We start from the raw sequence: 144,179 nt of genomic DNA, 5'->3' as shown, positions 1-144,179 counted from the left end.
TCCGATACCCTACCTCCGCATAGGGATTGTGATTGTGCTATCGATTTGATTCCTGGTAGTAAATTCCCAAAAGGTTGACTGTTTAATTTATCTGTGCCTGAGCACGCTGCTTTGCGGAGTTACATGAAGGAGTCTTTGGAGAAGGGGCATATTCGCCCATCATCGTCGCCATTGGGAGCGGGGTTCTTTTTTGTGGCCAAGAAGGATGGTTCGCTGAGACCTTGTATAGATTACCGCCTTCTAAATAAGATCACGGTTAAATTTCAGTACCCCTTGCCGCTGTTATCTGATTTGTTTGCTCGGATTAAGGGGGCTAGTTGGTTCACCAAGATAGATCTTCGTGGTGCATATAATCTTGTGCGTATTAAGCGAGGCAATGAATGGAAAACTGCATTTAATACGCCTGAGGGCCATTTTGAGTACCTAGTAATGCCATTCGGACTTGCCAATGCTCCATCAGTGTTTCAGTCCTTTATGCATGACATCTTCCGAGAGTACCTGGATAAATTCCTGATTGTATACTTGGATGATATTTTGGTCTTCTCGGATGATTGGGAGTCTCATGTGAAGCAGGTCAGAACGGTGTTTCAGGTCCTGCGTGCTAATTCTTTGTTTGTGAAGGGATCAAAGTGTCTCTTTGGTGTTCAGAAGGTTTCATTTTTGGGGTTCATTTTTTCCCCTTCAACTATCGAGATGGACCCTGTTAAGGTCCAGGCCATCCATGATTGGACTCAGCCGACATCTCTGAAAAGTCTGCAAAAGTTCCTGGGCTTTGCTAATTTTTATCGTCGCTTCATCTGCAATTTTTCTAGTATCGCTAAACCATTGACCGATTTGAGCAAGAAGGGTGCTGATGTGGTCAATTGGTCTTCTGCTGCTGTGGAAGCTTTTCAAGACTTGAAGCGTCGTTTTTCTTCTGCCCCTGTGTTGTGTCAGCCAGATGTTTCGCTTCCGTTCCAGGTCGAGGTTGATGCTTCTGAGATTGGAGCGGGGGCTGTTTTGTCGCAGAGAAGTTCTGATTGCTCGGTGATGAAACCATGCGCCTTCTTTTCCAGGAAGTTTTCGCCTGCTGAGCAAAACTATGATGTTGGCAATCGAGAGTTGCTGGCCATGAAGTGGGCATTCGAGGAGTGGCGTCATTGGCTTGAGGGAGCTAAGCATCGCGTGGTGGTCTTGACTGATCATAAGAACTTGACTTATCTCGAGTCTGCCAAGCGGTTGAATCCTAGACAGGCTCGTTGGTCGCTGTTTTTCGCTCGTTTTGACTTTGTGATTTCGTACCTTCCGGGCTCTAAAAATGTGAAGGCGGATGCCCTGTCTAGGAGTTTTGTGCCCGACTCTCCGGGTTTGTCTGAGCCGGCGGGTATTCTCAAAGAGGGAGTAATTGTGTCTGCCATCTCCCCTGATTTGCGGCGGGTGCTGCAAAAATTTCAGGCTAATAAACCTGATCGTTGCCCAGCGAAGAAACTGTTTGTCCCTGATAGGTGGACGAATAAAGTTATCTCTGAGGTTCATTGTTCGGTGTTGGCTGGTCATCCTGGAATCTTTGGTACCAGAGAGTTAGTGGCTAGATCCTTTTGGTGGCCATCTCTGTCGCGGAATGTGCGTTCTTTTGTGCAGTCCTGTGGGATTTGTGCTCGGGCTAAGCCCTGCTGTTCTCGTGCCAGTGGGTTGCTTTTGCCCTTGCCGGTCCCGAAGAGGCCTTGGACACATATCTCTATGGATTTTATTTCAGATCTTCCCGTTTCTCAAAAAATGTCAGTCATTTGGGTAGTTTGTGATCGCTTCTCTAAGATGGTCCATTTGGTACCCTTGTCTAAATTACCTTCCTCCTCTGATTTGGTGCCATTGTTCTTCCAGCATGTAGTTCGTTTACATGGCATTCCAGAGAATATCGTTTCTGACAGAGGTTCCCAGTTTGTTTCGAGGTTTTGGCGAGCCTTTTGTGCTAGGATGGGCATTGATTTGTCTTTTTCCTCGGCTTTCCATCCTCAGACTAATGGCCAGACCGAACGAACCAATCAGACCTTGGAAACATATCTGAGATGCTTTGTTTCTGCTGATCAGGATGACTGGGTGTCTTTTTTGCCTTTGGCTGAGTTCGCCCTTAATAATCGGGCCAGCTCGGCTACCTTGGTTTCGCCGTTTTTCTGCAACTCTGGGTTCCATCCTCGTTTCTCTTCAGGGCAGGTTGAGTCTTCGGACTGTCCTGGTGTGGATACTGTGGTGGACAGGTTGCAGCAGATTTGGACTCATGTAGTGGACAATTTGACCTTGTCCCAGGAAAAGGCTCAACGTTTTGCTAATCGCAGACGCTGTGTGGGTCCCCGACTTCGTGTTGGGGATTTGGTTTGGTTGTCTTCTCGTCATATTCCTATGAAGGTTTCCTCTCCTAAGTTTAAACCTCGTTTCATTGGTCCGTATAGGATTTCTGAGGTTCTTAATCCTGTGTCTTTTCGTTTGACCCTTCCAGATTCTTTTTCCATCCATAACGTATTCCATAGGTCGTTGTTGCGGAGATACGTGGCACCTATGGTTCCATCTGTTGATCCTCCTGCCCCGGTTTTGGTGGAGGGGGAGTTCGAGTATATTGTGGAGAAGATTTTGGATTCTCGTGTTTCAAGACGGAAACTCCAGTATCTGGTTAAGTGGAAGGGTTATGCTCAGGAAGATAATTCCTGGGTCTTTGCCTCTGATGTCCATGCTCCCGATCTTGTTCGTGCCTTTCATATGGCTCATCCTGGTCGTCCTGGGGGCTCTGGTGAGGGTTCGGTGACCCCTCCTCAAGGGGGGGGTACTGTTGTGAATTCTGTGGCAGAGCTCCCTCCTGTGGTCACAAGTGGTACTTCGGCTGATTCTCTCTATGAGCTTCCGTTGGTGGAGGAAAGTGGTACTGCGGCTTCTGAGTTTCCTTCCTCAGGTGATGTGGTGAAGTCGTTAGGTGCTGCTCTATTTAACTCCACCTAGTGCTTTGATCCTGGCCTCCAGTCAATGTTCTAGTATTGGACTATCTTCCTCATGGATCGTTCCTGTGGCCTGCTGCTCTGCATAGCTAAGTTGCTCTTGTGTTTTTTTTGTTTGCTGTTTTTTCTGTCCAGCTTGTTTATTTGTTTTTTCTTGCTTGCTGGAAGCTCTGGGACGCAGAGGGTGTACCTCCGTGCCGTTAGTCGGTACGGAGGGTCTTTTTGCCCCCTTTGCGTGGTTGTTTGTAGGGTTTTGTGTTGACCGCAAAGTTGCCTTTCCTATCCTCGCTCTGTTCAGAAAGTCGGGCCTCACTTTGCTAAATCTATTTCATCTCTACGTTTGTCTTTTCATCTTAACTCACAGCCATTATATGTGGGGGGCTGCCTTTTCCTTTGGGGTATTTCTCTGAGGCAAGGTAGGCTTATTTTCTATCTTCAGGCTAGCTAGTTTCTCAGGCTGTGCTGAGTTGCATAGGGAGCGTTAGGCGCAATCCACGGCTGCCTCTAGTGTGGTTGGAGAGGATTAGGGATTGCGGTCAGCAGAGTTCCCACGTCTCAGAGCTCGTTCTATGTTTTTGGGTTATTGTCAGGTCACTGTATGTGCTCTGACTTCTATGTCCATTGTGGTACTGAATTACCAAATCATAACAGGATATAGGACGATAGCTGGCACAATCAGCAGGGTCCTTTCCCTGTTTATGTATTATTGTGATATGTGAACTCCGCATAGAGGGGAGAATGGGAGAACCCGACATGAAGGAATTAAAGTGCGGTAACATAAAGGCAATTAATTCTTTCTGGAATGTTTTGTAGTATAAATATGTGAACCCATCAGGTCCTGGGGCTTTACCCTGGGGCAATTCTTTAATTGTATTCTCCAGTTCTTCTTCGGTTATTATGTTGTTTAGTGTTAAAAGGGCTTCCGCACTCAAGGTTGGTAATTGACAGGAGTCCAAGTAAGTTTTGAGTCTTTCAGATTTATCAATCTGGTCTATGGGCAGAGTGGAGGGTAATGAATATAGACGGGAATAGTAATCCTGAAATATGTTTGCTTGTTTCTGTGGGTCATATATGAGGTGTCCCTGTTTATTTTTGATGGCAAAGGGGGAAGCCTGAACCAATCTCTCCCTCAACTGAGCTGCCAAGAGCGAGTGGGCCTTATTACCCCTCTTATAGTATTTTTGCTTAGTATACACCTTCATTTTTTCAACTTTCTGGATAGCGAGATCCCTCAGCCCACCCCTTACCTCAAAAAATTTTTAAGTGTACGTTTAGAGGGTTGCACAGACATTCTTTGTTCCAACTTTTTGAGACGTGCCAAAATAGTCATCTGTTGATGATTACTGTCTCTTTTTAAGTGTGATGCTAATTAAATGCAGTTCCCTCTCATTACTAATTTATGCGCCTCCCAAACTGAGGAGAGTGAAGGGACAGAGTCTTTATTTAGAGTAAAGTAATCCTCCAACTGTTCTTGGAGTTTGGCTTTATGTATTGGATGTTTGAGTAAATAATCATTTAGCTTCCAATGACATTCCCTTCTTGGCGAGGAGGCCGGGGCGGAGATCCAGTATAACTGGCGCATGATCCAACCACGTAATTTGGCCAATGTCTGCTGTTGCAATTCCTCGCAAAGCCAAGAGATTGCCAAAGAAAGAGTCTATCCGCGTGTGGGTTGAGTGTGGATGTGAGTAAAATGTGTATTGCTTGGCTACTGGGTTATTGGTACGCCACAGGTCATAGAGGCCATGCTTTCGAATTAGTGCACGGAACGCCTTCGTTTGTCTAGTCAAAGTCAATGGGGTTGGGGCACCACTTACAGAAAGCCTGTCCCTTAATGCTGAAAAAAATCAAATTAAAATCACCCCCCAAATATAGCGCATGTGATGGAGTTTGACGTAATTTAGCTAATACCCGATTTAGGAAAAGTAACTGTCCAGAATTGGGGACATATACGTTACATAGTATCACAGGGACTCCCTTCAAAGTTCCCGTTAGGATCAAGTATCGTCCATTAGGGTCTGAGTCCAAGCTAATAACCTGGAAAGGGCAATTTTGAGCTACCATAATCACCACTCCCGCTTTTTTCCTATTTTGGGTGGCTGTATATACTATTGGAAATCTTCCCCTAGCAAAGTTGAAGGATCCTGTTCCATCATTGTGCGTCTCCTGCAGAAACACAATATCTGCCTTTGAAGACTTCAATTCTCCTCGAAGGAGGCATCTCTTAACATCCGAGTTGAGCCCCTTAGCATTTAATGACATGAGACGCACCATGATAGAGCCACTGTCTCCAAAAAAAACAATATATACGAGATGAAGCAATATATCTCACCCCCTTCCAGGTCCACTGGCCCCCTCTCTTGACCAAGTAGTGTGTTATGACCTGGTGGTTAGGAGCACCAGGCACGACCTGATAGTTAAACTCACACAGGATGAGCTCTGGGATGTGGGAGCTCTGCTGACCGCAAGCCTTAATCCTAACACACACACTAGAAATAGCCGTGGAGCGCTCCTGACATGACCTAGGCGCCTCGTCACAGCCTAAGAGCTAACTAGCCCTAGAGATAGAAAATAAAGCCTACCTTGCCTCAGAGAAATTCCCGAAAGGAAAAGGCAGCCCCCCACATATATTGACTGTGAGTAAAGATGAAAGTCACAAACGCAGAAATGAAACAGGTTTCAGCAAAGGGAGGCCAGACTTACTAAATAGACAGAGGATAGGAAAGGTATCTTTTGCGGTCAGCACAAAAAACTACAAAAGACCACGCAGAGTGTGCAAAAAAGACCTCCGCACCGACTCACGGTGCGGAGGGGCCACTCTGCATCCCAGAGCTTCCAGCTAGCAAGACAAAATCATGATAACCAGCTGGACAAGAAAACAATGAACAAATAATGACTATCAGGAACTTAGCTTCTGCAGGAGAAGACAGGTCACCAGAAAGATCCAGGAGCGAACTGAACCAATGCAGAAACATTGACAGCTGGCATGGAGTAACGATCTGAGTGGAGTTAAATAGAGCAGCCAACCAAAGGATAAACCACGTCACCTGTGTAAGGAACCTCAGAAGCAGCAGCTTCACTCACAGCCACCAGAGGGAGCCCATAGACAGAACTCGCCGAAGTACCATTCACGACCACAGGAGGGAGTTTGACAACAGAATTCACAACAGTACCCCCCTTGAGGAGGGGTCACCGAACCCTCACCAGAGCCCCCAGGCCGATCAGGATGAGCCAAATGAAAGGCACGAACAAGATCGGCAGCATGAACATCAGAGGCAAAAACCCAGGAATTATCTTCCTGACCATAACCCCTCCACTTGACCAGGTACTGGAGTTTCCGTCTCGAAACACGAGAATCCAAAATCTTCTCCACCACATACTCCAACTCCCCCTCAACCAACACCGGGGCAGGAGGATCAACGGAGGGAACCATAGGCGCCACGTATCTCCGCAACAACGACCTATGGAACACATTATGGATGGCAAAAGAAGCTGGAAGGTCCAAGCGAAATGACACAGGGTTAAGAACTTCAGAAATCTTATATCGCCCAATGAAACGAGGCTTAAACTTAGGAGAGGAAACCTTCATAGAAACGTGACGAGATGACAACCAAACCAAATCCCCAACACGAAGTCGGGGACCAACACAGCGCCAGCAGTTAGCGAAACGTTGAGCCTTCTCCTGGGACAATGTCAAATTGTCCACCACATGAGTCCAAATCTGCTGCAACCTGTCCACCACCGCATCCACACCAGGTCAGTCCAAAGGCTCAACCTGCCCTGAAGAGAAACGAGGATGGAAACCAGAATTACAGAAAAAAGGAGAAACTAAAGTAGCCGAGCTGGCCCGATTATTAAGGGCGAACTCAGCCAAAGGCAAGAAGGACACCCAATCATCCTGATCAGCAGAAACAAAGCATCTCAGATATGTTTCCAAAGTCTGATTAGTTCGTTCGGTTTGGCCATTAGTCTGAGGATGGAAAGCCGAAGAAAAAGACAAATCAATGCCCATCTTAGCACAAAAGGACCGCCAAAACCTCGAAACAAACTGGGAACCTCTGTCCGAGACGATGTTCTCTGGAATGCCATGCAAACGAACCACATGCTGGAAAAACAATGGCACCAAATCAGAGGAGGAAGGCAATTTAGACAAGGGCACCAAATGGACCATCTTAGAGAAGCGATCACAAACCACCCAAATGACCGACATCCTTTGAGAAACAGCGAGATCAGAAATAAAATCCATGGAAATATGCGTCCTGGGCCTCTTTGGGATCGGCAGGGGCAAAAGCAACCCACTGGCACGAGAACAGCAGGGCTTAGCCCGAGCACAAGTCCCACAGGAATGCACAAAAGAACGCACATCCCGTGACAAAGAAGGCCACCAAAAGGACCTAGCCACCAAATCTCTGGTACCAAAGATTCCAGGATGACCAGCCAACACCGAACAATGAACCTCAGAGATAACTCTACTAGTCCATCTATCAGGGACAAACAGTTTCTCCGTTGGACAACGGTCAGGTCTATCAGCCTGAAACTTCTGCAACACGCGCCGCAAATCAGGGGAGATGGCAGACAAAATTACCCCTTCTTTAAGAATACCCGCCGGCTCCGGAACACCCGGAGAGTCAGGCACAAAACTCCTTGACAGGGCATCAGCCTTCACATTCTTAGATCCCGGAAGGTATGAAACCACAAAATCAAAACGGGAGAAAAAGAGCGACCATCGAGCCTGTCTAGGATTCAACTGTTTGGCAGACTCGAGATAAGTCAAATTCTTGTGATCCGTCAAGACCACCACGCGATGTTTAGCTCCTTCAAGCCAATGTCGCCACTCCTCGAATGCCCACTTCATGGCCAACAACTCTCGATTACCAACATCATAATTGCGCTCAGCAGGCGAGAATTTTCTAGAAAAGAAGGCACAGGGTTTCATCACCGAGCCATCAGAACTTCTTTACGACAAAACAGCCCCTGCTCCAATCTCAGAAGCATCAACCTCAACCTGAAACGGGAGCGAAACATCTGGTTGGCACAACACAGGGGCACCACTAAAAGCAAATAGTATCAGGATCCTAGAGAACAACCAAAAAACCAAAACGCAACAAGGATCCTTAAAATATAACTTTTAATATTTAAAGCTAAAAAAGTTTGTTCCAATATATGCAACAAAGGTATTACAAGTTATAACCCATGAAAGTCAGATACAAACTACCTTACCCTGTCTGGTAGCCTATTCTCAATCACTACCTGACAGCGGAGGTTGGCACCCTAAGTTTCTGCGGTAGGCGTCCCCGCTCCTCGACGACTGGCCCTAATAACCCTAAATAGACCCTATATTCCCTAAAAAAGACGTGTCAAATCTATCCACCCCAGAAAAAATGAAAGAAATATAAAAAATCAAAACACTACACAAATGAAAATAGAAAAAAAAAAAAAAAAAAAAAAAAAAAAACAGCAGAAAAACAGAAAAAAAAAAAATAATAATTTTTTCTTGATCCGTCGAATCAGAGAGTCCCTTAAATAGGGATATTTAGAAATGTCACTGCCAAAGGGGTAGAAATAACACCCATGTCTCTTTAATCCAGAAAGATATCAGCGGGCCACACCATCACATATATATACTTCAGGGTGATCATGTGCTTCTGTACATTCAATGATGTTTCCCAAAAAGGGACATATCCAGTATAAATACCCCCCAAAGAATGAAAGAAATATAAAAAATAAAAAAACTACAAAAATAAAAATAAAAAATGAAAAAAATAAACACAGCAAAAAAACACAAAATTGTTGTCTGCCAGAGGAAAAAAGTCCCTTAAAGGGAAATAGTCCAAAATCACATCCCAATAAGTACAAATACCAATGTCTCGTTTATCCATAAAATATCAGCGAGCCACTCCATCCCGTATATTTTTGCAAGAAAAAAATAATAATAAGTATAATCCAGAAAATAAATCCAAAATCAGTCCAATGACTCCCAAATAGATGGATTTCACAAGAGGACAGTGGCCCACCTCATACCAGAGACATCCCAGCAAAAAGAAAAAACAGAGGACCATCAAAGCCGGTTGAAAAACTTGTCCCAAAGACACCCCATAGTTCAATACTGTATCCAACGCTTCTACTCATCTGCGTCCCAGAGGCGTTGTGGGTGGTGATACGATCATCCAGCTCCGTTAAGACTTCTGCCGGGATGTCCTCCCTATTCTGCCCGACGCGTTTCCCCCCCGTGAAAATCCTGGGGGTTCATCAGGGGACATGGATCAATGCCACAGAGATATCAAGATGCATGAGCACTGTACATACCGTTGCCGTCTTATATCCTCATCTGAATGCTCCACGTGGAGAGCGGCCAGGCCCCCTAGCCGCGCACCCGGAAGTACGTAGGTGGAGCGCACCAGCTTTGCAGATTCCCAAAAATGACGTTCTAAACACAGCGGTGTATATTGAAAACACATACCGCGCATGCGTGCCCATCCGACGCCCGCCACACGAAAAATCCAGGGCGGCGCGCACACTACATGAATCGCATTTTGGTACTACGCATGCGTACATACTCTCAGCACAGCGCTCATAGAGGTGCGAAACCAGAACGCATAAGCGCTCCAAACTAACGATATAAATACTCAAAATAGCGGTGCACTTATCAAAAGACATACCACACCTGCGTCCAAATCCGACGCTCGCCCAGTCCAAATCCAAGGGCGATGCGCACACGAGTAACACTATATATACTGCGCATGCGTCAGTTAACGCACCTACAAGAAACGCTGAAAAGGAGGGCAACATACATTAACAACGTTTTTAAAAACTGGCGAAATATGTAATACACCAATGAATTTTCAGGTACCCAACAAAACGGCATGTACAGAATACTCCAAAAAATTTAATAAACTGAACAAACAAAAAAAGAACAAACTAATACAAAATATAAACAAGAATAAATATTCCCATTTATTCTAAGGGTACAGATCTACCCAAGCAGGTTAGATTCAAATCAAAACCCCTTGATGGTTTTAGATGAAGCTAACGAAGGACATCTGTTCGTTGAGGCCCAAGGGACTCACCGATCTCAGCAGATAGATCCATCTCGTTTCCCGCTGTAATATTCTTCTGTCCCAATCACCCAGTCTCACTGAGGGGGAGATTACCTCAATAACCCTAAAGACCAAGGAAGCGGGATCACCCCCGTGTATTTCATTTACGTGTCGAGCCACCGGGGTATCCCTCTTGTGTCTAATATCCCCCATGTGTTCTCCCACGCGCACACGGAGTTCCCGCTTGGTCTTGCCCACATAGTCTTTTGGGCAGGAGCAAGTGCACACATACACCACTCCCATGGTCCTGCAATTTGCAAAATGTCTCATCTGAAAAGATCTACCTGTAGCAGAACTAATAAAAGTCTTAGATGGTAGTACATGCTTACAGGATGAGCAGTGTCCACATCTGAACGTCCCAAGGGACCTATTTTCCAACCAGGTACCAGGTTTCTTTGGAGGTGTGTAATGACTGTGAACAACCATATCCTTTATTGATTTGCCCCTCCTATACGTAACCGAGGGATATGGGGATATGTGCTCGCCAATGTCCGGATCCGATTTTAAAATCTGCCAGTACCTTCTCAGGATTTGGCAAACCTTTGTCGACTGGTCGTCGTAGGTGCCAATAAAGCGTGTAACAGAAACACCGTTCTCTTTTCTTTTTGGAATCAGCAAAGAGGACCGGTTAGCTTTGTATGCAGCATGATATGCAGAGTCAATAACATCCCTCGGGTATCCCCTATCTTCAAACCGTTGTTTTAGGTCCACAGACTTTCTTTCAAAATCGCCCAACCTGGAACAATTTCTCCGCAGTCTACAAAATTGTCCCTTGGGGATACCCCTTTTTAGAGGACATGGATGGTAGCTTTCCCACCTCAGCAAACCATTTGTGGCCGTAGGCTTCCGATAAATAGTAGTGCTGAGGAAGCCATCACTTTTTCTCGAGATGAGGACGTCCAAGAAAGTGATATTGTCCTCTCCAATCTCGTATGTAAATTTAAGGCCCTCAATATTGCTATTGAGGTACCGCATAAATTCAACAAAGGACTCTGTCCCACCTTTCAAGAACACCAGAATGTCATCTATATATCTGCCCCAGAAAATAATCCTGGGGCACCAGACATCGTCCTCATCCCGAAAAACAAAAATGTCCTCCCACCAGCCCAGGAGCAAATTAGCATATGTGGGGGCACAAGGGCTCCCCATTGCTGTGCCCCTGAGCTGGTGGTAGAATTTCCCATTAAAAAGAAAAAAATTATGCTGCAAAACAAAACCCAATAGCTCAATCAAGAACTCATTGTGTGGTCTCAAATGAACCCCCCTACTGCTCAAAAAGAACTTGACAGCCCTCAGGCCCTCCTGGTGTCTAATGCTGCTATACAGCGCTTCGACATCAATTGAGGCAATGATCGTATCTGACTCAATTGTAATGCCCTCTAATTTAGTCAGGAGGTCCCCCGTATCCCTGATGTACGAGGGTAGAGCCAACACAAAAGGACGAAGCAGTTTGTCCAAGTAAATGCTACAGTTCTGTGCAAGAGCACCCACACCCGACACAATAGGGCGTCCCCTAAGAGGGGAAATCCCCTTATGCACCTTCGGTAATGCATAAAATGTCGCTGTAGTTGGAGACTTAGGCAAAAGGAAATCAAACTCACTTTTGGAAATCAGCCTATGTTGTAATGCTGATGTTAAAATACCTGAGAGTTCCTGTAGAAATTCCTTAGTTGGATCACGTCTAAGAACCTCATAGGAATTAACATCCGAAACTATAGCAGAGCACATATCCACATATCCACAACAGTCCATCACAACGATATTGCCGCCCTTGTCCGAGGGCTTAATCACAATAGAGTGATTGTTCTTCAGACCTTCAAGAGCCCTCCTCTCCACAAGAGACAAATTAGGGTAGGCAGAATCAAGGGAAGGATCAATCTTATTCAACTCCTCGGTTACCAATTTTTGAAAAATTTCAATGCTACCATAGTCACCTGGAGGCGGCATCCTTTTACTAATTGGCTTCAATTCCGAAAAAGGGCCTTCACCCAGCTGTCTGGACCCCTCCTCGGCCAAGCCCTCCAAAATCTCCAAATCAGCGAGGTCATCATATGAAATGCCCAACTGTTGGCATTTCAAAGCATCGTTTCTCTGAAAAAAACGTCTCCACTTCAGTTTCCTGGTAAACAAATTCAGATCCTTAATCCAATTGAAAGGGTCAAATCTCGTAGTCGGAACAAAACTAAGACCTAGTGACAAAACCCTATTTTCCATAGGTGACAAGGTATACGAGGAGAGGTTCATGATGTGGTATTTATCCACAGTGGTCTCTATTTTGGTTAACTTAGAGGAGTCCGGTTTCTCAAATAATAGGGGAGAGTCCCTCGATCCTCTAAAAAAGAGGATGAGGAAGAAGCAGAGGGATAACCCCGTTCTATACTGCGGGTCTGCCATCTCCGACCCCTTTTCCCTCGTCCCCTATTTCTAGGCTGTTGTCTCGGTAAAAAAACTCTTGGAGCCGAATCCACGTCAGAGGATTCAATGTCTGAGGATGATATTTCAGTATTAGTTGATTTGGAGATTTTGGAGGGCTTGGCCGAGGAGGGGTCCAGACAGCTGGGTGAAGGCCCTTTTTCGGAATTGAAGCCAATTAGTAAAAGGATGCCGCCTCCAGGTGACTATGGTAGCATTGAAATTTTTCAAAAATTGGTAACCGAGGAGTTGAATAAGATTGATCCTTCCCTTGATTCTGCCTACCCTAATTTGTCTCTTGTGGAGAGGAGGGCTCTTGAAGGTCTGAAGAACAATCACTCTATTGTGATTAAGCCCTCGGACAAGGGCGGCAATATCGTTGTGATGGACTGTTGTGGATATGTGGATATGTGCTCTGCTATAGTTTCGGATGTTAATTCCTATGAGGTTCTTAGACGTGATCCAACTAAGGAATTTCTACAGGAACTCTCAGGTATTTTAACATCAGCATTACAACATAGGCTGATTTCCAAAAGTGAGTTTGATTTCCTTTTGCCTAAGTCTCCAACTACAGCGACATTTTATGCATTACCGAAGGTGCATAAGGGGATTTCCCCTCTTAGGGGACGCCCTATTGTGTCGGGTGTGGGTGCTCTTGCACAGAACTGTAGCATTTACTTGGACAAACTGCTTCGTCCTTTTGTGTTGGCTCTACCCTCGTACATCAGGGATACGGGGGACCTCCTGACTAAATTAGAGGGCATTACAATTGAGTCAGATACGATCATTGCCTCAATTGATGTCGAAGCGCTGTATAGCAGCATTAGACACCAGGAGGGCCTGAGGGCTGTCAAGTTCTTTTTGAGCAGTAGGGGGGTTCATTTGAGACCACACAATGAGTTCTTGATTGAGCTATTGGGTTTTGTTTTGCAGCATAATTTTTTTCTTTTTAATGGGAAATTCTACCACCAGCTCAGGGGCACAGCAATGGGGAGCCCTTGTGCCCCCACATATGCTAATTTGCTCCTGGGCTGGTGGGAGGACATTTTTGTTTTTCGGGATGAGGACGATGTCTGGTGCCCCAGGATTATTTTCTGGGGCAGATATATAGATGACATTCTGGTGTTCTTGAAAGGTGGGACAGAGTCCTTTGTTGAATTTATGCGGTACCTCAATAGCAATATTGAGGGCCTTAAATTTACATACGAGATTGGAGAGGACAATATCACTTTCTTGGACGTCCTCATCTCGAGAAAAAGTGATGGCTTCCTCAGCACTACTATTTATCGGAAGCCTACGGCCACAAATGGTTTGCTGAGGTGGGAAAGCTACCATCCATGTCCTCTAAAAAGGGGTATCCCCAAGGGACAATTTTGTAGACTGCGGAGAAATTGTTCCAGGTTGGGCGATTTTGAAAGAAAGTCTGTGGACCTAAAACAACGGTTTGAAGATAGGGGATACCCGAGGGATGTTATTGACTCTGCATATCATGCTGCATACAAAGCTAACCGGTCCTCTTTGCTGATTCCAAAAAGAAAAGAGGACGGTGTTTCTGTTACACGCTTTATTGGCACCTACGACGACCAGTCGACAAAGGTTTGCCAAATCCTGAGAAGGTACTGGCAGATTTTAAAATCGGATCCGGACATTGGTGAGCACATATCCCCATATCCCTCGGTTACGTATAGGAGGGGCAAATCAATAAAGGATATGGTTGTTCACAGTCATTACACACCTCCAAAGAAACCTGGTACCTGGTTGGAAAATAGGTCCCTTGGGACGTTCAGATGTGGACACTGCTCATCCTGTAAGCATGTACTACCATCTAAGACTTTTATTAGTTCTGCTACAGGTAGATCTTTTCAGAAGAGACATTTTGCAAATTGCAGGACCATGGGAGTGGTGTATGTGTGCACTTGCTCCTGCCCAAAAGACTATGTGGGCAAGACCAAGCGGGAACTCCGTGTACGCGTGGGAGAACACATGGGGGATATTAGACACAAGAGGGATACCCCGGTGGCTCGACACGTAAATGAAATACACGGGGGTGATCCCGCTTCCTTGGTCTTTAGGGTTATTGAGGTAATCTCCCCCTCAGTGAGACTGGGTGATTGGGACAGAAGAATATTACAGCGGGAAACGAGATGGATCTATCTGCTGAGATCGGTGAGTCCCTTGGGCCTCAACGAACAGATGTCCTTCGTTAGCTTCATCTAAAACCATCAAGGGGTTTTGATTTGTATCTAACCTGCTTGGGTAGATCTGTACCCTTAGAATAAATGGGAATATTTATTCTTGTTTATATTTTGTATTAGTTTGTTCTTTTTTTGTTTGTTCAGTTTATTAAATTTTTTGGAGTATTCTGTACATGCCGTTTTGTTGGGTACCTGAAAATTCATTGGTGTATTACATATTTCGCCAGTTTTTAAAAACGTTGTTAATGTATGTTGCCCTCCTTTTCAGCGTTTCTTGTAGGTGCGTTAACTGACGCATGCGCAGTATATATAGTGTTACTCGTGTGCGCATCGCCCTTGGATTTGGACTGGGCGAGCGTCGGATTTGGACGCAGGTGTGGTATGTCTTTTGATAAGTGCACCGCTATTTTGAGTATTTATATAGTTAGTTTGGAGCGCTTATGCGTTCTGGTTTCGCACCTCTATGAGCGCTGTGCTGAGAGTATGTACGCATGCGTAGTACCAAAATGCGATTCATGTAGTGTGCGCGCCGCCCTGGATTTTTCGTGTGGCGGGCGTCGGATGGGCACGCATGCGCGGTATGTGTTTTCAATATACACCGCTGTGTTTAGAACGTCATTTTTGGGAATCTGCAAAGCTGGTGCGCTCCACCTACGTACTTCCGGGTGCGCGGCTAGGGGGCCTGGCCGCTCTCCACGTGGAGCATTCAGATGAGGATATAAGATGGCAACGGTATGTACAGTGCTCATACATCTTGATATCTCTGTGGCATTGATCCATGTCCCCTGATGAACCCCCAGGATTTTCACGGGGGGGAAACGCGTCGGGCAGAATAGGGAGGACATCCCGGCAGAAGTCTTAACGGAGCTGGATGATCGTATCACCACCCACAACGCCTCTGGGATGCAGATGAGTAGAAGCGTTGGATACACTATTGAACTATGGGGTGTCTTTGGGACAACTTTTTTAACCGGCTTTGATGGTCCTCTGTTTTTTCTTTTTGCTGGGATGTCTCTGGTATGAGGTGGGCCACTGTCCTCTTGTGAAATCCATCTATTTGGGAGTCATTGGACTGATTTTGGATTTATTTTCTGGATTATACTTATTATTATTTTTTTCTTGCAAAAATATACGGGATGGAGTGGCTCGCTGATATTTTATGGATAAACGAGACATTGGTATTTGTACTTATTGGGATGTGATTTTGGACTATTTCCCTTTAAGGGACTTTTTTCCTCTGGCAGACAACAATTTTGTGTTTTTTTGCTGTGTTTATTTTTTTCATTTTTTATTTTTATTTTTGTAGTTTTTTTATTTTTTATATTTCTTTCATTCTTTGGGGGGTATTTATACTGGATATGTCCCTTTTTGGGAAACATCATTGAATGTACAGAAGCACATGATCACCCTGAAGTATATATATGTGATGGTGTGGCCCGCTGATATCTTTCTGGATTAAAGAGACATGGGTGTTATTTCTACCCCTTTGGCAGTGACATTTCTAAATATCCCTATTTAAGGGACTCTCTGATTCGACGGATCAAGAAAAAATTATTTTATTTTTTTTTCTGTTTTTCTGCTATGTTTTTTTTTTTTTTTTTTTTTTTTCTATTTTCATTTGTGTAGTGTTTTGATTTTTTTATATTTCTTTCATTTTTTCTGGGGTGGATAGATTTGACACGTCTTTTTTAGGGAATATAGGGTCTATTTAGGGTTATTAGGGCCAGTCGTCGAGGAGCGGGGGCGCCTACCGCAGAAACTTAGGGTGCCAACCTCCGCTGTCAGGTAGTGATTGAGAATAGGCTACCAGACAGGGTAAGGTAGTTTGTATCTGACTTTCATGGGTTATAACTTGTAATACCTTTGTTGCATATATTGGAACAAACTTTTTTAGCTTTAAATATTAAAAGTTATATTTTAAGGATCCTTGTTGCACAACACAGGGGCAGAAGAAAAACAACGCTTCAACTCCTGAAAAGCCTCTACAGCCGCAGAGGACCAATTGACCACATCAGCACCTTTCTTGGTCAAATCAGTCAATGGTTTAGCAATACTAGAAAAATTAGCGATGAAGCGACGATAAAAATTAGCAAAGCCCAGGAACTTCTGCAAGCTCTTCACAGATGTCGGCTGAGTCCAATCGTAAATGGCCTGAACTTTAACAGGGTCCATCTCGATAGTAGAAGGGGAAAAAATGAAACCCAAAAATGAAACCTTCCGAACTCCAAAGAGACACTTTGATCCCTTCACAAACAAGGAATTCGCACGAAGGACCTGGAACACCATTCTGACCTGCTTCACATGAGACTCCCAATCATCCGAAAAGACCAAAATGTCATCCAAATATACAATCATGAATCTATCCAGGTACTCTCGGAAGATGTCATGCATAAAGGACTGAAACACAGATGGAGCATTAGAAAGCCCGAATGGCATAACTAGGTACTCAAAATGGCCCACGGGCGTATTAAATGCTGTTTTTCATTCATCACCCTGTTTAATTCGCACAAGATTATACGCCCCTCGAAGATCTATCTTGGTGAACCAACTAGCCCACTTAATCCGAGCAAACAGATCAGACAGCAGCGGCAAAGGATACTGAAATTTGACTGTGATCTTATTAAGAAGACGGTAATCAATACACGGTCTCAAAGAGCCATCCTTTTTAGCCACAAAAAAGAACCCTGCTCCCAATGGTGACGACGACGGACGAATATGACACTTCTCCAAGGATTGCTTTATATAACTCCGCATAGCGGCGTGCTCTGGCACAGATAAATTAAACAGACGGCCCTTAGGAAACTTACTACCAGGAATCAAATTAATAGCACAATCGCAATCCCTATGAGGAGGTAGGGCACCGGATTTGGGCTCTTCAAATACATCCCGGTAATCTGATAAAAACTCAATGACTTCAGAAGGAGTGGAAGGCGAAATTGACAACAATGGAACATCACCATGTACCCCTTGACAACCCCAGCCGGACACAGACATAGATTTCCAATCCAACACTGGATTATGGACCTGTAGCCATGGCAACCCCAAAACGACCACATCATGCAGATTATGCAACACCAAAAAGCGAATATCCTCCTGATGTGCAGGAGCCATGCACATGGTCAATTGAGTCCAGTACTGAGGCTTATTCTTGGCCAAAGGCGTAGCATCAATTCCTCTCAATGGAATAGGATACTGCAAGGGCTCCAAGAAAAAAACCACAGTGCCTGGCAAACTCCAAGTCCATCAAATTCAGGGCAGCACCTGAATCCACAAATGCCATTACAGAATAGGAAGACAGAGAGCAAATCAGAGTAACAGACAAAAGAAATATTGACTGTATCGTACCAATGGTGGCAGACCTAGCGAACCGCTTAGTGCGCTTAGGACAATCGGAGATAGCATGAGTGGATTCACCACAGTAAAAACACAGCCCATTCCGACGTCTGTGTTCTTGCCGTTCAGCTCTGGTCAAAGTCCTATCACACTGCATAAGCTCAGGCCTATGCTCAGAGAATACTGCCAGATGGTGCACAGCTTTGCGCTCACGCATGCACCGATCGATCTGAAAGGCCAAGGACATAGACTCATTCAGACCAGCAGGCGTGGGAAATCCCACCATGACATCCTTAAGGGCTTCAGAAAGACCCTTTCTGAAAATTGCCGCCAGGGCACATTCATTCCACTGAGTAAGCACAGACCACTTTCTAAACTTCTGACAGTACACCTCCGCTTCATCCTGACCCTGACACAAAGCCAGCAAGATTTTCTCTGCCTGATCCACTGAATTTGGTTCATCATAAATCAATCCAAGCGCCAGAAAAAACGCATCAACATCACGCAATGCAGGATCTCCTGGCGCAAGGGAAAATGCCCAGTCTTGAGGGTCACCATGCAACAAAGAAATAATGATTTTTACTTGTTGAGCGGGGTCACCAGAGGAGCGGGGTTTCAAAGCTAGAAACAGTTTACAATTATTTTTGAAATTCAAGAACCTAGATCTATCCCCAGAAAATAAATCAGGAATAGGAATTCTAGGCTCTAACATAGGATTCTGAACCACAAAATCTTGAATGTTTTGTACCCTTGCAGTGAGATGATCCACACAAGAGGACAGACCTTGAATGTCCATATCTACACCTGTGTCCTGAACCACCCAAAGGTTTAGGGGAAAAGAAAGACAAAACACAGTGCAAAGAAAAAAAAATGGTCTCAGAACTTCTCTTATCCCTCTATTGAGATGCATTAATACTTTGGGACAGCTGTACTGTTATGACCTGGTGGTTAGGAGCACCAGGCAGGACCTGATAGTTAAACTCACACAGGACGAGCTCTGGGATGTGGGAGCTCTGCTGACCGCAAGCCCTAATCCTAACACACACACTAGAAATAGCCGTGGAGCGCTCCTGACATGACCTAGGCACCTCGTCACAACCTAAGAGCTAACTAGCCCTAGAGATAGAAAATAAAGCCTACCTTGCCTCAGAGAAATTCCCGAAAGGAAAAGGCAGCCCCCCACATATATTGACTGTGAGTAAAGATGAAAGTCACAAACGCAGAAATGAAACAGGTTTCAGCAAAGGGAGGCCCAACTTACTAAATAGACAGAGGATAGGAAAGGTATCTTTGCGGTCAGCACAAAAAACTACAAAAGACCACGCAGAGTGTGCAAAAAAGACCTCCGCACCGACTCACGGTGCGGAGGGGCACTCTGCATCCCAGAGCTTCCAGCTAGCAAGACAAAATCATGATAACCAGCTGGACAAGAAAACAATGAACAAATAATGACTATCAGGAACTTAGCTTCTGCAGGAGAAGACAGGTCACCAGAAAGATCCAGGAGCGAACTGAACCAATGCAGAAACATTGACAGCTGGCATGGAGTAACGATCTGAGTGGAGTTAAATAGAGCAGCCAACCAAAGGATAAACCACGTCACCTGTGTAATGAACCTCAGAAGCAGCAGCTTCACTCACAGCCACCAGAGGGAGCCCATAGACAGAACTCGCCGAAGTACCATTCACGACCACAGGAGGGAGTTCGACAACAGAATTCACAACAGTAGTGGCCCACCAAGCTGCCCACTCCATACTGGGATAGATACATGATGCCGTTACCTAGGAGAAGAAAAAGAAAAGAAGGAAGACAAGAAGGGAGCAGGGAGAAGGGAAGGTAGGGAACAAACAAACACTTGGTCACGTTACCAAGTGTGACCCCATTCGAAATTAGACTCCAAAAACAAGTCCAGAGCCTGATTACTTTTTGAACCGTGGTCAAAATCCCACATTGACCATATTCCTTCTCTGACGCCCGAACTGACATCAGGAAAGTGGAAATGTTAATACGGGGTAAAAAGCAGGGGGGATAAAAACAAACTAGAAGATTCTGGAGATTTCAAGTAGTCTGAGCCGTTAGAGTGCCTTCTTGCACTCCCTGCCAGCTTGCAGTTGAGGCAGCATTATTTTATGCTGTCATATTTCTGTAGATATAAGATAATCCGTAGTGCAAGTCCCAGGGTCTGTTCATGTTGACGACACGGCAAAATAATCCTCTTAATTTTCCATCAGCGCCTAGAAGGGTGGTGGTTTTTCTCCTGAGATAGGACCGGGAGGAAGCTCGCCGTTTTTTAGCTGAAACTTGCTGCCAAGCTGGGGACTGCGGTGGAGCAGGGGGCTAAGTTCCCAGTTTGGTAGTTTTGGGACCGGAATTTCTAAGGCTGAGCAAAACTGGTGCAGGTCAGCTGCAACTCTAAGGGTGGTTGAGCGGCCATTTCTTCTGGCTGTAAGGCTGAATGGGAACCCCCATCTGTACATGATTTGGTTATCTTTCAATATTGTTAGAAGAGGACGTAGCAGACGCCTCCTTTGCAGAGTGATCCAGGAGAGGTCTGGCAGAATCTGGAGTTGATTTCCCTCAAACTCAATGCTCCGTTTTCTCCTGGCATGGAACATTATTTCTTCCTTTAGTCCATAATCTGTGACACAGCATATGATATCACGGGGCAGTGGAGATGATCCTTTAGGACGTAGTGCTCTATGTGCCCTATCAAGTTTGATCTGTTGAGCAGGAGGAGCGTCCATTATTTTGTTAAAAATATTCTGTAAAATCTTAGGAAGATTTTCCTCACCGTGAGGTTCTGGCAAGCCATGAACCCTAATATTATGTCTGCGACCACTATTGTCCAAATCCTCCAGGTGTCTTTGATAGTCACAAATTGCTTCATGCTGCCCCATAACCGTGGAATGGAGCTGAGAAATATATGTACGGGTTAGATCATGGTCATCTTCTAGGGTCTCAACTCTGTGTGAAATAAGGTGAATATCCCTCCTTACAGTCGCAATCTCTACTCTGCATGCACCACGCACTTCAGCTATAAGCAATTTAAAATCTGCTTTTGTGGGAAGTTGTTTCATATATGAGCTCCATTTATCATGAGCATCATCAGGTGCTGTAAACTCAGAGTCTGAAGAGAATTCCTGGTCTGTATTACTAGCAAATTGAGACAGGCAGGGAGTACTTGATATATCAGCCTTATTTCCTTCTGAATCTGCTATATATGGATCTTGCCTGTAGTTAGAGCCCTGACCTGGCTCTGGGATGGGAGATGTCTCCTTTGCTGCAGGCTGATCTAGTACACAGCTCTGCTTGGAAAGTTCCTTTTGCATGTGTAACTTAGGGAGGGGGGCAGGGGTGGACATGAGGGGAGCTGCAGACTCTTCTGCTCCTGTCTCACATCCACACGACCCTCCAGTGTCTCAGGGGAAACTTCACTCACCATTGTGCATAATTCCATCTGGTTCCCCTCTAATGCTCCAGGGATCTCGCCCTGCCCTCTTGTTCCTGTATAGTGGCCTTGGGCGCCATTGCTCCGTGGGCAGCTGCTGAGGCTGAGGTGTCTGGCTGTAAATAAACATCCAGCGGTCCCTGGGTCACGGTGCTGGCATTAAGTGTCATCATTCTTGTCTGTGCACGCTGAGCGGTTTTTCTGACCATAATTTATGGTCCTGGGGCTGCCTTTTCAGATAAAAAAATGTTATTTTAGGGCTGACAGAGAGCAGAACTCAGCACCATGCGTCCTACTCCATCCACTTCCGGGAACGCCCAGTACCCCGCTTTCTAACTGTCACCCAGCTTGCTGCCTCACTGTCCTGCAGCTCCATCCTAGCATCCCCCCTCATCTATCTCATTGAGCGTCTGCTCATTGAGCAGAAGACTCCTTTCCATATTGTCAATGGATCTCAGTGTTGCCAGCTGCATATTTAGATCCAGTATCTGGGCTTCCAAATGCTCAACGTGCTCACATCTCGCGCAGCAGTTTGCACCCTCGACCGACTGCTCAAGGATTGCATACATGTGGCAAGATGTACACTGTATGGCATTATTGTTTTGTTTTTTGCATACAGCCTACCTAAAAATTAATTAGAGTTATCTTTACATCATGTGTACCTGCAAAAAGCTAGGACTTGTATATAACACAGGCCACGCAATATATAACACAGGGCACGTAGTATATAGCACAGCCCATGCAGTATATCACACAGCCCACGGAGTATATAACACAGCCCACGTACTATATAACACAGCCCACACACTATATAACACAGCCCACGCAGTATATAGCAGCCACGCAGTATATAACACAGGCGACGCAGTATATAGCAGCCACGCAGTATGTAACACAGGCGACGCAGTATATAACACAGCCCACGTAACATATTACACAGGGCACGTAGTATATAGCACAGCCCACGGAGTGTATCACACAGCCCACGGAGTATATCACACAGCCCACGGAGTATATAACACTGCCCATGTAGTATATAGTAGCCATGCGGTATATAACACTGCCCACGCAGTATTTAGCAGTGTGGGCACCATATCCCTGTTAAAAAAAAAAAAAAATTAAAATAAAAAATAGTTATATACTGGGATCCAGCGAAACTCTGGAGATGCACGCGCGGCTGCCGCCATCTTCCGTTCCCAGGATGCATTGCGAAATTACCCAGATGACTTAGCAGTCTCGTGAGACCACTAAGTCTTCTGGGTAATTTCGCAATGCATCTCTGGGAATGGAAGATTGCCGGTGCAAGCGCATCGTCGGACAACAGAAGGTGAGCATAGCAGGTTTTTTTGTTTTTTTATTATTTTTAACATTACATCTTTTTACTTTCTATGCTGCATAGGCAGCATCAATAGTAAAAAAGTTGGGGACACACAGGGTTAATAGCAGCGGTAACGGAGTGTGGTACCCGCGGCCCGTTACCGCTGGCATTAACCCTGTGTGAGCGGTGACTGGAGGGGATTACGGAGCGGGCGCCGGGCACTGAATGCAGGGGAATAGGGGACGGTGACTGGAGGGGATTACGGAGCGGGCGCCGGGCACTCACTGCAGGGGAGCAGGGGACGGTGACTGGAGGGGATTACGGAGCGGGCGCCGGCCACTGACTGCAGTGGAGTAGGGGATGGTGACTGGAGGGGATTACGGAGCGGGCGCTGGGCACTGACTGTGGGAAGTAGGGGAGGAACTAATCGGACTGTGCCCGTTGCTGATTGGTCGCGGCAGCCATGACAGGCAGCTGGCGAGACCAATCAGCGATGCGGGATTTCCATTACGGAAGTTGCCGACAGAAAGACTCTCCAGAATCCGACCTTTTCTCACCTTTGAAACTGCTAAGACTCTTACTGTTGCTCTTATTCATTCTCATCTGGACTACTGCAACTCTCTTCTGATCGGTCTCCCTCTTTCCAAACTTTCTCCTCTCCAATCCATCTTGAATATGGCAGCCAGGGTCATATTTCTGTCCAGCCGCTTCACCGATGCCTCCATCTTGTGCCAGTCATTACACTGGCTACCAATTCGCTACAGGGTCCAGTATAAACTCATCTCTCTCACCCACAAAGCTCTCCACTGTTCTGCACCGCCTTATATCTCCTCTCTCATCTCCGTCTATCGCCCTACACGTGTCATCCGTTCTACAAATGACCTAAGACTAACATCCCCCGTAATCCAAACCTCGCACCTCCGTCTCCAAGACTTCTCTCGTGCTGCGCCAACTCTCTGGAATGCACTTCCCCAGACAATCAGACTGATACCCAGCCCCGACCTATTCAAGCGTGCTTTAAAAACCCATCTCTTCAAACAAGCCTACCACATCAACTACTCAGTAAACTAACTTTGTCCTGTTCCCTCCTTCCAAATATTATCTGCATGTGAATCTGCACACTACTAATCATCTGTCTCCACACCCTCCATGCACATGATAACTGCACTTGATACTTGACTATTGCACTTAAACACACGGGCTGATGACCAGATTATGCAGCTTTATATGAAAATCCCTATTTATTATAATTGCCAGACCTGAAATAACAAGCACTTTTCACCTATTGTGTCCCCCCATTTCCTTGTAGATTGTAAGCTTGCGAGCAGGGACCTGACCCCTAATGTCACTGTTTAAATTGTCTTAACTTGTACTGAATTTATTGTCTGTACATGTCCCCGCTTAATTGTAAAGTGCTGCGGAATTTGTTGTCGCTATATAAATAAAAATTATTATTATTATTATTATTATTAAGTACCCCTTAGACAATTATATATATATATATATAGATGTATCTGCTCTGCAAAAAGCAAGCCCTCTCACAGCTGTCTCCCCCAAACGTTTTTTTTGTTTTGTGCAAAAGTAGTAAAACAAAACTGTATAATTTCATATTGTTAACGTATTTATCCCAAAATAAACAGAGATTGTTTTTTAAAAAACTGAGCAAACAAAATCTAGAATTCTTGTTTTGTTTGTTTAATTTGCTTCCCAAAGAGTGTAATAAAATGTGATCAAAAGTTGCACGTACCACAAAATAGTACCAATGAAAACTTCAGCTTTATGCGCCAAAAAAATAAGCTCTCATACAGCTCCACTGACAGAAAATTGGAAAACTTATGGATCTCAGAATATGTTGACCAGAATATGTTGACACAAAAACAGGTGATTTTTTTCAAAGTGTGAATTTATTGTGGAAAACTAATAAATAAAACAACATGAATTGTGAATTTACTATCACCAACATCGTTCTGATGTATAGAATAAAGTTAACTCTTTATTTGTGCAGCACTGTAAAAAAAAGTTAAATTTAAATGCCCCCCAAAAAATAGTGGCAGAATTGCTATTTTGTTTATATTCCTCTGAATAAAGAGTTAATAGTAAGTTATAGGTTCCCCAAAATAATTCCACTGACAAAATACAACTTATCCCAAAAAAACAAGTTCTCATACTTAAAGATTACCAAAATAATGAAAAAAGTCATGGCTCCTGAAACATCACAATTATAAAATGAAAAGAAAAATGGTTTGTTATAAAGACAAAAAATGGCTTTGACTGGAAAGGGTTAATGCCACACTAATTGTATTCTTCCCATTTTGTGGTATCAGTTTTTTAAAAAAAAGAAGCTCTTTTCTGTTCCAGAATGACTGTGAAGCATGATCCATAAAGTGAGGTTCATAAAGTTATGGGTTCACTTGTTTAAAACATGAATACAGTGCACAGAATAATGACCCCAACCCCATCAAACACTTTTGAGAGTAATTTGAGGAAGATCTTCTTGTCCATCATTAGTGCCTGATCTGCCAAATTATATTTTTGGCTGGACAGGTATAAGTGCCCACAGACATACAGGTGCTTCTCAAATAATTAGAATATCATAAAAAAGTTAATTTATTTCAGTTCTTCAATACAAAAATTGAAACTCATATATTATATAGAGTCATTACAAACAGAGTGATCTATTTCAAGTGTTTATTTCTGTTAAGGTTGATGATTATGGCTTTCAGCCAATGAAAACCTAAAAGTAATTATCTCAGTAAATTAGAATACTTTATAACACCAGTTTGAAAAATTATTTTAAAATCTGAAATGTTGGCCTACTAAAATGTATGTTCTGTTAATGCACTCGATACTTGGTCGGGACTCCTTTTACATCAATTACTGCATCAATGCGGTGTGGCATATAGGCGATCAGCCGGTGGCACTGCTGAGTTGTTTTGGAAGCCGAGATTGCTTTGATAGCAGCCTTCAGCTCATCTGCATTGTTGGGTTTGGTGTCTCTCATCTTCCTCTTGACAATACCCCATAGATTCTCTATAGGATTAAGGTCAGGCGAGTTTGCTGGCCAGTCAAGCACAGTGATGCTGTTGTTTTTAAAATAGGTATTGGTACTTTTGGCAGTGTGGACAGTTGCCAAGTCCTGCTCGAGAATGAAATTTCCACCTCCAAAAAGCTTGTCTGCAGAGGGAAGCATGAAGTTCTCTAAAATTTTCTAGTAGATGGCTGCACTGATTTTGATCTTGATAAAACATACTGGACCTACACCAGCAGATGACATGGCTCCCCAAACCATCACTGATTGTGGAAACTTCACACTAGACCTCAAGCAGCTTGGATTGTGGTCTCTCCACTCTTCATCCAGACTCTGGGACCTTGGTTTCCAAATGATATATAAAATTTACTTTCAACTGAAAACCACACCTTGGACCACTGAGCAACAGTCCAGTTATTTTTCTCCTTTTCCCATGTAAGATGCTTCTTGTGCTGTCTATTGGTCATGAGTGGCTTGACACAAGGAATCTGACACTTGTAGCCCATGTCCTGGATACGTCTGTATGTGGTGGCTTTTGAATAAGTGACTCTAGCAGCAGCCCACTCCCTGTGAATCTCCCCCAAATTTTTGAATGTCCTTTTCTTAACAATCCTTTTCAAGGCTGTGGTTATCCCGGTTGCTTGTGCACCTTTTTCTACCACACTTTTTCTTTCCACTCAACTTTCCATTAATTTGCTTGGATACAGCAATCTGTGAACAGCCAGCTTCTTTAGCAATGACCTTTTGTGGCTTACCCTCCCTGTGGAGTGTGTCAATGACTGCCTTCTGCACATCTGTCAAGTCAGCAGTCTTCATCATGATTGTGGAGCCTACTGAAACAGACTAAGGGACCTTTTTAAATGCTTAGGAAGCCTTTGCAGGTGTTTTTTTGTTAACTATTTTAATTAACTGAAATAATGACTTTTGGGTTTTCATTGGCTGTAAACCATAATCAACATTAACAGAAATAAACACTTGAAATAGATCACTCTGTTTGTAATGACTCTATATAGTATATGAGTTTCACTTTTTGTATTGAAGAACTGAAATAAATTAACTTTTTGATGATATTCTAATTTTGTGAGAAGCACCTGTATTTTGAGTGGATGATGTTATAGCTGTAAAGTGGGGCCCAACCTAACAATAACATTGAGGTGAACCTGCTTACCAGCATCTTAAGAAATCTTGGATACATTTAGTAAATAATCACTGTGCTAATATAATCCTGGGGAGTAAAGTATAAAATGAATTGCACATGAGATGTGCACCATATACTAGAGATTGTCATACAGACTTTGTTTTCTGAAGCATGATTATAATAGTGTTTCTTAAAGTGGATAAAATAAAAAAAAAACTGTTTATCATGTTTTTAAGAATAACCCTAAAGTAATCTCAAAAAGTAGCTAAAATATCTGTCTGCACCTTTATTTAAAACCAAAAAGTATGAAGGAGGTGTCATCAACTGCGCTGCTGATAAGGACTGAGTAGTAGGATAAAATCAATGGATTTTATTAAAAAGTTTCAAGATCACACATGATCTCTTTATCAGGACAAAAACCTAGGTTAAGTTGATGACACCTCCTTCCTACTTTTTATTTTCTCTGGGCACATTTGTGACCGGTGTCCTGCAGCAGCTGTATTACGTGCCTATGTCAGGTTGCAATTTGCAACCACATCAGGTGAGTGGTTTCACATTAATATTCTCCCATTATCATCTGCTAAAACCCTATTGCGCTACTTTTCGTCTCCTAGTCCTTTTTCTTTTATTTAAAACCCACACTTCACTCGCCGTGTTGTAATATAGTACTACCTACATTAACCCCTCAGCGCAAAATGACATATGTGCCTGTATGTTAGCACAGGGTCCACAAGTGTGGAGGGTGCTGTAATTTGGACAGGTACTTTTCACCATATAATGAACACTCTAAAATCAAAACCCCCCAAATAATGGCGGAATTCCATTTTTTTCCCCACTTCACCCCACTTTGATTTTTTCTTTACCTTTTTTCTCGTACATTGACTGGTGAAATGAATAATAAATAATGTCATAAATATAAATTAAATATAAATAAAGTATTTGCTTTTGGAAGAAGAGGAAAAATGAAAGCAAAAATAAAAAATCCCAGGTTCCTTAACTGCTTCTGGACTGCCCATAGACTACTAACATGTGGGAAGTCTACACTTTACTCTGCACTGACATTCTAAAATGACACTGCATAGTGGATAGTTTGCAGGAAATCGTTCAGTTGTGGAGATGGGAAGTTGTATGTCAGACACAGCCACACTCCGCAGAGAGAAGATAAACATGGTTTTTCAGCATGTCTACCTTGTTAATCTCTGTGTACACAAGATATTATGGATAAGATTAGGAAGCACTTACCATGCTTTTTCATCATGACCCAGTGAACATGTGATTGCTGGATGTAGCAAGAGAACAGGAGTTGCTGGATCCTAGGAGACCTAGTTAGCTATGCAGGCAAGGAGCTGAAATTACTCTGTAACTGAGGCTAAGTCCCCAGTTAAAGGTGAAGTCAGCAATGAAAAAGATGTATTAACATGTTAAAATCTCTTAAAACCTTATGAGCTGCACAGTGTGTAAAAATAAATTAAGAAAAAAAACCACACAAATAAACCAAAATAAAAGCAACACAACCAGTCTGAGCAGTCGCTTCTATCCTCACTCCATTTAAAAAAAAACTCCAATATATAAAAAAAATTTCGAACAAAAAGTGAACGCAATTACATTTTTTTTAGTAGTCCATTGTGGTTGTAATAAAACTGAAAAAGTGAAAAATAGATGTGTATTTCCTATTTTTTGTTTTTTTACGTTTTCACTGAAATCAGAAAAAAACGAATGCAACAAGCTTTAAACAAGGGAACATAAAAGATCAGCTGCAAATAATAATTAATATGTTGTACATTGCAAAAATGATTCTTTTTACAAGTACAATCTGACAAGATCCATCTATGAAGATGGGAATTACCCTTTAATAAACAGAAATTTGCTATTTGGTCATTAAATAGTCTCTTAAATTACATAAAGAAACATGCTGATTTGTGCACCAAACTATTTTATGTATAAATAATGCCTGTAGTTTGTATCCCAATAACAATGGCAATTTTATTTTAGGTTATCTTTTCAGGGCTTTCTTTAGTACGTCTACAGGGCGTAGGATATTTTGCATATTTCTATTGTTCCTTCTGAGACATCTATCGTTACTGTTGCCGCAAGCTTTCATTTTTGTCTGCCATCCAGTGTATGCTGGCAGCAGAGCTGTGTACCAGACATGGTGTCTAGTCACTGGGGAAAAGAAACTGCAGCTTTGCCAGACTTTCCCGTTATGATTTGTTATTTTGTAGAATTAAAAGCATATGAGACAGATACAGCTTAATAAGTTTCTTTTTATATAAATAACATCAGTTTAAATAACTTAAAACAATATGTTCAAATACAGCTATAATATAGTTTGATGCTATGAACCAGAATGCATTAATAACTGCTGAAAGCTATGTGTTCTAAGAACAATTAAACAAAGTATAGTTTTATATTACATATAAAACAAGTCATTTGAACTTTTGCTATATTTTCTGAGAGATGAAGGATAACTTATCAACAAACTTTATTATGTACATGACTATGACCAAAAAGTAGTGATAGTTTAACTTCTAAAATTAGTTTAATACATGTGCCTTATTTGCCCAGGGTTTTTTATTACGGTAGTTGCTGTTGAAATGATACCACATAGTTTTATGGTTGCCAAACATTTATTTATTTTGCAAAGCAGCACAAAGGCAATTAACCATGCTTGTAGCTTTCTCATTTGTTCTGTTTTTTTTTTTAATTTTTTTTGGACCTGTAATAATTCCAGGACATAGAGGGTTACAGTCCTGTTCTGCAATGTGTTTAGAACCATAGAAATGTAGGGAGCCTGAACCAGGTGTGTGTTTTTGGATAAGGAATAGTGATGAGCGAATATACTTGTTACTCGAGATTTTCCCAGCACGCTCGGGTGTCCTCCGAGTATTTTTTAGTGCTCGGAGATTTAGTTTTCCCCACCTCAGCTGAATGATTTACATCTCTTAGACAGCTTGATTACATGTGGGGATTCCCTAGCAACCAGGCAACCTCCACATGTACTTATGCTGGCTAACAGATGTACAGTAAATCATTCAGCTGCGGCCAGAAAAACTAAATCTCCGAGCACTGAGGGTATGTGCACACGTCAGGATTTCTGGCAGAAATTTTCCTTACAAAAAACGGACAATTCTGCCAGAAATCTGCATGCGTTTTTTGTGTGTTTTTGATGCTTTTTTTCACGTTTTTCATGCGTTTTTTTTTTTTGCGTTTTTTCCAAATGCATAGAATAGTGGGAAAAACGCAAAAAAACCACAAAATTAATGAACATGCTGCTTTTTTTAACGCATCCTGTGCACAAAAATTGCAGAATGCATTCTAAATGATAGGATGCATAATGCATGCGTTTTAATGAGTTTTTATAGCGTTTTTATCACGAAAAAAACGCGAAAAAACCTGAATGTGTGCACATACCCTGAAAATACTTGGAGGACCCCCGAGCATGCTTGGGAAATCTCGAGTAACGAGTATATTCGCTCATCACTAATAACGAACAAGGGCTATTGGGTTTTTTGGAAAAGAAAATGATGGAATATATTCTTAAAGAAGTTTCACACAAATGTTTTACACAAAACCACTTCCCACCATCACCTTAATGTAGCTACTTTCATGGATTGTCCACTACTAAACAAATTTCTCATATTAACAGCCAAAAAAACAATATTATATATAATCTATATAATTTATATAGTTATATATATATATATATATAAAAAAAAACACATATATTTACCTCCCGGACAAGCGCTGCTCTTCCTTCGTCAGCATTGTGTTTTCTGGTAACACCTGATTGCCTGCAGCCTTCATGATTTCATCAAAACAGAATTCTGCTCTGATAAAATACTGAAAGGCTGCAGTCAATCAATAGTTGCTGATTGGCTGCAGCAGTCAAATGACATTTCAATGTCAGGTGAAGGCAGGAAAACACAGCACCGATATTGGAGAAGCGGTGTCAGTCTGTTAGGAGTAAGTAAATGTTTTTTATTATATTTGGAGCATTTTAGTTGCTCAGGGTCGTCGAATAGCGAACAACCCGTTCAACTCATTGCAGGCAAGTCCAGCACCGGTACATACTGCAGTGCAGATTTTAGATGTACTTTGGAAGTCCACATACATTTTGATTTTAGGATCCATCAACCGCATTAGTTGTCCAAAGTCTAGAAGTCTAGAAGAAGATGATTTGAATAAGATGAAAATGTTTTTGATCAATTCTCATGTTATAAAGCCTTGCAATATATACCAATTGTTTACAGCTCTATGGCCCTTAGGGCATTTAGGCATCATAGAGGGGAGCTTCTGCTTAATATATTTCTCTGATTAAGACGAAACAATCCCTACTAAGACAAGACCCTCCTTACTAAGCCTATCAATTCATTAAATGGCTGTCATGGAATACTAAATTTCTTCTACCACTACTGGCAATGTGCAGCTATCCCCAGCCATAACAGCTGATATGCAGGATTATCGAAGCCAGACCCGCATCTGCTGAGGGCAAAAACAGCCACTGCTTAAACAGGGGATGTATTAATAACCCATTCTCCTTACATAATATTTCACACATTCCTTTTTCTAAATTGATTTCTTATGGTTGCTACTTAAAATAATTGTAAATAACTAAAATCAATCGTTTAAAAAAATAATTGCAGCCATAGTAATTCAGATGACTTAAACACACTAAGATTGTTGGGCCGTACCTGGTGTGATGATCACAATTAATTCAATCATCATCTTGGCAATGACTGGAGTTCTAAGTTTATGGTTCAAGGTTTATTATAGAGTAATCTGTAATTCTCAATTCTTATTTGAATAATCGATGATGATGAGGATGATGATATTGTTCTGCTTTGGTGATGTTATGTATTACTGTTGTAGTAAGGGTCAGATGGAATGCAATTGGAGCTCTTAATATTAGAGTTATTGATTTTTTTTTTTTTTATGAACTACGATTGCACACTTGACCTCTTCATTTCATTTGTGATATGTATATAGGTTTCTTTTTTTACCTGGTACATGAAATGCCACATGATTGTAATTTTGGGAAAAGCAGCTCTTTGTTCTTATTTTTAGAGTTAATAGTTGGTTCTTGCAAGTTTTTATAGGTTAATCTGTCATGAAAATATTAATCTCTATTTCAGTACCTAGAAATATAACCTTACTAAATGTAGGAAGAAGTGGAATAAATGGTAAATCAACAGGCTATCCAGCACTGTTGCTCTGGTGGTAGCTGCCTGTCTTTTTTTACCTTGATGCAAGGAATGCTTACCCCACCTACTCTTGTGACTGCTGCAGCCAGTCATGGGCCTCAGCATGGTACAGGATAGATGGGGATGTTATCAATACAGAAGGTAAATAAAGACTATCCAGAAAAACTGTAGTGGTTGTACTGGAGCTGCATTGGATTGACAGGTCCAAGAAATTCTTTTTTTGCCCTTTCAGCTATTTAATTTATTTAGCTATGATTTATTTAACAATAATACATGGAGGCACACTCACCTTTCAGCACCTTCACGGCTCCAGTAGTGATATGTGTGTCTTGTTTGGAAGTCTCAGCACCATTGCAGGTGACTTGTAGAGCACCTTTTTGGACTCTTTTAGTTACTTGACCACTAAAGCCAATTACAGGCTGCATCGGTGCTGAGACCTCCAGAGCAGGCTGCACTGGATCCGTGGATGTGCTTGAAGGTGAGTATTCATTTGTGTATTATATTAATTCAGTTCTTGGCTACAAAAAGAAAATTGACTGTTGGACAACCCCCTATAATTTTTTTTCCAATCTAGTAAAACTCCTTTGAGTACAAAAGTATGTCAAAGCATGCACTGAAAAAAATTATTGCACATTGCAAATATATAACATTTCTGCTTTGTAGACTTGGTTGAAAAATAGGTTTTTCCAAGGTGCCAGGTTTGACCAGCTTCTAACATGTGTTTGCAGGGTTGATGAATAGGGTAAAAAATGTTGTGTCAAGACCTAGTAAAGCCAGCTTTGAACTTAGGATACATTAATCCACAATGTCTTATTAGTAACAGATACCAGTACAGCTTGAATCTTACTTAACTCTATTTCCAATCTTTCAACACGGATGGGTCAGCTACATAATATTGACACACTGCAGCGTATGTCAGCTATGTAGTAAATTAGGGCATTTTAAGTAAGAAAAAAATCAGTTTCTACTCTATCCTAAAACCATAGCCATCAGTGTCAAAGATGATCATCAGATATTTTACTTTCTACTTTGGTCATTATTGTTAGGTAACAAATAAAATTAACTCCTTAAAATCATAATGAATTTTCTGCAATTGACCATTGTATGTCCAGTCTCAGGCTACAATTCTGTAGTCACTCTGTGACTTCAGACTTGTGAATTCTCACATTACACACTGCGTGCTGTGAAGACTATCTGGTGCTGGCAGGCTCGTGACTGCAAGTATATGATTTGCATACATGCGGTCATGTGCTGACTAGATGAGCATGGCCTCGCTCAATGCATCGTCTTAAGTGAGGTAAGGTAAATCTAGTCGGAATGTGGCCGGAAGCGTGCAAATGGCATACTTGCGGCCACATTGCCGTCCACTCCTGGCGCATTGGAGAATCCTCACAGAGCACAGTGCAATGCCATGTGAGGATTCACCAGTCTGCAGTCACCTAGAATGTCTGCAGACTTGTACACCAAGACCAGACAACCCCTTTAAGCATACTAACATCTTCTATCCACAAACAAAACAGATTGCAACTGATATAAATAGCTGTTTAAGAAAGAGAATGTTTTTATAACTGAAATACTTTTATTAGGTCAGTATTGCAAGAAATTGATGTTTTCATATGTAGACCAAACTGCGCATAGACAAGTGAGTAATGTAGTACTGTTGGTTTAAAATATGAGCAGCATCTGGCATTCATAACAATGAGGAGTTACTGACAGTGGTGGGATACCCTCAGAGGATGAATATATTTTTGAATGCCATAGTCACAAAGGTAAAACTATAATTTGTTTTATATTATAGTGTGCATATAGTTATTTCACTAAGAATTACTTAGATTCAGCTCAGTGTCTACATGCAGAATTGACTTGAAAATCTGACATCATTCCAGCAGCCTCATGGTCCAACATATTTTACATAACACTATTATCTGCTTTTAAAAAAATAAAAAAATAAAACATGTTTTTAGCAGCCATATTTGACAAGCAGATTTACATTTTAAAAATAAATCATCAGATGATCAAGTCAATCCTCCTTCTTAGGGGTTGGATAATTTAACAAAAAATAATACCCCTGGATTATTACTAACATATGTTTGTACATCTCTTTAGAATTTTTACAACTTGTATTTAGCTATAACCTTTCTTTGGGTAAATTTTTAAAGTTTTTTTTCCTCCTTTTCTTTTTTTTGGGTGGAGGTCTTTAATCTCCACATACATGTGCAAGTCCAGCTTGTTCGGATTTTCAGTAGTAGATCCAGCTTTTTCCTTTTGTATGTATTTATTATTATAATTATTAATATTATTAAGGTAAAAAAATATTCTGCTGGAACTGATAATTAATAGTTAGGATGTTTGAATTGGAAGGAAGTGTGAGCTTTTGTTTTCTTTCTTGGATTTCTTCCCTTTTATTGGAGACCCTTTATTATTCAATGCAACAAACATCTCCTTTCCATTATGGGTCCAATTTACTGATGCATACGTGTTGTATTTGTTCTCCTGGATTAGTTCCCTAAAGTTGCAGTCTTCATTACAAAACTTCTGCAAAGTAAAAATAGTACAAAATATTATCTATAATGCAACTTAATTTAAAAACGGTTAAACTGTATTTATCTTTTATTAAAATACATAACATTTTACTGTTAGCTAGGTAGTAGATGTCGTTTGATAAATCTATACAAAAATTCTACACTGGATCTCTGTGTATGTAACTATCCTGCATTCTATATTGAAGTGTGTCTATAAAAACAGTGGTGATTTGCTGGCCTAGATCTGTTGACAGCCAGCTAATATTTCCATTCATGCCAGAAACTTAAAGCACTAAACATTTGGTGTTATTAGGAGCAGTGCTATACTACCATACTAGACTGTGGAGCCCCCATTTTTTGTCAGGGTGGTTATATGCTGCACAGACCTTTCTCTGGCAACATCAATCTCAGCTTTACCAACACAAGCGTCACTTTTTGAACTATCGTGTATTGAGCAATATTTTCAATATTGGCTTAGATTGGGGCCAATGGCAGTGAGGCTCGGAAGTCATGATATCCCGGCTGTTGTGGCCTCAGTAGAAAATAGCTGAGAAGCCCTTTTTCCAGTATATAGCAGGGGGACATACCATTAGTGCAACGTGTGCAGCCGCACAGGGGGCCAAGAGGTATGGGTGCCTAATTCCATATACTAAGCAGATAGAATTGTGCATTATAATTAGCTTTTGGACGGCAAAGAGCTATTGTACTGTTCTGCACATAAGCCCTCTTCTGTCTGTGTCTGCTTCTGGTATACTGTATTGGGTATTTTGGATTGCTGAGTTAATTATAAAATTGAAAAATAGAGCTATGATAAGCAAATAATATATACTCACCCATATTATTCCTGTAGTTTCAGTGCCGCATCCTCAATTCTCCCCTCTGGTCTTCAGCTTACTTTGGCTGCAGCGGTATATGGCACGAGACCGCTGAGGCCAGTGATTGGCTGCAGTGGTGACGCGGAGCATAAATAAAGTGAAATCTGCAGCCAAGTGGAGGATCAATGGAGGACCATCAGGGAGGATCAGGGATGAGGTGCTGGAGCTCTGGGGATAAAATGGGGGGTATGTGTTAATTACTTATGTGTGGTTGTATTTCTGAATGTATACAGCATTTATTTATTTAAGAAAATGAATGGTATGGTTTGGTTATGATATATTTATTTTTACCTTTCCATAAAGTTTTCCAGATTTGTTCATGGCTAGAAAATATTCACTTTGCACTCCTTTGATTGCCACTATCCCACCAACTGTTACTGTTCTGATCTCCAGAATACCTGTAAAATACAAAGAGAATTAGAAGTTTTAATTAACATTAATTTATTAAAGTACAAGTTTCTCATTTTATAAACTTATTCCAGTCCTGTGTCTGAGTGTGAGAAGCCCTTAGGGCTAATAATGTAAAGGACTTATTGTTACAAATAACAGTACTTGAAATATTCACGTTTGAAAATGTTGTGACTTTGCATTTGTTTCTATTAAGTACTTCAAGTAAACAACATCTAATCAGAATATTTCTTACTATTTTGCTTTTCATACTAAATTATGGCACCATTCCTCCTAGTGCAATATATGTACTTAATTAAGCAGAATAATATTGTATAGCATAATGGTAAAGGGGTTGTCCACAAGTCAGGCATCCCCTTCTCAATTTTCATAGAATCATAGAATGTTAAACTTGGAAGGGACCTCCAGGGCCATCATGTCCAAAAGTTTTTTCTAATATCTAATCTGTATCTTCTTCCTTTCAATTTCATGTCATTGCTTCTTGTGTTTCCATGTGCGAATGAGAATAAGGATGATTCATCTACACTGTGACATCACTTCCGATATTTGTAGACAGCTATTAAGTGTCCTCTTAGTTTTCTTTTTTGCAAGCTAAACATTTCCAGATCCTTTAACAGTTCCTTGTAGGACATAGTTTGCAGTCTGCTCACCATCCTAGAAGTGCTTCTATGAACTTGCTCGAGTTTTTCAATGGTTTTTTTTTTAAATGGTGCCCAGAACTAGACACACTATTCCAGATGAGGCCTGACCAAGGAGGAGTAGAGGGGGATAATTGCTTCAAGTGATCTAGGCTCTGTGCTTTTATTAATACATCCTAGAATTGTGTTTGCTTTTTTGCTGCTGCATTACACTGTTGACTCATGTGCAGTCTGTGATCTACTGGTATACTCAAGTCTTTTTCACACGTGCTGTTGCTTAGTTCTATTCCTCCCATTCTGTAGATGTAATTTTTGTTTTTCTTGCCCAGACGTAGAATCTTGCTTCTCTCCCTGTGAAATACCATTCTATTAGTCGCTGTACATTGTTCAAGCTTATCTATATCCTTCTTAATTTTTTCTCTGTCTTCTCTAGTGTTAGCTATTCTTCCTAGCTTTGCATCATCTGCAAATTTGATTAGTTTACCTTCAGTTCCCTTATCTAGATCATTTAGAAAAATGTTGAACACCAGCGGGACCAGGACAGAGCCTTATGGTACTCTACTTGAAACACTCTTCGAGTTGGATGTGCAACCATTTATCACCACTCTTTGAGTATGATCACTGAGCCAGTTATGAATCCACCTAACCATAGCCTTGTCAATTCCATATTTAGTCATTTTTTTAATAAGGATATTATGACTTTCCATCTTGGAAAATAATAGCATTTATACTTAACTCTGGTGCCAGTACCATTCCAGCTGTGTCAGCAGTGGCTCTCCCCCGGATCGTGACATTGTTATGTCATAGGATCCCTGTGGACAATCAGCTCTGGCTTCACTCTCCCTGCCTTTGGACAAATCACTTAGTTCCTCAGGGATCATATGATATAACAATATCAATTTTTTTTATCTTTACATTTGGCATCACATAACAGGATAAATCGTTAAAATACAGTTACGATGGTAATGTGAGCCAGACTAACAATAGTTATTTTCAACTTGCCCCCAACTTGTGCTGGAAAAGACTTGTGCTGCAGTAACATGGGCACCTTAGTTCTCCCTTATAGGACTGCAAACTATTACAGCCCCTCTGGAAAGCCACTACCCATATTCTTAGGAGCTTAACTATAATAGAAATCTCTATCACTCTTGCCATGGCGCTTCTCTTAGTTGGCTTGGAAAACTTCCCTATGGCACACAGGGACATAATTTCTCAATTGTTAATGGTAACTAAATGAGCAGTTACTAGACATTGGAATACATCAGATCAATGACTAATATTATTGTCTTTACCAAAGGGGCATTGCTAATGGGGTACTTAGCCTAAAAGTAGCCAAAAGAAATATCACCCGAGAATTCTGCGAGCCATGCCCCATCAGAAAAAAGCAGAAAAATGCAACTAAATAAAAAGACCAACATATCTGAAACTATTTGGAGGATCTGAAAAAAAATTATTTAGGGGAGAAGCAGGAATAAAAAAAGAGAAAAAACTGACCACTTTTTACATGATAATAAAAGCAGCCCAAAATGGAAAATATATACACAGATCTCTCACGCATGCTCATAACCAAGTGGAAGAGCTTGTAGAAGAGAGACCATAAGAAAATACTTTTAGGACACTCCCAAAAGCTAGATCCATATACCAAAAACGATGGAGTACACGTCCATATTCGTTAAAAAGTTGTAAATTTTATTATACAGTAATTCACAAAGAATATATACAAAAATTGAAATCAGAAAACCAGAAAATAACAAACCATTTCAGCAAGGTGAATTAAACTAGCACAGACAGAACAATGTGAACTTCTCATGATACCATAGCCGAGTAACAAAGTGCATAGTGCATGTTTGGGCAGACACACATAGGGGCAGAGTATTCCATATAAGTAATAACTTAGCCCTTCTATGAGGCTCTAAGGTCATAATATACCAATCATTCCCACCCCCAAGCATTTACCCATTGCATGGCATCAAAAGGGGTCCACACCGTAGCCCCAACGCGCGTTTCGCGTCGGCTTCATCAGGGGGCTTCGTCACTTTTTACATGGTAGCAGGTCCTCTTTAATAGTGGAGAATGACCAACTAATTCACATATGGCATAAGGAATTTCACAGAACATGATTTAAACAAAAAATTATCTTGCCGATGGAACCAGAATACATGCAAAAGATACAGGTCATAACTTTCCCATGTGCCATAGTAAAAGTGGACAGAATTTAGCCAATGTGGACAAGCTGAGAATAAATATAATGCCACCCCCAGAAGAATTTTATGTCATATTGTCCAATATCAATATAAAGCATAGGAGAAAAATTGATAAATAATGGTTTGAAAGAAGAATTTAACTCCCTCATCACACCAAAGATTGCACTTTTAATACAAAGAAACAAAAAATTCACAACCATATTAGATATCCACAGTTCCAAAATAATTTGAATATGAAACAAAAACATTGTAAAAATCCCCAAATTGCTTTTCTTTATATTTGCATTGCAAAAAAGTATATACATTTCACAGTCATTTTATATGAACCCACTAAAACTACTCAGTATTATTTCAATTTCTCCCACATAACATAAAGCCTCACAGAGCCACTTCATTTAAACAATTAATCAAGTTTTGGCAGCAGGACTTCTATGATTTAATGGACAAGATAATCATCTATAATACAGATGATGTACTGCCAAATCTTATAGCCTTTTTTAATTTGCATTAATGTTCATAGCAGTGTAGAACAGAGCTGAATATAACATCTGCCACATAGGTACGAATTGTTATAATATTTTTAATGATCATTTGTCTTTTAACACTTGTACTCTGACTTACATCAGGAGCTGGGACATACATTGTGTCCCAACTCCGGAAAGGCAACATATGATACACAGCTACAGACATATAGAGAAAACCTATGTCTTTATTTCCCTAGTAGCGTCATGCCAAAGCGACTTTGAAATACTATGAATTTTTAAAATTACGGTAATCACTAATTAATCATTAATATATTTTTCTATCTACTGGCTAACACGGTACCAAGATATATTTCTTTCCTGTATTAAAATTAATCACCACATTTTTCATTGTAATTATACCTGAAAATTGGGTTAAATATATTTATATAGTTACTCAATAATATTTTTCCAATGTATGACTTTCTTGAAATTGGCAAAATTGATAACATACACGGGAATGTCTATTGATTGACCTGCTTCATATGTACAATTACAGTAGTCTCCATTTACAACACTACCTAGTAGTACTTGTCTACTTTTGCTGTTCCAGACGTAGATGTAAGCATCCCTGATGTGTAAATATCTTGGCAATAAAATGCATCGGAGAGACTGTGAGAAAGTGATTAACAAAAGCCTTCCAATATCACCTTGAAGGAAAAGGAGAAATCTTAGGATGTGTACGTGATACAAAGCAGACCACTGAATAGTGTGTTTCCAGTAAGATAATGCATCTGTTTGACCTTTCTGGGCATTTAAAGCAGATAGGATTTGTGATGATTTATGCATTTAAAGATAAACAATTATTCCCTTACTGTGCAACAGTTTTAATCCTATCTTGCATATACTGCTAGTCATTTTAGTACAGTTAATATATGCTTCTGTCTTGTATGCTCTGAGTCATGTTAGATCTCACTAAATCTTTGGAAAGTATATGTCAGTGTCACGCCAACAAATTCACTATTAACCCCTTCCCAACATTTGCAGTCTATACACATCATAGTCGGGAAGTACTTCCTGACCGATGCTGTACATATGCCTCATGGCGATCTCCTTTGCACAGAAGGCTCTGCGCAGGCAATCGCCACCAGGTGTCAGCTGATTCTGACATCTGACACCTGGCATTCAGTGCCAGGAGCAGTGCCCGAACCTCTCCCGGCACTTTAGCCCGCTAATTGCTGTGATCACAGCATTTAGCAGGCCCCAATAAGTTTGCTAAGTTGGCAGATGAGGGGGTGCCAGTACAGGGGTAGCACTGCTGCAGCCAGGCATGTCCTCTGAAAGCCAGAGGAGTGACTGCTACAGTAAGGAGGAAAATAGGAGAGCAGAGCAGGCCAGACATGTACTGGTAGTGGGGGACTTAATTATTAGGGGAACAGATAGGGCAATCTGTCACAAAGACAAGGATCGTCGAACGGTGTGCTGCCTACCTGGCGCTCGAGTCCGACACATCGCTGATTGGGAGGACAGATTACTGGGAGGGGCTGGTGAGGACCCAGCAGTCATGTTGCACATTGGCACAAATGACAAAGTTAGATTTCAGGGAATTAGGCTGCAAGCTGAAAGCAAGGACCTCCAACGTGGTATTTTCCGAAATACTGCCTGTACCACGTGCCACGCCAGAGTGGCAACGGGAGATTAGGGAGATTAATAAGTGGCTCAAGAATTGGTGTAGGAAGGAGGGGTTTGGGTTCCTGCAGAACTGGGCCGACTTCTCAGTTGGCTACAGGTTCTACGCTAGGGACGGGCTGCACCTTAATGGGGAAGGTGCAGCTGTGCTGGGGAGAAAATGGCTAGAAGGTTGGAGGAGTGTTTAAACTAGGGAATGGGGGAAGTTATTCAAATTATTGGAGGGGAAGATAGTGCAAATAGAGACCTGGGCACAAATAAGGAAGTTGGGGGTGGCGGTGGCATGAGGGTGGGGTTAGATCAATTAATAATTTAAGAAAGAATAGAGGTGCAGAGAGATACATAAAATGTATGTATACTAATGCCAGAAGCCTTGCCAACAAAATGGACGAATTAGATTTAATGGTGTTGGACCATAATTATGACATGGTGGGTATATCTGAAACGTGGCTGGATGAGAGCCATGACTGGGCTGTTAACTTGCAGGGTTATAGTCTGTTCAGAAATGACCGAACGGATACGCGACGGGGAGGTGTGTGTCTATATGTAAAATCATCTTTAAAACCCATCCTGCGTGATAATATGGGTGAATCTAATGAAAATGTAGAGTCCCTGTGGGTGGAGATAAGGGGAGGGGGAAAAATAAAAAAATACTGATAGGGGTTTGTTATAAGTCTCCAAAAATAATGGAAGCAGCGGAGAATATCCTCATAAAGCAAATAGATGAAGCTGCGACTCAAGGAGAAGTCATTATTATGGGGGACTTCAACTATCCTGAAATAGATTGGGGAACGGAAATCTGCAGTTCCAACAAAGGTAATCGGTTTTTAACAACTATGAGAGACAATTACCTTTCACAATAAGTTCAGGACCCAACAAGAAGGGGGGCACTGCTAGACCTAATATTAACCAACAGGCCAGACCACATATCAAATATAAGGGTTGGGGTCACTTGGGGAATAGTGATCACAAAGTAATAAGTTTTCATGTATCCTTTAATAAGATGTGTAGTAGAGGGGTTACAAGGACACTAAACTTCAGGAGGGCAAATTTCCAACGGATGAGAGATGATCTTAGTGCAATTAACTGGGACGATATCCTGAGACATAAAAATACACAAAGAAAATGGGAGATGTTTATTAGCATCCTGGATAGGACCTGTGCACAGTATATACCGTATGGGAATAAACATACTAGAAATAGGAGGAAACCAATATTGCTAAACAGAGCTGTAAGGGGCGCAATAAGTGACAAAAAGAAAGCATTTAGAGAATTAAAAGAAGTAGGTAGTGATGAGGCATTAAATAAATACAGAAAATTAAATAAATTCTGTAAAAAGCAAATCAAGGCAGCTAAGATTGAGACAGAGAGACTCATTGCTAGAGAGAGTAAAAATAATCCCAAAATATTCTTTAACTAAGTAAATACTAAGAAACTAAAAAATTATAGTGTTGGCCCCTTAAAAATAGTCTGGGTGAAATGGTGCATGAGGATGAGGAAAAAGCCAATATCAATATGCTAAATGACTTTTTTCATCAGTATATACACAAGAAAATTCCATGGCAGACAATATGATCAGTGATAACAAAAATTCCCCATTAAGTGTCACCTGCTTAACCCAGCAGGAAGTACGTTGGCGTCTGAAAATCAGCAAAATTGACAAATCTCCGGGCCCGGGTGGGATACACCCCCGAGTACTGCAGGAATTAAGTACAGTCATTGATAGACCATTATTTTTAATCTTTAAAGACTCCATAATAGCAGGGTCTGTACCACAGGACTGGCGTATAGCAAATGTGGTGCCAATATTCAAAAAGGGGACAAAAACTGAACTCGGAAATTATAGGCCAGTAAGCTTAACCTCTACTGTGGGTAAAATCCTGGAAGGCATTCTAAGGGATGTTATACTGGAGTATCTGAAGAGGAATAACCTCATGACCCAATACCAACATGGGTTTACTAAGGACCGCTCCTGTCAGACTAATCTCATCAATTTCTATGAAGAGGTAAGTTACGGACTGGACCAAGGGAACCCAGTGGACGTAGTGTATATGGACTTTTCAAAAGCTTTTGATACGGGTCCACACAAAAGGTTGATACATAAAATGAGAATAATGGGGATAGGGGAAATTAAGTGTAAGTGGGTTAAAAGCTGGCTCAGGGATAGGAAACAAAGGGTGGTTATTAATGGAGCACACTCGGACTGGGTCGCTGTTAGCAGTGGGGAACCACAGGGGTCAGTATTGGGCCCTCTTCTTTTTAACATATTTATTAATGATCTTGTAGGGGGCATACAGAGTGGAATTTCAATATTTGCAGATGACACTAAACTCTGCAGGGTAATCAATACAGAGGAGGATAATTTTATATTACAGGATGATTTATGTAAACTAGAAGCTTGGGCTGATAAATGGCAAATGAGCTTTAATGGGGATAAATGTGAGGTCATGCACTTGGGTAGAAGTAATAAGATGTATAACTATGTGCTTAATTCTCAAACTCTGGCCAAAACCCTCAATGAAAAAGACCTGGGAGTATGGGTGGATGACAAACTCACATTTAGTGGCCAGTGTTAGGTAGCTGCTACAATGGCAAATAAAATAATGGGATGCATTAAAAGAGGCATAGATGCTCATGAGGAGAACATAATTTTACCTCTATACAAGTCACTAGCAACCACACATAGAATACTGTGTACAGTTCTGGTCTCCGGTGTATAAGAAAGACATAGCTGAACTGGAGCGGGTGCAGAGAAGAGCGACCAAGGTTATTAGAAGACTGGGGGGTCTGCAATACCTAGATAGGTTATTACACTTCGGGCTATTTAGTTTGGAAAAACAAAGGCTAAGGAGTGATCTTATGTTAATGTATAAATATATGAGGGGACAGTACAAAGACCTTTCTTATGATATTTTTAATCATAGACCTGAGACTGGGACAAGGTGGCATCCTCTACGTCTGGAGGAAAGAAGGTTTAAGCATAACAACAGATGCAGATTCTTTACTGGAAGAGCAGTGAGACTATGGAACTCTCTGCCGTATGATGTTGTAATGAGTGATTCATTACTTAAATTTAAGAGGGGACTGGATGCCTTTCTGGAAAAGTATAATGTTACAGGTTATATATACTAGATTCCTTGTTAGGGTATTGATCCAGGGAACTAGTCTGATTGCCGTATGTGGAGTCGGGAAGGAATTTTTTTCTCCAATGTGGAGCTTACTCTTTGCCACATGGTTTTTTTTGCCTTCCTCTGGATCAACATGTTAGGGCATGTTAGGTTAGGCTATGGGTTGAACTAGATGCACTTAAAGTCTTCCTTCAACCTTAAAAACTATGTAACTATGTTACTATGAATGCAAAGGGAGGGAGCTCTGCTTTCCAACGGCGCACCCGTGATGTCATCGCGAGAGACCGTTTGTTGCCATGGTGACACGATGCCACATCATTACTACATCTGGGCCACCAGAGCTACCAAATATGCTAGATCATGATCAGAGCATGAAGTAGCAAGTTTCTCTGTCAGTGCAGCGCTGACAGTTTGTAATGCTATACATTACAAATAATCAGACTTCAAAAAGTCCCATAGTGGGACGGTAAAAAAAAATGTAAAACTATTTTTAAAAACAAATCTGTAAAAATAATTAAAAAATTGTACCCAGAAATAAATATATTTATGAAACAAAAAAACAACAACACATATTTTGTTTAGCCGCATCCGGTACAATCCGACTTATAAAACTGACCCACTAGTTAACGCCTTTAGTGAACACCATAAAAAAACTAGGTAAAAGCGATGCTTTATCATCATACTGTGGAACAAAAAGTAGAATAAGGCTACGTTCACATTTGCGTTGTGCGGTGCTGCGTCGGCGACACAACGCATGCAAAACGCAGCTTTTTGTGACGCGTGCGTTCATTTTTCTTGATTTTTGGCGCAGAAAAAACTGCATCATGCAGCGTTTTCTGTTGCACCAAAAAGATACATGCGTCACAAAACGCAAGACAACGCATGTCCATGCGCCCCCATGTTAAATATAGGGACGCATGGCGCATGCGTCGCCGCTGCTGCGCCCGACGCAGCCCCGCGAACCGCTAATGTGAACGTAGCCTAAAACGCGATCAGAAAAGACAAATGTAGATAAATATAGTATCTCTGAAAACATCATCTTGTCCCACAGAAAACAAGCTGCTAATACAGCTCCATCAGCCAGAAAATTAAAAATGTATAGCTCCTAGAATAAAGCGATGCAAAAGTAATAATTTTTCTATAAGACCATTTTCATTGTGTAAAAGCGCCAAAACATAAAAAAATGATATAAGTGTGGTATTTCTGTAATTGTACTTACCATGGCTCAGCACCACGCTACATCTCCTCCCTGGTCTCAGCCTACCACCCTACCCGTGCCCTCCATTCTGCTAATAACCTGAGGTTAGGATCCTCAATAACACAGGTCTGCAAAAAACATTTTTTCAAGAGCTGTTTTGGTTATTCCACATAATATCTTTATGTTTTTAAGTGCGCTGAATCCGAAAATGACCTCCATTTTGTCATAGGAAATCACGTTTTCTGACAATTTAAGTAACTATGTTAAATAATACAATAACTAAAAATAAATGAAAATACTCATAAAATTTATTTTTTATTACAAATGTTTCATGAAAATCATTTTTCAACTGCAATAAGCTCACTAACACACACTAAAATCGATTCTTCTTCCCTGTGAGGCTTCTCTTGGTACATTTACGCTTGTGAGTAGCATCTGGAATGTCTCTCTGAAGCGTCCAATAGTAGTCTGCCATCATTGTAATGCTCCATCTTCCCTCGTATCTTCTTTCCATCTCTTTAATGTCCTGGTGGAATCGTTCACCTTGCTCTTCACTCACAGCTCCCAAATTTTCAGGAAAGTTGTCAAGGTGGGAATGGAGGAAATGCACTTTCAAACTCATCAGGCAACCTAAAGCTTGAAATGCTTTCAGCATTCGTCCAACGATTTGTTTGTAGTCCGGGTCTTGTATATCTTCAATGCATTGATGTGAGTTAATTAATAGTAATTTTGACTTTCAACACCCTAAGATAAAAAAAATACCAAAAATTGAGAAAAATATACTAAATTTGAATAGAATTTTGCATTTTGTGGCAAATCCTGATGTCCAGGATTTTTTTCAATATTTTTTTCGTTTTCAGCACACCAAAATACATGGAAATTAGATGAAAATAATCAAACAGCTTTTTAGTCGCAGACCTGTGTAATCAGAACCTCCCACTCCCGTCTCCAAGACTTTTCATGTGCTTTGCCAACTCTTTGGAATGCACTGCCCAGGTAAATGTGATTGATTCCAAATCCCCACAGTTTTAAGCGTGCCCTAAAAACGCATTTGTTCAGACTGGCGTACCGCCTCAACGCATTAACCTAACTATCCCTGTGTGTCCCATTCAAAAAGCTTAAACCATAATCAGGTTCCTCGCATCATGTTCTCATACACTTTATGCAGTTAACCCCTTTACCCCCAAGGGTGGTTTGCACGTTAATGACCAGGCCAATTTTTACAATTCTGACCACTGTCCCTTTATGAGGTTATAACTCTGGAACGCTTCAACGGATCCCGGTGATTCTGACATTGTTTTCTTGTGACATATTGTACTTCATGTTTCTTTTAACATATCTTTGATATTACCTGCGTTTATTTGTGAAAAAAACAGAAATTTGGCGAAAATTTTGAAAATTTCGCAATTTTCCAACTTTGAATTTTTACGCAATTAAATCAGAGATATGTAACACAAAATACTTAATAAGTAACATTTCCCACATGTCTAATTTACATCAGCACAATTTTGAAACCAAAATTTTTTTGGGGCAGGGAGTTATAAGGGTTAAAAGTTGACCAGCCATTTCTCATTTTTACAACACCATTTTTTTTTATGATAGAAAATAACCAAGTGTGACACCATTCTAAAAACTGCACCCCTCAAGGTGCTCAAAACCACATTCAAGAAGTTTATTAACCCTTCAGGTGTTTCACAGGAAGTTTTGGAATGTTTAAATAAAAATGAACATTTAACTTTTTTTCACAAAAACATTACTTCAGCTCCAATTTATTTTATTTTACCAAGGGTAACAGGAGAAAATGGACCCTAAAAGTTGTTGTACAATTTGTCCTAAGTACGCTGATACCCCATATGTGGGAGTAAACCACTGTTTGGGCGCATGGGAGAGCTTGGAAGGGAAGGAGCGCCGTTTGACTTTTCAATGCAAAATTGACAGGAATTGAGATGGGACGCCATGTTGCATTTGGAGAGCCACTGATGTGCCTAAACATTAAAACCCCCCACAAGTGACACCATTTTGGAAAGTAGACCCCCTAAGGAACTTATGAACATACTGACTGTAAAGTTATTAAACTATACTCAGTCACGAAGTGTTTACTAGTTTAAAAATAACCTTTATTCACATAAAAAATACGCACAATTAAAATCAATGCCTCAGAACCAGAACAAAGATAACATTTGTGAGGACCAGCAAAGAAAACAGCAGGTGTCCAAGAAAGAAACAGTTGCCTTTCTTGCTATACATATGTCAATAGATGCTATAGCAATTTAATTATTAGGGCAATCCATTACTTTTTTTTACAGCAAATACTCAAAAAATTTTAAGGTGAGAATACAGAGTAGTCATTACCGGGTCATACCACAGGCAGGTGCTAGTGCATAATACTCCTCAATAAATCGTTATCCTGGTAAGCCAGGTGTCAATAACCAGAGACCACGTGCTTCTCAAATAAATAGGGCAATTGCCCACCCATAGATGCTCACACGGGAACACCAGGCATGACAAACCCATATATCCTGAAGCTGCCCTATATTCAGTAAGCCGTGAAATCACACTGACCAATTTACATACTATTACCATGGGTATAATCTCCCGAGCATAAGAAAAACACGCTGCCCCAAGTAGTAACCCATGGGGCTATTGCACCTCCCGCCGGCCTCATGAACACCACACATGGCATGTGACATGTAATGCCTGCACACTAAATATAGTTATATAGAAAATGTTCAGCACAGCCAAAAGGAGGAGGTGCACGGTCATAGGTTCCCAAGCCTTTATGTAAAATACAAGTGACTAGCAACTCCAAAAGTGTTGTGATGCAAAGTGGGTTTTTTATTTACATACAGTATTCACAAACGTTTTGGTCGTTACTGGACCTTCATCAGTGTGCTAATATACTAGTATGCTTAGAGAAGCCCCGAGTAGTAAGATTCAAGGGCTTTGCCAATGTTACATGGCACCCTCAAACTAGTCCAGCAAAATCTGAACTCCAGTATGGCGCTTCTTCCCTTCTGAGCTTTGCACTGTGCCTTAAAAGTAGTTTTCAACTACATATGGGGTATTTGCGTACTCGAGAGAAATTGCACAACAAATTTTGGGGTCCATTTTCTCTGATTACCCTTGTCAAAATAAGAAATGTGTGGTAAAATAATTTTTTTCTTGGAAAAACATGATTTTTTTATTTTCACGGCTCTATGTTATAAACTTCTATGAATCACCTGGGGGGTCAAGGTGCTTACTATACATCCAGATAAGTTCCCTGAGTAATCTTGTTTCCAAAATGGTGTCACTTCTGTGGAGTTTCTGCCATTTAGGCATATCAGGGGCTCTCCAAAATCTACATGACATCCACTAACTATTCCAGCAAGTTTTGCAATTAAAAAGTCAAATGGTGCTCCTTCTTTCAAAGCCCTGCTTTGTACCCAAACAGTAGTTTTGGGTATCTGTGTACTTTTTCAGCAGGATTTCACTCCCCATGTGTGTCTCGTTTGTCTGAAGTCACAAAGCAGAGAGGCTGTCCCATGAAGCAGGAAAGGGTGGCACTAGGCGGGGAATAGAGCTGGATGACACAGGCCTCAGACATACAGCCTGATTTACATAAATTAATTGCTGATTTCTCAGTAATGGAGGAATGGACTGGCCATTTAAAGGTATTGCTGGACTTGTCTATGAATGAGCTACATGCATATTTAAATAGTTTGAAGAGTGAATTCCCGTTGACAGATTTTTATATATTGAAGGGGTTGTCTGCTTCAGTAGATGAGCTAGTATGCTTTTAGTAAGAACACAATAGCGAATAATGTAGTGGCTCATCCAGTAAGAATTCCCTGCAATCATTTGTCAGTTGTTGGTAGGGGACCCACAGTGAAATTAAGCCTTATTCAGTCCAAGCAATTTTCCAAATATATACAAATACACTATGAAGCATGAAAAAGCACATAAAAAAACAAGTTTGATAAATAATGGTGGCACCCCTGGTATACCAATGAAACAAACAGGTGCTTCTCACAAAATTAGAATATCAAAAAATTGATTTCAGATCTTCAATACAAAAAGTGAATCTCATATATTATATAGAGTCACTACAAACAGAGTGATATATTTCAAGTATTTATTTCTGTTAATGTTCATGATTATGGCTTACAGTCAATGAAAACCCAAAAGTCATTATCTCAGTAAATAAGAATACTTTGTAACACCAGCTTGAAAAATGAATTTAAAATGAGAAATGTTGGCCTACTGAAATGTATGTTCAGTAAATGCACTCAATACATGGCCAGGGCTCTTTTTGCATCAATTACTGCATCAATGCGGCGTGGCATGGAAGCGATCAACCTGTGGCACTGCTGAGGTGTTATGGAAGCCCAGGTTGCTTTGATAGCAGCCTTCAGCTCATCCTCATTGTTGGGTCTGGTGTCTCTCATCTTCCTCTTGACAATACCCCATAGAATCTCTATGAGGTTAAGGTCAGGCGAGTTTGCTGGCCAATCAAGCGCAGTGATACTGTTGTTTTTAAACCATGTATTGGTAATTTTGGCAGTGTGGACAGTTGCCAAGTCCTGATGGAGAATGAAATTTCCATATCCAAAAAGCATGTCGGCAGAGGGAAGCATGACGTGCTCTAAAATATCCTGGTAGACGACTTTGGTATGATAAAGCACAGTGGACCTACATCAGCCGATGACATGGCTCACCAAACCATCACTGATTGTGGAAACTTCACACTAGACCTCAAGCAGCTTGGATTGTGTGCCTCTATACTCTTACTCCAGACTCTGATTTCCAACAGTCCAGTTCTTTTTCTCCTTGGTCCATATAAGTTGCCTCTGGCGTTGTCTATTGGTCATGAGTGGCTTGACACAAGGAATGCGACACTTGTAGCCCATGACCTGAATACATCTGTGTGCAATGACTCCAACAGCAGTCCACTAATTGTGCATCTCTGGAAAAAAAATTGAATGGCCTTTTTTTTAACAATCCTTTCAAGACTGTGGTTATCCCGGTTGCTTGTTCACCTTTTTCTACCACACTTTTTCCTTCCACTCAACTTTCCATTAATATGCTTGGATACAGCACTCTGTGAACAGCCAGATTCTTTAGCAATGACTTTTTGTGGCTTAGCCTCCTTGTGGATTGTGTCAATGACTGCCTTCTGGACATCTGTCAAGTCAGCAGTCTTCCCCATGATTGTGGAGCCTACTGAAACAGACAAAGGGACCTTTTTAAAAAGCTTAGGAAACCTTTGCAGGTGTTTTTTTTAATTATTCTAATTTACTGAGATAATGACTTTTGGGTTTTCATTGGCTGTAAGCCATAAACATCAACATGAACAGAAATAGTCACTTGAAATAGATCACTCTGTTTCCAATGGCTCTATACTGTATAATATGAGTTTCACTTTTAGTATTGAAGAACTGAAATAAGTTAACTTTTTGATATTCCAATTTTGTGAGAAGCACCTGTACATACATAAGAATTCGCTTTCTCTTGTTAAATCTCCAAAGTTAGATACTGAACTTTTGTGTATTTTTCAAAATGTATTTTCATGTATTTTTCCAAAACAACTATATTTCAACAAATCAAACATTGGATTTTAATGAATGAAAGTTCCAAGTTGTAAATGTTTAATGATAGAAACTGTGTTACTTGTTGTCAATGGATACCAAAGGCGTCAACCAATTAAGGGCTGGATTCCAAATCAAATCACCCCAAAAATCCAAGTAAAAAAAATAAATGACAAGCGCATCCAATTAGCATGAATTTCAATGTGGCAACTAATAATTTGATTGAACTGTGTGTATGCTGTCCACATGTATGTGTGCATATCATCAATGCTTGGTTATTATACTGATGACACTTCTGATGTTGTCCTTCCAGACCTAGATAAGGCTTCAGTGAGCTCTTGGACAGTCTGCAGAACAAATTAATCGCATCAGATTCACTGATAAATAATGGTACAGAGGTTTACATTTGGATTCAGATATGGGAAACGTCAGGGCAAGTCATTGGCATCAATGTCTTTCTCATCATAGAACTACCTACACACTGTGTATGTCAGAGAAATCCAGGGCCTACTTCAGTAGTTTAACCCCTTAGTGACGGAGCCAAATTTTTTTAAATCTGACCAGTGTCACTTTATGTGGTAATAACTCTGGAAAGCTTCAACAAATGCCAGTGATTTTGAGATTGTTTTTTTTCATGACACATTATACTTTATGGTAATGGTAAATTTAGGTCGATATGTTTTGTGTTTATTTATAAAAAATATCAGAAATTTGAGAAAAATGTAAAAAAAAATTAGCAACTTTCAAACTTTGAATGATTATCCCTTTCATCCAGATAGTCATACCACAGCAAAATGTTAATAAATAACATTTCCCTTATGTCTGCTTTACATCAGCACTGTTTGTAAAATATTCTTTTATTTGCTAGCATTTTAGGAGGTTTACAAATGTAGCAATAATTTTTCATTTTTTCAAGGAAATTTCCAAAATTTATTTTTTTAGGGACCTATCCATGTTTGAGGTGCCTTTGGGGTCCCATATATTGGAAAAACCCCAAAGTTATACCATTTTAAAAACAGCACCCCCTGACAAATTGAAAACTGCTGTCAGGTAGATTATTAACTTTTCAGGTGCTTTTCAGGAATTAATGCAAAGTGGCATGACAGAAATGAAAATGTGTATTTTTTACCACCTAAATGCCGCTAACTTCTGAACAGGTTACAACAGCCGTCAGACTCTAAGGTCGCTATTTGGCTGTGAATTTCCATGGCAAACATCAGGACCACACAATCATGATCTGAGGGCACCAATTGGGATAAAGAGGAAGCCCCCACACTTTGTTAGCCATTTATAATTATGTAGTCACTATTGACAGCAGCATCTAAGGGGTTAAAGAGATTTGTATGGTGCAAACACTGATCGTGGCTGATTCAGCAAATTGTCAGCTATAGTGTATAGCCGACAGCTGCTGGATTGTCACCTGTATGGGGATGCTAGTCTCTTATATTTCAGGTCAGTTAACCCCTTTCTGACATCGAACGTACTATCCCGTCGAGGTGGGGTGGGCCCCTATGACCACGGATGGGATAGTACGTCCAGCGCGATCGGCGGCGCTCACGGGGGGAGCGCCGCCTATCGCGGCCGGGTGTCAGCTGCTTATCGCAGCTGACATCAGGCACTATGTGCCAGGAGCGGTCACGGACCGGCCCCGGCACATTAACCCCTGGCACACCTCGATCAAAGATGATCGCGATGTGCCGGCGGTATAGGGAAGCTTCCCGCAGGGAGGGGGCTCCCTGCGGGCTTCCCTGAGCCCCCCGCAGCAACGCGATGTGATCGCGTTGCTGCGAGGGTCTTACCTCCCTCCCTGCCTGCTCCAGTCCCGGATCCAAGATGGCCGCGGATCCGGGTCCTGCAGGGAGGGAGGTGACTTCACAGAGCCTGCTCAGAGCAGGCACTGTGAAGGCTGCAGCGCTGCATGTCAGATCAGTGATCTGACAGAGTGCTATGCAAACTGTCAGATCACTGATCTGTGATATCCCCCCTGGGACAAAGTAAAAAAGTTAAAAAAAATTTTTCCAAATGTGTAAAAAAAAATAAAAAAAAATATTCCTAAATAATGAAAAAAAAAAAAAAATATTATTCCCATAAATACATTTTTTTATCTAAATAAATAAAAAAAAACAATAAAAGTACACATATTTAGTATCGCCGCGTCCGTAACGGCCCGACCTATAAAACTGGCCCACTAGTTAACCCCTTCAGTAAACAACGTAAGAAAAAAAAAAAAGAGGCAAAAAACAACGCTTTATTATCATACTGTCGAACAAAAAGTGGAATAACACGCGATTAAAAAGACAGATATAAATAACCATGGTAGCGCTGAAAGCGTCATCTTGTCCCGCAAAAAACGAGCTGCCATACAGCATCATCAGCAAAAAAATAAAAAAAGTTATAGTCCTGAGAATAAAGCGATGCAAAAATAATCTATAAAATAGTTTTTATCGTATAAAATCGCCAAAACATAAAAAAAATGATATAAATGAGGTGTCGCTGTAATCGTACTGACCCGAAGAATAAAACTGCTTTATCAATTTTACCAAACGCGGAACGGTATAAACGCCTCCCCCAAAAGAAATTCATGAATAGCTGGTTTTTGGTCATTCTGCCTCACAAAAATCGGAATAAAAAGCGATCAAAAAATGTCACGTGCCCGAAATTGTTACCAATAAAAACGTCAACTTGTCCCGCAAAAAAACAAGACCTCACATGACTCTGTGGACCAAAATATGGAAAAATTATAGCTCTCAAAATGTGGTAACGCAAAAAATATTATTTGCAATAAAAAGCGCCTTTCAGTGTGTGACGGCTGCCAATCATAAAAATCCGCTAAAAAACCCGCTATAAAAGTAAAGCAAACCCCCGTTCATCACCCCCTTAGTTAGGGAAAAATTTTAAAAAATGAATTGCTTTCCATTTTCCCATTAGGGCTAGGGTTAGGGCTAGGGTTAGGGTTAGGGCTAGGGTTAGGGCTAGGGTTAGGGCTAGGGTTAGGGCTAAGGTTAGGGTTAGGGCTAGGGTTAGGGCTAGGGTTAGGGCTAGGGTTAGGGTTAGGGTTAGGGCTAGGGTTACAGTTTGGGTTGGGGCTAAAGTTACAGTTAGGGTTTAGATTACATTTACAGTTGGGAATAGGGTTGGGATAAGAATTAGTCAGGGTTAGAGGTATGGTTAGGGTTACCGTTGGAATTAGGGTTAGGGGTGTGTTTGGATTAGGGTTTCAGTTATAATTGGGGGGTTTCCACTGTTTAGGCACATCAGGGGCTCTCCAAACGCGACATGGCGTCCGATCTCAATTCTAGCCAATTCTGCGTTGAAAAAGTAAAACAGTGCTTCTTCCCTTCCGAGCTCTCCCGTGTGCCCAAACAGGGGTTTACCCCAACATATGGGGTATCAGCGTACTCAGGACAAATAGGACAACAACTGTTGGGGTCCAATTTCTCCTGTTACCCTCGGGAAAATACAAAACTGGGGGCTAAAAAATAATTTTTGGGGGAAAGATTTTTTTTTAAATTTTCACGGCTCTGCGTTACAAACTGTAGCGAAACACTTGGGGGTTCAAAGCTCTCACAACACATCTAGATGAGTTCCTTAGGGGCTCTAGTTTCCAAAATGGTATCACTTGTGTGGGGTTTCTACTGTTTAGGTACATTAGGGGCTCTGCAAACGCAATGTGACACCTGCAGACCATTCCATCTAAGTCTGCATTCAAATGGCACTCCTTCCCTTCCGAGCCCTCCCATGCACCCAAACAGTGGTTTCCCCCCACATATGGGGTATCAGCGCACTCAGGACAAATTGGACAACAAATTTTGGGGTCCAATTTCTCCTGTTACCCTCGGGAAAATACAAAACTGGGGGCTAAAAAATAATTTTTGTGGGAAAAAATTTTTGTTTTATTTTTACGGCTCTACATTATAAACTTCTGTGAAGCCCTTGGTGGGTCAAAGCGCTCACCACATGTTAGGGCTAGCGGAACGTACCAAATAAGACAGATAGAGTATGGTGCATTCGCAGCCCGGGGTCCACCGTGCAGAGATGGAACCTGCTGCCAAGTAATGACGGACTATATGGCGGTACTCATAAGTATACACACGTGGGTTAAACTTCACCCAGCGTGAAGGAAGCAATCCTGTTGCGTCACAGGACCGCGGTACCGCACATAGAGCGCGAGCAAGTAGTCAGCGAACTCAACCCCAACTAGGATTGAAGTCTGATTAGACCCTTGCTGGCACAACACCGCAACTGGGTGTGTAATGAAACTTAAATAACAATTTTAAGGCACAAGAGTGCATGCGGTGCCGCACTGACGAACGCCACTAACCACCCAGGCTTGGGTAAGGAAAGCACAGAGGAAGTGCACGGCGCCATACTGGCGGTCACAGCAACTGGACGCTGTAATGTGTGATAAGTGCTGTAGGCTAAGTCGGGCGCTAGAAAGCAACCATACTCCTTCCGCGAACAGACATTCAATAGGGTAGGGGTATCCAAGGACGACTTGCACTCACAACATACACACATTAACAATTGTACACTAGCGCATGGCCGTGCGGTCATGCGCAGTTTATATAGTTGCAGCACAGGAAGTGGCCACAGAAACTTTGCCCTTCCAAGACCTGCCAAGAGGACCAATGGAATGTGCTGCAGAGCCTGAGCACATGACCCTCGATCTCCAACGGGAGATCTTGCCCTGGGCATGCTCAGTGTGTGCAGACAAGGACTTAGACCCAGAGAAGTCCGCTCGCTGCTGACCAGCACTGGCTTTAAAGGCAGAAGCTGAAGAAGCAGCAGTAACTCTCTGTACAGAGTGAGAGTGAGCAAGACGCTGGGACCGACGTCCCTGCTGAGCAGACTCCACTGCGGCTGGATAAGAATGGGAGACCGCAGCGGAGATGGCTCGAGATTCCCCCTGTGCAGAAGCGGGAACTCGAGACCTAACATTACCCCCCCTCCTAGGGCCCCCCTCCTTGGGCTTCGCTACGCTCGAAGGCAGCAATGAGCTGTGTGGCCCGAATGTTTTCAGCAGGCTCCCATGACCTGTCCTCTGGGCCATAACCCTTCCAATCCACCAGATAGAACTTTTTGCCGCGTACCACCTTGCACCCCAAAATAGCGTTCACCTCGTAATCGTCCGTAGACGAACCCCGATGACCCGGCAGATGACTCAGAAAACCGGGACATGTATACGGGTTTCAAGAGGGACACATGAAAAGTGTCGGTGATACCCAAGCGTGGAGGAAGAGCCAAATGGTAGACCACAGGATTAACCTGTTCGAGAACCTTGAAGGGACCCAAGTAGCGAGGAGCAAACTTAGTGGACTCAACTCGCAGCCTGATGTTATGGGCGGAGAGCCACACCAAGTCGCCAGGAGCAAAGGTCGGAGCGGGGCGCCGATGAACATCGGCGGAGGAACTCATTCTCTCCTTGGAGGCCCAAATGGCATCCTGAGTGCGGTCCCAAATGTCCCGTGCCTCCACAGCCCAGTCTGCCACCCTGGAGTCAGCAGAAGACACAGGCATGGGCACAGGAACACGCGGATGCTGGCCGTAATTTAGGAGGAATGGAGTCTGACCGGTGTAGTCGGCTACGGCATTGTTAAGTGCAAACTCTGCCCACGGTAGCAAGGATGCCCAGTCATCCTGCCTGGCAGAAACAAAATGTCGTAAATATGTGACCAAGGTCTGGTTGGCCCTCTCTACCAACCCATTCGTCTCGGGATGATATGCCGAAGAGAGATTCAACTCAATACTGAGTAGACGACAAAGCTCTCTCCAGAATCGAGACGCAAACTGGGGACCCCGGTCACTAATAATTTTGTCTGGCATACCGTGTAGGCGAAAGATATGCTTGACGAACAAAACAGCCAACGCCCGTGCAGAAGGTAGCCGTGGAAGAGGCACCAAGTGCACCATTTTGGAAAAATGGTCGGTGATCACCCAGATAATGGTGCAGTTACGAGACTTGGGTAAGCCCACCACAAAGTCCATCCCGACCATCTCCCAGGACCTGTCCGCCACCGGCAGAGGATAAAGCTGGCCGTTGCCGAGGAGTCTTGTTCTTGGCGCAAGAGACACACGCGCGAACATACTCTGCGACATCACGAGCCATATGCGGCCACCAGTACGTCCTCGCCAGTAAGTCAGATGTCCTTTTGGTACCAAAATGTCCACCCACCCTGGACGAGTGTGCCCAAGAGAGAACCTCCGGTCGCAAATTGGATGGAACAAAAGTCTTGCCCGGGGGTACAGACTCTAGCGAAACCGGGGCCACAGTTCTCAAGCTCTCGGTGGGGACAATAAGCCGAGGCTCCTCCTCCGCAGATGACACAACGGAGCGAGAGAGAGCGTCGGCCCGAATGTTCTTCTCCCCGGAAAGAAAATGGAGGGTGAAATGAAACCGGGAGAAGAATAAGGACCATCTGGCCTGGCGAGAATTCAACCGCTGGGCTGTCTGCAGGTACACCAAATTTTTGTGGTCTGTGAAGACTTGGAAGGGAAAACGTGCTCCCTCCAAGAGATGTCTCCACTCCGAGAAAGCCAACTTCATGGCTAGCAACTCCCTGTCCCCGATGGAATAATTCCTCTCTGCTGGTGAGAAGGTCTTGGAGAAAAAGAAGCAAGGATGCTTCCGACCTTGAGCATCCTTTTGGAAGAGGACTGCTCCAGCACCAACAGAAGAGGCATCCACCTCCATGATAAATGGCTTATCAACATCGGGGCGATGTAGAATGGGAGCGCTAGCGAAGTGTGACTTTATAGAGTTAAAGGCCTTGGAGACCTCCTCAGACCACAATTTGGGATTCGCCCCCTTCTTGGTGAGGGCAACCAAGGGAGCTACCAAAGTTGAGAAGAGTGGAATGAACTGGCGATAATAATAAATGAACCCCATAAAGCGCTGCACCGCTTTAAGAGAATGGGGTTCCTGCCAGTCCATCACAGCCTGCAGTTTGGCAGGATCCATAGCCAATCCCTGGGCAGAGATGATGTAGCCCAGGAAAGGTAAGAACTCCTGCTCAAACATACACTTCTCCAACTTGGCATAGAGGGAGTTTGCCCGTAGGAGGTCGAAGACTTTGCAAACATCTCTCCGGTGGGAGTCAATATCTGGAGAGTAGATGAGAATATCATCCAGACAGACTACGACCGAGGTGGAAAGCATATCCCGGAAGATATCGTTCACAAAGTCTTGGAAAACGGCTGGGGCATTACAGAGCCCGAAGGGCATCACCAGATATTCATAGTGCCCATCCCTGGTGTTAAAAGCTGTCTTCCATTCGTCCCCCTCACGGATGCGAATCAGGTTGTAAGCACCCCACAGATCTAGTTTAGTAAATACCCTTGCTCCTCGAAGCCTATCGAAGAGCTCAGATATCAAGGGCAAAGGGTATTTATTTTTAACGGTGATGGCGTTAAGACCCCTGTAGTCTATGCATGGACGTAGTTCCCCATTCTTCTTCTGCACGAAGAAGAACCCTGCCCCAGCAGGTGACACTGACTTGCTAATGAATCCTCTTGCCAGATTTTCCTGGATATACTGCGACATTGCCTCCGTCTCCGGGAGAGATAGCGGATAGACTTGACCCCGGGGAGGCTCAGCACCAGGCAAGAGATCAATAGGACAGTCATAGGGGCGATGGGGCGGAAGGATCTCCGCCGCCTTTTTGGAGAACACGTCTGCATACGACCAATACTGCTTGGGGAGAGAGGAAAGATCTGCGGGTACTTCAGTAGTAGCAACCTGAACGCACTCCCTCTGACACCTACCCCCACAAGATTCGCCCCATCCCAGGATTCTGCCAGAGGACCACTCGATACGAGGAGAGTGGTACCGTAACCAAGGTATTCCCAACAGGACCTCATCAATTCCCTCAGGAATGACGAGCAGAGATATAATCTCCTGATGAGATGGCGACATGGACAGAGTAAAAGGGATGGTCTGGTGTGTTATCTGTGAGGGCAGTGTCGACCCATTCACCACTCGTACCGTTACTGGTTGAGCTAGCATAACCAGGGGTATTGCGTGACGTTGGGCGAAGGCAGAAGACATAAAATTGCCCTCCGCCCCAGAATCCACGCAGAGCTCTACCGAGTGGGAGAATGAGCCTGTAGTAATTGTCCCCTTAAAGGACAATTTAGAGGCAAATGTCGCCGTGTCTAGTGCACCTCCACCTACTACCACTAGACGCTGACGTTTCCTCGACCGCTGAGAACATCTGGTGGCTAGATGTCCCGACTGCTGGCATACATGACAGACCTTGAGTGCACCTGCGGTCCGGGACTTAGATCCCGCTTGTGACACTTCCATGGCCTCATGTGACTCAGGAACCAGGACCGGAGATTCCAGAGGTTTGGCGAAGGTAGGAGCCAGCCGAAACCTCTGCCTACACTGGGCTCGCTCTAACCTCCGCTCGTTAAAACAGAGGTCAATTCGAGTGGAGACAGTTATTAACTCCTCTAGTGTGGCAGGAATCTCCCTAGTGGCCAGAGCGTCCTTAACGTGGTCAGCCAGGCCCCTCCAAAATATGGGAATAAGAGCTTTATCCGACCAATCCAGCTCAGAAGCTAAAGTGCGGAATTGGACGGCAAAATGACTGACCAAGGACTCACCCTGAGTTAATGCGAGCAGTTGGAACGCAGTGTCATGGGTGACTTGAGGTCCTAAAAAGACCTGTTTCAGAGTGCTCAGAAACAGCGGAGCACTCTGCACCACATGATCGCCACGCTCCCACAGCGGCGTAGCCCATTCCAACGCCCTGTCCGACAAGAGAGACACTATAAATCCCACCTTAGCCCGCTCTGTGGGAAAACGTGCAGCCAGGAGCTCGAGGTGAATAGAGCACTGACTCACAAATCCCCTACAAAATTTGCTATCACCAGAAAATTTTTCTGGCAGCGGGAGGCGAGAAAATGTCGGAGCAGGGGTGGCAATGGACAGGGTTGCTGCAGCCACGCTAGCAGCCTGTACAGCAACTGCGGTAACATCCACAGCTGAGGTTGCGCTCTTAAGATCCGCCAACCTACCCTCCAGCTGCTGGATATACCGCAAGGATTGCTGTTTGTCCGTCATTACTAGCCAGACCCTGGCGCTAGTGTAATGTTAGGGCTAGCGGAACGCACGAAATAATAAGACAGATAGAGTATGGTGCGTTCGCAGCCCTGGTCCACCGTGCAGAGATGGAACCTGCTGCCAAGTAATAACGGACTATATGGCGGTACTCATAAGTATACACACGTGGGTTAAACTTCACCCAGCGTGATGGAAGCGATCCTGTTGCGTCACAGGACCGCGGTACCGCACATAGAGCGCGAGCAAGTAGTCAGCGAACTCAACCCCAACTAGGATTGAAGTCCGATTAGACCCTTGCTGGCACAACACCGCAACTGGGTGTGTAATGAAACTTAAATAACAATTTTAAGGCACAAGAGTGCATGCGGTGCCGCACTGACGAACGCCACTAACCACCCAGGCTTGGGTAAGGAAAGCACAGAGGAAGTGCACGGCGCCGTACTGGCGGTCACAGCAACTGGACGCTGTAATGTGTGATAAGTGCTGTAGGCTAAGTCGGGTGCTAGAAAGCAACCATACTCCTTCCGCGAACAGACATTCAATAGGGTAGGGGTATCCAAGGATGACTTGCACTCACAACATACACACATTAACAATTGTACACTAGCGCATGGCCGTGCGGTCATGCGCAGTTTATATAGTTGCAGCACAGGAAGTGGCCACAGAAACTTTGCCCTTCCAAGACCTGCCAAGAGGACCAATGGAATGTGCTGCAGAGCCTGAGCACATGACCCTCGATCTCCAACGGGAGATCTTGCCCTGGGCATGCTCAGTGTGTGCAGACAAGGACTTAGACTCAGAGAAGTCCGCTCGCTGCTGACCAGCACTGGCTTTAAAGGCAGAAGCTGAAGAAGCAGCAGTAACTCTCTGAACAGAGTGAGAGTGAGCAAGACGCTGGGACCGACGTCCCTGCTGAGCAGACTCCACTGCGGCTGGATAAGAATGGGAGACCGCAGCGGAGATGGCTCGAGATTCCCCCTGTGCAGAAGCGGGAACTCGAGACCTAACACCACACATCTAGATAAGTTCCTTAGGGGGTCTACTTTCCAAAATGGTGTCACTTGGGGGTTTCTACTGTTTAGGTACATTAGGGGCTCTGCAAACGCAATGTGACACCTGCAGACCATTCCATCTAAGTCTGCATTCAAATGGCACTCCTTCCCTTCCGAGCCCTCCCATGCGCGTAAACAGTGGTTTCCCCCCACATATGGGGTATCAGCGCACTCAGGACAAATTGGACAACAAATTTTGGGGTCCAATTTCTCTTGTTACCCTCGGGAAAATACAAAACTTGGGGCTAAAAAATAATTTTTGTGGGAAAAAATTTTTGTTTTATTTTTACGGCTCTCCATTATAAACTTCTGTGAAGCCCTTGGTGGGTCAAAGCGCTCACCACACATCTAGATAAGTTCCTTAGGGGGTCTACTTTCCAAAATGGTGTCACTTGTGAGGGATTTCTACTATTTAGGTACATTAGGGGCTCTGCAAACGCAACATGGCGTCTCATCTCAATTCCTGTCAATTTTGCATTGAAAAGTCAAACGGCGCTCCTTCCTTTCCGAGCTCTCCCATCCGCCCAAACAGTGGTTTACCCCCACATATGGGGTATCAGCATACTCAGGACAAATTGTACAACTACTTTTGGGGTCCAATTTCCCTCTCTTGCCCTTGGGAAAATAAAAAATTGGGGGCAAAAACATAATTTTTGTGAAAAAATATGATTTTTTATTTTTACGGTTCTGCATTATAAACTTCTGTGAAGCACTGGGTGGGTCAAAGTGCTCACCACACCTCTAGATAAGTTCCTTAGGGGGTCTACTTTCCAAAATGGTGTCACTTGTGGGGGGTTTCAATGTTTAGGCACATCAGTGGCTCTCCAAACGCAACATGGCGTCCCATCTCAGTTCCTGTCAATTTTGCATTGAAAAGTCAAACGGCGCTCCTTCCCTTCTGAGCTCTCCCATCCGCCCAAACAGTGGTTTACCCCCACATATGGGGTATCAGCGTACTCAGGACAAATTGTACAACAACTTTTGGGGTCCAATTTCTTCTCTTACCCTTGGGAAAATAAAAAATTTGGGGCGAAAAGATAATTTTTGTGAAAAAATATGATTTTTTGTTTTTACAGTTCTGCATTATAAACTTCTGTGAAGCACTGGGTGGGTCAAAGTGCTCACCACACCTCTAGATAAGTTCCTTCGGGGGTCTACTTTCCAAAATGGTGTCACTTGTGGGGGGTTTCAATGTTTAGGCACATCAGTGGCTCTCCAAATGCAACATGGCGTCCCATCTCAGTTCCTGTAAATTTTGCATTGAAAAGTCAAACGGCGCTCCTTCCCTTCTGAGCTCTCCCATCCGCCCAAACAGTGGTTTACCCCCACATATGGGGTATCAGCGTACTCAGGACAAATTGTACAACAACTTTTGGGGTCCAATTTCTTCTCTTACCCTTGGGAAAATAAAAAATTGGGGGCGAAAAGATAATTTTTGTGAAAAAATATGATTTTTTATTTTTACGGTTCTACATTATAAACTTCTGTGAAGCACTGGGTGGGTCAAAGTGCTCACCACACCTCTAGATAAGTTCCTTAGGGGGTCTACTTTCCAAAATGGTGTCACTTGTGGGGGGTTTCAATGTTTAGACACATCAGGGGCTCTCCAAACGAAACATGGCGTCCCATCTCAATTCCAGTCAATTTTGCATTGAAAAGTCAAATGGCGCTCCTTCGCTTCCGAGCTGTGCCATGCGCCCAAACAGTGGTTTACCCCCACATGTGGGGTATTGGCGTACTCAGGACAAATTGTACAACAATGTTTGGGGTCCATTTTCTCCTGTTACCCTTGGTAAAATAAAACAAATTGGAGTTGAATTAAATTTTTTGTTAATAAAAGTTAAATGTTCATTTTTATTTAAACATTCAAAAAATTCCTGTTAAGCACCAGAAGGGTTAATAAACTTCTTGAATGTGGTTTTGAGCACCTTGAGGGGTGTAGTTTTTAGAATGGTGTCACACTTGGGTATTTTCTATCATGTAGACCCCTCAAAATGACTTCAAATGAGATGTGGTCCCTAAAAAAAATGGTGTTGTAGAAATGAGAAATTGCTGGTCAATTTTTCACGCTTATAACTCCCTGACAAAAAAAAATTTTGGTTCCAAAATTGTGCTGATGTAAAGTAGACATGTGGGAAATGTTACTTATTAAGTATTTTGTGTGACATATCTCTGTGATTTAATTGCATAAAAATTCAAAGTTGGAAAATTGCGAAATTTTCATAATTTTCGCCAAATTTCCGTTTTTTTCACAAATAAACGCAGGTACTATCAAAGAATTTTTACCATTGTCATGAAGTACAATATGTCACGAGAAAACAATGTCAGATTCACTGGGATCCGTTGAAGCGTTCCAGAGTTATAACCTCATAAAGGGACAGTGGTCAGAATTGTAAAAATTGGCCCGGTCATTAACGTGCAAACCACCCTTGGGGGTAAAGGGGTTAAAAGATGTATTGGCGGTCATTAAGGGGTTAAGGTCTGACAATGACTCTGAGACTTTCTTCTTGGTAATCAACAACAGTCAGGGTACTGCTGGCTATCATATGGAGGTTTATCCAACCCTCAAAGGATATGCCTACCCAGGCCATCACTGACTCATTGTCAAATCGATCATTCCATATGATATTTCAAGGAGCACAGCATTCACCATGCCATCTCCAGATTGTTTCATATTTGTCACATATGTTCAGTGTAAACCTGCTCTTATTTGTAAATAGAACCGGAGCAAACAATTGTGGACATGCCAATTCTGGCATTATCTGGCAAATGTCAATCAGACAGCACAGAACTGGGCTTTGAGCTCAGGTCCCACTACGGACATCGGGTCGTCAAGCTACCCTCATGTAGTCTGTGTCTCACAGTTTGGTCAGAAACATACACCAGTAACCCAATTTGTAGGCCTCTGGCAGTGCTTTTCCTGTTCCTTCTTGCGCAAAGGAACACATACCAGTCCCGCTTTTGGGTTGATGACCTTCTGCAACCCTGTCTGGTTTTCCTTGTCTAATTTCTCATGTTTTGATATCTTCTCCTTTCTCTTGAGACTGTGCAGGTACCATCTCATGCTACCAGTAGTGATAAGTAGTCTAGAATAAATTGCAAAAGTAGAAAAGAATGAGGAAATATTTGTAGAGGGTACTTGTCTGTGTCCAGTACCTGCAAAATAATTTAACCTGCAAAATAGTTTACTTTTTGAGTGTTACCTTTTTGTGGCCTTTCCAGTTCACCTAGTGTGACTTTCATTTGCACCAAAGCAGGTGGAATTAATTCAGAATCGCTTTTTCCTTGTAACCTAAGTTTAACTGACTTGAGGGTCACTGTGATGCCTACTTGTTCTTTTATTTTTTTGACCAATGTGTATGTAATGCATATAATGTTAAGGCTCCACTGCGGGAGCTAGAGTCTCTAAGCTATTATGTGTAGCACAGAATGGAGGAGTTGGTGCAATATCGGACATCAGAGCTGGATAGCAATTGGGAACTAGAACAGCAAGAAATAATAGACTTGGATAGAGTTGACAGCACCTGGAACAGTTTGAATCAACAGAGCTGTAAATTCTCAGTGACATGGGACTCATGGTAACGCTCACGCTTTCTTCCAGATGTCCTTGACAGTGTGAAGGTGGATTCATCAAAGTAGATAACTGTACCTGAGTCCCTAGCAGTCCAATTTCTGTACTTCCTATAAAGCTATTTTCTATGATGAAGCCCTCATCAGATAATAATAATAATCTTTATTTATATGGCGCCAACATATTCCACAGCGCTTTACAGTTTAACAGTTTCAAACACAACGGTCATAAGTAGCAACGTTAACAATACAATAATTAAAGCACAATAAGACGACCCTGCTCGTGAGAGCTTGCAAGCTACAATGAGGTGGGGGAGATACAAAGCACAGGTGTGTATTTACAATGATGTATTTACAATGATGGTCCAACCATCTTCAGGGGGTGGGGGATAGATGGTGATAGTGAATGGGCTACACACACACACAAACATAAAATGACTTTGATTAGTGAACGTGATAGGCCGCTCTGAACAAATGTGTTTTGAGCGAGCGCCTAAAACTATGCAAATTGTTGATGGTCCTAATATCTTGAGGTAGAGTATTCCAGAAGATTGGCGCAGCATGGGAGAAGTCTTGGAGTCGGGAGTGGGAAGTATGGATTAGTGCAGAGGTTAGTCGAAAGTCATTTGCAGAGCGCAGTGGTCTGTTAGGTCTATAGAAATGAGGTAGGAGATGTAAGGGGGTGCCGCACTGTGGAGAGCTTTGTGGGTGAGAACAAGTACTTTGAATTGTATCCTGTAATGAATGGGCAGCCAGTGTAATGACTGGCGAAGAGCGGACGCGTCCGAGTAATGATAAGCCAGATGGACGACCCTGGCTGCTGCATTAAGGATGGACTGGAGAGGGGAAAGTCGAGTGAGGGGGAGGCCAATTAATAGAGCATTACAGTAGTCCAGGTGAGAGTGGATCAGGGAGACAGTGAGGATTTTTGTTGTTTCCATGGTGAGAAAAGGGCGGATTCTAGAGATGTTCTTTAGGTGTAAGCGGCACGAGCGGGCAAGAGATTGTATATGGGAGATGAAGGAGAGATCGGAGTCAAACATAACACCCAGACAGCGCGCCTGCTGCCGGGGTGTTATTAATTGTTCCACCCGTGGAGAGGGAAATGTCAGATTTAGGGAGGTTAGTAGATGGCAGGAGCAGAAGAAGTTCAGTTTTGGAGAGGTTGAGTTTCAGATAGAGAGCAGTGATGTTGGAGACTGCAGACAGACAGTCAGTGGCGTTCTGTAGTACAGCGGGGGTAAGGTCAGTGGATGACGTGTATATCAGATGGTTTGAGACTTAAAGCACTGATTCGGCAAGAATTAGATTTAGCTCAAAAGCTGAAATACAGCATGCCAGGGCGAAAGACAGATGTCTTGAAACTTCTAACAACCCTTTAGCCTCCAGTGCTGTTGTTTTCCAGAACTGTAACCTCCCTAAAGTACTCAGAAGTACTAGATGTGCAGTGCTCAGAGACATTGCCAAGGCAAGGCAGGCTGAAACCCGACCATCACCGAACAGGGCATATAAGTTGAAAGTTCAAGACTGACAAGACAAGAAATATCTGAAGACTTATTTTTCAAAAGTTTTATGGACTCATGAGATGAGAGTTACTCTTGTCGGACCAAATGGATGGGCCTGTGGTGGTATTAGTAACTGGCAAAGAACTCCACTTCGAGTCAGATTCCAAAAAGGTGGGGTACTCATATGCAGGGGTGTCAAACTGCATTCCTCGAGGGCTGCAACCAGGTCATGTTTTCAGGATTTCCTTGTACTGTACAGGTGATAATTTAATCACCTACACACATAATGATCGCAGCACCTTGTGCAATGCTAAAGAAATCTTGAAAACACGCATGGTTTGCGGCCCTCGAGGAATGCAGTTTGACACCCCTGCTCATATGGGTAGGTATTGTTAGGGATGAGCTACTTGGACTTTTTTATGTTGAAAATAAGCTCAAATTCAACTTCCAAACCTACTGCCACGTTTACAAGATAATTTTTTCTTGCAGTGGTACAGGCAAAAGTCTGTACCTTTCAAGAAAACCATGATTGTTTAATGCAGGACAATGCTCCATCACATGCATTCAAGTACTCTACTTCTTTTCTGCCAGTAGCGGCTAAGATGAAAGTATAATAACAAGGCCCCTTTCTCACCTGACCTAAACCCTATTGAAAACATGTGGGCCCTTCTTAAACATACTCTGAGAGACTGATTGGTGCTGCCCAAAAAGTTGATAGCATGGTTTAAGGCTTATGTTATGACTGTTATTGAAAAGAAGGGCCGATAATACAAATACAAATTGCCTAATTGTGCACACAGTGTTTACATACACATATATAACATTTAGAGATAAATACAGTCTTATATAAATAATATAGTTATAAAAGTTGTAGTGTTCTGTTCGTCTTTTCAGCCATATAGTAGCTGTTGCATTTTTAACAAAATTGACATTCAGCAGATTCTTAAACTCTTTGATCTTAAATAAGTAACCCTAATGACTACAGTGCATACATCAAGATGTGCTTAATGTTTCTATTTTTGGAGGAATATAGCAACATGCTTCTATACTAGATGTTCATCCATGGCTAAAAGTATAAATCTCTTTTAATTTGATCCCATTTTGAATGCATATTCATGTTTAATCAAATGCATGTTCTGCACGTAATTTAATGCTAAGGGAAACAAAATTGCCTTCGTTTATTATTTGTCAGCCAATTTGTTATGCTAAATTAACTATGTGAATTTAGTATTTAAATACTGTATACAAAGAAAAAAGGAATGTTACACTTGTTTTAAAAGCTTATCTTAAAAGTTAATATGTGGATGAAAGTACAAATGCATGTCTTGTTAATTAGGTAATGTTATGGAACTATGGTATACTATAGATGTGATTTTAATGTGATGTACAGGCAAAAGCAGAGCTAGATTAAAAAAATAAAAAAGTGGCAATGGATTGATTTCCTTTTTCATTTATTTTCTTATTGTAGATCCACTCTTGGTCTTGTTTGAATAAGATGCAGAAAATACAACTACACAGATCCCCTCTTTACAATCATGACCCGATTAATATTTTCTAGATCATTTTAATTACCGAATAATTTAGATCCCTAGTGCGTTTCACATTATAATAATATGTTTATTTATCTAAATTTAAATATAAACCTTGATAAAGTAAAATATATGATGTATGAACCCCTTAGCTGCATCCACCATACATTTATGGCAGATGTGACCACTTACTGTATGCAGTGGACTTCGGAGCTCACATGCCTCTTAACTGGAACCTGTCCAGTTTTGTCATATAACAAATAAAACTATACAGGTGAGTAAGAGGGTTATATAAGCATTTAGAGACTGCAGCACAGGCTCTGAATAAGGTCTGTGACAGAGTAAGGCCATGTTCACACGTTCCTGATTTCCCTGCTGTTTTTTCTGCACTAAAAACCGCAGCTCTTGGCAGAAAACGCAGGTGCGTTTTTTGGTGCGTTTTTTGATGCGTTTTTTGATGTGGTTTTTAGTGCGTTTTTTTATGCAGTTTTCTCTGCAGAGTCTGTGTGTTTTCTAGGAAGTTTTTTTAGGGTTAAAATGGCTGAAAATACCCTAACCCTACCCCTAACCCTACCCCTAACCCTACCCCTAACCCTACCCCTACCCCTAACCCTACCCCTACCCCTACCCCTAACCCTAGTTCTAACTGTAGTGGGGGGGGGGAAAATAAATTCTTTATTTTATTATTGTTACTACCTATGGGGGTGATAAAGGGGGGGGTCATTTACTTTTTTTTTATTTTGATCACTGTGAGGTTATCACAGTGATCAAAATGTGCCTGGAACGAATCTGCCGGCCGAACGAATTTTGGAAGATGGCGGCGCCCAGGGAGAAGACGGACACCGGGAGGCCCGGTAAGTATAAGGGGGGGAGATGAGGGCACGGGGGGGGGGGGGCGTTGGAGCATGGGGGGTGGCATCGGAGCATGGAGGGGTGGGATTGGGGCACGGGGGGACAGCCAAACTCCACCCACGCACTTCCTGCTGCAGCGGTTCTGCACCACAAACCGCAGAAAACCTGCAGATATTTTTTTCGTCTGCGGGTTTTACTGCGGTTTGACCCTTACAATGGAGGTCAATGGGTGCAGAACCGCTGCAGTTCCGCACAAAGAAGTGACATGGTCCTTCTTTTTTACCGCAGCTATTCAGCGCGGCCTTTTTAGTGAATTTCCGCAATGTGGGCACATCGGTTCCTGTTTTCCATAGGGTACATTGTACTGTACCCTGCATGGAAAACAGCTGCGGACCCGCAGCGGCAAAATTGCGGCGGTTCCGCAGTAAAAAACGCATTGTGTGAACATGGCCTAACTGGTAATGTAATAAAGGGGAGATATGCTTCACTATGCCAAACGGCGTCAGTGATATAAAATCCAGAGTTTTATTTCCTCCAGCACTGTAAATGTTGTGTGGGTTAAATTAACATACAGTATGTAATGGGCTGTTTTTAGTGGACATTCATGGAGCAGGTGAGAGAGTGTCCCCCCCATATCTCCACCTAAAGAGCCGGCACCACTGTGTGCTGACAGGACCTTGGTGATGTCATAGTCATGTGATCTGTCCCGTGGTTGAGGAGTCACATGGTCTGGACTTACAGTAAATGGCTGAAGGAAAGAGCTTTCAGTGGTCAGGTTGTACCTGTGTACAGTACTACTTTCATTGCGACTGGTGTGAAAAACACTGATTTGCCATAACTTTAAAGGGAGTCTGTCACTCCAAAAATACATTTTAAACAGGCTATACAGTGTTGTAGTGGATTAGCCCCTCTAACAACCATACTAACACTGTACCTAATACCAGTACAGTGCCGGAGAAAATAAATTTACTTCATATACAAATGAGAAGGCTTTGCTGCACCCTTGGCATGGCCAAGAATTTGGTGCACTGTTATACCTCTTCATTTGCATATTGGGGCATTTCCCCCTCTACTGATTAACAGTCCTCACTTCTAAGAGCGAGCACTGTCCTAATGCTGCTGGTATGTGTATGGCCGCTTGCCTTCTCCTCTCTGTTTCCTTTCTTCTGACAGTGCTCGCTGCATTTCTGGGTGCCATTTTTCTGCCCGCTTCACCCTGAGCCATGTAATCTAGTGTGACTAGGCCTTTAAGCTCCCTGTGCACCGTGCCATAATGTTGCATATTATGATGTTTTGACATGTGTTCCCCAATGGGCTAACTAGGCGCTTGTTAAATTTGGTTTATTTTCTGAATTTGAATCTCTGCAGATTTAGTTATCTCAAATCCCACTTATTTATGTGTTTCATTGTCAACTAAATAATCAGTGTTATTAACCCCTAAGGGTGGTTTGCATGTTAATAACCATGCCAATTTTTACAATTCTGACCACTGTCCCTTTATGAGGTTATAACTCTGGAATGCTGTTAGGAGTCGAGTTCCTGCCACTGCACAGGGGAAATCTCGAACCATGTCTGCTGCGGTCTCCCATTCTGCATCGGCCGCAGTGGAGCCTGCTCAGCAGAGACGTTGGTCCCAGCATCTCATTGAATCTGATACTGTGCAAAGGGTTACTGCTGCCTCTCCAGGCTCTGCTTTTGTACCCTGCACTGGTCTGCGGTGAGCAGGCTTTTCTGGGACTAAGTCCTGCTTTGCACACACTGAGCATGCCCAGGGTAAGATCTCTCAGTGGAGGTCTAGTGTCACATGCTCAGGTACTGCAGCAACGTCCATTGGTCCTCCAGGAAGGCCCTGTACCTGATCAAGTTCTGTGGCAGCCTTCCATTTGTCCTTCTGGGAAGGTCCTAAAGTTGCTGCAGCTATAAAAGGTTCTCATTTCCACATGGCCATGCGCTAGTATCCAATATGTACGAGCTCAGCATCAGTGTGGTCGTGTTTGTGGTCAGGGACCCGGCTGAAATAAGCCCCTAGAATGCTGGCACCTCCGGCGAGGAGTTTTTGTGTGTATGCAGTCAGGGACCCGGCTGAAATAAGCCCCTAGAATACTGGCACCTCCCGTGAGGAGTTTCTTATGAGTGAATTCAGGGCTGGCTAATAGCCATTAGAATTCCAGCTCCACCGGAGAGGAGCAGCGTGTTTGGTTTGGACTGGATGACCACTGTCGGCTCTACCCAGTAGCTGTGTCCCCTGTGAGCTAAACAGGGCACAGTGTTCTCTTTACTACGGGCTCTGTGAAGTAAAAGAGTTCGTTTATACTAATTTACTTCACCACCTTACTTAGCAGCAGGTTCTTTCCTGCACGGTGGATCCCGGGTTGCAAACGCACCTATCTCATCTAATAAATATATTCGGTGCGTTCCGCCAACCCTAACAAACGCTTCAACAGATTCCAGTGATTCTGAAACTGTTTTCTCATGACATATTGTACTTCATGCTAGTGGTAACATTTCTATAATATGACTTGCGTTTATTTGTGAAAAAAATGGAAATTTGGCAAAAATTTTGAAAATTTCGCAATTTTCCAAACTTTGAATTTTCATGCCCTTAAATCACACAGATATATCACACAAAATAGTTAATAAGCAAAATTTCCCACATATCTACTTTACATCAGCACAATTTTGGAACCAAATTTTTATATTGTTAGAGAGTTATAAGGGTTAAAAGTTGACCAGCAATTTCTCATTTTTACAACACCATTTTTATTAGGTTACCACATCACATTTGAAGTCATTTTGAGGGGTCTATATGATAGAAAAGACCCAAACATGACACCATTCTAAAAACTGCACCCCTCAAGGTGCTCAATACCACATTCAAGAAGATTATTAATCCTTCAGGTGCTTCCCAGGAATTTTTGGAATGTTTACAAAAATGAACATGTAACTTTTTTTTCACAAAAACATTAATTCAGATCCAATTTTTTTATTTTGCCAAGGGTAACATGAGAAATTGGACCCCAAAAGTTGTTGTACAATTTGTCCTGAGTAGGCTGATACCCCATATGTGGGGGTAAACCACTGTTTGGGCACATGGCAGAGCTCGGAAGGGAAGGAGCGCCGTTTGACTTTTCAATGCAAAGTTGACTGGAATTGAGATCGGACGCCATGTCGCAATTGGAGAGCTCCTGATGTGCCTAAACAGTGGAAACCCTGCACAAGTGACACCATTTTGGAAAGTAGACCCCCTAAGGAAAGGAACTTATATAGATGTGTGGTGAGCACTTTGAACCCCCAAATGCTTCACAAAAGTATATAATGTAGAGCCGTGAAAAAAAAAAAAAAAACTTTTTTACCACAAAAATGAGCTTTTAGCTTTTTTATTTCCCCAAGGGTATCCAGAGAAATTGGACTCCAAAAGTTGTTGTGAAATTTGTCCTGACTATGCTGATACCCCGTATGTGGGGGGAACCACCGTTTGGGTGCATGGCAAAGCTCGGAATAGAAGGAGCGCCATTTTGGAATGCAGGCTTTGATGGAATGGTCTGCGGGCATCACGTTGCATTTGCAGAGCCCCTGATGTACCTAAACAGTAGAAACCTCCCACAAGTGACTCAATATTTGAAACTAGACCCCCCAATTAACTTATCTAGATGTGTTGTGATAACTTTGAACCTCCAAGTGTTTCACTAGTTTATAACGCAGAGCAGTGAAAATAAAAAATAATTTTTTTGCACAAAAATGATTTTTTAGCCCAAATTTAGTATTTTCACAAGGGTAACAGGAGAAATTGGACACCAAAATTTGTTGTCCAATTTGTCCTGAGTACGCTGTTACCCCATATGTGGGGGTAAACCACTGTTTGGGCGCATGGCAGAGCTCGGAAGGGAAGGAGCACCGTTTGACCTTTTCAGCGCAGAATTGGCTGGAATTGAGATCGGACGCCATGTCACGTTTGGAGAGTCCCTGATGTGTGTAAACTGTGGAAACCCCCCAATTCTAACTCCAACTCTAACCCCAACACACCCCTAATCCCAACCATAACCCTAACCACACCCTTAACCCAAACACACCCCTAACCCTAATCCCAACCATAGCCCTATTCCAAACCCTAACCCTAACTTTAGCCCCAATCCTAAATTTAGCCCTATCCGTAACTTTATCCCCAACCATAACCCTAACTTTAGCCCTAACCCTAATGGGATAATGGAAATAAATACATTTTTATTATTTTTCCCTGACTAAAGAGGTGATAAAGGGGGTTGATTTACTATTTATAGCGGGTTTTTGTTTGGCAGCTGTCACACTAAAAGACACTGGTTTTGCAAAAAATAGTTTTTGCATCGCCACATTTTGAGAGCTATAATTTTTCCAAATTTTAGCCAACAGAGTAATGTGAGGTCTTGCTTTTTGTGGGATGAGTTGATGTTTTTATTGGTACCATTTTCGGGCACATGACATTTTTTGATTCTCTTTTTATTACAATTTTTGGGAGGCAGAATGAACAAAAACCAGCAATTCATGAATTTCTTTTCGGGGAAGGTGTTTATACCGTTCTGCTTGTGGTGAAATTGATAAGGTAGATTTATTTTTCGGGTCAGTACGATTACAGCGATACCTCTTTTATATCATTTTTTTATGTCTTGGCGCTTTTATACAATAAAAAACTTTTATGTTAAAAATTATTATTTTTGCTTTGCTTTATTCTGAGAGCTATAACGTTCTTAAAAAATATATTTTTACACAGTATAATATTTTTTTAACTTTTTTACATTGTCCCAGGGTGGGACATCACTGTATAAAGTCAGATCGCTGATCTGACACTTTGCACAGCACTGTGTCAGATCAGCGATCTGACAGGCAGTGAAGGAGGCTTGCCGCTGCCTGCTCTCAGCAGCCACTGAGAAGCCACCTCCCTGCAGCACGGTAAGGACCCCACATCCATCTTGGTCGGGGACATGTAGATAGGGAGAACCTCAAAACAACGCGATCACATTGCGTTGTTCTGAGGGTCTGAGGGAAGCACGCAGCCCCCTCCCTGCGCGATGCTTCTCTATGCCCCCGAAATGCTGCAATCTTGTTTGATCGCAGTGTTTCGGGGGTTAAAGTGCTGGGAGCTGTCCGGGACTGCTCCTGGCACTTAGTACCAGGTGTCAGCTGTGATAGTCAGCTGACACTCGGCTACGATCAGCCGCGCTCCCCCTGTGAGCACAGCTAATCGCATGTGACGTACTATTCCATCCATAGGGATTAGGGCCTAGGTCACATGGTCGGAATAGTAGGTCTGATGGCAGAAAGGGGTTAATTTTAAGAATTAGTGTTTTTACGTTATGGCTGATCAGTGTATATTACTTTTATCTTGGTGTTATAGTTCCTTCTCGGCAAATTGGATAGTTAGATTCCCCAATCATTGGTGAATTTTGGCTTCATTTTATAAGGTCTAACCTTCCTTTTGTGCTAAGCATACAATGTAACAAAAATAATTGACTAATTCTGTATTTGAAAACTGTTCAAAATTCTAATTTACTTTGCTTAATTTCTAACTTCTTTATTGTTTATTTCTTTTTTTAAATATTTTTTGTGATTCTGTAAATTATTATTTCATGATTGTTGTACTATGCAAGCCAGTTACTATGCAAAAATTGTCATTTGTGATTAACTGTCGATCACTAGCCTCATGGCAAGACTCGAAGCAATGACTGAGTGCATGTGAAAAGTGTTGTCTTGAAGACTTGGGAGTAGAGAAACATAAGCCTAATAACAACTCTTATGGATTTTTCTTGTTAATTAAAAGCCTTTTAATTTGGGTTTTCATTATGATTTAAAAAGAGAAACCACAGTAGTTCGCCCAACCACTAACCATGCATGAGTGGAGAAAAAGTTTTGGTGTTATCATTCATATTCTCTAAAAAAAAAAAAAAAAAAGGTCAAGAAAGCAAAAATTCTGCTGGGCTATGTAAACTTTTGAGCACAACTGTATTAGTTCTGCTAGTTTTATTATAATTTACTCCAACTTTAGAATTGAAGATATTTTTGAGGTCCTGAAAACCTGTTGCACAAGTCAAGGATTTATATTTATATTGCAAGTGCAAATATTTTGTCCCAAAGTCCTTGTAGTTGAGGGACTTAATAACTAAAAAACTTAACCTGTGAAGATTTCTTAGCTGAAAAATTAGCCTTTTGATTTACAGCCAGCAGTTGATAGAGGTCTACACGCATCATAAGAGCATATAGCAAGCAGCATCTAGCATTTGAGAGTCTGTTTTGTTAGCCAGATTACAGCACTGCTGAAAGCAGTAACTTTCATCCTGGTGGCCACGGCCACTCCATGTATTACATGGACTTCCTATCATTTGGTATGTAAAAACTGCTAGACAGAGTTTTCCCCAGCAATAGCTGTTGATCATCATGGGTTTATAAATCCAAAACAGCCGGTGTGACTTTAGGAAAGGGTTGTGACAACAAGATAACTCCACTGTTTACATTGCTCAAAGAATACCCATATCCTAATGCTCATTTTATGAGCAGGCAGTTAACCAAACACTTGGAAAGCCATAATTCTTACTTTCCATGTAAACCATTTTCAGTACTAAATAAAGGCTCATACGTCATAATAATTCTTGGTTAACTTTCATCTGTAAAATGGACAAAGCTCTAAGACAGTTGTCTTACTATTTGTTCTTATAGATAATAAAATCTGAAATTTGATCCTTAGTGAATCCTAAAACAGGGGTTTTACACCTTTGACTATTTTTACCATTAAAATGTTAACTCTATTTCATATATCTAGCACAGCTATATTTGTATATTAATTTAGGAAATTTTATTTCACATGCCAATAAATTTCACATTGAATCAAAATATATCCAAGGCACTTGGTATTTTCAATTTAAATGAGCTGTCCATTATTCAGACAAGCCCTTTTTAAATAATATATCCCTTTTATAAAATAAAATACCAAATACTCTTCTCCCATGGTGGTGCCATTCCAGAGATGTTGTATCGAGTTGGATAAAACACGTGAGGTGGGCTGTGCTGCTGGAGTAAATCGATTCTTCCACAATGATGATGATGATGAAAAAGCTTTTTTTTTATTGACAACGTGTTTAAACTTCGTACTGGTGTCTTTATCAAGTTGAAAAAAATCAAACACAAATGACATTTGCTTTTCTTCACTTGAAAAGTATGCCGATACGGCATTGAAATGCATTCTGAATAAACAAAAAAACATTGTTGAAGAAAAAATTTACTCCAGCAGTGCAGCCCACCTCACATTTTTCATCTAAGTGGACACTATATTTCCTAGAGGATTTATCCACCAGCCATGGGGCAGCCACAGCATCTGTTTTACCTCATACCTACATAGAAGTTGTGACTGTCACAATTCCACCAGGTGAGCATAACCTTCACTTACCTACTCTCCCTCCATAGTGTATCACCCCATTGTGCGCTCACATCAGACTTATTACAGAGATTTTGGTGCCCAGCCTCCAGAGGCTTCCTTGACATTATTGTGTCACGTGAGCCCTGCAACCAATTAGCAGCCGCTATTGAGCTGCTTTGCTCACACCTTCTCAGTATGTTCGCGGTTAGGCCGGGATCACACATGTGAGAAACACGTCCGTGTCTCGCATGTGAAATCCAAGCTCTGGCGCCGGCACTCCAGAGCGGAGCGTGCGGCCGCATAGGAACACATGGAGCCGCACGCTCCGCTCCCAAGTGCCGGCGCCAGAGCTTGGATTTCACATGCGAGACACGGACGTGTTTCTCGCATGTGTGATCCCAGCCTTAGTGTGAGCCTGCAGTCCTTTAGTGGCCACAAGTTGGCTGCAGGGCTCATTTGGCATAATGTCATGGAAGCCTCGGAAAACCCAGTGCCGACATCGCTGGGGCAGCGGGAGGTGACTGTATGGTATTTTTACTTTACAAGAGGGAATATAGTATTTAAAAAGGGGTTTTCCAAGTAAAGTATAACTCTTTTAAAACAGGCATCATAAGTAATGCATTTTATATCAGTGTGATCAGCATGATGTTTCCTTCTTCAGTCTAAGAAACTGGGTGTAAGGGATAACCACAACAAATGAGTGGTTATGTAATTCAATAAAACCACTTTTTACAGATTTATTTTCCAATTTTTAACAACATGGCTGCAAGTGAGATTTATTTTACAATTAATTGAGCACAAACTATACTGACCGCAAAAAAACTTCAGTTTATCTCTAAGCTTAATGTCTACTTCTTGGGAGAATCCTGGTAATAGTATAATGTTTGCCTCAATAACACGTAAAAGGTGTAACACACATAAAGTACTAACTTTGTTTTGACACCTTTCTGCTGTGACCCATTTTCATTTTTCATTTATAGTTTTTTCCTCCCCTTCTTCAAAAAACCATAACTTTTATATTTTTCCTTTGACATAGCCGAATAAGAGCTTGTTTTTTTTCCTGAGAGGGTTAGTCATATTGAATGACACCATTCATTATACCACATGGTGTAGCAAAACAGGAAAAACATTCCAAGTGCAGTTAAATGGTGAAAAAAAAAGAAGAAAAGAAATTCCACCATATTTTTTTGGTTTGGTTTTTACGGTTTTCATTGCTCAGTAACAATGACCTTGCAACATAATTTCCCAGGTAAGTACAATTACAGCGAAACAATACATTGAATGGTTGGAAAAAGACACATGTACATCAAGGTCTTGCATTTTGTTTTTATTTAACCCCTTCACCACCTTGGGTTTTTTCCATTTTTGAGTTTTCGTTTTTTGCTCCCCTTCTTCCCAGAGCCATAACTTTTTTATTTTTCCATCAATATGGCTATATGAGAGCTTGCTTTTTGTGGGACTAATTGTACTTTTGAACTATACCATTGATTTTACCATGTTATGTGCTGGGAAATGGGAAAAAAATTCAAAATGCATTGAAATTGCAAAATAAGAGCATTTTTTTTTACCATGTTCACTAAGGCTGGGTTCACACTGCGTTAGCAGCAGTCCGTTCAGCACATACGCTAACGGGCTGTTGTTGACGCAAGTGCCGGCGTTACATCGCGCTAGCGCAGATAGAGAATCTGCTAGCTCCATCTGCGCTAGCAGTGACGGACCCGGAAACGCTGCAGCCCGCGTCTCAGGGTCCGTCACTCAATGACGGCACATCCCTAGCGCACGCACATTGTGGGCGTGCGCTAGCGATGCGTCCAACATAGGAATTAATGGTGGCCTTAACGGACTACGTTACACCGCGTTTATGCCGCGGTGTAACGTAGTCCGTCTAACGGACGCCCATAACGAAGTGTGAGCCTAGCCTAAATGCTAAAACTGACCTGTCATTATGATTCTCCAGGTCATTGCAAGTTTAGAGATACCAAACATGTATAGATTCTTTTTTATTTAAGTGGTGAAAAAAATCCAAAGTTGTTAGAAAAAAAAAAAAAAAAAAAGTGACCCATTTCCGAGACCTGTAGCATCTCCATTTTTTGATCTGGGTCTGGATATTTTATGCACACCAATCTGACATTTTTATTGATACTATTTTGGGGTAGGTACAGTGTTTTAATTTTTTTCTCATTTACCGATCGGATTAATTCTTTTTATTTATTGATAGATGCGGCGATACCAAATATGTGTTTTTTATTTTTATAAATGTTTTTATTTTGTATAGGGCGAATGGGGGGGGGGGGTGATTTAAACTTTTATATTTGTTTTTACATTTTTTTTTTTACATTTGACTTGCTTGAATAGTTTCCAAGGGAGACTGGAAGCTTTCATCATCTGATCACTTGTGGTACACAGAGGAGAGCTTCAGCCCTGCTGTTTGTATCTTAAATGAACATCTGCTATGAGCGCCAGCCGCAGGACGACGCTCATAGCTATCCGGCAATGACAACCTCAGGGGTCTCTTGTAGACCCCAGGTTGTCATGCCAACCCATCGGCAAACCCGCGGTCATGTGGCACGGGCACCGATTGATGGAGTTTGTGACGAGCTTCCAGTGCGAGAATGTTTAATGCCGCTGTCAGAGATTGACAGCGGCATTTAACATGTTAACAGCTGCGGGTGGATCTTGATTCCAAACAGGGTTGGCATCCTTAGATATGCCTATACCTCTGAGGTCGGAAAGGCGTTAAACAAAGTTAATTTTTTCAACATTTTAATCAATAGATCTTGGAATAATAATAAGTTCCACAATTGGATGCGTTTAAAATAAAATGTTCCTGTGCTGAGATAATCTTATAAATGTGCCCCTGCTGTGTACTGTGTAATGGCCGTGTCTGACCGTACAGGAACATGGTCTGACCATACCACATCTCCTGGGCAGAGCTGGAGGCAAAAGAGTATACAGATATTACAGCAGGGGATCACAGCTAATTCTTTCTTTGAGGTAAAACATTGCTTAAAAACCGGACGGGAAATGTTTTACCTCATAGAAATAATCAGCTGTGATCCCATACTGTAATGTCTGTATACTGTCTTCTATGTCCTCCCCTGCCCAGGAGCTGTGGTATGATCAGACTATGTCCCTGTACGGTCAGACACAGCCATTACACAGTACACAGCAGGGGCACATGTGCCATGCAAAAGTATTCGGCCCCCCTGGAACTTTTCAACCTTTTCCCACATATCATGCTTCATACATAAAGATACCAAATGTAAATTTTTAGTAAAGAATCAACAAGTGGAACACAATTGTGAAATTGAACGAAATTTATTGGTTATTTTAAATTTTTGTGGAAATTCAAAAACTGAAAAGTGGGGCATACAATATTATTCGGCCACTTTACTTTCAGTGCAGCAAACTCACTCCAGAAGTTCATTGTGGATCTCTGAATGATCCAATGTTGTCCTAAATGCCTAATGATGATCAATATAATCCACATGTGTGTAATCAAGTCTCCGTATAAATGCACCTGCTCTGTGATAGTCTCAGGGTTCTGTTTGAAGCACAGAGAGCATCATGAAGACCAAGGAACACAACAGGAAGGTCCGAGATACTGCTGTGGAGAAATTTAATGCTGGATTTGGATACAAAATGATTTCCAAAACTTTAAACATCCCATCACAGGAGCACTGTGCAAGCGATCATATTGAAATGGAAGGAGTATCATACCACTGCAAATCTACCAAGTCCTGGCCGTCCCTCTAAACTTTCATCTCAAACAAGGAGAAGACTGATCAGAAATGCATCCAAGAGGCCCATAATCACTCTGGATGAACTGCAGAGATCTACAGCTGAGGTGGGACAGTCTGTTCTAGGACAACAATCAGTCGTACACTGCACAAATCTGGCCTTTTGGACCACCCTGTGTATATATATATATATATATATATATATATATACAGTTAGCATCTGCTGTGTACATACTAAAACGTTCTACTTTGGAAATGAGTACCGAGGGGGTATCGGGTGCTGGACCTGGCCAATCAGATATTGATGACCTATTCTAAGGATAGGCCTGTAACAGAGTGTCCCCCCGCCTGTGTCCCTGGATTGCCATGTAATCAAACTTGAGTGAACAACCAGTAGGGGGGAGCTCTCCTCCATGGAGGTGTGGATCCCGGGATACAGAACAATAGACTCATGTGTTGGCTGATTCAGTTGTGTGGTGACTTGCAAAGAGCTGAGATCTTATGCTGAGGCGAGACCCTGGTGCCCGTGTGTGGAGGGTTAAAAGCTGCCACATGTAATGGTATTATGCCCCTCATTTGGTGGATCCAGTGAACCCATCCCAGGATTATTTGTCTTTTCCCTGGCGTCGGATTGCTGGGTGGCGCCCCTGGATCTGCTCCCTTTGTGTGGACTCATTGTGGACTCATTACGGACGCTGCAGAATTACTTTCATTTGTGTTGTTATTATTATTATTATTATAGTGCCATTTATTCCATGGCGCTTTACATGTGAGGAGGGGTATACATAATAAAAATAAGTACAATAATCTTAAATAATACAAGTCACAGCTGGTACAGGAGGAGAGAGGACCCTGCCCGTGAGGGCTCACAATCTACAAGGGATGGGTGAGAATACAGTAGGCGGGGTAGAGCTTTTCGTGCAGCGGTTTGGTCCATCAGTGGTTACTGTAGGTTGTAGGCTTGTAGGAAGAGGTACGTCTTCAGGTTCTTTTTGAAGGTTTTGATGGTAGGCGAGAGTCTGATATGTTGTGGTAGTGGGTTCCAGAGTAGGGGTGATGCACGAGAGAAATCTTGTGTACGATTGTGGGAAGAGGAGATAAGAGGGTAGTAGAGGAGATCTTGTGAGGATTGGAGGTTGCGTGCAGGTAAGTACCGGGAGACGAGGTCACAGATGTATGGAGGAGATAGGTTGTGGATGGCTTTTTATGTCATGGTTAGGGTTTTGTACTGGAGTCTCTGGGCAATGGGGAGCCAGTGAAGGGATTGACAGAGGGGAGAGGCCGGGGAATAGCGGGAGGACAGGTGGATTAGTCGGGCAGCAGAGTTTAGAATAGATTGGAGGGGTGCAAAAGTGTTTGAGGGAGGCCACAGAGTAGGAGGTTGCAGTAGTCAAGGTGAGAGATGATGAGGGCATGGACTAGGGTATTTGCAGATTCTTGGTTGAGGAATGTACGGATCCGTGAAATATTTTTGAGTCAAAGTCGGCAGGAAGTGGAAAGGGCTTGGATATGTGGATGAAAGTGTCTGGATCTGTTGAAGTGCTTGCAGCACGAAACAGCTGTCATCCGCATGTGTTTCACTATCCTCCCTGCATTGCATGACTTCATGTGAATAAATCGCTTTTTGCTCAACACCGGGGAGTGCGCTGTTACTTTTTCTTGTTTTGGATACATTTATGCAAACTGTTTTTTCTCTGTGGAGCAGCACCCAGGTGGAGCTTACATAGCGATAACTTTTTTTCTATTGAGACTAAAGGCTTATACGGTGTGCTTATACCCCTGAAGCATAAAGGGTCTAACGTATAACGGCTGTGCGATTGCAATATTTCTGGACTGTTAGAAAGGCTATGTCTTGTACTCTCAAGGGTTAATGTTCTTAGCCTCTCTTTCAAGATGGAAGGGCTATTTATACTCGCTCCAAACCTGGTATCCTTGTCAGCTATAGGTTTTCTGCAGTCTGTATGCTTGACCTCTGTAGTGTGTGCTAGCTTGCTTTGTGTCCTGCTGTCACTTGGTTTGTTCGCTTTACTGGATTACTGACCCCTGGCTTGGCTTCTGACTATTCTCTGACTCTCCCTGTTGGTATCTTGTAATCTCCTGGCTTCGATCTCTGCTTGTTTCACTATTCTTTTATGCTTGTTCCTTCTCTGTTTCCCCAGCATCTGGCTCCGCCCCTGACCACCTCCCACTCTGTCACATGATCGTAGGTCCTTCTGCTTTATCTGGTCACCCTGTCTCATGTGAAAAGTCCTGTTGGTGTTCATGTAAGTTACCCGGTTTCTGGTTCAGCTCCGTTGCTGCTGGGTGCAGTTTCCCCTGCAGCATTTATACTCGGATATCATGACAGAAATTAGAGATCAGTGTCAAGGATTACCCTGAGGCAGCGAGCTTGTGGGACTGGGGAGAGTGGGCAGCCATTTCCTGTAATGGATAGGCTCGTTGTGAGGGTCGCATGAGATGTTCTAGTTCCCTATTCCAATAAATCTTGTTGGATTGTTTATCGACCAGGTGTCTCTTCCTGCTCTGTCGCATACCCCGTCACAAGGCCATTAATGTGAAAGTCTTGGTCAACCTCTTTAAGGGCAACATCATAATAATGCATATACTGTGAAATATACATTTAGATTAGTACAAAGCTTCTTGTACTTCTTGTTATTTGTTGACATAGATCTAATGATATCTACTCCTTAAAGGGACACTGTCACCTGAATTTGGAGGGAACAATCTTCAGCCATGGAGGCGGGGTTTTGGGGTTTTTGCCTTGTGCAGGCATGTACTACGGAGGACAGAGAATGAACTTCAATCCAATATTGCAGCCAGCATGCAGCCAGCGGGTAAGGAAAGGGTGAATCAAAAACCCCAAAACCCCGCCTCCATGGCTGAAGATTGTTCCCTCCAAATTCAGGTGAAAGTGTCCCTTTAAGGCTAGGTTCAGATAATTTAGGTCTGTGTTCTATCCATGTGTGCAACGGCCTACACCTGGACAGCACAGGGACCACTGATTGCCCATGTGTCATTGCACACGAGCAATTTACTACATGGACCTCTGGTTCGCCTAGAAAAAAATTGCAACTTGAGCTAGTCTGGTCCAATATACATGTTTAGACTGGGGCTGGCACCATCACCCACAGGAGGTAAATCTTATTTTGCACTATAATAACTATCCGAACAGGACTGGTGATTAACAATGTATACATTGTTTGTATCTTAGGGATGCCCTCTTGCAACTTTATAGTCTGTTCGAGGAAGAATTACTGGGGTTTTGTGACGTGCAGCCTCTTATGGTTATAGATGTGGGTTCTGGTGCCTTTGTTTGGGTCTCCCACTCTTTTAATCTCTGTATGATTTATATGTCTATAAGACACCTATCCATTACTAATCTTGTAGTTTCATGTTGGCTTCTTCTAATGGGGAATTGTGACAACTCCTCCATTAAAAGAAGCCATTGTGAAACGCACGTCGGGGCGCCATCCTGAAAACCAGGTTATGTATACCATTTATATTTAAACTACATGTACTTGCCTCTCACTAAAAATTTAATCATTTCAATACTTAGTAGCATGTGTGCACTTTAATTTATATATACTCCTCTGATGTCATGAAACTCTCTTCGAATGAGCACTGAGCACTTTATTCCTCTCAGGTGGAGATATATACCAATTATTATGTATATGATTATCGTGTTGTAAGGAGCAGCAAACTCGTATAGATAATAATTTGAGCTTAGTTTTACTAAATAAAGCGTTTACTTCTGTATTCAGGTTATGTTGGACATCTTTTTCTTACAAACCATGGCTACATTAGCACTATGTATTTATCTGTCTCAAAACAGTGAGATTTTTTCATACTATATACCGTATATACTCGAGTATAAGCCGACCCGAGTATAAGCCGACCCCCCTAATTTTGCCACAAAAAACTGGGAAAACTTATTGACTCGAGTATAAGCCTAGGGTGGAAATGCAGCATTTACCGGTGAATTTCAAAAATAAAAATAGATCATTATTTCCCCATAGCTGTGCCATATAGTGCTCTGCACCGTTCATATTGCCCCATAGATGCTGCACAGATGCCCCATATAGTGCTGTGTGCCGTTCATACTGCCCCATAGATGCTGCACAGATGCCCCATATAGTGCTGTGTGCCGTTCATACTGCCCCATAGATGCTGCACAGATGCCCCATATAGTGCTGTGTGCCGTTCATATTGCCCCATAGATGCTGCACAGATGCCCCATATAGTGCTGTGTGCCGTTCATATTGCCCCATAGATGCTGCACAGATGCCCCATATAGTGCTGTGTGCCGTTCATACTGCCCCATAGATGCTGCACAGATGCCCCATACAGTGCTGTGTGCCGTTCATATTGCCCCATAGATGCTGCACAGATGCCCCATATAGTGCTGTGTGCCGTTCATACTGCCCCATAGATGCTGCACAGATGCCCCATATAGTGCTGTGTGCCGTTCATATTGCCCCATAGATGCTGCACAGATGCCCCATATAGTGCTGTGTGCCGTTCATATTGCCCCATAGATGCTGCACAGATGCCCCATATAGTGCTGTGTGCCGTTCATATTGCCCCATAGATGCTGCACAGATGCCCCATATAGTGCTGTGTGCCGTTCATACTGCCCCATAGATGCTGCACAGATGCCCCATATAGTGCTGTGTGCCGTTCATACTGCCCCATAGATGCTGCACAGATGCCCCATATAGTGCTGTGTGCCGTTCATACTGCCCCATAGATGCTGCACAGATGCCCCATATAGTGCTGTGTGCCGTTCATACTGCCCCATAGATGCTGCACAGATGCCCCATATAGTGCTGTGTGCCGTTCATACTGCCCCATAGATGCTGCACATATATCTGTGCCATGGCCGCTGCTGCTGCTGCAATAAAAAAAAAAAAAAAAACACATACTCACCTCTCTTGATTGCAGCTCCCAGCGTCCGGTCCCGGCGCCTCCATCTTCCCGGCGTCTCTGCTCTGACTGATCAGGCAGAGGGCGCCGCGCACACTATATGCGTCATCGCGCCCTCTGCCTGAACAGTCAGAGCGCAGACGCCGGGAAGATGGAGGCGCCGGGAAGATGGAGCGGCGCCCGACGGCTGGAACGTGGACAGGTAAATATAACATACTCACCTAGTCCCAGCGATCCTCGCGCTGTCCCTGCCTTCCTCCCCGTCTTCTGTGCTGCAGCCTCTTCCTGTCAGCGGTCACCGGCACCGCTGATTAGAGAAATGAATAGGCGGCTCCACCCCTATGGGAGGTGGAGCCGCCTATTCATTTCTGTAATGAGCGGTCCCACGTGACCGCTGAAGAGGGGAAGAAGCTGCAGCACAGAAGACGGGGAGGAAGGCAGGGACAGCGCGAGGATCGCTGGGACTAGGTAAGTATACCTCAGCGCCCTCACCCCCTCACCTGCCGACCCCACCGCTACCGTGACTCGAGTATAAGCCGAGAGGGGCACTTTTAGCCCAAAAATTTGGGCTGAAAATCTCGGCTTATACTCGAGTATATACGGTAGACTGGTAAAAGCTTGTATTGCCCTCAGCAACTGATTTAATTTATTTGTAGCCAGGCACTTACATTTTTTAAAGAAAGGATTCCTGTTTCATATACATCGAATCATATAAGCACTAACTGTATCCATTTTTGGTTGCTGTATACAAACTATATGTTTTTGTGAAAAAAAAATTTTGTACGCTCCAAGTATGTTACTTTTGTTATGAAATTCGGCTCATCATTTGAGTATAACTAATCCTGTGTTTTCAGGTCCATTTTTGTGTCTACCCACAAAAGGCAAAAAATTCCTTTTAAAAAAATTGTATGTTAATAATTATTAATAAAATTCTCCTTTAAAAAAAAATACTACTTGGTATATGCTTCCGTATAAATATTAAAGGTTAATTATCAAATACATTTATATTATATATATATTATATATTTATATTATATATATATATATTATTTTGCTTTAATTATTGTATTGTTAACGTTGTTACTTATGACTTTTGTGTTTGAAACTGTTAAACTGTAAAGCGCTGCGGAATATGTTGGTGCTATATAAATAAAGATTATTATTATTATATTAACACCCAATACCTATTTTTTTCTTAAAGTAGTCAATTGTCACATTGTCAAAATGCCACTATACAGTGGGGGAAATAAATGTTTGATGCAAATAAATTTATATAATTTATACAATGTTATTTTATGGATTTTATTTTTGATAGTCTATCTCTCAATGTTAAAATTAACCTACCCATAAAATTATTATTAGACTGTTTATGTCTTTGTCATTGGGCAAACTTACAAAATCAGCAAGGGATCAAATACTTATTTCCCCCACTGTATACATACACAAGCACCTTCATGCAATTTTGCTTCAAAGTGAATATTTTTGTAAAAAAATGCCTAAAAATAGATATTAGATAAATTTAAATATTAGTATCTAAAATGGTCACCCAAACATAAAGTTAGATACACCACACCTCCTAAATGGGGCTATGGGACAGTTTCTTATAAAACAAAACAAAAACAAACAAACTTGCCCTACAGCACTGTATCCACCTCTAAGTATCCGATATCTGTCATTGGCTGCAATGCTGATGACATGCCAACACTGCCACAGCCAATCACTGAGTTCAGTGATTCAAAGTCATACACAGTCATGCACTTCAAATTTATGTTAAGGACCTATAACTTTGCCCTTCACTTCGCTAAACAGACCTACTTTACCACTCTGATCTCCTCACTATCCAACAACCCCAAGAAACGTTTTGACACCTTTCACTCCCTCCTCAGGCCAAAAGCACAAGCCCCTATCACAGATATTTGTGCTGGTGACCTAGCCTCCCACTTTATAGAGAAAATAGACAATATCCGTCAGGAAATCCGCTCCCAACAACTAAGTTCAGTGACTCCCATCCCTCCCCTCATTGCCCCTGGCTCACTCTCCACATTCGATCCCATCACAGAAGAAGAAGTCTCCAAGCTCCTCTCCTCTTCTCGTCCGACTACTTGCACTACCGACCCCATTCCCTCACATCTCCTCCAGTCTCTCTCTCCAGTTGTCACAAGTCACCTAACTACAATCTTTAATCTCTCCCTCTCCTCTGGCATTTTCCCCTCCTCCTTCAAACACTCTATCATTACTCCATTACTAAAGAAACCCACCCTCGACCCATCCTGCACAAACAACTACAGACCGGTCTCCAATCTCCCCTTCATCTCTAAACTCTTGGAGCGCCTGATATACTCCCGCCTTACCTGTTACCTCTCCACTCACTGCCTCCTAGACCCTTCACAGTCCGGTTTCCGCCCCCTACATTCGACAGAAACTGCACTTATCAAAGTGACCAATGAACTTCTGACAGCAAAACGTAATGGTGACCACTCTCTGCTCTTTCTTCTCGACCTTTCTGCAGCTTTTGACACTGTTGACCACCCTCTCCTTCTCTCTAGGCTCCAGTCACTAGGCATTAAGGACACTGCTCTCTCCTGGTTCTCCTCCTACCTTTCTGACCGCTCCTTCAGTGTTCTGTTCTCTGGCTCCACTTCATCTCCTCTTCCTCTCGCTGTCGGGGTACCTCAGGGCTCAGTCCTTGGCCCCCTTCTGTTCTCTCTCTACACGGCCCCAATTGGACAGACCATCAGCAGATTTGGCTTTCAGTACCATCTTTATGCCGGCGACACACAACTATATACGTCATCCCCTGACCTTACCCCCGCTGTACTACAGAACGCCACTGACTGTCTGTCCGCAGTCTCCAACATCATGTCCGCTCTCTATCTGAAACTCAACCTCTCCAAAACTGAACTTCTTCTGCTCCCACCATCTACTAACCTCCCTAAATCTGACATTTGCCTCTCCGTGGGTGGCACCATAATAACACCCCGGCAGCAGGCGCGCTGTCTGGGTGTTATGTTTGACTCCGATCTCTCCTTCACCTCCCATATACAATCTCTTGCCCGCTCGTGCCGCTTACACCTAAAGAACATCTCTAGAATCCGCCCTTTTCTCACCATGGAAACAACAAAAACCATCACTGTCGCCCTGATCCACTCCCGCCTGGACTACTGTAACGCTCTATTAATTGGCCTCCCCCCTCACTCGACTTTCCCCTCTCCAGTCCATCCTTAATGCAGCAGCCAGGGCCGTCCATCTGGCTAATCGTTACTCGGACGCGTCCGCTCTTCGCCAGTCGTTACACTGGCTACCCATTCATTACAGGATACAATTCAAAGTACTTGTTCTCACCCACAAAGCTCTCCACAGTGCGGCACCCCCTTACATCTCCTCCCTCATTTCTGTCTATCAGCTTAACAGACCACTGCGCTCTGCAAATGACTTTCGGTTAACCTCTTCACTAATCCGTACATCCCACACCTGACTGCAAGACTTCTCCCGTGCTGCGCCAATCCTCTGGAATGCTCTACCCCAAGATATTAGGACCATCCATAATTTGCATAGTTTTAGGCGCTCGCTCAAAACACATTTGTTCAGAGCGGCCTATCACGTTCACTAATCAAAGTCATTTTATGTTTGTGTGTGTGTGTAGCCCATTCACTATCACCATCTATTCCCCAACCCCTGAAGATGGCTGGACCATGATTGTAAATACATCATTGTAAATACACACCTGTACTTTGCATCTCCCCCACCTCATTGTAGATTGTAAGCTCTCACAAGCAGGGTCGTCTTATTTCGTCTTATTTTGCTTTAATTATTGTATTGCTAACGTTGTTACTTATGACTTTTGTGTTTGAAACTGTTAAACTGTAAAGCGCTGCGGAATATGTTGGCGCTATATAAATAAAGATTATTATATTATTATTATTCAGTGGCTCTGCCCATGAAAACAGAATGCCTTGCTCAGAGGTGCTATGCCAGTGATGGCGAATCTTTTCGAGACCGATTGCCCAGACTGCAATCAAATTACTTATTTATCGCAAAGTGCCAACATGGTAATTTAACCTGAATACTGAGGTTTTAGTTTAGAAATATAACTCCTACAATAGCGCACTATAGAGTCTATAGGAAAGAACTTGTAAGCACTGCACTACAAGCCTAATATACTAGCCACCAAATGTAGTGGAGGTCAGGTCTTGAGAATGGAGAGGATTTTCAATCAAAAGTAAAATTGCAAAGTTTTTTGTTTTTACAGCCTCTTTGCAATTGTAACTTTTTAAGTCAAATATGTCAAATTCAAATACATAGAGGGTCAATATTGAAAGCTTGGACAAAGTCCAAACCTTGATATTTGTTAAAAAAAAAGTCTACAAGTTTTTCCTTATCATATAAAACTATTAGCTTTTGGAATTATATTGGAATAATATAATATGTTATGTAAGAGTAGTAAAAAGCATATGTCCCAACAGCCTAATTTAAATATGTAACACCAAAGGATAAAAAAATCCATGAATAAAACAAATAATACAGTATGAAGCAAACAAATGTGTCCTCAAACAGAGTAAAATACCCCCAGTTAATTCCTCCATAGTATCCTTCACACGCACAGTTTGATGACCCTACAGTACCCCCCTCCACCAATCCCCCAACAAAGAATAGTGGCCCTATCACAGTATGATTCTCCAACTGTAATCACCACACAGCCCTCCATACAGTATAATGTCCCCACATGGTGCTCCATACAGTATAATGTCCCCACATGATGCTCCATACAGTATAATGACCCCACATGGTGCGCCATACAGTGTAATGGCCCCACATGGTGCTCCATAAAGTATAATGGCCCCACATAATGCTCCATACAGTATAATAGCTCCATTGTGTTCTATACAGTATAATGGCCCCACATAATTGCCCCACAGTGTTCCAGATAGTATAATGGCCCCACATAGTGCTCTATACAGTATAATGGAACCACATGATGCTCCATGCAGTATAATGGCCCCAAAGTGTTCCATACAGTATAATAGCCCCACATAGTGTTCCATACTGTATAATGGCCCAACATAGTGTTCCATACAGTAAATTGGCCCCGCATAATGCTCCATACAGTAAAATGGCTCCACATAGTGCTCCATATAGTATAATGGCTCCACATAGTTCACCATACAAATAATAAAGGGATATTCCAAAAGCACTAAAGGGTAATGGACTAAAGTCTAGTGTCCCCCCATACAGTGACAATACCATATCATCAGGCGGTGGAGTACTCCTAAAAGCATACATATGAGAGAGGAAAAGGTAGAGTAACCATAAACCACCAATAGCGTTAACACAAGAATGTTTATTTTGAAAAAAAAAATCATTAAAATATAGTTGACAAGTAATACAGCAACATATCATGAATAAGGAGTATTAAACACAGAGATCCACTGAGTCGATCCAGTATAATAAGCAATGTATAATATATACAAAACCTGTGCACCCAGTCACCAAAAAAATGAAAGAAATAGGGATAAAGCAAAAAGTAGGGTCACAGTTTGTAATTCTTACTAGTGATGAGCGAGTATACTTGTTGCTCGGGTTTTCCCGAGCATGTTCTGCTGGTCTCCAAGTATTTGTTAGTGCTTGGAGATTTAGTTTTTGCCAATGCAGCTGCATGATTTACGGCTGCTAGACAGCTTGAATACATGTGGGGATTCCATATCAACTAGACAACTCCACATGTACTCAGGCTGGCTAGCAGCCGTAAATCATGCAGCTGCATTGACAAAGACTAAATCTCCGAGCAGTTACAAATACTTAGAGACCACCCGAGCAAACAATACGGTTTTGCATCATACAGTGCAAAAAAAGTGAAATAAAATGTGATCAAAAATTATAATAGAAATAAAAATGGCATTTCTGAAAACTTCATCTTATCCCACAAAAATACAGCTCCATAAGTGCAGAAATACAAAAGCTGTAGCTCTCAGAATATAGTGATGTAAAAACAATTCTTTCTTTTGTAAAAAATATTTTTGTGTAAAAGTGCCAAAACATAAAAAAATAAATGTGGTATTACTGTAATCGTACTGACCTGAAGAATAAAGCTGCATAACCCTCCCAAAAAACAATTCCTGAATTGCTAGATTATGTTAATTCAGCCCACCAAAAATTGGAATAGAAAGCAATCAAAAAATGTAATTTGCCCAAAAATGGTACCAATAAAAACGCAAACTCATCCTCCAAAAAACAAGCCCTCACATGACCCACCTTAAATATGGAAGAATTATAGCTCTCAAAATACAGCTATGCAAAAACTTATTCTTTGTATAAAGAGCGTTTCTTAGTGTGTGACAGCAGCCAAACATAAAAAAGAAACATAAAAAAAGATATAAATATGGTATCACTGTTATGAGACCATATGTGACCACTGGGCAGCAGCAGGAAGCCGGTTCCTGACACTGCATTCTACAGAAGAGCAATGAATACTCACTCTCTTTGCACGCATAGTCCTGATGAGTATTCTGACAGCTGTGCTCTGCTTGTTAGCAGCGTATGACGTCCCTGCCATGCGCTGCTTACAAGCATAAAGCAGTTGCTAGCACCAGAGCAGGACGCTGCGAGGGAGCGCCGGGTAGGTAAGTGTAATGGTTTGTTTTTTTTAAATGTTTTCTGTTGGGGCCATGCATACCAGAATGAGAATGGGGTGGGGGCCAATTATAAGGATGGGGCCATATATACCAGGATGGGGATGGAGATGGGCCCAATTATAATGACGGGGCCATGCATACCAGGATGGAGATTGGGGCAACTTATAAGGATGGAGTCATGCATACCAAGACCGGGTTTGTGGGTAAATCATGCCAAAATAGGGATGGGGCCCTGCATACAAGGATAGGGATGGGGCCCTGCATACCAGGATAGGGATGATGGGGTCATGCATACCAGGATAGGGATGAGGGAGCCATGCATACCAGAATAGGGATGGGATCATGCATACCAGGATAGGGATGAGGGATCAACGCATACAAGGATAGGGATTTGGGGGCCATGCATACCAGGGTAGGAATGAGGGGGCCATGCATACCAGGATAGGGATGAGGGGGCCATGCATACCAGGGTAGGAATGAGGGGGCCATGTGTATCAGGATGGGGATGAGGGGACCATATATACCAGGACAGGGGATATTATGAACAGAATTGTCCACATTTTGTGCTTCAATTTTTTTTCCTAATTTACTCCTCTAAAACCTAGGTGCATCTTATGGTCCGTGCGTCTTATAGTTTGAAAAATACAGTAAATATATTTGTAAAGGTGCTATTGACATGACATTCTCACTAGATGTCGGTAATAACCGATCCAATCCACACAGGCAAAGAAATCAAACTATAAGGCTATGTGCCCACTTTGCGTTTTTTATGCGTTTCTGCTGTGTTTTTTGCCACAACAGAAATGCTTAGAAACCGCATTCCCATGCAATCCTATGGGATTCTGCAGTTGCTGTGCCCATGCTGCGGATTTTTCCACTGTGGAATTGCATAGCGTAAAATCCGCAGCATGTTCATTATTTTGCGGTGATACTACAGCCATAGGATTGCATTGAAACGCTCACTGAGCTCTTCATGTGCAGATGGTACCCAGGGTTTGGAGGAGAGGAGACTCTCCTTCAGGCCCTGGGTGCAATATTCCTGTACAAAAAACAGAATTAAAATTACCTTCTGATGGCCCCTGGAGTCCTCCCGCCTCTCAGCAGTGCACGCAGCAGCTTCCGTTCCCAGGGATGCATTGCGCAAAGGACCTGGGATGACGTCGTGGTCACGTGACCGTGATGTCACAAAGGTCCTTCGCACAAAGCATCCCTGAGAACGGAACGTGCCGGGAGCGCCGCTGAGGAGATCGGGGGCCGTTGGAAGGTGAGAATAACCATATTTTTTACTTTTAAATTATTTTTAACATTCTATCTTTTACTATTGATGCTTGTGTTTTGCGGGAAAAAGCATGCAAATTCCTTATGCGTTTTACCCGTGACAGGGAGTTGCGGAAATGCTACGGACATTTCCGCAGCATTTCTGCAACATGGGCACATAGCCTAAATGTCCACAAAATGAAGTTATGTGCAATAATGAGAAATGATACAGGGAAAAAGTATTGAACACGCTTACTGAAATTTAATTATTACTTCATGCAAGTTCAAGATGTTTCCTGTATGGAGAAACCAGTCTCATGTATTGCTGAGGTGGATTGACCATGTGGATTGAATGAGTTCTCACCAACATCTGGTGAGAATTTCATGTCAATAACACCTTTAGAAATATATTATATTATACGTGACATGTTCAGTACTTATTTCATCAGCTGTATATTAGAAAAAAAGCAAATTACACCAATTAAAAAATGCATAGTTTATAGTATTCAAAATAAGGTTTAGTAAGTATGTTAAGTTGCTTGACATAATCTAAGGCAAAGTGGAAAGAAAAAAAGAAAAAAAATAATTTTTTCCATTAAAACGTACTGTGGTTTAGTTCCAAATGTTGAATTATCAAAAGAATAGAAGGGAAAACACCATACAGATTTGTATGAAATTTCTTCCAGCATGAAAATATTCTGTGTGGTTGGTACTGTTTTGACACACAGCTAAGAAGGGAACAAGCACCATTTGGAGCTCCAATAACATATTCCGCAGCACTTTACAGTTTGCACACATTATCATCGCTGTCCCCGATGGGGCTCACAATCTAGATTCCCTCTCAGTATGTCTTTGGAGTGTGGGAGGAAACCGGAGAACCCAGAGGAAACCCACGCAGACACGGAGAGAGCATACAAACTCCTTGCAGATGTTGTCCTTGGTGGGATTTGAACTCAGGAATCCAGCGCTAACCACTGAGCCACCGTAACTGTAATTTTTTTATGTAACCATTTTGCATTTGCCTGAGGTATTAATAAAGAGGAAACTGTCAAAAGTGACCCAGTATTTGAAAGTTACAACTCTGAAGGAATTTATGAAGGCTTTTGGAGCTCAAATTTTGCTGGAAAGGTTTTCTGTCACCATATTTGCACAACCTCTGAAATATTAGTACAGTGGAAATTTACAAAAGTGACAATTTTTTGGGATGTTATATGCCTTAAGGCATTAATCAAAGGGTGTATTGACTATTTTGAAAAGCCAAAAATGTCTTCAAGAATGATATGTGTGGCAGATGGCAAAAAGTGTAAACTTTTTTTTTCTCTTTTAGGTTTTTTTTCTGATGTTGACTGTGTGGTATAAATGATGTATTGAAGGTATTGGGACAATAATATGCAGCCACTCTTTTTGACTAGACTGCCAAACTTCATGTTGTCACAATTCCCTGTTTTTCATGGTGCAAACAGGTGGTCACATGACCTCAGATATGTGTGATTTGTATACTTGTGGTCACTGACTACACGCGTTTGGATTCTCCCTTGCATTGAGAATCATAGGGCACTGTGATAGTGTATACAACCCCGTTAACTTAAGTTTGTGGATCAATATGTTTTTCAATGTTTACACATTTTAAATACTTTGTAAATAAAAAAATATATTCTTTGAGACAATATTCTAGGAGACATAGCTCATTTATTTCTCCTTTTAAAAAGTTTTCTTTTTTGCTGGATGAGTTGTAGTTTTTTTTTTCAAAAGATAGGACTATTTTGGGGTTTATATGACTTGACTTATTTTTACACTATATTTTGTAAAATGAGGAACACAAAAATAGCAAGTTTGGCATTGATTTTTTTATGGTGATCACTAGGTGAGATAAATATTGTGCTCATCTCATTGTTTGGGTCTTTATGGACTCGGCGATACCAAATATGTATATTTTTTTTATACTTTGTTATTTTCTCACAATAAAATCCCATTAAAAAAATCTCATAATCTAAGAGCCATAACTTTTTTTTGGTTTTCGGTAATGGAGATTGTATGAGATATTGTTTCTTTCAGTAAGAACTGTAATTTTAGTTGGTATAAATTTTTGCCTAGTGACTTTTCTAATTGTTTTTATAAAAATTTTTTCCCAAGGTCAGGTGACCAGAAAATAGCAATTCTGGTTTGCTTCTTTATTATTATTTGTAATTGCATTCTTGGAGAGAGCTAGGTGACAATCTAGTTTTATAGTCTGGGTTGTTACAGGTGCAGTGAGACAAAGCACATGCAGGATTTTTTTTTACAGCAAAAGATGTAAAAGTAAAAAAAGTTTTTTTTTCACATGTTTTTATCTCTAAACATTGTTTTAATACCCTCAGCAGCCTTCACTCTTTCCCTCTTTCACACTGGCTGAAGTTGTGGGTGTGGGGGCATTTTAACAGGTAGTATCTGAGTCTGGATTGCAGCTACAGTAGTGATTTAAGGCTAAGCTTTAAAATGGGCTTTGAATCACTCCTGTAACTGCAATCCAAACTGAGATACGGACACTAGCAGCCAAGACAAATCTCACTCATCCTTGTCTACTAAGCTGCCACCCTATATAGACGCATGAGATATGCCCTTGCTAGAGAAAGCGTTAAAGGGAAGCTGTCAGCTGATTCACGATGCTTAAGGCTATGTGCACACGTCAGGATTTCTTGCAGGAATTTCCTGAACAAAACCGGACATTTTCTGCAAGATTTTTCGTGTTTTTTTTGTGTATTTCTCACTTTTTTGCGCATTTTTTGTGTGAATTTTTTTGCGGATTTTTCCGGATGTTCTGGGATGCAATAATATAGTGGGAAATCCACAAAAAATCCGCAAAATAATGAACCTGCTGCGTTTTTTTCCGTGATGCATTTTTTTCGCGGAAAAAAGCGCAGCATATGCACAAAAATTGCAGAATGCATTCTAAATGACTGGATGCACATGTATGCATATTTTAAGCGTTTTTATCGTGAAAAAACGCAAAAAATAAAACGTGAAAAATCTGGAAGAAATCCTGACATGTGCACATAGCCTTAAGCTAGCTTGAGCAAGACACAGGGCTGCATTATTACAATATCAGATCTGTTGGGGTCCAGCATGTAGTACCCCCACCTGTCAGCTGTTGCAAGAGCCAGATGAAATATGGGTAAATGTAAGATCTTTGTGACTTTGTTAAAAGGCAATTTTTCATGGATGGATGACTGGTTCAAAGCATTTCTAAATTGACAGATCTTGTATGGTGTTCCCAGTAGTCACTGATTTTGATTCAGATGTAGCAATCTTTAAGCAAATGATTGATGTGCCACAAATGTTTATTTGGTGTGTGAGTTGTATAGAACGGCTGTTACAGCACAAACTAAACAAGCAGTTATGTAAGCATGCTATCATAACATACAATGCCATGCTTGTCATTTAACCCCTTCCCAATGTTGCACAACCGGTATGTTTTTTTTTCTAGGTGTTCCCACACGTGAATGTACCAGTACCCCGGTGCGATCGCTGCAGGATCTCGACTTATCTGACAGCTGAGACGTGCAGTAAGGCTGCCGTCACACTAGCAGTATTTGGTCAGTATTTTATGTTGTGAATTCTGCTCTTGGGCTCCCTCCGGTGGTTATGAGTGGTAGTGCTGCTGTCTGTGGATCGCAGCATTTATCAGGTGTGTTCACTTTTTGCAATTTGGACTCAGCTATTTAGTCTTGCTTGATCCTTTAGTCAGTGCCAGTTGTCCATTGTTTTTGGAGGATTCACATCCCTTACTGGTCTCTTCTGTTTGCTGTGCTTTTCAACAAAGATAAGTCCTGGCTTTGTTTCTGCTGTCCACATGCTGTGGGCCTTATAGTTCAGTGCATTTTTATGTTTTGTCTTGTCCAGCTTGTCTGTGAAAGGATTTTTTGCAGCCAAGCGGTATCTCTGGAGATGCAGATATACCCTCCATGTCTTTAGTGAGATGTGGAGTTTTGTATTTTCTGTGGTGGATATTTTCTAGTGTTTTAATACTGACCGCATAGTTCTCTGTCCTATTCTTTCTTTTTAGCTAGTAAGGCCTCCTTAGCTAATCCTGATTTCAGTCTGCATTTGTCATTTCCCTCTCCTCTCACAGTCAATATTTGTGGGGGGCTGTCTATCCTTTGGGGATTTTCTCTGAGGCAAGATAGTTTTCCGTTTCTATCTTTAGGGGAAGTTAGTCCTTAGGCTGTGTCGAGGTGTCTAGGGAGTGTTAGGTACATCCCACGGGTATTTCTAGTTGCGCTGCTAAGTTCAGGGTCTGCGGTCAGTACAGGTACCACCTTCTCCAGAGTACGTCACATGCTGCTCCTAGGCCACCAGATCATAACAATTTTACATCAGTATTTGTAAGCCAAAACCCGGAGTGGGTGATAAATGCAGACGTGGTGCATATGTTATACTTTTCCTCTATTTGTTCCACTCCTGGTTTTGGCTTACAAATACTGATGTAAAATACTGACCAAATACTGCTAGTGTGTCAGCAGCCTAACAAGTAGGGCTGCTGCCAGCACAGTCACTGGCTTTTAACTTTTTAAGTGCAGCAATAAATTGCTCCTTCTCTCACTCTAACACCCCCTACAATTTGTCACAGGATCACGGAGTGCCCATGGCTGTTATGGTGACTTGAGCTCAAACAATGACCTCCTAGTCTACCAGGTACAGTAGCCCATTACAAGAAGTATTGCAGGGTATTAGAAGTAAATAAGTTTTAATAAAAAAATGTAAAAAGTATAAAAAGCCAAAGTAAAAATAAAGGAAATGTTTTGCCAATTAAATTGACAATTTTTTAAATGGAAAACTAAAATAAACAAATTTAGTGAAGAAAGTTCTCTCAATTAGATGGTAAAATATGACAATGACAGTCACAATCTCAAGGATTTACAAAGATGAGCCATTAGAAAACTCAGATGTTATAAGGATATTGTTATCAAGCAGGCAGACAAGGGTGGAAACATTGTACTGTAGCCGATACATATGTACGGGACAGAGCAATTCAGACAATCAACTCTCCTTTTTACTATGAACACCTGACATTGAACCCCCTGCAGAGATACAAATTGAAACTCATGGATATACTTAGTCAAGGGGTAGACAAATCAGTAATTTCATCTAAATTGAGAGAATCCCTTATTTAAGAACATCCTATTAAACCTACCCTTTACCTTTTGTCAACGGTTCACACGAATGCCAAAAATCCACCCGGCAGAGCCATAGTGTTGGAGATTGGAGGTCTTTGTGAACCAATGTGCAGATACATAGATCATCATCTTCAGAAATATGTGGAAACCCTCCTATCTTATAGTAGGGATGTAACCGATATCCTTAGAAAGTTAGATGGTTTACATCTAGAGGGGGACATGGTAATGGTAACATGTCACATGGAGTCCCTGTACACATCTATATGTCATGACTATGGGATGAGAGCTGCCAAGTTTTTTCTATGAATGATGAATTTAGATCATAAATTGATAGAGTTCTGTATGTCTCTATTACATTTTATACTGACTCATAACTTCTTTGTGTTCAAGTACCACCCCTTACTACAGTTCTGGGAAAAGCAATGGAGGTGACTTGTGTGCCCTCATATGCCAATCTTTTCCTGAGACTGTGGAAAAGGAACGTTGTCCTTGACACACCTGGCCATGAAAGCCTTATCTCGTGGTCATGTTATATAGATGATGTGTTTTTTTTTTATCTGGCAGAGCTCTACGTCACATTTGGACCAATTTCTAAACCATCTTAAAAACAATTACCTTAATTTCTGGCTGACCTGAAAATATTGTAGGTTAGAGGTGGATTTGTTGGATGTTTGATTACAAGAAAAGACACCCTAGGGACTGACATTTTTCGCAAGAGCACAGCAATTTATGCTCTTTTGCATGCCAGTTCCTCACACCTTCCACAATTAAAACAATTCATACCCATTAGTCAATTCCTTAGAGCCCAGTTGCTCAGATGATGAAACTTTTCAAAAACAAGCAGAAAACCTAACCCCGAGATTCAAAGAAGATACAATTATAGGGACATTAAGAAAGGATTTAAAAGAACAGCACATTTTAATATACAATCTCTTCTAGCCTACAAATCAAATAATAATAAAAGACAATCTAATTCAGATAAGAAATCTTGCTTCATTACCACCTTTAAGGCCAATTGGACTCAAATGAGAAATATCTTTTCTAGACATTGGTCAATTCTTCTTTTTGATAAGAATTTAAAACGCCAACTAACACAGGACCCAATAATGACGTGGTACCGATCACACTCAATTTTTTTTAATGTAAAAACTTAAAATAAAAAGGTACACATATTTGCTATTGTCACATCAGGAATGAACAAAACTATAAAAATTTAACCCCTAAGTTGAATATAATTGGTAAACTAAACCACGATTTTTGCATTTTTTTTAATCATACTGCTGCAGGAAAAGTGGAATAGAATGTGTTCAAAAATTTGTATGTAAAGACCAATAGTATTATTGAAAATATAATTTTGCCCAGCAAAAAGCAAGACCTTACTCTGCTCGCTCAGCTTTAATATAGAAAAATTACAGCTCTCAGAATATGGTTTTTCTATAAAATTGTTCTTATTATGCAAAAGTAGCAAAACATAAAAAAAACTTTTATAAATCTGGTATCGCTGTAATTGTACTTAACTGAAAAATAAAGTTGTTGTACCATTTTTACTGCACAGTGAGTGACATAAATAAAATATAAACAATTTGTAAATACCAATTTTTTTTTGTTTATCCTGCCTACAAAAAATGGAAGTAGAAAGTGATCACAAAATGCTATTAGATCCCAAAATGCTACAAATAAAAACTTCAACTCTGCCTGTGAAAAACAAGCCCTTGCACAGCTCTGCCGGCAGGAAAATAGAAAAGTTATTGCGCTTAAAATATGGTGATAAACAAATGTTTTTGTAAAGAGTTGTAGTGTGTAAAAGCTGTAAAACATAAAAGAAAACAATATAAAGCTGGTTTCGCTATAATCGTACTTACCCGAGGAATATAGCCATGTTATCACTTAGACCGCATGATGAATGGAGTTCATTTAAAAAAGCAATTCCTAAATTGCAGTTTATTTGTTCATTTCGCCTCCCAAAAATTACAATATCGCTTGGTTCACATTTATCCTATGCTTTGTGCTGAGCACTTTAATCTCCGAAAAACATGATTCAGACAAAACCCCAATGTAACCATTCCCTATAATAAGGCTAATTGAGTCGCTTTGGTGTCCCATCTTTTTAGGCATGCGCAAAAGTGTGATCGAGCCTCATTATAGTGAATGTTCGGTCTGAATGCAATATTTTAGAGATTTATACAGAAAACTCTGATGTAAGTGTTCAGTGTAGAGCACAGTATAAATGTGTTTCTAGTCTTAAAAATGCTACCAATAAAAGCTTCAACTCGATATACAGATAACAAGTCCCCCCTCAGGTCTATCATAATAATAATAATAATTTTTTTTTATATAGCGCCAACATATTACACAGCGCTTTACAAATTATGGAGGGGACTTGTACAGACAATAGACATTACAGCATAACAGAAATCACAGTTCAAAACAGATACCAGGAGGAATGAGGGCCCTGCTCGCAAGCTTACAAACTATGAGGAAAAGGGGAGACACGAGAGGTGGATGGTAACAATTGCTTTAGTTATTCGGACCAGCCATAGTGTAAGGCTCGGGTGTTCATGTAAAGCTGCATGAACCAGTTAACTGCCTAAGTATGTAGCAGTACAGACACAGAGGGCTATCATCTACCAGTGTAAATATAGGAGGTTTCCATGGCTCCACCCAAAAAAGCCTGTGAAATCTGTGCTCCCAAATTAAAATATCCTTCTCCTTTCTGAGTCCCATGATGTGCCTAAATTGCGGTTGGCATCGACATGTTTGTCATTAATGCAGTGGGGAGAGCCCACTTACCAATTTTTGAGATGTGTGTTTTCAGTAGCACAAGTTGGGCACAATTTATTGGGGAGGGTCTGATGTTCTGTAACCTTTCCAAAATAGAACAAAAACAGTGGTAGATCAGCTAACCAAATAGTTGGGCGTAGTAGAAAGTGAAGTTGTCAGAAGCCACGCAAGGATCCAACCAGGGCAGCTGCGTATGTACAAAAATGAAGGGAAAAACGTTCCAGTATAGAGGAATTTTTTTTAAGTAAAACTTTTAAAGCATTTATTCAAGTGTGAAAAACTTCAAAAATACTCTCTTATGACCATTAGTAAGACAGATTGCCGAAACTAGTAGGTCCTGTTAACAGTATTTTATACTATATTGCCTTTATTTTTGGAGTTTTTGACATTTGAATAAATGTTGACTTTTACTTTTAAAAGAAAGCCTTTATTTCCTCTGGAATGTTTCTCCCTTCATTTTTATACTTCCCAAAATATGGTAATTTATGGGTGTTTCTGCTCTGCAAAAGCAACATGGTGTCCTCAGTCTATTGCTGCCAAAATTGCTCTCTAAAAGTCAAATACTGCTTCCTTCCGAGCCCTGCCAAGTGCCCAAAAAATAATTTTCAACCACATATGTGGAATTGTTGTACTCATTTGAAATTGCACAACAAATTGTGGGGTAAATTTTTTCCTATTACCCTTTGTAAAAATAAAAAATTTGGAGCAAAAGCAACATTTCACTGGAAGCAATATAACCTTTCATTATTTCAACTAAATGTGATAAAATTCTATGAAACACCTATAGGTTCAGATGGTGATCACACCCCTCGATTAATTCTTTGACAAACAGCCACGAGACATGCAACCACAGTCACTCAAACATAGTTTTCAATCACGGCAAAGATACTTTATTAGCACTCAAGCGTGTCACACCTTATCCGAGCACGTTCGCTCATCACTAGTTAGAAGCTTTCCGTCACTTTACACTGCACACATAAAGTTGACAATCAGGGACGTGGGTGGGTTATACAGGGCTCAACATCTGAGCTCTGCCAGATCTGCAACAGAGAAAATTGTGATTATATCCTAACTGCTGCACATAGTAAACTAAGTGATACATAGTTTGAATTAGGGTATCTGTCCCTACCTCATGTTGCTGTCGGATTACATGACAAAATCCTGCTGACTAATTCCCTATAAGGTATTCATATACATTAGATGATCTTTAACTGATCCTGCCGATATCCTTGAAACCAGCTGACTATTTGTTGTCAATGTCAATTCTAAGCTTAATGTGCATGCCAATAAAACACAGGTTCAGGGCAGGCAAGTGCCAGCATGTGATGCTGCATGTGAATCCCTGGTTCTGTTCATCCAAGCTCCCTAAGTAAACTTGGTGAAACTTACTGGGAATTCCTTGCAGTCAGCAGTAAGATTAGTTACTGTATACTTGCCTATTTTATATTTTGTTAATTATGCTAGGATTATTGCAACACCGCTGAACATAGTTGTGTTGGGTTTGATTGGACCATGTAACCTGGTTACAGACAGGATATCTGTCTATTGGCTATTTATTGAAGTTTTTCTGCTTAATTCATGTTTCCTACAATTGGTTCCCTCTGTTTTTATGCCTTTTATCCAACCATAATTATGCTTTGATTTTTGTATTGTTTAATAGTGTAAGGCCGAAAAAAGACATTTGTCCATCCAGTTCAGCCTATATTCCATCATAATAAATCCCCAGATCTACGTCCTTCTACAGAACCTAATAATTGTATGATACAATATTGTTCTGCTCCAAGAAGACATCACGTCTTCACATCATGTACGTTATATACAGTGCTGTGCAAATTAATTGGGACAAAGCATTTTTAAATAAAATCGTAAGTTGGTTACCAGTCAGTGATTCAAACCAGTTTTAATATATAATAAATAAATCTTGGTCAACTAGCCAGTGAAAAAAGGCAATTTTCAGAAATAGTATGTAACAGTACATTATAACATTTTATTTTTTTGCTTTGTCCCAATTAATTTGCACAGCACTATATTTGTTTTCTATAGGAGCCTATTCCTGTTTTTTCTTTATTAGAAATGTTATGGACTCTATTAAGTTTGGTATATATTCAGGGGTGGGATTCAAATTTTTAACATGTTCTGTGTTTGTGTGTAAGAAAACCACACCCATTTTTAAGCCACACCCATTTACACACACCTTTTCCTCAAACATATACAAGTAGGGGCACAGTCAAACCATACCTCCCAACTTTTGCACTGCTGATCACACTGTTTCATAAACAATAATTCTAAACAAAAAATATGGCCACACATGATGCTCAATACTGTATAATGGCTCCACATGATGCTCAATACTGTATAATGGCCACACATGATGCTCCATACTGTATAATGGCCCCACATGATGCTCCATACTGTATAATGGCCACACATGGTGCTCCATACTGTATAATGCCCCACATGGTGCTCAATACTGTATAATGGCACCACATGATGCTCCATACTGTATAATGGGCCCCACATGATGCTCCATACTGTATAATGGTCCCACATGATGCTCAATACTGTATAATGGCCCCACATGATGCTCCATACTATATAATGGCCACACAGTGCTCCATACTGTATAATGGCCCCACATGATGCTCCATACTGTATAATGGGCCCCACATGATGCTCCATACTGTATAATGGGCCCCACATGATGCTCCATACTGTATAATGGCCCCACATGATGCTCCATACTGTATAATGGCCCCACATGATTCTCAATACTGTATAATGGCCCCCACATGATGCTCCATGCTGTATAATGGCCACACAATGCTCCATACTGTATAATGGCCACACATGGTGCTCAATACTGTATAATGGCCACACACGATATTGCGTACAGTATAATGGCCACACATAGTTACTCCTACACATGTGGCTCCGCTCTGTACACCTTGCACACACGGCTCCACTCCGTACACCTCGTACACACATGGATCTGCTCCATATACCTCGTACACACACAGCTCTGCTCTGTGCACCTCATACACACTCGGCTCCGCTCCATACACCTCATACACACACGGCACTGCTCTGTACACCTCATACACACACGGCTCCGCTCCGTACACACACGGCTCCACTCCGTACACCTCATACACACGCAGCTCTGCTACATCCACACTGTAAACCCCTCCTGACCCCACACATAAGCTTACCCTCATCCAGCAGCATAACAGCATGGCAGATTCCTGCAATACACGGAAGCCCTTGACTATGTGACTCCTGACTCCTCCCCTCCTGTGACCGCATCATAGGTCCTGTGCACACAGAGCAGTGGCAGCCATATATGTGGTGTGCGGCTCTGCAGTGCGGGACCGCAGGGCACTCTCAAAATTGTGACTGCCCCGTGGGATACGGGAGGGTTGGGAGGTGTGGAACCGGATCGTGGCTCTCCACGTGCTCCGGGGAACCGGCTGCTTTTTTAACAAGCAGTTCCATCGAACCGGGGAGAACCGGCCGAATCCCACCCCTGTATATATCTATGTAATGTTAATGGGAATGTTTCAGCTTTCTTTAGATGGTACATGTTGGAGGAAAGAAGGATCAAGCTATTTGATCTTTTGGTCTCGGAAGCATTTGGCATTGGATTATCCCCTTCTCCCCATTTAAAGTACATGTTTGGTTGGCCAAGATGGGAGTTGAGCTAAAGGTGCGTTTGGCAGATATCTGTCTAAGGGCCATGTCTACTTTTAGATGCCAAACCTCATCTTCTGTTTTGCACAAATTAGTATTTATATCTATCTAACAAAACACTTTTTTCAAAGCGTCTACAGACGCCCAAACTTCTTTGTGCCAAAAACTTTATGCACACCCAAACTATTCACTGGCTCTGGTTGCAGGACGTCCAACCTATATTCCACAAGCAAAAAAAAAAAAATGGTAGTGGAACTTACCAAAATCTTTGCTTTTATCATCCACTGACTAATGCACAGCAGAGAGGCCTTGAGAAAGCACCTATTAAGTGAAACGGCCAAGGGTAATTATCCGGCACTGCCCTCTCTGCTGTAAGTTAAAGTCTGTAAATAATAAGGCAGAACATTTTGGTGAGTTCCGCTACTGTTTTCTTTTTTTTGCTTGCACGTTATAACTTTTATATTTAAATATTTAATTTAGTTTATCATATTATATTTTTATCATCATTGTCGCAACTGCCTTTGTTTAAGTTCACATGAGAATAAAACAAGATTATTGTGAGTCTCTGCATTTATTCCAGTAGTCAGAAATGAAAACTGATAGTGCTGCCATTGTTCTGAATTGTGAATTGAAATGTTTTAAGTTATGTTCAAAGACAAGAGTGAAGCAAGTTCATCTAAAAGCAACTATTTTCTAACTGACTGCATCTAACAGAGATCTGTGAAACTGTAGAAAGTGATAATTACTTATAATTGAATGATTTTATAGTCTAACTATACAAACACGACTTCAAAGGGAATGCTCCCCTAAAATTGTTTATGGAAGATGTTTATTAAAAAGTTTTATTTTCAAATATTATGCGCTTAAATAATCTAATTATACTATAATAATAAATCCTTTTCTATTTGCACTATTTGAGCGAGTGCAAATTGTTGCAAACAGCTGGTCAATTTCTTGCATCAATATTTTGAGACCAATAGCAAATCTTTCCATCATATTCCCATATGTTTAACACACACTTCTTGTTTTCGCTTCAAATTACTGACTCTACACTGAAAAAGAGATTCAGTACAGCATATCAATTTAAAGTAGTAATTTTATTACATACTGTATACCATCACAATAAATTGTATAAAAAATGAACACATATAATAGTGGAAATATTCACAGACAGAATGTTGTGAGTTTTTACAACACTATAAGCCTATGTTCACACGAATCATTTTTGAAGAATTTCTTCATGCAAATTTAAGGCTGCTTTTTACGGTTCCAGCCAAAAAGTGAAATATCAGAAATCTCATGCACATCCTTGGTTTTTTCTTACCGAATTTAAAAACTTCAGCGTTTTTTAAATCTGCAGCCTGTTAATTTGCTCAGTGTTTTTGCAGCATTTTTCACCCATAAAAAGCAATAAGAAAGTCAAAAAAACACTGAAAATGCAACAAATATTTTTGCAGTGTTTTTGTGAGTAAATCTAACATTATTAAACATGTACTGTAGACATTGCATGCATGTAATCCGCACCCAAAGCACACTGCAAAACTGCCTAAAAATATGAAACATAAAGGCCGCAAAATGGCCTTTTAGAACACAGGAAATCTGTGTTTCTTCCAAGAGAGGCTTTGCCGCAGAAAAAATGCAGCAACAAGTGCTGAACATAGCATTTGTATTCATTTTTTTAGCACTGTATATTTAACAAATATGTTCCATTTTATCCTGATATATTGTATGGTATCTGTTTTTCAGTGTGCAAATTTAAAGTCTGACTATTGCAACATTTACTACAAATGGTTTCTTTTCTTGTTTGTATGTTTTCAAAATACTGATACAATACTCTGATCAATCTGCAGTGTGTGAAAAAGAACTAGATCCATGGGTATTTTCACACCAAATCGAGTGGATCTTGCTGCTGAATTCCCTATGAATTTCAACAGTGTTTTTTTGTTTTACTTTAAAAATAAAGACTACCCATCTTTTCTGCTGATTTCTACACTCCTAGGATGGTTTCTATACTGATACAGCCTCTGATTGGCTTTTGCAGTAACATTGAACGGAAAGTCACCACAAGAGGCCAGCAGAGGAAGTATCCTTCTGTTTTTGTTTAAAATTAGGATAAGTGGTTTTTACTGTGGGCCTGCAGGAAATCCACCATGAAATCTAAAAAAATTGGTTTAATCCAGATTTGGACTTTTCCATGGAGCCAATACCATACATAAAATCTAAGAAACACATGCTTTGCTAGGGCTACAGCCCTCTACTAACAATGCTTACATAAAATTACAATCTTTATTTCTACTAGTTAAACATGGATAGACAAATGCAAATTATATGCAGTTTTGTGGTAAAATTAAAAACACTTCACTGTGTGCAGCATTGCTTTACATGTTGGTAGAACTCAATGTGGACAAATCTGAATTCATCATCTTTCCTCCAACTCATAGATCTTCCTTACCTGACCTATCTATTGCAATTAACGACATCACGCTTTCCCCCGTACCGGAAGTCCGCTGCCTCGGAGTAACCCTTGACTCTGCCCTGTCCTTCAAACCACACATTCAAGCTTTTTCCACCTCCTGTCACCTCCAGCTCAAAAATACCTCAAGAATCCATCCTTTCCTCAACCTTCAATCTACTAAAATGCTTGTGCATGGATTCATCATCTCCCACCTTAACTACTGCAACATCCTTTTCTGTGGCCTCCCTGCTAACATCTTTGCACCTCTCCAGTCCATCCTTAACTCTGCTGCCCGACTAATTCATCTATCTCCTCGCTACTCCTCCACTTCCCCCTCTGCAAATCTCTTCACTGGCTCCCATAACCTCAGCATATCCAGTTCAATTTACTAATACTGACCTACAAAGCCATCCATAACCTGTCTCCTCCATATATCTCTGAACTAATCTCCCAATATCTGCCCTCACGTAATCTCCAGTCCTCTCAAGTCCTCCTTCTCTCCTCCACACTTATTCGCTCCTCACCCAACCGCCTCCAAGACTTCTCCTGAATATCCCCCATCCTCTGGAATTCTTTGCCCCAACACGTCCGACTATCAACCACATTCGTATCCTTCAGACAGAACCTGAAAACCCACCTCTTCAGGAAAACCTACAGCCTGCACTGACCCTGCTGCCTCCTCACCACCACCGGAGCTACCGCCTCACCAACACTGGAGAGCTCCTGCAACCCTCAACCTATTGTCTCCTTCCCCACCATCCTGTAGATTGTAAGCCTGCAAGGGCAGGGTCCTCGCCCCTCTATATCAGTCTGTAATTGTTAGTTTGCTTACTGTAAGTGATATCTGTAATTTGTATGTAACACCTTCTCTTGTACAGCACCATGGAATCAATGGTGCTATATAAATAATAATAATAACACTTGGAATCATAGAATCATAAAATGTTAGATTTGGAATGGACCTCAATGGTCATTGGGTCTAACCTCCTGCTCAATACAAGATTCACTAAACCATCTCAGACAGATGTCTGTCCAGCCTCTGTTTGAAGACTCCCATTGAAGGAGAACTCACCACTTTTTGTGGCAGCCTGTTCTACTCATTGATCACCCTCACTGTCAAAAAGTTTTTTCTAATATCTAATCTGTAGCTTCCAGATGAGGCCTGACCAAGGAGGAGTAGAGGGGGATAATTCATGTGATCTAGACTCTATGCTCTGTGTTTGCATTTTTGTTGCTGCATCACACTCTTGCAGTTTGTGATCTATCAACATATTCAAAATTTTTTTTCACATGTGCTGTTACTTAGTTCCATTCCTCCCATCCTATAGATGTAATTTTCATTGTTCTTGCCCACATGTAGAATCTTTCATTTCTCCGTTAAATACCATTCTATTTGTCGCTGCCCATTGTTCAAGCTTATCTAGATCCATCTGATTCCTTTCTCTGTCTTCTCTATTGTTAGCTATCCCTTCTAGCTTTGCGTCGTCTGCAAATTTGATTAGTTTACCTTCATTTATAAAAAGTTGAACAACACTGGGGCTAGGACAGAGCCTTGTGGTACCCTACTTGAAACACTTTTCCAGTTGGATGTGCAACCGCTTATTACCACTCTTTGAGTACAATCACTGAGCCAGTTATGAATCCATCTAACCGTAGCCTTGCCAATCCCATACTTGTTCATTTTTTCAATAAGGATAGTATGAGATACTTTATCAAATTCTTTGCTGAAGTTGAGATATACAATATCTACTGCATTTCCCTGATCCAACTTGCAAAGTTCACGAGTTATCTATATTAATTGTGTCAGGGATTTTGATGTCTGGACTCAAAACTATTATTACTCAGCTGGCAAATAGATGGTTATAAAATATTGCCCCACTAAATCAAAATATGGGTACTCTACCAACATGTAAAGGAGTGTTCCCCAAGTTCGGTCCTCAAGAGCCACCAAGGGGTCATGTTTTCAGGATTTCCTTAGTATTGCCTAGGAGAGAATTCCATCATCTAGACAGGCAACAATTCCATCACCTGGGCCATACTAAGGAAATCCCCAAAACACGACCTGTTGTTGGCTCTGTTGTGAATTCTGTGGCGGAGCTCCCTCCTGTGGTCACAAGTGGTACTTCGGCTGATTCTCTCTGGGAGCTTCCGTTTGTGGAGGAAACTGGTACTGCTGCTTCTGAGTTTCCTTCCTCAGGTGATCTGGTGAGGTCGTTAGGTGCTTCTCTACTTAACCCCACCTAATGCTTTGTTTCATGCTTCCTGTCTATGTTCCAGTGTTGGACTTGTGTTTCTCTGGATCATTCCTGTGGCCTGCTGCTCTGCATAGCTAAGTGCTTCTTTGCTATTTGTTGCTATTTTTTCTGTCCAGCTTGTCTATTTGTTTTGCTGGAAGCTCTGGGACTCAAAGGGTGTACCTCCGTGCCGTTAGTTCGGTACGGAGGGTCTTTTTGCCCCTTTGCGTGGTTTTCTTTAGGGTTTTGTGTAGACCGCAAAGTTATCTTTCCTATCCTCGTTCTGTCTAGAATATCGGGCCTCACTTTGCTGAATCTATTTCATCCCTACGTTTGTCTTTTCATCTTACTGACAGTCATTATATGTGGGGGGCTGCCTTTTCCTTTGGGGTATTTCTCTGAGGCAAGGTAGGCTTATTTTTTCTATCTTCAGGCTAGTTAGTTTCTCAGGCTGTGCCGAGTTGCATAGGTAGCGTTAGGCGCAATCCACGGCTGCCTCTAGTTGTGTTTGGAGAGGATCAGGGATTGCGGTCTGCAGAGTTCCCACGTCTCAGAGCTCATTCTATTATTTTGGGTTATTGTCAGATCACTGTATGTGCTCTGACCTCCATGTCCATTGTGATACTGAATTGCCTCGCATAACAGTACAGGAAGCCAAAAGTACTAATGATTCTCAATAGAGGGAAAAAAGAAGTTCTGAGACCATTTTTTTTTCTTGGCTTTGTGTTTTGTCTTTTTTTTCCCCTAGACATTTGGGTGGTTCAGTACACAGGTGTAGCGATGGACATTAGAAGTCTGTCTTCATTTGTGGATCAGCTCTCGGCAAGAGTACAAAAGATTCAAGACACTATTGATCAGAAATCTATGTTAGAACCAAGAATTCCTATTCCTGATTTGTTTTTTGGAGATAGAACTAAGTTTCTGAGTTTCAAAAATAATTGTAAGTTATTTCTGGCCTTGAAACCTCGTTCCTCTGGTGATCCAGTTCAACAGGTTTTGATTATTATTTCTTTTTTGCGCGGCGACCCTCAGGACTGGGCATTTTCTCTTGCGCCAGGAGATCCTGCATTGAGTAATATCAATGCGTATTTCCTGGCGCTCGGATTGCTGTACGATGAGCCTAATTCAGTGGATCAGGCAGAAAAGAATTTGCTGGCTCTTTGTCAGGGTCAGGATGAGATAGAGATATATTGCCAGAAATTTAGAAAATGGTCAGTGCTCACTCAATGGAATGAATCTGCGCTGGCAGCTATGTTCAGAAAGGGTCTCTCTGAAGCCCTTAAGGATGTCATGGTGGGATTTCCTATGCCTGCTGGTTTGAATGAGTCTATGTCTTTGGCTATTCAGATCGGTCGACGCTTGCGTGAGCGTAAATCTGTGCACCATTTGGCGGTATTACCTGAGCTTAAACCTGAGCCTATGCAGTGCGATAGGACTTTGACCAGAGTTGAACGGCAAGAACACAGACGTCTGAATGGGCTGTGTTTCTACTGTGGTGATTCCACTCATGCCATCTCTGATTGTCCTAAGCGCACTAAGCGGTTCACTAGGTCTGCCACCATTGGTACGGTACAGTCAAAATTTCTTCTGTCCGTTACCTTGATCTGCTCTTTGTCATCATATTCTGTCATGGCGTTTGTGGATTCAGGCGCTGCTCTGAATTTGATGGACTTGGAATATGCTAAGCGTTGTGGGTTTTTCTTGGAGCCCTTGCAGTGTCCTATTCCATTGAGAGGTATTGATGCTACGCCTTTGGCCAAGAATAAGCCTCAATACTGGACCCAGCTGACCATGTGCATGGCTCCTGCACATCAGGAGGATATTCGCTTTCTGGTGTTGCATAATCTGCATGATGTGGTCGTGTTGGGGTTGCCATGGCTACAAGCCCATAATCCAGTATTGGATTGGAAATCCATGTCGGTGTCCAGCTGGGGTTGTCAGGGGGTACATGGTGATGTTCCATTTTTGTCAATTTCGTCATCCACCCCTTCTGAGGTTCCAGAGTTCTTGTCTGATTACCGGGATGTATTTGATGAGCCCAAGTCCGATGCCCTACCTCCGCATAGGGATTGTGATTGTGCTATCAATTTGATTCCTGGTGGTAAATTCCCAAAAAGTCGACTGTTTAATTTATCCGTGCCTGAGCACACCGCTATGCGCAGTTATGTGAGGGAATCCCTGGAGAAGGGGCATATTCGCCCGTCATCGTCGCCATTAGGAGCAGGGTTCTTTTTTGTAGCCAAAAAGGATGGTTCGCTGAGACCTTGTATAGATTATCGCCTTCTTAATAAGATCACTGTTAAATTTCAGTACCCCTTGCCTTTGTTATCTGATTTGTTTGCTCGGATTAAGGGGGCTAGTTGGTTCACCAAGATTGATCTTCGTGTTGCGTATAATCTGGTGCGAATCAGGCGAGGCGATGTATGGAAAACTGCATTTAATACGCCCGAGGGTCATTTTGAGTATCTAGTGATGCCATTCGGACTTGCCAATGCTCCATCAGTGTTTCAGTCCTTTATGCATGACATCTTCCGAGAGTACCTGGATAAATTCCTGATTGTGTACTTGGATGACATTTTGATCTTCTCGGATGATTGGGAGTCTCATGTGAAACAGGTCAGAACGGTTTTTCAGGTCCTGCGTGCTAACTCTTTGTTTGTGAAGGGATCAAAGTGTCTCTTTGGTGTGCAGAAGGTTTCATTTTTGGGGTTCATCTTTTCCCCTTCTACTATCGAGATGGATCCTGTTAAGGTCCAAGCCATCCATGATTGGACTCAGCCGACATCTCTGAAAAGTCTGCAAAAGTTCCTGGGCTTTGCTAATTTTTATCGTCGCTTCATCTGCAATTTTTCTAGTATTGCCAAACCATTGACCGATTTGACCAAGAAGGGTGCTGATTTGGTCAATTGGTCTTCTGCTGCTGTGGAAGCTTTTCAAGAGTTGAAGCGTCGTTTTTCTTCTGCCCCTGTGTTGTGTCAACCTGATGTTTCTCTTCCGTTCCAGGTCGAGGTTGATGCTTCTGAGATTGGAGCAGGGGCTGTTTTGTCGCAGAGAGGTTCTGATTGTTCAGTGATGAAACCATGCGCTTTTTTTTCCAGGAAGTTTTCGCCTGCTGAGCGGTATTATGATGTGGGCAACCGAGAGTTGCTGGCCATGAAGTGGGCATTCGAGGAGTGGCGTCATTGGCTTGAAGGAGCTAAGCATCGCGTGGTGGTATTGACTGATCATAAGAACCTGACTTATCTCAAGTCTGCTAAGCGTTTGAATCCTAGACAGGCTCGTTGGTCGCTGTTTTTCACCCGTTTTGACTTTGTGATTTCGTACCTTCCGGGCTCTAAAAATGTGAAGGCGGATGCTCTGTCTAGGAGTTTTGTGCCCGACTCTCCGGGTTTATCTGAGCCGGCGGGTATCCTCAAGGAAGGAGTAATTGTGTCTGCCATCTCCCCTGATTTGCGGCGGGTGCTGCAAAAATTTCAGGCTAATAAACCTGATCGTTGTCCAGCGGAGAAACTGTTTGTCCCGGATAGGTGGACAAATAAAGTGATCTCTGAGGTTCATTGTTCGTTGTTGGCTGGTCATCCTGGAATCTTTGGTACCAGAGAGTTAGTGGCTAGATCCTTTTGGTGGCCGTCTGTGTCGCGGGATGTGCGTTCTTTTGTGCAGTCCTGTGGGATTTGTGCTCGGGCTAAGCCCTGCTGTTCTCGTGCCAGTGGGTTGCTTTTGCCCTTGCCGGTCCCGAAGAGACCTTGGACACATATCTCTATGGATTTTATTTCAGATCTTCCCGTCTCTCAAAAGATGTCAGTCATTTGGGTGGTCTGTGATCGCTTTTCTAAGATGGTCCATCTGGTACCCTTGTCCAAGTTGCCTTCCTCCTCTGATTTGGTGCCATTGTTCTTCCATCATGTGGTTTGTTTGCATGGCATTCCAGAGAATATCGTTTCTGATAGAGGTTCCCAGTTTGTTTCGAGGTTTTGGCGAGCCTTTTGTGGTAGGATGGGCATTGACTTGTCTTTTTCCTCGGCTTTTCATCCTCAGACTAATGGCCAGACCGAACGAACCAATCAGACCTTGGAAACTTATCTGAGATGCTTTGTTTCTGCCGATCAGGATGACTGGGTGTCCTTTTTGCCTTTGGCTGAGTTCGCCCTTAATAATCGGGCCAGCTCGGCTACCTTGGTTTCGCCATTTTTCTGCAATTCTGGGTTCCATCCTCGTTTCTCTTCAGGACAGGTTGAGTCTTCGGACTGTCCTGGTGTGGATACTGTGGTGGACAGGTTGCAGCAGATTTGGACTCATGTAGTGGACAATTTGACCTTGTCCCAGGAGAAGGCTCAACGTTTTGCTAATCGCAGACGCCGTGTGGGTCCCCGACTTCGTGTTGGGGATCTGGTTTGGTTATCTTCTCGTCATATTCCTATGAAGGTTTCCTCTCCGAAGTTTAAACCTCGTTTCATTGGTCCTTATAGGATTTCTGAGGTTATTAATCCTGTGTCTTTTCGTCTGACCCTCCCAGATTCTTTTTTCATACATAACGTCTTCCATAGGTCATTATTGCGGAGATACGTGGCACCTATGGTTCCATCTGTTGACCCTCCTGCCCTGGTTTTGGTGGAGGGGGAATTGGAGTATATTGTGGTGAAGATTTTGGATTCTCGTGTTTCAAGACGGAAACTCCAGTATCTGGTTAAATGGAAGGGTTATGCTCAGGAGGATAATTCCTGGGTTTTTGCCTCTGATGTCCATGCTCCCGATCTTGTTCGTGCCTTTCATGTGGCTCATCCTGGTCGGCCTGGGGGCTCTGGTGAGGGTCCGGTGACCCCTCCTCAAGGGGGGGTACTGTTGTGAATTCTGTGGCGGAGCTCCCTCCTGTGGTCACAAGTGGTACTTCGGCTGATTCTCTCTGGGAGCTTCCGTTTGTGGAGGAAACTGGTACTGCTGCTTCTGAGTTTCCTTCCTCAGGTGATCTGGTGAGGTCGTTAGGTGCTTCTCTACTTAACCCCACCTAATGCTTTGATTCATGCTTCCTGTCTATGTTCCAGTGTTGGACTTGTGTTTCTCTGGATCATTCCTGTGGCCTGCTGCTCTGCATAGCAAAGTGCTTCTTTGCTATTTGTTGCTATTTTTTCTGTCCAGCTTGTCTATTTGTTTTGCTGGAAGCTCTGGGACGCAAAGGGTGTACCTCCGTGCCGTTAGTTCGGTACGGAGGGTCTTTTTGCCCCTTTGCGTGGTTTTCTTTAGGGTTTTGTGTAGACCGCAAAGTTATCTTTCCTATCCTCGTTCTGTCTAGAATATCGGGCCTCACTTTGCTGAATCTATTTTATCCGTACGTTTGTCTTTTCATCTTACTCACAGTCATTATATGTGGGGGGCTGCCTTTTCCTTTGGGGTATTTCTCTGAGGCAAGGTAGGCTTATTTTTTCTATCTTCAGGCTAGTTAGTTTCTCAGGCTGTGCCGAGTTGCATAGGTAGCGTTAGGCGCAATCCACGGCTGCCTCTGGTTGTGTTTGGAGAGGATCAGGGATTGCGGTCTGCAGAGTTCCCACGTCTCAGAGCTCGTTCTATTATTTTGGGTTATTGTCAGATCACTGTATGTGCTCTGACCTCCATGTCCATTGTGATACTGAATTGCCTCGCATAACAGGCTCTTGAGGACTGGAGTTGGGGAACACTGATGTAAAGTAATGGTAACACTGATCGCGAGAATAGAGGTCTGAATGGAGCAGTTGCTCCATTCATTTTCTATTGGATTGTTGTAAAGAACCGATCACTGTACTTGACTATTTGTTTACCTCAAGCTTTCAGTGGATAATAACTGGCACTTTGCTACGCATGTCCAGCCACCAATCTGTTTAGGCCACTTCTCTACAGAAACTCATTTTCAGTTTGTATGGAGATCGCACCTATTGGACCCCTACCAATCAGAAGGTTACGTCTACAGATAAGAATAACCCATTAAGCATATGTGTGTGCTAAAAAATTAAAGTGATAACTTACCCAATCAACTAATATCTGGTCACAATTAGTGATGAGCAAATATTCTCGTTACTCGAGATTTCTCGAGCATGCTCGGGTGTCCTCCCAGTATTTTTTAGTGTTCGGAGAATTAGTTTTTCTTGCCCCAGCTGAATGATTTACATCTGTTAGCCAGCATAAGTACATGTGGGGATTCCCTAGCAACCAGTAAACCCCCACATGTACTTATGCTGGCTAACAGATGTAAATCATTCAGCTGCGGCAAGAAAAACTAAATCTATGAGCACTAAAAAATACTCGGAGGACACCCGAGCGTGCTCGAGAAATCTCGAATAACGAGTATATTCGCTCATCACTAGTCACAATGTCTTAGCACACTCTACCTCTCAAAAAAGACCGTGGAGACCATAAGGAATTAAACACTATGTAGAAATCCAACATTTTATTTTTTATTTTTCAAATAAAAACTCTAAGAGAACTTCTACACTTTTTGGAACTTCTAATTTTTGCAGTTTAAGCAATGAAACCATGTCCAGCACAAATTGAATGTACATGATTATTATTATTATACATTTTTATAGTGCCATTTATTGCATGGCGCTTTACATGTGAACGGGGCAAATATAGACAAGTACAATAAACATGAGTAAAACAAGGCACACACAAACACAGGAGGAGAGAGGACCCTGCCCATGATGTTCATCTTGTTATGTGAGAACTGTACAGCTAACACCTCCTGGTAATTTATCTAGTTTTTCAGGTGTTCCACTATAGGTATGTGATTTCAAAGTGTCTCGCAGAAACCAGATGGATAAGACATAATTCAAAAAACATGTAATATATTCAAATCAATTGACCTGATGCTCTGATTAATGGGCACAATTTTACTTGTTCTTTTGATCATATGGAGCATTACCATTTACAAAAGCTTCTCTGCCTGCAGCTATATGTAATGTAATTATCCAAGACTTACCGTATCCCTCCCTTCCAAACACAACAAGACAAAGACATTAAAAACATAGACAGGAATTCCCACCATTCAACAGCACAAGTACTGTACAAATGATATATGTCTGTCTGGAAATCCTCCTAATAACAGAGTGTAAACTATTAGCTTTGTGTGGCATCAGATATAAACCTGTAAGTTTATGACTTCTTTTACTTAGAAGCTAACCATTGCTTTTAAATGAGACCCCCTCTAAACAATCTAATGTCAATGGTGTCTGCCAGACACCCTTGGTTGTCTGCTCTTGGGGGCTGGGGGAATGTAAGTCAAGATGATCCCCTCCAACCGCTGCCTAATCTATTGACGTTCCTCTTGTATCTGATTGAAGTTCTCAACATTTTTTGCAGTTCATGTGCACATTTGACTGAGCCAAATATAGACGTTATTGAGAGATTATTGTGTATTTTAGCTGATATTTCTCAGCACGTTTGCCTGCTCTTTCAGATGATCCGTTGATGTAATTCAGAAAATCTAAACAGTCTGTCTAATAAACATCTTATACTGAAAGAAAATTTTGAAATAGAATCTTCTGAGGTTTTTTGTTTTCATACAAATCAATGCAGATGTGGATGCATTCACAATAGTGTTAGATATTTCACAGGGTTGTACTATTTTCTCATCCATCACATTGGTCCCTGTCCTCAATTTAGTTTGCAATTTAATTTCCTTGTACTAGACACATGCACAATTACAGTGGATCTGTAGTTGTAATGTAACATAGATATAACCTGATCAAGTCTATGCTCCTGTTAGCAAAGATATTACAACCAATATTGTACTGTTTGGCTAATAGGAGTAATCTAACATTACAGTGGACTCATGGTCCAGAGTCTACTGTATTCTTGAGAAGAGCACTTCTGATGTCATACCCTTCTCCTCTCAGCTGTGCTTGATGGCTGCTAAACATGTGCACACAGTTAAGGAGGTGACGCTACCCTAGTGAATACAGCCCTATTCTAATAAGTATGCTGTGAATGCTCTTATTAGCCAAATGACAACATTTTTGGGGACTTTTTGGTCTACTAGCAGAGTGGACCTGTCAATGTGATTTACTGCTTGGGGCGGCATATTTAATTGATCTACTTTAGCAATTCACCGCCAGCTTTCTCTGTTCATTTATGTATGATTTAAGGCTTAAAAACAGTGTTGTCTTCCAGAATAGCATTCATGTATTGTAGGATTAGTCCAAACTAGGAAAGAAAAAAAGAATAAACACCAGTAATTTTAAAGACGAAATCTGTCAGTGGTAGCAACCCTTCTAAGCTGTCTATATGGGCACGCGGGTCATAGAAAGTTGAATAAAATCATACCTTGATATCTGTGATTTCATGTTTTATTCCAGAGAAATCCAAGTTTTTCTTACATGTAAATGAGCTGGTAAGATCTATGGGTCGGACACTGATCTGCATGAGAATCTGTCTCCATGGCTTTTTTTAAATTAAAGGGGACATTAACAATGTGAAACATGTAATGACTGACACTTTGCTCTCATAATCACACACCGTTTTGCAGTGAGATCAGAACTATCAAAGTACAACAGAGTTAACTCAGGACAGCAGAACAAACACAGTACAGCAAAAGTGAACTTTGTCTAACTACAAACATTTGCAGCAGCAGCTGTCCTCTCATAGTGCTGGTAGCTCTGCTGCAGAGCTATACCTGATTATAACCAGCACAGTACAGTAGAGTCCAACCTTGCTTCTTAGGCTGGTTTCACACTTCGTTATGGGCGTCCGTTAGACGGACTACGTTACACCACAGCATAAACGCGGTGTAACGTAGTCCGTTAAGGCCGCCATTAATTCCTATGTCGGACGCATCGCTAGCGCACGCCCATAAAGGGCGTGCACTAGGGATGTGCCATCATTGAGTGAAGGACCCTGAGACGCGGGCTGCAGTGTTTCCGGGTCCGTCACTGCTATCGCAGATAGAGCTCTATCTGCGCTAGTGATGTGACAAGTCGGCACTTGCATCAACAGCAGCCCGCTAACGTATGTGTTGAACGGGCTGCTGTTAACGCAGTGTGAACCCAGCCTAACCAAACACAAATTTGTAGTGATGTCAGCTAGCTCTGCTGTATTGCTCCTGCCCTCACACTGAGGCCCTTAGAGAGGACACCTGTAGTGCAAATGTATTAGTACAACAGAAATGAACTTTGCCTCCTTAGTGTTAGCTCTGCTGTTCTGTGTTAGCTCTGATTTCACTGCAGAACTGTGTGATTGTGAGAGCAAAGTGTCACTCATTACTTTCACTTAAAATAAGCTCTGGCGGCAGATTCTCATGCAGATCTGTGTCTGGCCTCCAGATCTTAACAGCTCATCTGCATATAAAAAAACATTGGAATAAAACATTGGATGACAGATATCAAGGTATTATTTTATTTAGCTTTCAATGGCCTACATGCCCATATAGATGGCTTAGGAGGGTTGATCTTATTGACAGATTCCTTTTAATGTGTAATGTAAGGGTCCTGTCACATTGTGTTCAGTATCTCCTTCATAGCATATATCCAAAATCCCCTGTAAAACGCGGTCCCGTTACATGCTCCGACTGAGCCAGTAGACGGCAGAGTGAACATGATACGTCTGAATGTTCACCTCCCGTCACCGTACACTCCCAAAAAGTAGTGTATGGCAGACCGCACAATCGATCTGCCATCACCACTGTTTTGCTGCGGATTTCGGACATATGCCTGACCTAGACACAGAACGCAATGTGAAAGCCCCTGAAATAGATGTAATACATCCCACCAGGTCATTTTTTTTCCCATATGACATTTCTAGTACTGTGAAGCTGCCAGAAAAATATACTACTCAGGGCATTGTATAGCATAGCTTACCCTGATGTGAGTCTATATATACAGTTAGGTCCATATATATTTGGACAGAGACAACATTTTTCTAATTTTGGTTATAGACATTACCACAATGAATTTTAAACAAAACAATTCAGATGCAGTTGAAGTTCAGACTTTCAGCTTTCATTTGAGGGTATCCACATTAAAATTGGATGAAGGGTTTAGGAGTTCCAGCTCCTTAACATGTGCCACCCTGTTTTTAAAGGGGCCAAAAGTAATTGGACAATTGACTCCAAGGCTATTACATGGACAGGTGTGGGCAATCCCTTCGTTATGTCATTCTCAATTAAGCAGATAAAAGGCCTGGAGTTGATTTGAGGTGTGGTGCTTGCATTTGGAAAGTTTTGCTGTGAAGTAAACATGCGGTCAAAGGAGCTCTCCATGCAGGTGAAACAAGCCATCCTTAAGCTGCGAAAACAGAAAAAACCCTTCCGAGAAATTGCTGCAATATTAGGAGTGGCAAAATCTACAGTTTGGTACATCCTGAGAAAGAAAGAAAGCACTGGTGAACTCATCAATGCAAAAAGACCTGGGCGCCCACGGAAGACAACAGTGGTGGGTGATCACAGAATGATTTCCATGGTGAAGAGAAACCCCTTCACAACAGCCAACCAAGTGAACAACACTCTCCAGGAGGTCGGCGTATCAATATCCAAATCTACCATAAAAAGAAGACTGCATGAAAGGATATACAGAGGGTTCACTGCACGGTGCAAGCCACTCATAAGCATCAAGAATAAAAAGGCTAGACTGGACTTTGCTAAAAAACATCTAAAAAAGCCAGCACAGTTCTGGAAGAACATTCTTTGGATAGATGAAACCAAGATCAACCTCTACCAGAATGATGGAAAGAGAAAAGTATGGCGAAGGCGTGGTACAGCTCATGATCCAAAGCATAGCACATCATCTGTAAAACACGGTGGAGGCAGTGTGATGGCTTGGGCATGCATGGCTGCCAGTGGCACGGGGTCACTAGTGTTTATTGATGATGTGACACAGGACAGAAGCAGCCGAATGAATTATGAGGTATTCAGAGCCATACTGTGTGCTCAGATCCAGCCAAATGCAGCCAAACTGATTGGTTGTCGTTTCATACTACAGATGGACAATGACCCAAAACATAAAACCAAAGCAACCCAGGAGTTTATTAAAACAAAGAAGTGGAATATTCTTGAATGGCCAAGTCAGTCACCTGATCTCAACCCAATTGAGCATGCATTTCACTTGTTAAAGACTAAACTTCAGACAGAAAGGCCCACAAACTAACAGCAACTGAAAACCACAACAGTGAAGGCCTGGCAGAGCTTCAAAAAGGAGGAAACACAGCATCTGGTGATGTCCATGAGTTCAACACTTCAGGCAGTCAGTGCCAACAAAGGGTTTTCAACCCAAGTACTAAAAATGAACATTTTATTTAAAATTATTGAATCTGTCCAATTACTTTTGGTCCCTTTAAAAACAGGGTGGCACATGTTAAGGAGCTGAAACTCCTAAACCCTTCATCCAATTTTAATGTGGATACCCTCAAATGAAAGCTGAAAGTCTGAACTTCAACTGCATCTGAATTGTTTTGTTTAAAATTCATTGTGGTAATGTCTATAACCAAAATTAGAAAAATGTTGTCTCTGTCCAAATATATATGGACCTAACTGTATATATATATATATATATATATATATATATATATATAGCTAAAAACTAAAATAAGTGATTTACTAGTCTAATAATATTAATACAGTACTTTTTTCATTGGTAACATAACCAAAGTATCATTTGGCAACTATAGAATTAACATTTGTGCTTGCAATATAAGGCTTCTTTTACACTTGCGTCGTCTGCTGTACGTCGTTGTGCAGTAAAATGACGTGTCGATGGACGTTACGAAAATTGTGAAAAAAATGTGTGTGACGCATCCAGTGTAATGACGGATACGTCATTTGTGCTGTTGCCACAATTTCAATGGAGAAATTGAATGATATGTCTGGAGAGAGTGAGAGAGAGAGAGAGGAGAGAGATAGAGACTTTCCCGGATTTGAAAATCTTTCCGGGCATGCTCAGAGCGGAGTCTGTAAATATTTACCAATCAGTGGCCGTTTAATAGTTTAGACAGGCAGGTTGAGCTCAAGATGCTCATTGAAATATCTAGCAGATTCTTTAGTGTGCATCTGCTGCCTTTGATTTCTGTATCGCAAATCCTGTATCCACAGGATGATGTGCTGCCGAGAGCAATAATCTTTTCTGCAGTACAAAAGATCATTTCAGCCAACAAGTGTTTTGCTCATCCACTTAGTGATTGGCAAACTGTTTTCATTGCAAGATTATCGTGAAGCAATCGTTCCTAAAAACGCTAGTTCACAATAAATGTTTTAGCGTGCCTGGCTGTAAATAAAGACATGCTTGCACTGTGGACAGTTTTATCTGATCTGTATGTTATTATAGTTTGTTGATTTAAATCTATTAAATGCTAATACAATTGTCTAAAATACTTTGATGTCCTTGTGCCTAAAAATTTGACGCAAATGTAAAGTTCCAATTTCTTAAGTGATTACTGTAGTCCAGTCACTGACAGTTTATGTTTCTTCAATTAATTTGATCCCAAAACAAAATGCTTTAACTGCTTTGCTTTCTGTGTGCTGAAATTCCAGATGACATGTGGTTATTCACAGCTATTAAATGGTTTGACTCATTTCTGCCACAAAATCATTATTTCTACATATGTGAATGAAGCTTTTCCAGACTGCTGATTGCAGACTCTACTCATTCATTAAATCGTTTGTACGTTTAGTTTATTTTTCTGTGGCTATTTGCTTACCCACTTTTTTCCCTGGTCATTATGTTTGTTGTTTATTCAGAGTCAGATTACACACGCCATAAGATGGTCCAACATTAAACTTTAATGAGATGAAGTCAGTGGCAGGATGTGGTATTATGAGAAAGAAAATGTCCATCTACATTTGAGTAACATTATAGAATGATGTTGTTTTTGACAACAGCAATATATATGGTGTGATTGGCTTCATCATTTCTCAAATTACGGTAGATAAATAGATTTAACTAAACGGTATTTCTCTTCAGAATTACTTATATCATTCAGCGAGAAAAAAGTCTAATTTTTAACAAAAAAGTAAGCTTTAATATATCAAGACGTACCTCTGTTAGTTTGCCACTTGTATTCTTAACTTGCACTAGTCAATTGTTCCAAGTCTGTTTTGACATGATAGCCTAAAGGTTTATAGATAACTTAATTCATTTATTTAAAGAAGCACTCCCATCAAAGTTTTTATCCTATTAATATATTGCTATCAAATTATATAGCACTGTGCGCTTACAATTGCTAATTTTGCCTTTCTGCCCAGTTAAATCTTCTCTTTTCCATTAGGTCTATAACATCACTTTATTAAAAACTGACAAGCTAAATCCTTCTAACCTTTATGTAGAAACAGGAGGTCAATTTTCCCTGTATAACTCATGAGTCACTGCAAAAGTCCCTGGTAGAGGGAGGAGGGAGCGGCTGGGTCAGAAGTTAAAGAGGGTAATAATAAAGGCAGGGAAAAGAATCTTCCTGTTTCTACACTGAGGAGAGAAAAAATAAGAATTTACTAGTTAGAAAAGCAAAATGATCAATTGTAAGTACGCAGTGCTATATTCTATGATTGCAATATATTAAGAAGATAAAAACGTTGATGGCAATGTTTCTTTCATTGGCAAAATGGAAGTGTTTATAGGTAAATGTTTTAACTTCCTATCAATGCTTTAGCTTAAATAATGGGCTATTTATACCTGTGAAGTAAAAAGAAATTCAAATACTATTATTAGCTATACCGTTCAGGCAGCATATGGATTCTAAGAATACATGTTTGCATTAGTCAGTATACATACAAAGTGACTGAAACAATAGTGTATATATGTTAGGGCTAGCGGAACGCACCAAATATTAAGACAGAATATGGTGCGATCGCAGCCCGGGGTCCACCGTGCAGAGATGGAACCTGCTGCCAAGTAACGACGGACTATATGGCAGTACTCATAAGAATACACACGTGGGTTAAACTTCACCCAACGTGAAGGAAGCGATCCTGTTGCGTCACAGGACCGCGGTACCGCACATAGAGCGCGAGCAAGTAGTCAGCGAACTCAACCCCAACTAGGATTGAAGTCCAATTAGACCCTTGCTGGCAAAACACCGCAACTGGGTGTGTAAAGAAACTAAATAACGATTTTAAGGCACAAGAGTGCATGCGGTGCCGCACTGACGAACGCCACTAACCACCCAGGCTTGGGTAAGGAAAGCACAGAGGAAGTGCACGGCGCCGTACTGGCGATCACAGCAACTGGACGCTGTAATGTGTGATTTGTGCTGTAGGCTAAGTCGGGCGCTAGATAGCAGCCATACACCTTCCGCGAACAGACATTCAATAGGGTAGGGGTATCCAAGGACGACTTGCACTCACAACATACACACATTGACAATAGTACACTAGCGCATGGCCGTGCGGTCATGCGCAGTTTATATAGTTGCAGCACAGGAAGTGGCCACAGAAACTTTGCCCTTCCAAGACCTGCCAAGAGGAGCAATGGAATCTGCTGCAGAGCCTGAGCACATGACCCTCGATCTCCAACGGGAGATCTTGCCCTGGGCATGCTCAGTGTGTGCAGACAAGGACTTAGTCCCAGAGAAGTCCGCTCACTGCTGACCAGCACTGACTTTAATGGCAGAAGCTGAAGAAACAGCAGTAACTCTCTGTACAGCGTGAGACTGAGCAAGACGCTGGGACCGACGTCCCTGCTGAGCAGACTCCACTGCGGCTGGATAAGAATGGGAGACCGCAGCGGAGATGGCTCGAGATTCCCCTTGTGCAGAAGCGGGAACTCGAGACCTAACATTACCCCCCCTCCTAGGGCCCCCCCTCCTTGGGCCTCGCTACGCTCGAAGGCAGCAATGAGCTGTGGGGCCCGAATGTTTTCAGCAGGCTCCCATGACCTGTCCTCTGGGCCATAACCCTTCCAATCCACCAGATAGAACTTTTTGCCGCGTACCACCTTGCACCCCAAAATAGCGTTCACCTCGTAATCGTCCGTAGACTAACCCGATGTCCCGGCAGATGACTCGGAAAACCGGGACATGTATACGGGTTTCAAGAGGGACACATGAAAGGTGTCGGTGATACCCAAGCGTGGAGGAAGAGCCAAACGGTAGACCACAGGATTAACTTGTTCGAGAACCTTGAAGGGACCCAAGTAGCGAGGAGCAAACTTAGTGGACTCAACTCGCAGCCTGATGTTACGGGCGGAGAGCCACACCAAGTCGCCAGGAGCAAAGGTCGGAGCGGGACGCCGATGAACATCGGCGGAGGACCTCATTCTCTCCTTGGAGGCCCGAATGGCATCCTGCGTGCGGTCCCAAATGTCCCGTGCCTCCACAGCCCAGTCTGCCACCCTGGAGTCAGCTGAAGACACAGGCATGGGCACAGGAACACGCGGATGCTGGCTGTAATTTAGGAGGAAAGGAGTCTGACCGGTAGAGTCGGCTACGGCATTGTTAAGTGCAAACTCTGCCCACGGTAGCAAGGATGCCCAGTCATCCTGCCTGGCAGAAACAAAATGTCGTAAATATGTGACCAAGGTCTGGTTGGCCCTCTCTACCAACCCATTCGTCTCGGGATGATATGCCGAAGAGAGATTCAACTCAATACTGAGTAGACGACAAAGCTCTCTCCAGAATCGAGACGCAAACTGGGGGCCCCGGTCACTAACAATTTTGTCTGGCATACCGTGTAGGCGAAAGATATGCTTGACGAACAATACAGCCAACGCCCGTGCAGAGGGTAGCCGTGGCAGAGGCACCAAGTGCACCATTTTGGAAAAATGGTCGGTGATCACCCAGATAATGGTGCAGTTACGAGACTTGGGTAGGCCCACCACAAAGTCCATCCCGACCATCTCCCAGGGCCTGTCCGCCACCGGCAGAGGATAAAGCAAACCAGCTGGCCGTTGCCGAGGTGTTTTGTTCTTGGCGCAAGAGACACACGCCCGAACATACTCTGCGACATCACGAGCCATATGCGGCCACCAGTACGTCCTCGCCAGTAACTCAGATGTCCTTTTGGTACCAAAATGTCCACCCACCCTGGACGAGTGTACCCAAGAGAGAACCTCCGGTCGCAAATTGGATGGAACAAAAGTCTTGCCCGGGGGCACAGACTCTAGCGAAACCGGGGCCACAGTTCTCAAGCTCTCGGTGGGGACAATAAGCCGAGGCTCCTCCTCCGCAGATGACACAACGGAGCGAGAGAGAGCGTCGGCCCAAATGTTCTTCTCCCCGGAAAGAAAATGGAGGGTGAAATGAAACCGGGAGAAGAATAAGGACCATTTGGCCTGGCGAGAATTCAACCGCTGGGCTGTCTGCAGGTACACCAAATTTTTATGGTCTGTGAAGACTTGGAAGGGAAAACGTGCACCCTCCAAGAGATGTCTCCACTCCGAGAAAGCCAACTTCATGGCTAGCAACTCCCTGTCCCCGATGGAATAATTCCTCTCTGCTGGTGAGAAGGTCTTGGAGAAAAAGAAGCAAGGATGCTTCCGACCTTGAGAATACTTTTGGAAGAGGACTGCTCCAGCACCAACAGAAGAGGCATCCACCTCCATAATAAATGGCTTATCAACATCGGGGCGATGTAGGATGGGAGCGCTAGCGAAGTGTGACTTTATAGAGTTAAAGGCCTTGGAGACCTCCTCAGACCACAATTTGGGATTCGCCCCCTTCTTGGTGAGGGCTACCAAGGGAGCTACCAAAGTTGAGAAGTGCGGAATAAACTGGCGATAATAATTAATGAACCCCATAAAGCGCTGCACCGCTTTAAGAGAATGGGGTTCCTGCCAGTCCATCACAGCCTGTAGTTTGGCAGGATCCATAGCCAATCCCTGGGCAGAGATGATGTAACCAAGGAAAGGTAGGGATTCCTGCTCAAACATACACTTCTCCAACTTGGCATAGAGGGAGTTTGCCCGTAGGAGGTCGAAGACTTTGCAAACATCTCTCCGGTGGGAGTCAATATCTGGAGAGTAGATGAGAATATCATCCAGATAGACTACGACCGAGGTGGAAAGCATATCCCGGAAGATATCGTTCACAAAGTCTTGGAAAACGGCTGGGGCATTACAGAGCCCGAAGGGCATCACCAGATATTCATAGTGCCCATCCCTGGTGTTAAAAGCCGTCTTCCATTCGTCCCCCTCACGGATGCGAATCAGATTGTAAGCACCCCGCAGATCTAGTTTAGTAAATACCCTTGCTCCCCGAAGCCTATCGAAGAGCTCAGATATCAAGGGCAAAGGATACTTGTTCTTAACGGTGATGGCGTTAAGACCCCTGTAGTCTATGCATGGACGCAATTCTCCATTCTTCTTCTGCACGAAGAAGAACCCTGCCCCAGCAGGTGACACTGACTTCCTAATGAATCCTCTTGCCAGATTTTCCTGGATGTACTGTCACATTGCCTCCATCTCCGGGAGAGATAGCGGATAGACTCGACCCCGGGGAGGCTCAGCACCAGGCAAGAGATCAATAGGACAGTCATAGGGGCGATGGGGCGGAAGGACCTCCGCCGCCTTTTTGGAGAACACGTCTGCATAAGACCAATACTGCTTGGGGAGAGAGGAAAGATCTGCGGGTACCTCTGTAGTAGCAACCTGAACGCACTCCCTCTGACACCTACCCCCACAAGATTCACCCCATCCCAGGATTCTGCCAGAGGACCACTCGATATGAGGAGAGTGGTACCGTAGCCAAGGCATTCCCAACAGGACCTCATCAATTCCCTCAGGAATGACAAGCAGAGATATAATCTCCTGATGAGATGGCGACATGGACAGAGTAATAGGGATGGTCTGGTGTGTTATCTGTGAGGGCAGTGCCGACCCATTCACCACTCATACCGTTACTGGTTGAGCTAGCATAACCAGGGGTATTGCGTGACGTTGGGCGAAGGCAGAAGACATAAAATTGCCCTCCGCCCCAGAATCCACGCAAAGCTCTACCGAGTGGGAGAATGAGCCTATAGTAATTGTCCCTTTAAAGGACAATTTAGAGGCAAACGTCGCCGTGTTTAGTGTACCTCCACCTACTACCACTAAACGCTGACGTTTCCTCGATCGCTGAGAACATCTGGTGGCTAGATGTCCTGACTGCTGGCAAACATGACAGACCTTGAGTGCACAAGCGGTCCGGGACTTAGATCCCGCTTGTGACACTTCCCTGGCCTCATGTGACTCAGGAACCAGGACCGGAGATTCCAGAGGTTTGGCGAAGGTAGGAGCCAGCCGAAACCTATGCCTACACTGGGCTCGCTCTAACCTCCGCTCGTTAAAACGGAGGTCAATTCGAGTGGAGACAGATATTAACTCCTCCAGTGTGGCAGGAATCTCCCTAGTGGCCAGAGCGTCCTTAACGTGGTCAGCCAGGCCCCTCCAAAATATGGGGATAAGAGCTTTATCCGACCAATCCAGCTCAGAAGCTAGAGTGCGGAATTGGACGGCGAATTGACTGACCAAGGACTCACCCTGAGTTAATGCCAGCAGTTGGAGCGCCGTATCATGGGTGACTTGAGGTCCTAAAAAGACCTGTTTCAGAGTGCTCAGAAACAGCGGAGAACTCTGCACCACATGATAGCAACGCTCCCACAGCGGCGTAGCCCATTCCAACGCCCTGTCTGACAAAAGAGACACTATAAATCCCACCTTAGCCCGCTCTGTGAGAAAACATGCAGCCAGGAGCTCAAGGTGAATAGAGCACTGACTCACAAATCCCCTACAAAACTTGCTATCACCAGAAAATTTCTCTGGCAGCGGGAGGCAAGAAAATGTCGGAGCAGGGGTGGCAATGGACAGGGTTGCTGCAGCCACGCTAGCAGCCTGTACAGCAACCACGGTAACATCCACAGCTGAGGTTGCGCTCTCAAGAGCCGCCAACCTACCCTCCAGCTGCTGGAAATACCGCAAGGATTGCTGTTCGTCCGTCATCACTAGCCAGACCCTGGCGCTAGTGTAATGTTAGGGCTAGCGGAACGCACCAAATATTAAGACAGATAGAATATGGTGCGTTCGCAGCCCGGGGTCCACCGTGCAGAGATGGAACCTGCTGCCAAGTAACGACGGACTATATGGCGGTACTCATAAGAATACACACGTGGGTTAAACTTCACCCAACGTGAAGGAAGCGATCCTGTTGCGTCACAGGACCGCGGTACCGCACATAGAGCGCGAGCAAGTAGTCAGCGAACTCAACCCCAACTAGGATTGAAGTCCGATTAGACCCTTGCTAGCAAAACACCGCAACTGGGTGTGTAAAGAAACTAAATAACGATTTTAAGGCACAAGAGTGCATGCGGTGCTGCACTGACGAACGCCACTAACCACCCAGGCTTGGGTAAGGAAAGCACAGAGGAAGTGCACGGCGCCGTACTGGCGATCACAGCAACTGGACGCTGTAATGTGTGATTTGTGCTGTAGGCTAAGTCGGGCGCTAGATAGCAGCCATACACCTTCCGCGAACAGACATTCAATAGGGTAGGGGTATCCAAGGACGACTTGCACTCACAACATACACACATTGACAATAGTACACTAGCGCATGGCCGTGCGGTCATGCGCAGTTTATATAGTTGCAGCACAGGAAGTGGCCACAGAAACTTTGCCCTTCCAAGACCTGCCAAGAGGAGCAATGGAATCTGCTGCAGAGCCTGAGCACATGACCCTCGATCTCCAACGGGAGATCTTGCCCTGGGCATGCTCAGTGTGTGCAGACAAGGACTTAGTCCCAGAGAAGTCCGCTCGCTGCTGACCAGCACTGACTTTAATGGCAGAAGCTGAAGAAACAGCAGTAACTCTCTGTACAGCGTGAGACTGAGCAAGACGCTGGGACCGACGTCCCTGCTGAGCAGACTCCACTGCGGCTGGATAAGAATGGGAGACCGCAGCGGAGATGGCTCGAGATTCCCCTTGTGCAGAAGCGGGAACTCGAGACCTAACAATATATACTCTTTGCAATTCAAAAATGTATAAAACAAAACAATACAATTCTTCATATATCTTAAGTTAATCGTGCATCACTGCACTTTATATTCCTCTATTCTGCAATTTTTTATTTGTGTGGCATCCATTCGATATGATCTCTGATGCGGTCCAGCCTCGCACTTGCTCTGCTTATCTATTACGTCATTAAAGTTTTCCTGCATTGTTTGATCACGCATAGCAGATGCAAAATCTTCACTACTATAAGTCTGGGAAAGGTGGCTATAGCATGGTTGAGCTCCAATGTTCTCCTGAACAAGTTTGATAGCTGCAGCCACTAATATGGTATAGCCCGTTTCAAGTTTGCCACAATGCACTTGCTCTAAAGCACAGCTATTTTTATATTTAAGGACATCAGGACTATTGACTTGAGCAGATGAGGGAAGCTTTGTGATGTGTTTTTTAAGGCTTTTGTTCAGAAAGGGCTTATTTCAACTCATAAAAGAAAATCCAGGGTTGAAGCTGCTGAACCATGTGGTAGAATTATGGAATTATTGGGCCGAGTAAATAGTATGGAAGGGGAAACTTATAATGTTATTTTCTTTAAAAAAAAATTAGTTTGGGGATGAAAAATGAAGATAGGGAACATTGGCTATAAAAATTATAATATGTCTTCAGTAGTGTTTGGGGTCATCTGACTACTTAAACAGTATGGATGAAACAACATGGATTTTCTTTTAGAAACTTGATTGACCCAAGCGTGACCCAGAATGACTTAGTAATTTTACAGGGGGATCAAGAGTGGTGACAGATTGAACAGCAAATACTGTTGTAGCCCAAAAGAAGAAAACGTTTGGTATACAGATGAATGAGATTTAGCTCCAGTTATGCTTTGGGGAAATTAGTAACTTAGGGTACGTGCACACAACATCTTTTTCAAGTCGATTCCACCTTCAATATTTCCCAAAAAATGCTGCAAATGAGCATAATGCACAGCAATATCAAATCGGCGTTGCTGTTCTCATTTTCCATCTCATATTACTTCTATAAACTGCTTCAGCATTCAGAAACCATTAAGTAATTAAAAGAAGTAACATGCTCATTCTTAGGGAGGCTTTGTTTGGAAGACACCCGCTCTATATACTTGAATGTATAGAGCCATGATGCCGGCAGCAGAGACACCAAAAAACAACTGAAAAGACGCCGGTGAAGACGCTTCAGGAAAATGTCCACTGGCGTTTCCCTGAGACATTTTCTCCTTGGTAAATTTGGCAGTTTCACTGATGTCTTAAAGATGCTATGTACACATAGCCTTACTGTTGAGATGGAAGAAAGAATAAAATAGGAGGTACGCATTTGCATTTTTAAACTATTAACTTCTAATACATAAATATATCTATAACTAAACTCTACAGAAATACATATAAAATTCTTTGGAATGTGTGAAACAGTTTCTGGATTGCCATTTACTGTATATTGTGAGCATAATATCCTTTGCAAAATTTTTGTTATTTTTTTTAAAGCGTACTAGTGGCCCTAATTGTTCTAGCTCTCTCTTGAAATGTGAAATAAACATGTCTGTACAAAGAATATGTTCTTTTTTTTAATAGAATATTTGAGGCCAATATAAAGAGGAATAATGAGCACAAAAGTTTATTTCGTCTTTATAAACCAGTATGTTTTGAAAAGAAAAATGGTAATGATTTCTGTTCCTCTTTTGATGCTAAAGTACCATATTTAAGAGAAAAAGGTGACCATTTTCCCACTGTAGAGTTATTTCAGCTCTCATGTTGTTAAAATATAAAGTTCCTTTTGTCACCCTGGACTACCTGCAGGCATTGTAAAATGGTACAATTAGAAATGAATTACAAGGAGATTCTGTCTCAAGCTTCTAATTAGGTTAACAATTATGCATTTTCAAGGTTTTAAGGATGTCATTGCCTAAGGGTTGTTGCATTCAGATATAGAAAAACACATCAATAAGGTTAATCATCTTGATTGGTAAGAAATAAACCCAGTAAATATGAAAACATGACACCCCACTGATAAAACATTAATCTCTAAATAAAACTCATCAAGCAGATTCAGTAACAACAAAGAAGCCAAAACTGTAGTATGGTTGATTATACATAATGCTGCAAAAACATGAAATTTTAAGGATTTTTATTTTACAAATAAGACGGCCCTTTTAAAAAATGGATAGGTGATCGACTGACCATTCCAGGTCCTGTTTCTGTCCATGAAAACAGCTAATTGTGACATGTGAAACTGACCAGCCAGAATGCTGTAAGAAAAATGTAGCATTGCACTATTATCTTTCAAATACAAGGGTGGCTCAAGCGCTCCTCCAAGCTCATAGAGGACTCCCAAGTTGCACTCTTTGATGTCTGGGTGACCTAATAGGACATCATGATAATTTCCATTTAAAAAAGACCAAACATAATTTTTAGTACACCATATATATAAAGAATTTTACATTTAGTGTACAAATCTTTCAGGCTTTAAAACTTTTACAATTGAGGCTTCCATAAGGGAATCACCATACTCATTACACAGTAAATGAATGTAGTAACTATGGTGGATGCAGTGTAACATGAGCCATATGGTATAATGCATCTTTTTTTACTAAATGGGATGTAAGAACTGACTATTTGTAGTTCTACCATGTTCTCAGCATAGACTCAAGCATGTACTGTATGTATGAATGTATCTATACATGAATAGAAAACAAAAAAATTAACTTTTAAGTAACTCATTTTATGCAAAGTGTTAATTAAATAGTGCCCATCCATCAAATTTGCAAGAACCCTGTATTTTAAGAAAATGTTATTTATGGCATTAAGGAGTAGTCAATCTAAATTATTGCATTTCGATGTAGAGAAGTTTCTTTTCAAGTTGATCAGCAACCACAGCACTCCAATAAGACCTTATCCAGACATCAGTATTTTTAGTAAGTATTTCCTAAGTATTTGTATGCCAAAACACAAAACACATGTCATTTTCTATCTGTAGGTTCCACTCCTGATTTTGAATACAAATATAAATGCAAAATACTGACCAAACACTGACACTCAAAAAAGACCTAAGATTTGTAAACTATTTTGAGCTATTAACAAGTGCTTGTTGTATAGGTGTGTGAAAGTATTAAATGGAATGTGTCATCAGAGCATCACCTACAGTTTAAACCAGGTTTTTATGTTGGATGTATTAAAAAATGTGGTGTTTTTTATTTTTTTGTATCATAATCTATATTAAAAAGAAAAAAACAACAAATCTTACAATTTTATACCTGGCAACTAGGGCTATACTAGACTCATACCTCCTGTTCTTTCAGGAAATTCACACATATATATATATATATGTATATATATATATATATATATACATATATATATATATATATATATTTGTAACAATAGACTGATTTAAGCTTTGTTTTGTATTGAAGAATTTAATGAGCAAGTACAAATGTCATTGTGAAGGGTGGAGTTATGACATCACCTATTGTGAATTGTGGGTTCTCTGTCATCAGCTGTGTATAGATGTGTTACCTGTCGTAATCCTGACTGTGATGATAATGAGACTTCTGAAAACTGTTCCTAAAAGAACAGAAAGTTTGAGTCTGAAATAGCCCCAGTGGTTAGTGAGAAAATATGAAGATTTCTATATTTTTAATATAGATGTGAAAAAAAGGAAAACAGCTACATTTAGCACAAAAACCTCACTTAGCAGTTGGTCATTTTCTGATTACGCATTCCCTTTAAAATGATATTATACATTTGTGGCACACAATATAGTGAAAATTGATACTAGAATTCTGCATCGGTATAGGGTTGGAGAGGTAGTGAGGAAGGATATTGCCTTGCAAACAGTATTTTGGCTTGACTGCCAAAAAAAAACAAATTCCAGTGGATTGTGTGGCATTAATTGTGCTGTAACCTTTGCACCTCAGTAGCAGCAATGTGTTTTGCCAACATAGAATCTACCTTGATTATGTTTTCCATTCCGCACACCCTGGAGAGGCTCCAGAAAACCACAGGTCTGGTGTAAGGAACCTCCTTCTATGACATCCCAAGGCATTCATCACCCTAATCCTAATGAGTTTTCCCAATTGAAGAACGACCTAATGCAACATCATAAGAGGCTTGGAAAATTGTAAAATCTTCTTATTAAAGGGGTTTTACTTTACAATGAATCTATGCGACAATGGTGAGCACATGAAGGGCTCATACTTTAGTATAACTTTTAACAGAGTAATATATACTCTGTTAAAAGTTTTTAATGGAGAGCAACTACAGGCTAAATGTTTTAGCAGCTTTGGGCTTAAGTGGCTGCAAAGTCGAGCCTACTGTATCTACGAAGAACTCCCACGAACAAGCATACTGATGCTGCGCTAACAGATATCTGCTCCTAATTCTTCAGTTCCAGCTTTTATCAGCAAAATTTCTCCAGAACACACAAACTCACACAGACATTTATATAAAATATAATATATTTATCATATATATATAAAAAAATAAAAAACTTCAGGACCGCTTAGTCACCATTATGAAAACTATAGTTTCCATTTAAAAGAAAAATGTAGGCAGCCAATTGCGTGCCAACATTTATTCCCACTTGTATAGTCCCAGCTTACACATGCACTGATTACTTTTTTTTGCCTATTACAATTTGATTGTTTGGAAATCATTAAACTTTCATTACACAGAACTTGACACCTCCAAGGTTATAGGTTGTCGGTAAGGATCCATATGTATGCAAATTCTCATTTATTGTTCTATTGTATGTAAAAATCAATACTTATTTGGCCATTATTAGCCATTCGTTGTCATTGTCAAACACATTTGAAACAGCTAGAAACTTGCTGCTCATTACTTGCTATTGTTGGGTAGGTTTCTTCCATGTGATAGTGCCTTGTTTTACTTGACGTTCTAGCAGTAAATATACAATAATTCTTCCACCAGGCTCCCTCTACTCTAATTAACTTTAAGATGCATTGGTCTCTACAAGTGAAACAGACTCCTGTTCTCTTTTCTTTTAGATGACACATTATTGTCACACCCTGTATCCTCCTGTCTAGTTGCATTTGATGTGTTACATTGCTTTTAAATACCCAGTTAGTGACTCCACTACTCAGTGCCCTATTTACTGTATAATCCTAAATTATACCTTTTAGAATTTTTTTTTACTTGGTTACATTACAAATGTGTCACCCTGTCCTTTTAAGTGGCTTATTCTGTTGTAGTCATTTTGTCGTCTTCCACAGATATGTATTGTTGCAGATGAGAAAATACACATCTCGTGGCTTTGTTACACAGAGCAAATATTGCTATTAAATGGTTAGAGACACAACAGAGACAGCACAATTACTCTACCTGCCCTTCCACTCAAAGCAGTCAGCAAATTCGACTCATGTACATTTGCCAATGATCATTACACAAGGGGTCTCCTGTAAACCAAGGTGTTTAATTAACCCATTATCTACCAATGTCCTTTTTTGGGAAGCCTAATCTTTAGCTTCTAGCAACTAAGATTTAATAATTTTTAGAATTAGGTCCAATTTTTTGTGTTGCGTTTGTAAAATGAATGTTTTCAAAATAGGAAATCATGTCATTGCCATTTTTAATTGAATATTGGGACGCCCTTTTCTGAAAAATCCATACTTGAAAAAATGTTGCAAATTATGTTTCTGATTCGTTAGGACCCAAATCATTAAAAATCTGTCATTAAAAATAAAAAAAATGAAAATTGCTAATTTGGCAAGTAATGGGTTAAAGTTACATTTGAACATATAATGTAACATGTTCAGAGATTAAAAGAGACACCAAGTTAAGTACAATCTTTTGACGTAGAGGAAGACAAAACATCCTTTTTTAATGCTGTCATTTTATCTGCAGTTCGTACTCTTTGTGGTTGAGTATTTCACAGTTTGATTACTCTAAGGACCAATCAGAAGTGGAAGAATCTCTGCTCATTTGCAGTGTTGATTCTGCACCGCAAGTCCATAGCAATTTACAAGGCAGTAAATAGGGATGTGGTTTTCAAAACCCCATCCACAGGTACATGAAGAATTCTAGACAAAAATATGAGGAGTTTCACGTTTTCATAGTGAATATCAGCCTGTTAATGCTTAAGGTGAAATTCAATTAAGAACACAATCCACAACAAATATGAATTTTCACATAGATTTGCCATAGACTTAACTGTGAAGAATGATACTCCTTATTGATGCTTATGCACAGTCAGATATACGGTATATTTTTTACCAATTCACATGGGATAGGAAAGCTTTGTGTTCTCTTGTAGACCTGTTAATAGGTCACCTGCTGAATCTACACACTATCACATGGCAATAAATACATCATGAAACTGTGTGGACTGTTTTCATATCCTTGTCCATATGCATTTGAAACAATGCGTTATATTAAAATTAGTTTTCAGAACTATTGACTAAATCATCATAATTCATTTAGCTATTATTTACACCACTTTTTTTTATCATGTTTACTTGCATTAGCCAGTTATTGACAGTTTTAAGAAAAGGACCAGCAAACATTTGTTTGAATCTCTCTGCATTTTTTGTACCTAAACTCTAAATTAATACCAAATGCCTGTCTAGGAGAGTAAAACACAAGTCTGATTTATCTTGGATTATGTGTGTGAACTTGAGCAAATTATGACCATCATGTTAGCATCTTATTGGTTCATTAAACTTTAAAGCAGCCCCAAATACACAGTATTAGAACTAGTAAGTACGTAAGTGATGGGTACTTACTGTAGCTGTTGTTTGGGTCTTGTGTACCCTTCACATTACCACGCTTATCAATCCACAGATACCACTGCGTTCGACAAAAAAGTTTCCTTATTCTTACATCACTCCCTTTCATAAATTCATAACTTCTGGTATGCCGTTCAAGGCTGGAACAGTTCACATTTGCAGCCGTTTGCTCTGTAGTCATGTCATTGCAGGCTAGTGAGAGCGTGCCCATTAGAAAGATAGTGTAAAGGTATGGTATGTAGAGCAAAGTTGGCAGGATCCAAGTTAGTATCCATTTGCGCATTATAGTGCAGTGATCTGGGTGTTCATGAACATCATAATGAAACTTAAATCTCAGGTTGTTCTGTGTTTTTAGGTCCTAGACCTGGTTGTACACTTTACTATTAGATTAAAGATGAAACAACTCAGTATAACTCCAGGCTTGTATTGATGGCTTGTGTCTTTGCCATAAACCGCGGACTTCACAAAACTGATCTTCCTCCCCAGTATCTTCAGAAGTTCAGAATGGGATGACCTTGGCAGCAATCATTTTTAAGACCACTCGGACATACTGTTGAATGCAAATGTAACAGAACTGTAAAGACATGATAAGGTTTACAGCAATTATTTCCACCCTACTAATGGATTCTGTTAAAATGCATTTCCATTAATAATTGTTAACTTCTAAAAAAAAAAATCATTTTCTCTAGTAGCATAAAAATATGGCATAAAAGGGAGGAAAAACAGACAAAACATGCAAAACGTTACAAAAATACAAAGTTAGCATATGCGTCATGCGGTCCTAACTTACTGGTCTTTAGTGCTAACACGATTGTGTTCATGCAGAGAATTGCTGTATTACTCAGCATAGTGGAAATCTGCGAACTCTTTTCCACATGCCTTATGGACAGCAGCATGTGAGCTGAGCTGTCAAGAATACTCTGCTCGCTATATACTACGTTACATAGATATTCACTTTTCACGCTGTTACCTAAACCACTGTGTCTTCCCACTAAAGGTAGTAATATAGTGCAGAAAAATAAAAGCTTTGAAAGTTTAGAAGACTCATTATTCCCTGAATAGCAGAGATAACTTACTTGTTCTCCATGATAACAGCTGGATATATGTGAATTCCATTTCTGCTGCCTGCTCTCTGCAGCATGAGTATGTAGCGACAAGATTTCTCAACCCAGAAAGAACTGTACTACAATCCTAATTGTTTCCATAAATCAACGCGCAAGAGGGGTTTTCTCTGTGTGTCTGTGTTAAGACTGTTGATGTTCAATGCTTTTCGATAAATACCTTTCGGTGACCTCACTGAAGCAATTAAATCTAACCACTCAGCAGCTGAAAGAAGAGGGAGAAAAAAAAAGTTGTGCGAATCTCAGTCATCATGAGAGGGAGCTATGAGCATGTTTTATGCTTTTAACTGTGTGAACTGAGCAGCAAGAGCATTCTGGGCAGAGACTTTGCAGAATCCTTGAAAATATCAAGATAAATACCATTAAGGAGTGAAAAAAAAAAACCCCCTGCTAATTTCATAACCTGAAATGAAGCCTGTTATGAGATGGAATATTTTCCTACAGCATAGAACATGACTCACGGTTCTATACAACTATGCTACGCATTATAGACAGTTCTGTAGAGGTAACTTGAATTAAAATACCCACTGAAATATTTTTGACATTAAATATATAGAAAAGGAAAGATAAAAGAATGCAAGCACCTTCATTCAGAACTTCTGTAAATATAATTTTCTGTGGAGAGATCTTTGAGGCTGCACTTTGTATGTGTACGGACAGTATAAAGTATCATTGTCTATATTTAAAGACTGTGCATGGAGTGTGGAATTATAATTAGAGTAGACGGAGGAGTTTCAGAGATTAAGAACATTCCCAGGGTAAACCTGGTTCAGATCACAGTATCAGCTTTTCCTGTGATCTTGTTTGCTGTTGCATGATATACATAAACTGAGATTGTACATTACATAAGGCCTAGGCTTTTAAATATACAACACACTAGGCACAATAACTTATATTATTGCTTATGCTAGTGTGGCCTTGCAGTTTGTCATGGTTTTGGCAATATTAGTTCCTTTTACTCTGTTATGTCCGCCACATGAAATTTAAAATGACGTATTAATGTAAGTAAAATTCTAGAAGAGTCTGATCATGGACAAGTCTGTTCCATAGTACTTGATTTTTGTGGAGTACAAGGCAGATCATACAAGAATGCAACGTTTCAGTTAAATATAAAATAATTGTTAAATAATTCACACATATACAGCAACACAAGATATTCATTGGCTACGTCGATAACATAACATTGTATATGAAATGAGATCAAGCAGAGTAGCGCCTATCTGGGAGGTAAGTACAATGAGGCAATTAAAAACAATCTGTCATCTGGCTTTTGCTACCTAATATGAGACCAGCATAATGTAGAGACTGGAACCCTGGAACCCAATTATGTGTGTCTTACTAGACTGCTTAGTACAGTTTTGATAAAATCACGTTTTATCAGCAGGAGATTATCACTAGAGGACTAGTTAAACTGCTGCTAGGTAGTCAAGCATATTCATGACCTCTATATAACTCCAGCTCCACTAATTGTCAGTTTTTCTGAGTACACTGTGCACTTTCTGCCAATCAGTGGTGTGGGTGGGATTAATCAGAGCTCAATATTCAGAGAACTGCTGGATCTGCAGCAAGTTAAACAGCGATCTTATCAAAATGACAGCATGCAGTCCAGGAAATTATACATTTCTGCAATCAAGTTATCTGCCCCTGGATAATGCTGCTCTCTGATGGAGCAGCAAAAGCATGGTGACAGATTACCTTTTAGAAGGGACTGCTCAGGAGTGGACAACTCCTGTAGAGAAACATGGAATGTGTTTCAGTATAATGAAACACTGTGTCCTTGTGGTTGCTTGGGTAAGAGCAGCTGTACCTCTGCCAGGGTGGTTATGGCAGGAGGTGTTTGAATTAAAAGCTTACATATATATATATCTAAAACTGATGCCTTCAATTCTAAAACTTATCCTTTAATATGCATGGGCTCATGCAGCTTTCTTAATGTAAAAGTAAGAAAACCTGGTGGCTCAGTGGTTATTACTGTTGACTTGCTGCACTGATTGGGTTCAAAACCAAATGCAAAAAAGAAAAATTCCTCACAAATAATGTAAGTAGTTAAAGAAGAATTTTGGAGAACTAGAGTCTAGCCTGAGGGTAAAGGGATATGGACACATGACAGTAGGCATATGTAGGCTTTTACCAAGTGTTATTGCAGAGAGCCATTTTCCATTACTCCAAATTTTTGCATATGGTATGAAGGGGTGTCTCATGAAGACCATATGGCTTAATTTCAGTTTATGTACAAATTGAAATATCTAAGGGTACCGTCACACTATACGATTTACCTACGATCACGACCAGCGATATGACCTGGCCGTGATCGTAGGTAAATCGTAGTGTGGTCGCTGGGGAGCTGTCACACAGACAGCTCTCCAGCGACCAACGATGCCGAGGTACCCGGGTAACCAGGGTAAACACTTACTAATACTTACATTCTGGTGTCCGTCAGGTCCCTTGCCGTCTGCTTCCCGCACTCAGTGACTGCCGGCCGTAAAGTGAAAGTGAAAGCACAGCACAGCGGTGACGTCACCGCTGTGCTCTGCTTTCACTTTACGGCCGGCAGTCACTGAGTGCGGGAAGCAGACGGCAAGGGACCTGACGGACACCAGAATGTAAGTATGTGCTGTTTGTTTTTTTTTTAGTTTTACACTTGTAACCAGGGTAAACATCGGGTTACTAAGCGCGGCCCTGCGCTTAGTAACCCGATGTTTACCCTGGTTACAAGCGAACGCATTGCTAGATCGGTGTCACACACACCGATCTAGCGATGCCAGCGGGAGATCCAGCGACGAAAGAAAGTTCTAAACGATCTGCTACGACGTACGATTCTCAGCAGGATCCCTGATCGCTGCTGCGTGTCAGACACAGCGATATCATAACGATATCGCTGGAACGTCACGAATCGTACCGTCGTAGCAATCGAAATGGCAGACTGTGACGGTACCCTAACTGATAAGGTTGCCTCAGCAAATCAATTGGGATTAGATTATCTGAATAGAGGAAATTAGATAACATTCAGTACTGATCATCTGATTTAATAAGGAGATTATTAGGTCTGGGATAATTTAGGACCCCAAATGACTAGAGCAGGTGAGATTGCCCTCCTCTGCTCAGTTTTCTTATATGGGTTAATGTTATATGCCTTAAGGTTACTATATAAGGCGACAATATCTAGGCTATTTCTATACAATTTTGTGTGGCAAAGTTTTGATAATAGAATCATGAAGTATTTCGATTATATGACCATAGTAGGTCTAATTTTAGGATATGACAACGCGTCTTTTTTTAAAGATTAATAGATTGATCTGCATTGGATCGATTGCAAGTCGAATTTCCTGAAATTCCCGGTTTCATGAAAGTTCAAACATTTTGGAAATTCGATTAGCATTTTGTAAAAAAAGGAATAGCCCAGCACAATTTCCAGCACTGCTGAAGCATTAGAGAGTGGGCTAACATAATTTTGCCTTGCACCGTTGACCTCCCCATAATGCCCTTCAGCTATGGCATCTAAAGAGTTTTCATACCCTGCATAGTGGGAGGTCAATACTTCTGAGACCTCTGGTTCCCAGTTGAACACAGCCTGCATGGTTGTTTTACATCTCCAGAGTCACTGGGAAAGTTTATCTCTTCTGTAGACTGTTAGCTCTGATGGTCAGCATGGTCCTCTCTTCCTTTCTCCTGTAGAGTGTAAGCTCTTATGGTCTGCAGGGTCTGCTCTTTCTTTCTCCTGTAGAATGTAGCAGTGTTCTCTCTCTTTCCTGTAGTATGTAAGCTCTTATGGTCAGTTGGGTCTTCTCACTATTTCAATTGTAAAGTGTATGCTCTCATGGACATCTGGGTTTTCTCTCTCTCACACACACACATGTATTTTCTAAATAATTTCAATCTTTCCATTACTGAGATACATTCGAATTTATTCACTGAAAATCTTTTTTTTTTTAATTCTGCGAATTGGAATTTAAAAAGATCTACTTATCTCTAGTCATTTTAAATGTAGGCAAAACAATAGATCACAATATTGATTTATGAAAAGAATAGCCCTAATAAATAGTGATGAGTGAGTGTGCTCGTTTCTCGAGATTTCTGAGCACGCTCGGGTGTTCTCTGAGTATCTTGGGCATGCTTGTAGATTATGTCTGTGTCGCCACAGCTGCATGATTTGCGGCTGCTAGACAGGCTGAATACATGTGGGGATTCCGTAACAAACAGGCAATCCCTGCCTGTGTTCAGGTTGTCTAACAGCCGCAAACCATCCAGCTGCGGAGACACAAACATAATCTACGAGCACACCCAAGATACTCAGAGGCAACCCGAGCATGCTCGGAAATCTCGAGTAACACTACTAATAAATTCTTTAGAATTATCAAGACCTCAGTGGATGTATTGACCCATTTACATGTCTTTGTCTCCATTTCTTATAATATCTATGATTTATTTTAGACAAAGACAGCTATGGGTGATATGAAAAATTTACATCTACTTTAAAGGTACCGTCACACTAAGCGACGCTGCAGCGATACCGACAACGATGTCGATCGCTGCAGCGTCGCTGTTTGGTCGCTGGAGAGCTGTCACACAGACCGCTCTCCAGCGACCAATGATGCCGGTAACCAGGGTAAACATCGGGTTACTAAGCGCAGGGCCGCGCTTAGTAACCCGATGTTTACCCTGGTTACCATCGTTAAAGTAAAAAAAACAACCACTACATACTTACCTACCGCTGTCTGTCCCCGGCGCTGTGCTTCTCTGCTCTGACTGTGAGCACAGCGGCCGGAAAGCAGAGCGGTGACGTCACAGCCGGGGACAGACAGCGGTAGGTAAGTATGTAGTGGTTGTTTTTTTTACTTTAACGATGGTAACCAGGGTAAACATCGGGTTACTAAGCGCGGCCCTGCGCTTAGTAACCCGATGTTTACCCTGGTTACCAGCGAAGACATCGCTGAATCGGCGTCACACACGCCGATTCAGCGATGTCAGCGGGACGTCCAGCGACGAAACAAAGTTCTGGACTTTCTGCCCCGACCAGCGATATCACAGCAGGGGCCTGATCGCTGCTGCCTGTCACACTGGACGATATCGCTAGCCAGGACGCTTCAACGTCACGGATCGCTAGCGATATCGTCCAGTGTGACGGTACCTTTAGACTTGTTAAAAATGCTTAAAAGGATTGTTTTTTTGGGAGAGCTTAAATGGGTTTTTTCTAAATTGCTATAAAGAAGTGCTCATTTAAAATACTGCTGTTTTGCTGGGCTCCATAGACAGAAAGGCAAAGCAAAAACTCAGTAGTTGTAAATTAAAAGAGATTGCTTGGCAGTAAAAGCACCTAATCTTTATGCATATGCAGAAATGCTTAAAGAAAGCATATAGTATCTTAAACGGAACCTGTCACCAGGTTTGGCCGATATAAGTTACGGCCACCACCTTTCAGTGCTGATATACAGCATTCTATAATGCTGTATTTAAGCCACCAACCCAACCTGTATGAGAAGAAAAATAACTTTTATTACACTCACCTGCAGGGTAGTCCAGTCTGTGGGGTTTCGCGTTTCTTTTTCCGGTGTCTCCCATCTTCTTGCAATGCCGGTGTCTCCCATCTTCTTGCAGTGCCATCCTCCTTGCTTTATATGGATGACACGTCCCTGCATCATCCACAGAAGTCTCCTCAGCATCGCGTTCCTGCGCAGGCGTACTTCTCTGCCCTGTTGAGGGCAGAACAAAGTACTTCAGTATGCAGGTGCCGGGAAAGGTTAGAGAACCATGGCACATGCGCACTGCAGTACTTTGCTCTGCCCTCAGGAGAAGTACGCCTGCGCAGGATTGCATTGCTGAGTAAACTTCTCTGGATGACGCATGGACGTGTTATCCACACAAACTAAGAAAAAGGACGACATTGCAAAAAGATGAGAGCCGCTGGACCAAGAAGTGCGACACCCCTCGGACTGACGCACGGGCGAGTATAATAAAAGTTATTTTTATTCTCTTACAGGTCGGGTTGGGGCAGATATACAGCATTATAGAATGCTGTATATCAGCCCTGAAAGGGGGTGGCCGTAACTTATATCAACCAAACCTGGTGACAGGTTTGCTTTAAAAGATAACTGTTACATACACACTTCTCAACACATGACATGGGGTGCGCCTGCAAGGGTTAATTTATCTCCTTTCACTCAATCCAGGACTCAGCCTCTGTTCTAGGGTATAAACTGAGCATAAATCACACCCTGACACATTCAGTACACCTCGATTTCTTAACGCACTGCCACCACTCATCAAACACACATGGTGATGATGATGAGTCCCCAAAATATGTTATTGTCAGACAATCAAAAGGTCACACACTCTCTGAAAGGCAATGGGTTCTTTATAGTATACAATAATCAAGCTTATTAAAGATTTTCAGCTTTATTATAAAAATACGCAGTGCTTACAATAAAAGATACAAAAAGATAAAAATAAAATGACACACAAATATGCAAAACAGTTATAAAATAAAAAGGGAGAAATAATAGAAATAAATGTTTTTGTCTACATTTATGTTCTGTTTCCTTGAGGGAAGGAGAAATGAACTATGGATCTCATCATCCTGCTAGGCAGTCCCCACATGTGAACAACGTCTTTTGTGTCACTCAACTTTTTAGAGTCCTGACCATGGTCTCATATTTTTGGGATCACCTGATTGGAGTATTTAATAATTGTTGTTTGGTGACTGGATAGTGAGCTAAGGGCCTTGCATTTCAAATATCCTGTGTTTCCCTCCCCCCATCTCTTCTCTATACAGTGAATAGGAACTATTCTACCTAATTACAGACCATGTGTTTGGCTTTGAAGCTCAGAGTCCAAGAGCTGAGGTGTCATTTTTGCCACTTCTAGCAAAAGCTCTTTTGTACTTAGAATACTAGTATATCCAGTGTCACCTTTTTGTCAACTAAATGTAATTCTGCTGTTATCCTTTTCCCTTATTGATTACGGTATATATTTCCTTCACAGTTATTGTGAATAATAAACACCACTATCTGTTAACAAATTTGAAGGGCATCTGTCACGTCAGATAACACTATTAACCTGCATATATGGATTTACTCTGCAGGTTATTAGCATTATGAAGGTGTCGAGCTGCCATACTGAAAGTGTGGCTATTGGGAGAAAATTTAATTCCTGCAAGCAGCTGTCAGCTTTCAGTTTTGCTAGCGCTGGTAAAGCAGTGGATAAGTGCTGAGCTGGCTGGCATTGAAAGTGCTGTGGTAGATTAGAGTTGTTGTCTCTGCTGTTTATGATGACTGTAGCCGCACTGGCACGCCGGTACGGCTGAAAGCTGGTGGTACCCAAGAGGAATACAGTTTGTTTTCTCCCAGGTCCTGCACTTTCAGTATGGTAACCTTGCTCCATTCCAGCTCTGTTAGGCTATGTGCACACATTCAGGATGTCTTGCAGAAATTTCCTGAGCAAAACCGGACATTTTCTGCAAGAAATCCGCATGCGTTTTTGTGCGTTTTTGACTTGTTTTTTGCGCGTTTTTGATGCTTTTTTTCCGGAGCTTCCCAATGTATTAAATAGCAGGGAAAACGCGAAAAATCAGCAAAATTAATGAACATGCTGCGTTTTTTACCGCAATGCGTTTTTTTAGCGGAAAAAAGTGCATCATGTGCACAAAAATTGCGGAATGCATTCTAAATGATGGGATGCATAATGTATGCGTTTTTATGTGTTTTTATAGCGAAAAAACACGAAAAAAACGCAACGTGTGCACACAGCCTTAATCTGCAGATTAACTATATATCTGCAAGTCAATAGTATTATCTGACATGAC

At 41.8% G+C, this 144,179-nt stretch overlaps 1 protein-coding gene across 2 annotated transcripts; it reads right to left on the bottom strand.

Moving 5' to 3' along the window:
- Positions 1-29,183: 29,183 nt before the first annotated feature.
- Positions 29,184-136,616, bottom strand: FGF7 (fibroblast growth factor 7). 2 transcript variants are annotated; one of them, XM_069766045.1, is made up of 4 exons: positions 136,337-136,616; positions 135,258-135,834; positions 35,822-35,928; positions 29,184-34,668 (listed from the first exon to the last, which is right to left on the bottom strand). In XM_069766045.1, exons 2-4 carry the CDS (start codon positions 135,541-135,543, stop codon positions 34,474-34,476), a joined length of 588 nt encoding a protein of 195 aa, XP_069622146.1. In that variant the 5' UTR covers positions 135,544-135,834; positions 136,337-136,616; the 3' UTR covers positions 29,184-34,473. The 2 variants fall into 2 exon arrangements, with proteins under 2 accessions (XP_069622146.1, XP_069622147.1); XM_069766046.1 differs by having other exon boundaries at positions 135,258-135,810.
- Positions 136,617-144,179: the final 7,563 nt, after the last annotated feature.

The sequence above is a fragment of the Ranitomeya imitator genome, chromosome 4 (assembly GCF_032444005.1).
Source record: "Ranitomeya imitator isolate aRanImi1 chromosome 4, aRanImi1.pri, whole genome shotgun sequence".
Lineage (NCBI taxonomy): Eukaryota > Metazoa > Chordata > Amphibia > Anura > Dendrobatidae > Ranitomeya > Ranitomeya imitator.
This window is presented reverse-complemented; position numbering and strand designations above follow the sequence as displayed.

Excerpts from the sequence above, each read along its gene's own strand:
- FGF7 (XM_069766045.1), bottom strand. The coding sequence starts at position 135,543 with ATGCGCAAATGGATACTAACTTGGATCCTGCCAACTTTGCTCTACATA. Across the intron at positions 35,929-135,257 it reads AGACCCAAACAACAGCTACA|GTATTCTGGAGATCAGAACA; the intron begins GTAAGTACCCAT and ends TGTATTTTACAG. Across the intron at positions 34,669-35,821 it reads CTGGAAAACTTTATGGAAAG|AAGTTTTGTAATGAAGACTG; the intron begins GTAAAAATAAAT and ends TTTACTTTGCAG.